General features: G+C 43.2%; 3 protein-coding genes across 6 annotated transcripts; 2 read left to right on the forward strand and 1 right to left on the reverse strand.

The window, feature by feature from the left end:
- The first annotated feature begins 15,035 nt into the window (after positions 1 to 15,035).
- LOC118080474 (ovomucoid) lies at positions 15,036 to 20,483 on the forward strand. The gene is made up of 4 exons (XM_060270967.1): positions 15,036 to 15,327; positions 17,532 to 17,557; positions 18,203 to 18,333; positions 20,277 to 20,483. Exons 1-4 carry the CDS (start codon positions 15,264 to 15,266, stop codon positions 20,320 to 20,322), a joined length of 267 nt encoding a protein of 88 aa, XP_060126950.1. The 5' UTR covers positions 15,036 to 15,263; the 3' UTR covers positions 20,323 to 20,483.
- A 9,988-nt stretch (positions 20,484 to 30,471) lies between these two features.
- On the reverse strand, positions 30,472 to 45,440 carry UBLCP1 (ubiquitin like domain containing CTD phosphatase 1). Of its 3 annotated transcripts, none has more exons than XM_035105775.2 (11): positions 45,348 to 45,440; positions 43,969 to 44,148; positions 42,909 to 43,000; positions 41,725 to 41,810; positions 41,525 to 41,640; positions 41,167 to 41,265; positions 39,566 to 39,603; positions 39,160 to 39,258; positions 38,166 to 38,282; positions 32,729 to 32,856; positions 30,472 to 30,809 (listed from the first exon to the last, which is right to left on the reverse strand). In XM_035105775.2, exons 2-11 carry the CDS (start codon positions 44,120 to 44,122, stop codon positions 30,782 to 30,784), a joined length of 957 nt encoding a protein of 318 aa, XP_034961666.1. In that variant the 5' UTR covers positions 44,123 to 44,148; positions 45,348 to 45,440; the 3' UTR covers positions 30,472 to 30,781. The 3 variants fall into 3 exon arrangements, with proteins under 3 accessions (XP_034961666.1, XP_034961669.1, XP_034961667.1); XM_035105778.2 differs by lacking the exon at positions 45,348 to 45,440 and adding an exon at positions 45,261 to 45,341; XM_035105776.2 differs by lacking the exon at positions 45,348 to 45,440 and having other exon boundaries at positions 43,969 to 45,341.
- A 12,583-nt stretch (positions 45,441 to 58,023) lies between these two features.
- On the forward strand, positions 58,024 to 117,322 carry RNF145 (ring finger protein 145). 2 transcript variants are annotated; one of them, XM_035105774.2, is made up of 11 exons: positions 58,024 to 58,341; positions 75,113 to 75,326; positions 87,470 to 87,578; positions 94,883 to 94,974; positions 102,328 to 102,563; positions 105,955 to 106,130; positions 107,728 to 107,868; positions 109,503 to 109,685; positions 112,061 to 112,208; positions 112,973 to 113,329; positions 115,642 to 117,322. In XM_035105774.2, exons 2-11 carry the CDS (start codon positions 75,143 to 75,145, stop codon positions 116,065 to 116,067), a joined length of 2,052 nt encoding a protein of 683 aa, XP_034961665.1. In that variant the 5' UTR covers positions 58,024 to 58,341; positions 75,113 to 75,142; the 3' UTR covers positions 116,068 to 117,322. The 2 variants fall into 2 exon arrangements, with proteins under 2 accessions (XP_034961665.1, XP_034961664.1); XM_035105773.2 differs by lacking the exon at positions 58,024 to 58,341 and adding an exon at positions 58,967 to 59,357.
- The last annotated feature ends 6,473 nt before the right edge of the window (positions 117,323 to 123,795 follow it).

Genomic DNA, 123,795 nt, shown 5'->3' on the forward strand with positions numbered 1-123,795 from the left:
AACGGAAATAGATGGTTTCTTCTTCGATGGCTGGGAAGAGAAGATATGGAAACTATGCAGCAGCACTGCTTTTTGTGGCAACCGAGAACTAATCAGGCATGGATTAATCATTTTACATTTAGGAATATATCTATAGCAGATCAATATATAGTATATCACGCTGGCCACTGTTTCAGGTTTTGATTACTTTCCTCATCACAATTGCTTTCAGCAGGCACTGGGAGAGAATGATATTGGAACAGACATCTACACAGTTGGCTGTAGAGATCAGCCGGGTACACTTGCCCCAGACCTCCGAGGGGCCCCTTGGGGGCACAAGCAAGGGCCTGCTGGACTTAGACTGTCATGCCAAGAATGCCTTGTGCCTCCAAACCGACTGGGGACTCCCACCCCGGGAATCAGACAAGCTCTGCATGGGTCTGCATGGGTCAGCCAAGCATCCTGCTCCTGCACAGCATTCCTTGGTAATATATATTTCATCTGTTACATTTCTCTTGCATTGTGCTTCATCTCTTCTCTCCTGAGAGCTTCCTAATGACACAGAGCAAAATTATTTTGAGTTTTACAATCTACCCTGATTGGCTCAGATTTGATGGGATTTTTATCTTAAAAGTCTTGGTCCTATGTTACCTCTGAGCATCACCAAATGTTTTATGAGGCATTTGGCCCAGCAGTAATAATTACATTTCAGAGAGCACAGGGGAGGACATTTTCCCCCTCTCATCCCTTGAAACCAGCTGGGTTTCAAAAAATCTCTCTCTCTCTCTCTCTCTCTCTCTCTCTCTCTCTCTCTCTCTCTCTGTGTGTGTGTGTGTGTGTGATACACATGCTGTACATACATACACATGATGACATTTAAATCAGCCTGCAGCACCTTTCTTTCATCTTTTCCAGTTTGAAATATGTCACTCATGAAGTGCTTGTTGCACATCAAACTGAATGACTGGATTTCTATTGTTCTCTTCTAAGATCATTGTTTTCCTTCAAAGTACTTAAAAAGTAGCATCAAAGACACACCCTTCCCACACCTAACAACAGAAAGGTTAGATTTTCACCCAAAAGTCAGCAAGGCCATTTTGGGTGCTGAGATCTCACGCGATTTTGTGTTGATCCCCCAGCCCCCAGGGTGCTTTTTCCGGGGCCATGATTTTGGTGTCTTGGTGGACCACAAGTTTAACATGAACCAACAGTGTGATGCAGCAGCAAAGAAAGCTAAACACTATTCTAGGCTGCATCAACAGAATTATAGTGTCCAGATCAAGGGAAGTAATAGTACCACTCTATTCTGCCTTAGTCAGACCACACTTGGAATACTGTGTCCAATTCTGTGCACCACAATTTAAGAATTATTTATTTATTTATTTATACCCCGCCCATCTGGCTGGGTTTCCTCAGCCACTCTGGGCGGCTTCCAACCGAATATTAAAAACAGTACAGCATCAAACATTAAAAACTTCCCTAAACAGGGCCGCCTTCAGTTGTCTTCTAAAAGTGAAATAGTTACTTATTGCCTTGACATCTCCTGGGAGGGTGTTCCACAGGGCGGGTGCCACTACCGAGAAGGTCCTCTGTCTGGTTCCCTGCAACTTGGCTTCTCGCAACGAGGGAACCGCCAGAAGGCCCTCGATGCTGGATCTCAGTGTCCGGGCTGAATGGTGGGGGTGGAGACGCTCCTTAAGGTATACAGGACTGAGGCCGTTTACAAAAAGGTGTTGACAAGCTGGTCTGGAAACTAAGTCTTATGAGGAACCCTTGAAGGAGCTGGGTATGTTTAGCCTGGAAAATAGGAGACTGTTAGCAAAAATGAGAGCCGTCTTCAAATATCTTAAGGGCTGTCACATGGAAGATGGAACAAACTTGTTTTCTCCTACTCTGGAGGGTAGGAATCAAACCAATGGCTTCAGGTTACAAGAAATGAGATTCTGACTAAACATCAAGAAGAACTTTCTGGCAGTAAGAGCTGTTAGAGTAGACAGTGGAACGGACTCCCTTGGGAGGTTGTGGACTCTCCTTCCTTGGAGGTTTTTAAGCAGACGTTGGATGGTCATTCGACATGGATACTTTAGCTGAGATTCCTGCATTGCAGGGGGTTGGACTAGATGACCCTTGGGATCCCTTCCAACTCTAAGATCCTATGATTCTATGATCTTGTGTGTTGCCCTCAAATATTTTTGGGCAACATGTGAGCACAGCTCTGAAAAAAGTGTTACTTTTGGGCTCTGTGATCTCACGTGGGTCATGTGACTCATGCGAGAACACAGGCAGGAAGAAGTGCATCCCTGTTTTGGGACTCAGGGTGTATGCAATGGTCAGCCAGATACATTCAGAAAGCTCACAAGTTCCACTTTGGTTGGGGGGTGGGTCCAGTGACAGAACAGGTTCTCCTTTCACAAGTTAATAAAAAGTGGGGATGGAGGGGCTGAACACCCTTTGGAATTTCTTTGTTCATCTCTGCAGAGTCCCTGGGTGAACAACTTTGAGATGATAAGAACTCAGCCTTACTCTTCTGAGTAAGCCATATTACCAACCATAACAGTACTGAGTTGAATCAATTAAGCCTTTGGAAGTCAGATTTGTTCATTTAGGTGGCCCTCTTCGGCTTCTAGGCTCCTTGAAACATTACCCTAATATCAAGAAGATATTTTACCTATGACTTAAAACTGGTGTGGACAATATGATCACAACAGGCCAGTAGTTCAGTGAATTTTATATGGGACAATCCATTCTAGGTGATAGATCCTCCAAGGGTCCCTATTCTTCCAGGGACAGTCCCATATTTACAGAAGCCTTCCCAGTTTCTGATTTGATCCCAGAATGTCCTGCTTTTCCTTAGGTTGTCCCTATTTTCATTGGCGAAATGTTAGAAGGTATGAGGTCATGGTGGACACAGCGATGGTTTCCCTGCACAGTTCCAGCTTAAATGAATGGGAGATGAGGAAGAAGGCAGTAATGTTCTAGCACAGTTCCCATTCATTGCAGTGGAACTCAAGCAAGAGAAACTCCCAGTGGATTGTCCTCAGTGCCGGATTACCAAATAGGCAGAGTTACCTATGGGTCCCACACCTTCTAGCCGTCCCACGACAATGGCTCAAAATAACATTGATTTGATCTCGAAAGAAAATTACAAACACATATTAGGAGATAATTTGCAAAGCCCCCCGCCCCCGCCCCAAGATTTCAACTGCCTAGGGGCCACCACAGGGTTTAATCCTGTACTGATTGTCCTGCTTATGTACATGTTTTGCAACCTAAATTGTTTGTACATTTGCTTTTGAGTTAGGTAAGGTGAGCCTTACTTTGCGGGCTGATCTTGCCCTCTAAGAACCACATAAAATACATTCAGTGTCCTTGCTGTAATCCAGTTTCATTCATTTCAGTGTCAGTATAATGTATGTTAAATGCAAAGTGTGCGCTGCTCGACATTAGAGTCACAGCATGAGATTTCTGATCTGCCACAAGCATTACAATGGACATTCTTTGTTGAACAGGAAGGAGCCATGTTAAAATTCACCCTGCCAATATTTATTCAAAGATTCAATTTTAAACAACCCTTCAAATAGAAATCACCTTCAAAGACAGTAATCTCCCCCCCCAAAAAAAAAAATCTACCAAAACCATCTTCCCAGGAGTGAGGATGAATCAGCCTTCCAAGTGCAGGGCAGTCCTCCATAAAATAGGCCACCCTACACCTGACATAAGTCACACATTGAGACAACCAAAATGTGTAAGGGGAGTAAGGGGAGAGGTATTCCCAAAGTACCATCATGTATTCTTCCCCAAACTGGAGTCCTCCAGATGTTCTGGACTTCCCTCCCATCAGCCATGCTGCCTAGTGCTGATGAAAGTTGTAGTTTAGAACATTTGGAGAGCACCAGGCCGGTGAAGATTGCTGTGCCATTCTAGCCAGTGAGGATGCTGAGCTTCAGAATTTTATTTTATTTTAAACAACCCTACATTGCGACCATCCAAAGCATGGGTCTACAACTTACCATTTGTGGTTCATTCTGAGGTTCCCTGCTGGACCACAGGGGTTATAACATCATTTCATCTCTTTGTAGAATTGGGGGGGGGGGGAACCCTGACATTCATAGTCTAAATAGACACCCAAAGGAGTGTCACCACCAGCAGCCCATGTAACCTATGAGACTCCACAAGCAGCAATGAAGTCATGCTCTTTTATATTGCCTTCTCCCAACACTTCTCGGGAACAAATTTTAGACTCTGCTTCCAAAATAGAAGGTTGTATTGGAGCCATGATGCTCTCCAAATCTCAATCCTTCTATTATTATCTTTACTGTGCCCATTAAGAAACAACTCGTAACACTTTGAATCCGCATTGCAAGGACTTGGTAAGGATCCCAGGTCACCCGCGCTGTTGCCCTGCTGGGTGACTGGCTGGGAAGTTCCAAGCTGTGAGAAGGCTATGATTACGGAGGAAATGGAAAGTAGCAATTGATGGATAAATTACAAGCTCCAAGGAGTGCCTCGCATAATTACTGTTGTAGTCTGGGCTTGTTGTGGATATAGCAGCATGCCTAAAGGATGCGACAACCCCATAAACATCTGCTGGTGTCTTGGGCCAATGATTGCTCTTAAAAGAAGGTAAAGATGTTTTCTCACCAGGTGGGGCCTACTGTGCTGGGCATATAAATAAATGGAGAGTTTGATGGGTCAGAGCTTCCCCTGAGTTTCAGCACTGACAACCCGTCCGCTTGACTTGAACCCAACTTATAGGAGCAGAATGAAAACTGCAGGTGTCTTTGTGCTGCTGAGCCTGGCTACATTCTGCCTCTTCTCAGGTAGGTGAAAAAAAATGGACTCCAGTGTTTAAAAAACAGCCTCAGTCTCCATAAAAGACTGCTCCCAAGAGGGAGAGGTGCTATCCCAGAGTGTACCAAAAGATTTTCCTTCTACCACTTGTTGTAAAATGAATTGTGCTTCTGTTGACAACACCAGTAGGGATATTAAAAGATAAGACAATTCTTGCTTGAGAGCATCATCCCCTGAGCATTTCACCTATATAAGACTGTAAGCTGTGTAAATTTCAGCTATCCAGATTCTGGTGTCCCTTTCTGACATAACTGCTGTTTCTCATTGTTTTCTTTTACTATACCCAATGACTTGATCAGACATATTGACATGCATATGCACTCTTGGGAATACAAGTAAGATTTTAGCAAATCTGTACAACTTGGCACACACCAAGCCAAGTATGGTTTAGTGGTCACGTACGACAACATGATTAAACAGTTTTACTGATTGTACTTTTATATGGCTGTTTTAAATGGATTGTATTTTAATATTTTTAATGTGTATACCACCCTGGGCTCCTTTGGAAGTAAGGAGAGGATAAAATCTTAACAAAGCAAATAAATACATTAGGAAGAAAATTCTAAGCTAGTGCAATGGTGCTACACACATCAGGACTGTGTGATTTTTGTATAATATTATGTATACCTAACAATGACGGTCTTTCTAACTTAAGGGAAACTTTGAGCAGCAATTGCAGAATTCTTTTCTTGTTCCTCTTGCAATTTTATGACTGCCCTGTCATAGTTTCATGAAAGTGAAGTTTATAAAGTGCTGTTTATAAATACATACAATATTCTGATTCTTTTACTCCTTCGGTATTAGGGCTATAATATGTTAGTAAGCCTTGTTGTTCCTCTTTCTGTTACAGATGTTACCAGCCAACGTGAGGGAGAGGTCAGTGCAGCTGTTTTTATTTCTTCCTGGGATGTTGCTTGTATATGGCCCCATTTCACATCTAGACTTACTATTAGGTTGCTGTGAAGAGAAGAGGTCCTATCTTGACCCTGAAAGGGATTGTTCTCCAATCCCATGGTCCTACACACCTGTCCCCTCCCTTTGTGTTGGCATCTGGCGAAGGGTCAAATAGTACATAGCTCTTCCAAGTTTTCTGATCAAGGCAAGCAATTTCAAGGAGCATGGACAACACTGGTTAGGCTATCCTGATTCAGAATTGGCTGTTATGAAAGCTGGTAAGCGGAATGACCCGTGTTTCTGCCATGAGTGCAAAATGGCAGGACTAATAGGACCATGGGCACAGATTCCTAGGGATCAAGGCAGTTTCAAGGGGGCTATGTTTTTTTAGGAAGCTGGCTATGGTTTTTTTAGGAAGCTGACCCCCCTCAGTGTTCAGATGGGATTTGGCTCTGCTCCTAGCTCCTCACGACATTACATACGCGGCATCAGGACATCGTGCGACATCCTGTTGGGCCCCCTCATCTTGAGAATCTGGTGCCTCTGAACTATAAAGAAAACAATCACTTAAATGCTGTTTCTTATCCTTTTAGGCTATTGACTGCAGTGAGTTTGATAACAATGAACCATACTGCACCAGGGAATCTAACCCTCACTGCGGCACAGACGGCCAGACCTACGGAAACAAGTGTGCTTTTTGCAAGGCAGTTGAGTAAGTATATTGAAGAGAGCTCTATACACACAGCGGATGAAAGTATAACTGTTATGTTGCTTTCGTGGTCAGCTCCAGGCTTGGGGACTGGAAAAAAATGTCCACTGACTGATGTGCGCTCTCTGTTGTATGTTGGCTACCGCTATGCTTATTTTCAGGATTTGCATGTCCTCTGCTTTTATGAAAATTATGCTTCCACCAACTTTATGTTTCTGCCCAGAGACCCCCCAACGAATCCAGCCTTGCTAAGAATTAGTTTCTTGTTGAAGTCAGGAAGAAATTCCCCTCTATACGATGTTGGAATAGGGTTCGCATATTTAAGCATTCAACAAATGAATGTATTTGCGATCTTCTGAGACTATATTAGAGCCAAATCAGAGAGATTCCCACTGACAAGGTAGGGGAGTTTTCCCAGCGTGACGCATCAGCTACAAGAGGATTAAAAGAGGGAGTTATTTGGCTCCTTCCAAGCTGTTGGTGACAACTCGCCTATTGTAGCAGGATTGATAGACAGTAAGTGTATGATGTGATACATCTTTCTGGCCCTTGAATGCACAGTCAAGATGAGGTGAAATGGGAGTCAAGAAGGCTTTCCAGTCATGAGAAGGTGAGGCTCTGTGCCTTGTGGAGTTCTTCGCCCTTCACCAGAACTGGCAGACAAGAAATAAATGATAAAAATGTCGCTGCCCTTAACAGTTGCTTGAGTTGCCTGTGGTGTTGGGCCTGCACTGGCTCTTGTTGACAGTCAAGGGGGTCTCCTGCTGCTAAATGGACTAGTCTGTTTTTACTCACTGCTATTCCTTCCAATAAGCATATAGCAATTAAATCAGGACATCCCACTTTTGGGTGCTCTGCTCTCAGAACAGCGCCCAAAAACGCATTATTGTGTTATTGTGTTATTGTGATGTCACATGGACTGTGCGGGAGTGCAGCCGGGAAGACGCCTGTCCCAGTTTTTGGCCTCAACATGTTGGAGGGTATGATATAGGTACAAAATGACAAAGTAAGACTATTTCAGCATCTCGCAATCAGGATCCCTACAAATCAAAACTGAGAAGTGAAGGAAAATTAAGTTAGGAATTTTCTCTTCCTTAAAAGTTCAGAACTTGGCCTTCCATAAGTAGACTGGTATGTCATTATTCAGCAGTTCCTGCCATGTATAATCCTGTTTCTTCACAGACTAATGGCTTCAATTTACATGTGCAAATCCTATTTTTCTAGGAAAAGTAATGGGAGTCTCGGTCTCCTGCACATGGGAAGATGCTCTTGAAGGTTTAACTGTTGCAGCTGAACACTAAGATGTCATGTCCTACTTTGTACTGGTGACCACTTGGAGAAGCTCTATGTAGGGGCGTGAGCTGTCATTGCTGCTGTGCTCCCCTCCCCGCTTTGGGCTCCTGGTGATGCTATTGTCTCCAGCACACATCTTCAATAAAGCAAAACTCAGCAGAATGTTTTGGCTCTTCTTTGTACAATGAGAAGCCTCAGAATGATGCAAAGGATGGTTATTGTTTAGTCGTTTAGTCGTGTCCGACTCTTTGTGACCCCATGGATGTTCCACTTAATATTCACTAGGGGGTTCCATTGACTGGCGATTCCACATTCTTCCCCGTTTCCAATCTCTCTCGCTCTCTTAAATTGTCTGTTGGAAAGGAGCAAACACCTTCCATGCAAAAAGTTTCAGAGAGTATTGGGTTGGGTGCAAGATAAAACTATGAATACTTTCTGTGATTTGGAAATTCAGGAGCATGGGGTTAATTGGGAGTAGGGCATGTTGTTCAGTAGACCATGGCTCTACACAGGTCTGCTCATAATTCAGCATCTGTGTTGCCTTTTTTCCTTTTTTTAATACACAACCAGAATGATGATAGTGGCAGCAACATAGTTAAGACCCAAAAGAAAGTGTGTGTGTGTGTGTGTGTGTGTGTGTGTGTGTGTGTGTGTGTGTGTGTGTGTGTGATGACCCAGCACCATCGAACACAATCCTGATATTCAGATCTGAAAAGCAGATCAACAAGTCTTTGAGTGTTCATACCCAGAGTCCTATCCCCTAAACAAATTCACACTTGACTCAAATTTTGGTTTGGTTTTTGGCAGAATTTAGGCCATAATTTTATTGATTACAGAAAGTGAGTGGTTGCTCTGGTTCGACTAGCTCCCTGCACCCTTACAGGTAGCGCTGACCCAGGGCACCAGCATAGGTCAGCCAAGGGTGAACACCTGGATAGGCGGAAAGCTGGGAACAGGCTATGTCCACCACCCAGATGTGGACTCAGGCACGGGCACAACCCCCTCTCAGGGGTTGACCAAACCAAGGTTACAGGTTTGATCCCCATGTGAAGAGTTTGGATTTGATATCCCGCTTTATCACTACCCGAAGGAGTCTCAAAGCAGCTAACATTCTCCTTTCCCCTCCTCCCCCACAACAGACACTCTGTGAGGTGAGTGGGGCTGAGAGACTTCAGAGAAGTGTGACTAGCCCAAGGTCATCCAGCAGCTGCATGTGGAGGAGCGGAGACATGAACCCGGTTCCCCAGATTACGAGTCTACCGCTCTTAACCACTACACCACACTGGCTCTCTGAGACAGCTTCACATTCCTGCATTGCAGGGGGTTGGACAATGATCCTCAGGGTCCCTTCCAACTCTGCAGTTCTATGATTCTATGCATATGATAGTACATATGCATGTTTCTCAGATAGCCCTATTTTTTGATATATATTTTTAAAAAACTGGTCTAGATTGGATAGCTCCCATTGAGTCCAGCCCACTCCATGGAAAGAGAGAGAGCTGACTCCAGCTCCCCACTTCTCTTGCGTATCTGCCCTACTCTAGATGTCTCTCCATGCCCATGTGGGGTTGAAATACACCTTGTGCATGTAAAATCCAATGGGCACAGGCAAAAAAAGAGTTGGTCTCCATAAAATAAATCCCAGTAACTGGACATTGAATATTTGGCATGTTTGCTCTGAATTTTACACACACACACACACACACACACACACACACGGATGTGTAAGGACAATTGTAGACATGTTAGGTTGGCAAGGAGAGCAAGCACTCTCTTGCACACCTCCAAGCCTATTGGGCTAGACCAGGGGACAAACATCATCCAAACTTGCTCATAACTTGAAGGCAAAGAGAATAAAACCATTTAAGCAATGTTTTCAATGGGAAGACTGGAGGTTGTGTTGTTTTAGTTGCCAGATGCACTGAAAACAATACATTGTTTGGGCAACAGGAAGTATCAATGTATGCAAAGCACTTGCTAAGGAGAATTTTCGCTACAGGGTTCTCTGCAGTTCAGGTCCCACTGATATTAGCTTACATCAAGGGGAAAAAGAAAAGAAGAAGAAGAAGCAGATGGCTTGAAGTTCAAAAATCTCTTTTCGTGACTTTCCACTGCATCACCCTGCCAGAGAGGTGCCTTATTTATCATTTTCATCTCCCAGCTTCAGGCAAGACTGGTTATATTATTGTAATTACAAGGGCATTTAGAAGACATCCTCGTGCCATCTATCTGAAGCCATGCACTCTGCCTCCATTCCAATCTAATAAAGAAAGGAGTAGAAAAGAATTCAGACAGCAGTAACATTCTAAAGAGTATTAGTAATATTTTTTTCTAAAATGGGGACCACACAATGTGCGGCTGAATGTATGGTTGCATCCCAAATCTGAACACTTTTTTTAACCGTATGTATTCAACCATGCAAAATGTAAATGTTTGGTTCACCGTAATTTCTGCTTTAAACCACCTGCTAGATGAGGAGGACGTTCTTGTTGTTACATTTCATTCTTCCTGGGGCAAAATATGCTTGGGGTTGGAGTAGGTAGGATTATCTTGTGTCTATCATGGGAAGAAAATTAATAATAATATTATTATTATTATTTATTATTTATACCCCGCCCATCTGGCTGGGTTTCCCCAGCCACTCTGGGCAGCTCCCAACAGAATATTAATAATACTTTTTAAAAAGTGATAAAACACCAAACATTAAAAAGTTCCCTAAACAGGGCTGCCTTCAGATGTCTTCTAAAAGTCAGATAGTTGTTTATTTCCTTGACATCTGATGGGAGGGCATTCCACAGGGCGGGCGCCACCACCGAGAAGGGCCTCTGCCTGGTCCCCTGTAACCTCACTTCTCGCAATGAGGGAACCGCCAGAAGCCCCTCGGAGCTGGACCACAGTGTCTGGGCTGAACGATGTGGGTGGAGACGCTCCTTCAGTAAAGAGTCAGACAGCAGGAATGAAGCACACCAAAATGTCACTGAAGGAACAAGCCAGCTCTTAAGACCACAGTGGAGGATGTGGTGAAAACCCTTGCTTCTTCTGTGTCCAGGGTGACTGGCCCATGCCCCTGCCTTGTTCTGGGGGTTGGTTCAGTAGGACAAATGGTGCACAGCCCCACCCACCTCAGCCTGCCTCCAGTCAGCTCCCGTCCATCTACCTTTTTATTTACATTCCATCCAATGCCTCTGACAATGAAGCCATTGCTCATAGGGGGTGAGTCAGTGAAGATGCTGGCTGGCTTGCGATAGGAAAATCTGTCAGGTGCTGAAACAGCTTTGGGTAGCCTTTTATTGACCTGCAGGTGGCTCCAATAAAATTGTCCCACAGAATAAACAAACCATTAACCAAGGTGCCTTGTTCAGGCTAGTTTTATGGGTGAATTCTGGTTCTAAAACACTTTTTGAAGCATTATCTGGGTTCTGTAGTATGTAGCCGGGGAGAGGGGAGGCTGCAATCCTAAAAACCAGTGCTTTTTTCAGGGGGTACTCAAGGGTACACAGTACTGTACCAGCACCTCTTTTTGTTGTTGTTGAAAAGTGTGGCACTTACTGGAACTTCATGGTGAGTGCCGGCACCAATTTTCCTAGCAAAAAAGCACTGCTAAACACTATAGAAGGGAAGGGCTATAGCTCAGTTGCAGAGCATCTGCTTTGCATCAGAAGCTCCCAGCTTCAACCCCAGCATCTCCAGGGACAGATGGGAGACAACCCCCTCTGAACCCCCTGGAATGCTGATGCTAGATCTGAATGGTCTGAATCAATGGTCTGATAAGGAAACTTCCTATGCTAAACATGCTTACTGGGATTGTGCCCCATTGAACACAATGAGAGTGATTTTTGAGTTAGCATGCATTGATTAGGCTGCAAATATTCAAGGGGGGGAACCATATGGCACTGCCCATGTAGGTATGAAATCTCATGTTTTAGAGCACCTACACACACACAAAAAAGACTTTTCCTTGGTGCTTTTCCCTGCATTCCAAGCTCACAGGCAAGGGAGCATTTGTGATGAAGCACTCGGTTTTTAAATTACCTTCCTGCATTCTCAATTGATTTGAGAAAGCTCATTCTTTTCATGAACCACATGCTTTCTTGTTACTGCTTGTTTGCACACATGTTAAAAACACTACAAATTTCTTAAGAAGTGTGGAACCTGCTTTCTAGCAAGGTGCACCATGCATGTTCTTTACCTAAACAGATTAGAAAATGTATGGGGAACGTCTGATCCACTAGATCAGAGGTTTTCAACCTTTTTGAGTCCACGGCTCCCATGACCAACTACCTTATTTCTCCGACACCCCTGTGGGGCACAGGAGCCCAGTTATGTCACCCCCTTGCCTGCAGAGCTGGCAGCCTCTCACCCTGTTTCAAACACCCTCCCTTGTGGAGTGTTCCCTCAACCTACTCTCCTCTCTTCTCTCCTTGGGAGTCCTCTGGCCAGCCGCTGCCACCGCTCCTGGTCTCTGAGCTCCCCCACCCCCACCTCACCCCAAAGAGATGGTCCTCCTCACACTGCTCAACAGGGGGCCTGGGAAGAGGATACCCCCAGCCTTAGTGATTAGCCTGGCCTCGACCAGAGCCAGGGCCTTTTCAGCCGTGGCCCCAGCCTGGTGGAATGCTCTCTCACAACAGACATCTTTACACAGGGCCTGCAAAACGGAGCTGTTCCGCAAGGTCTTTGGTCGGGGTTCAGTCTAATTCTTTTCTTTCTGTATAAGAACAAGCATTAAAGAGGCCTCCTAGCCCACTCACAGGTCCTTTATAAGACCAGTGAAACAGTTGGCCCTGGAGAATATTAACCACTCTCAGGTTTACCCGTGGACTGCCATCTGTCCAGATTTTAATTTGCTCTGAACTAATTTTAAGATGTATTTAAATTACAGTGGTACCTCTACTTACGAATTTAATGCGTTCCGAACGCACATTCGTAAGTAGAAAAAAATTGTAAGTCGAATCCCATAGGAATGCATTGGGATAAAAAATTCATAAGTCAAAGCAACCCTATCTAAAAATTCATAAGTAGAAAAAATCCTACCTAAGCCACATCCAAGATGGCGGACGGAGCTCCGTTCATAAGTAGAGTTATTCGTAAGTAGAGGTACCACTGTAATTGATTGCCTGTTTTTATGTTCTTATGTTCTTTGTATACTGTGTTAGTTTTATGATGTTAACCGCCCTGAACCCGGCTCCAGCCAGGGAGGGTGGGGTACAAATTAATTAATTAATATTGTTGTTGTTGTTGTTGTTATTGGCCCAACGGAGACTGGCCAGAGATGAATGTGAGGCCAGCCACTTTCCTTGGGAGGCAGCAGTGGCAGCAGCGGGCACCACTAGGCCTGCATGGGGAAAGGCTCCCCTTTGGTGCTGGGCACTCAGCTCCCAGGTAGGTCTTGCACACAGCAAGCACAAGAAAGGCCAGCACAGCACCTGCCTGCTTGCCTGCCCGGCCTCCCACTTGTCTGTCCATTCCCAACAACAAGGTCTGGTGGCCTGGCTAGCTTGCTTACTCCAAGGCCGCCTCAGCTCCTGACAACTACCAGTAGCATCCCCCTGCCCCAGAGGCACCATTTGCCTACAGAGCTTATAGCCAGGGATGCTTCAATGAACAGCTGCGCAAGCCTTTGGGAGGCAGAGACAAAAGAGGGCATCAGAGGAGGGAAGGAAGGAAGGAAAGAGGGATGGAGGCCAGTGTTGCCTGTGGCACCCCGACCATCATTCAAGGCACCCCAGGGTGCTACGGCTCACTGGTTGAAAACCACTGTTTAACATATAAACTACGGGAGAAGGACAGCCGTGACTATAAGGAAGAATGGGAACTTTTTACAAACTATTTACAAAAGCAACAAAAGGACTGGGACTCATTGACAGGTTTGGAATAAACATTCACAAATTTATTAGTAGAACATGATGACAGATAATGAAATGAGATGTACAATTTTATAACATGCAGAGAACAATATGTATAAACAAACCAGAGAGGGGAGCTGTGGGAAGTCTCCGGAGGGTGGGAGAGGGAGGGAGATAGGGGAGGGAATAAAAGGGGGGGATGTAATTGGTTATATGTATTTGCAATTTGTTTTGTTCAAAAAAGGAATTTTCTTTAATTTAAAAAAATTATATAAAAAAAGAAAACCACTGCACTAGATTATGATGATGATATATTTATTTATGCCTCACCTTTCCCCCTGACAGGACAGAGGAAAAGAAGTATAGCTAAAAACATAGAATATAAAATCATTACAAAACAATTAAACATTAATAGAATGAAAACTATATACAATATGTTTAAAATATGCAAGTAATTGCATATTTTGCAAGTAATTGCAAGTAATTACAATCAGTGATTTTTTTTTCCTAGAAAAATAGGTGCCTGTACTCACCATAAAGTTGTTATAGTAAGTGCTACACTTTTTAATAACAACAACAACAAAGGCGTCAGTACCATTGAGTACCTCCTGGAAAAAAGGACTGAATTCAGCTAATGTTTTGCCTTCCATCCAGCCACTTCATGATGTTACTGTGTCATCCTGACGTCCACACGTACCTTCTCCATGGGGGCAACAAGTCAGATGCCTTGTTTGCCCTGTGGGAACGTTGTTCCCACAAGTAGCAAAAAAGAAAGTGGCAGGCCTTCCCACGCCAACTTGGAAGGACAGGCATGTGCTTCACTCTCAGGCTAGGCGAGGTGAGAGTTCATGTTTTCCCCCCACTTAGCAGATTGGTTATCCATCTCCATATATGGCTGAAGCCCTCAAAAACACCTATGGTGAGCTCATTGCATCTGACAGGTGATTGCAAAAGAATGACGTGCAAGCAAATGTGGAACAAACCAACACACTTTCTTTGCAACATTTCTATGAAAAGCAGAGCCACTGTAGTATTGGTCCAGTGGTGTGTGTGTGTGTGTGTTACGCAAAGTCAAGTGTCAGCATTAGGCCACTGTTCCAAGAGTGAACACAGCACCAGCCTTTAGAACTAATGCTCAGCTTGCTCTGCAACAGGCTTCCTAGGTGGGTTATTATGTCGTTACTTTTCATTTATGGACAGAGCACTGGGGAGGTATCTCTGACGCATGCGGCTGAGAGGATTGCATCGGTATAGCTTTCAGGCTTAATCAGTGTGTGTGTTTATGGTTCCTGCAGTCAAATGCTGTTTTGACAGGCCACAGCCTACGTGGCTGCAACTACTGTCAAGCAGTTGTTTATTTCAGGTCTCCCTGCTGCACAGCATGGGAAATGGCCAAGTTATCTCAATTATGAGTTTCAGATGTTTACAAAGCAGCACATCGTTGCCCCACTTGTTCCCACAAATTGGTCTGCAGCCAAACCTCTTTAGAAATATCTAAAAAGGCTGGGACCTCTGGAGTTCTACTATTTACTACAAATCAGTCGGGCAGGGGGAGATGATGTCATCATTGCAAGTGTGTGTGCATGGAATGAGACTTCTTGGATATATATAAATACAGGGATTCCATCACCGGGGGAGCACTGGGAGACTGGACACCAGCAAAAGCACCAGCATCAAATCACACTATCTGCATGATGAAGGCTGCAGCTGTGCTGTTCCTCCTCTTAGGACTCTATTGCTGCTTCTTTGCCTCAGGTGAGTATAATATTTTAATCCAAAAAATAATGTATTACCAATAGTGTAATGGTGTAGTGGTTAAGAGCGGTAGACTCGTAATCTGGGGAACCGGGTTCATGTCTCTGCTCCTCCACATGCAGCTGCTGGGTGACCTTGGGCTAGTCACACTTCTCTGAAGTCTCTCAGCCCCACTCACCTCACAGAGTGTTTGTTGTGGGGGAGGAAGGGAAAGGAGAATGTTAGCTGCTTTGAGACTCCTTCGGGTAGTGATAAAGCGGGATATTGAATCCAAACTCTTCTACTTCATGCTCAATGAAGCTGTTGACCCAGTGTGCAGCAGCTATGAAAAGGGAGAGACTCTGCCTGTCAGTGCAGACAATACTGAACTAGATAAATCAGTATAAAAAAATTCACACGAAAGCTCATACCAAAATAAAAACTTAGTTGGTCTTTAAGGTGCTACTGAAGGAATTTTTTTATTTTGTTTCAACTCAGACCAACACGGCTACCTACCTGTAGATAAATCAGTGGTCTCTTTCAGATTAAGGCAGCTTCCTATGTCCTGAAGTACAACATAACTCATACTCACCTTGACTCTGATACACCCAGCTCTCTGAATGTCACCTACCTTGAAAAGAATGATTCATGTCATTTATGGATATATTTTAAATTGCAGATTAATGGCAGATTAAATTGATGGATTATGCCAAAATGGCAAAAATGACCAGAAGAATCAGAAATCAGGAAAACCAAATTTTTAATAAAGAATGGCTTAAATTTATAATTTATCTTAAAAAGCATTGTAAACAGTTAAAATTGTTAGTAGGGTTGGAATAAGACATGTAGTTTAATGGTGAATTTTGGATATAATGGAGATGTAAAATATTTGGATTATTATAAAAGATGCAGGAGGAAATGATTAACAATAGGACCCACAAAGGGGAGGAGGGAAGTCCAGGAGATTCTATGGAATCTTGTATTTATGTTGTATGTTGGATATGTGATTGTAAAACAGTAATTTGAAAACCCAAATAAATAAATTAAAAAGAAAATGCAGCCCAAAATGTAAAATTTATTTTTAGGTCTGGGGGCCAAAGGAGATAACCTAGGGCTTCCTTTTTGCACAATAGGCCCATGTTTCTTATGGCTGATTAATGCACAAAAGCAATGTGAGCATGCTAGACTTTTCTCATTACAAGGGATGTGCATTTGCTTCTTATACCAGTAGCCCCTTGAAAGGCCAGTGAGGTAAGTCAGTGTTCTCATCTCCATTTTGCAGATAAGAATCTGAGGATACCTGGTAGTGGCTACCCTAAGATCACCCAGTGAAGCCATAACTAAAGTAAAATTTGAAACCTGAAATCCACAGGTCATCATCCTAGCATCAGCAAACCAAATGAACATAAAGAGATTGGTGACCAGTGGCAAAGGGCTGCCTGCAGCTGCCACCTGGGAGGGATCATAGTTGTTTTAGTTGTGCAGCTAGGTGGCTATGGCCAAGTGTGACAACAGGAGTCTTTATAGAGCAGCAGAGCTACCAGCAGAATGACACCATCTCTCTACTAGGGTTGCCAGACTCAATAGAGGACAGGACTTCTGTGCCTTTAATTGCCCTGCTCTCTTTTGAGTCTGGAAACCTTAAAGAGAAACCAGCAGACCCTTTGCTTAATTTCCAAGCAAAGGGTCTGCTGGTTTCTCTTTAAGGTTTCCAGACTCGAAAGAGAGCAGGGCAATTAAAGGCACAGAAGTCCTGTCCTCTATTGAGTCTGGCAACCCTACTCTCTACACTGGCCTTCAAAGACCTCTACATAGGCACCTCCACACACAGTGGCCTTTTTGCGTTCTCCAGCCCTCCCAGGCCTGCCACTGGCCAGGGTGACGTAAGGACCACACACACAATCAATCAATCAATCAATCACATAAGGGTGGTGTTGTACAAATTCTGTGAACACTGACTTTTAGCACAGTGGTCTGAGTGGTTTGCCAAAGGTGAATGCGTGCATAGTTCCACTCATTCATATTATTATCATGAGAACCAGCATTTCATGTATCTTGATGAATTTGTATGTGTATTCCCAAGGGCAGTGAGGATCAGGTTGTTTTATTTTTGCTTTCTCACACTGTAAAAGAAAATAAAAATTGAGAAGCTTTTACACAATAAGCTTTAATTCAGTTTTTAAAAATGGTTTTCATCTCTTTTGTTTCTCTGCTTTCTCTTGCAGATGCTCGTCATTCCTATGAGCCACAGGTGAGTCCGTCTGTTTATTGTTTCCTGTGGATATCTAGATAGCAATGCCGTACTCCTTAGAGTACTCCTCAGAATAGATCCATTGAAATGAATAAACATGACTAGCTTAGGTCCATTTATTTTAATGGCTCTACTGTACTTTGAGTTGAACTTCACTGGAGGCAACACATGACTATAACTTGGAATTCTGTATTTACATGCTGGGCCAAAAAATAAAGGGGGGGCAGGCGTCCCGGGGGTGGGGGACTTTGACAACCACCAGTGCAATATGTTTTGATAGTATATATGATTTTGGCTTTATGTGCTATCCATGGAATACAACCCCGGCATATGTTGCTGGTCTACTGTATAGTTCTGGCACTTTCACTCCTTAAACTGAATATGGAAATAGGTGCAGAAGAGGGCAGCTGAAATGATCAAGGGTCTGATTTGACAAAACAGGACATTCTGGAGTTATGTGCTGTCTTTGCTCACAAACCTACTTGAGCTGATTCCATTTTCTCTAACCAGGAAAAGCACATTGGCTTTGGAGTTTGCATAATTCCCCCAAGGCTAAAATGGCGAAGAGAGCAATTCAGTCAGGATTTAAATTCAGCAGTGCCAAAGTGGTCATGGTTTTAAGAAGAGAACCTTTCCCTTTTCCAGGTTGACTGCAGTGCTTATATGAAGCTTTCCGACAGGAACAAACCTAAAGGATGCACCCTGGAGTACTTCCCAGTATGTGGTTCCAATGGCCAAACGTACACCAACAAATGTCTCTTTTGCAGAGCAGCCATGTAAGTAGGAAAATATCACTCCTGAATAAGTGAAGCAGAGATAAGCAACTTTTGTGAAGGGGGCACATGACTCCTATAATGTGATAGACTCATTCAGACATCAATACTAGTGTTGTTGTATTTACAGCTGTACATAATAGTGCTCTCTCATGCCCATACTGTATAAGTACAGTGGTACCTCGGTTTACAACCACAATTGGTTCCGGAAGTCTGTACTTAACCTGAAGCGTACTTAACCTGAAGTGAACTTTCCAATTGAAAGTAATGGAAAGTGGATTAATCCGTTCCAGGCGGTCCACGGAGTACTTAAACTGAAGCATACTTAACCTGAAGTGAACTTTTCCATTGAAAGTAATGGAAAGTGGATTAATCCGTTCCAGGCGGTCCGCGGAGTACTTAAACTGAAGCATACTTAAACTGAAGCGAACTTTCCCATTGAAAGTAATGGAAAGTGGATTAATCCGTTCCAGGCGGTCCGCGGAGTACTTAAACTGAAGCATACTTAAACTGAAGCGAACTTTCCCATTGAAAGTAATGGAAAGTGGATTAATCCGTTCCAGACGGTCCGCGGAGTACTTAAACTGAAGCGTACTTAACCTGAAGCGAACTTTCCCATTGAAAGTAATGGAAAGTAAATTAATCCGTTCCAGATGGGTCCGCGGTGTTTGTAAACCAAGGTGTTTGTAAACTGAGGCAGTTTTAAACCGAGGTATGACTGTAAATGAACAGAGTACAATAACACATTTCAAGGCAGTCATCCTCTGAGCCAATGCCAGCAAGCCTTTCCCCATATCCTCAAGGTTAGTGGGTGGTGTTAGCACAAGGGATGAGAAATGATTTCAATTTCAATTTAGCTTGCATTTTAATGAGAAATTACCTGATTTCTACTTCTTAAACCAATATGTGAACTGAAACACAACAATCCTTTGAAATTCATGCTTCTTTGAATTTTGCAACGTCATTAGAAACATAGGCAGCTGCCAGATGCAGAGTCAGTCCATTGGTCCACCTAGCTCAGTATAGTCTACACACCAACTGGCATCAGCAGTCCAGGATTTCAGGCAAAAGTCTCTCCCAGGCCAGCCCTACCTGGAAATACCAGGGATTGGAACTAGACTCTTCTGTATGCAAAACAGGTTCTCTACCACTGAGCTGCACCTGTTCTCCTAGCAATGCATATATTAGGGTGAAGTGTGCATTAAAATGTATACATTTGTGAAAGTAACATACAGAAATGCATTCTGTTCAAGGAAATTGCTTGTAAACAAAAGAATTATTCAAAACTGCATGCAAAATGTGCACATTAGCGGAGATTCACACTAATACAGTATGCTGGCAAATTATCATGAGTTATGTGATAAAATTCTAAAACCACTGCAGAAATGTGGAAAACTGAAATTTAGATGGAGAAAATGAGAGAAACCAAAATGGACATGTTTGTCCATCCCTAAACCCACAGAAATTTCATTTCTGGAACATGGGGGATCAGCAGAGGCACTGAATTGAGGTTTTTCTCTAAGGCTGTTCACTTAGGGCACTAGAGCTAGTGCAGCTGAACTCCAAATCAAGGTTCCCTGGTTTGAAGGTTGTCTCTACTGTGAACTCACTAGGTGGCAATAAGCAAGCCGCTCTCTGCCAGCCTCTATTCCACCCCATCTGCAATGTTTGGCCTAATAATACTGACCTATCTGACAGCAAGGCTGGGGAACCTATGGCCCTCCAGATCTTTTTGGACTCCCACCTGCCCCAATCGGTATGGCCAAAGGACAGGGGTGATGAGAGCTGTAGTCCAGCAACATCTGGAGGGCCACAGGCTTCACATCTGTGTCCAATCAGATTGCTATATGGATTGCAACCAAGTGCATATATCAGACACTTTAAAACACTGTGCAAATGTTAAATATTATTATTAGCTTTGTTTTATTTTCTTGTTTTCGCCCTAGAGCAAGTCAAGGGAAGATCCATTTTAAGCATTATGGGAAATGCTGAGTCATTGCCACACACGGTCTATGGAGGCGTGTTCCATTCATCTCTGGCAGCTCTGCCTTGCTCTTTTCATCTCATCCTGCCACATCCTAATCCACTCAAGCTTTTGTTCTTTTCAAGTTTCTCCTGATCTGTTGATTCAAAATAAAGACTTTCCCGTCTTATGTGGAATGATTAATTTTTAAGAAACATTTGCAGCAGCGCACTAAACCAGGACCTATGCTCAGTGTTAAGTGCTTTCACTGCTACTTGACACACCCAGAATCTCCAGGGTCATATGGAGAGGTTTCATACCAGCAACAGATGCCTCCAGGAAATCTAGCACAGACATGGATACTCTTCACATAAACTGGGGAAGATCTATGTGACAAGCTATGCTGAAGGTTGCATCTGTGGTGTAATGATCTCTGGCAGGCAACCAAGCCCCGATAAGAAGTAATAACTCTCCGGCAGTTTTATGTACGTTTATTTACAAAAAAAAAAAGACACATCCAGAGCATGGCTTCTCACCTGCTCACATTTACGATAGTTGGTCAGTCTGAAATTTTGCCCCTCCCACAGCAGGAAGGACGCCAAACTCCCGCCTTTCCCCTCTTGCCCTTCCGTTACCATCTGATCTTATCTAGAGGCCTAGCATGAGGACTGAGAGGCTGGCCTGCCCCCTCCCCACTGCTACTTGACCCAGACTCAGACCTCTACTTATCTGCTGGTTGCCTAGCAACGCTCTGGCTGCCTTCCAGCTCTTCTTCATCTTGAGAGCTAACAGAGTTTTCCCCGGGAATGGGGGGTCGAACTGCCCTTTCTCAACTGACAGACAGCTCTCATATGCAGAGTCTGCCCCTCGTTCGTTTAATTCGATTTCTGAGTCTAACTCTTCTCCTGCGCTCGGGGGGGGGGGGAGACACGTTCCTGACATCTGGGAAGAATTCACACATCTACGTGCTTCTTGCCAAAGGGAAGGCTGACAGCTTATGCTCACAAAATAGGAGCCATATGATATATGATTTAGAGTCATGTAAGTGGGTGGCGCTGTGGTCTAAACCACAGAGCCTAGGGCTTGCTGATCAGAAGGTCGGTGGTTCGAATCCCCGCGATGGGGTGAGCTCTTGTTGTTCGGTCCCTGCTTCTGCCAACCTAGCAGTTCGAAAGCATTGTTGGCTCCCTCAGCCAATAAAGCAAGATGAGCGCCGCAACCCCAGAGTCGTCCGCAACTGGATCTAATGGTCAGAGGTCCCTTTACCATTACCTAAGAACAAATTCAGATCAAGCACCTCTAATTAAACATTTGGCACTCCAGCATCAATCCACAAAACCCACGGCCACTTGCCCCATTTTTTGACATTGGGATTGTTCTCTGTTGCCTGACAGGGCATTGTTTAATTGAATAGGGTTAAAGGAAAAGATGGTTTCAGCTGAACATTAGGAGAAACAACTTAGCTCTAGGAGCAGCTGGTTCCCTACATGAGCAGTGTTGGGTTCTCCTTAAGTGAAGGTCTTGAAGCAGAGGCTGACAGCCACCTCTGAGTTTTTGCCTCGACCAAGGCGTTGGAGTAGAAGGCCTACAATATCCCTTTCAAATCTATGCCTTGCCTAGGCTATTACTGTGTCATTCAGATCAGTATATATGCACACACACACACACACCCTAGTTCTAGTTTGAGCTGAATTTCCAAGAAATTATAAAATACGGATGTTTTTGTAGGGAGGGAAGAAATGTAATAAATATGAAAACATCTTCATCCTTTTCCATCTCTGTCCAATGAAATGAAGGGGTTTTTTTTACACCAAGTTGGACAACACTTAGATTTGGGCTTTGCTGCATCTCCACAGAAGGAAATTGTATCATTGGGGGACAGCCACGGGGGGGGGGACCTTCATGCTTCTAATCGCTCTTCGATATAATATTCAACATGGGTGGTAATTTTGAAAAATGGGGGGGGGGTGGTACTCTCAGGAATAGGACCTAAGGAAGGATATGGTATTTCCAGGCTTTACATATCATAACCAGCAGCTGGGGGTTGAGCCTAAAAGATAATAGGGAGGCAGTATAAATGCTAGAAAAGAGGTATAATGAACTTATAAATATTATTGTCAATTGTTTATTTGTTGCTCGCCACAGAAAAAAGTCTCTAAATTCTTTTTTTCAATTCTATTTTAAAAAGCATAAAATCCAAGGTGCAGGAGGTTTAGCAATGCATTACAATAAAATTCATACAAAAATCCAAGGGGCAGACTCGGAAAAATTACAGCAAAATGTATCACTCATCAAAATAATCATAATCCGTCAAATGCTTACAGAACATTATCAAGGGCAACCCTGTGTAGAACACAGTAAAAGTCTCCGGCAATTGAGTAATGGTGGCCAGACACAAATTTGACAGAAGGGATCAGTCTTCTTAGCCTTTAGCTGCAGGTGTAATTTGGGATTACTGGTGCAACTTCAGATTCAGAAGCATCTCAAAGCACAAACAGCAGAGGTTGAATCATATTGTTGATGGAAGCCCCTGTCATCTCTGTAGCTCCCAAGGCCTGCCAGATTGCCTGCCCTTCCCCAGAAGGTCCCAGGGCAGGTCACAGCAATGTTAAATACAACATTAAAATGATTTAAAACAAATTGCAGTTACAGCTAACATTGGTCCTAAAAATATATGTCTCAAGTGTCAAAAGGTAAAGAGGTCATCTTCAGTACGCAATGAAAGCTGTAAAATGAAGGGGCCAGACACACTCTATGGGGAATGGAGTCCCACAATTTAGGGGTTTCATGAATAATGCCCTTTCCTAGGTTGTCCTCCCCCTCTGAACCTCTGAGAGTGATGAAACTACCACAAGGGCTTCCTTTGCTGAACTTAACAGCCAAGAAGGTCTGTAGGGAAGGAGGTGGTCTTTCAGTTATTTGGGGTCTAAGTTGTTAAGGGCAATAAACACTAGAGTGAGCATGTAAAATTGAGCCCAGAAACAAACTGTCAACCATTGCGGCTGTTTTAAAACAGGAGTTGTATGAGTTCTAAATGGAACCCAGTCAGAAATCTGGCCACTGCATTTTGGACCAGCAGAAGTTTCCAAGTTGTCTTCAAATCATCTTGGTCTACTCACCATAACCAAATCCTACACTAAGCAAGGACTGAAACCAAAGGAAACCCAATTTATTCCATCACCCAACACAACTGGAGGGTTCCCATGTCAGCTTTTTCTAAGGCAGTTTTTACTAGAGATAAACCTGCCAATCCCTCATAGCTGAGATTTCCACTGTAAATGCAGGAGCAAAATATCATGAACAAATATTGTGACACTGACATTACATCTGTTCATCTTTTGGTTTAGCCATTATTTCATTATTCTGCCATCAGTTTAGCAGGGAAAGTTGAGCAACTAGTGCAGGCATAGGCAACCTCAGCCCGCCAGATGTTTTGGGACTACAATTCCCATCACCCCTGACCACTATTCCAGGTCAGGCTGCATTACCCTTGAAGGAGCGGAGGTCTGTAGCTTAGTGGAGAGGTGCTCCTGGAACCAACTTTGTCACTTGACACCTAGCCATAGTTCTCCATTCTCTGGATTGGGCTACTGTAATGCATTTCATGTGGGACTGCTGTTGAAAATGGTCCAGGGGTTTCAACTGGTACAAAATACACTAATGGGCACGGCTGGCCAGACACATATAGCACTTATTTTGAAAGAACTGCACTATTGCCCATTTTCTTCTGGGCCCAATTCAAGGTGCTTATGATGACATATAAAGCCCTAAATGACTTGGGGCCCATATATCAGCTCCTCTCATACCAAGCTGCCTCAATATTAAATAAAAGGCTTTTAAAAAGAAAAGAAAATGTGATTTTACTTCCCTGAAAGCATTTGTTGATGTTTTAATAATGGGTTTTGCATGTGATCTGTTTTAGTTTTGAGTCATCGTTTAATTGCATTTCCCACCCCATGAACTTCGGTTGGAGGGCAGCTTATAAAGACTCTAAATAAGTAAGCTTCCTTAGCTACCCCATTCCATCCTGCATTCAGTTACCTGGCATATTAGCCACAAGGCCAGACATTCAATGGGTGTGTTGAACACTCAATTATTATCTTTTCAGGTTGACTGCTGCTGGCTCATGGCCCATCAGTTGGATAGGTCTTCCACCTGCCTCAAATTTCATTACAGATTCCATAATTCTAGGCCTGTCTGTGGCACAGTTAAGATGTACAGCAACAGGTGCTTGTGTTCAGAAATCTGGTGAGTGTTATTTGGCAGAGTGGATGGGGAAGAGAGTTGACACCAGTCCAATGGCCTGTCTCAATGCATGCAATCAAGTCAAAAGTCACCTAGATGATGAAGAACATAAGAAGCTGCCTTATAGCAAGTCAGATCATTGGTCCATCTAGCTCAATACTGTCTAGACCAGGGCTAGGGAACCTATGGCCCTTCAAATGTCGTTGTTCTCCCATCCCATGATTGTAGTCCTCCAATTTCTAGAGGGCCACAGTTTCCCCACTCCTAGAGAGCAGGTCTCTAAGGTTTCAGACAAAAGTTTCTGCAGAGACTTGAGACTTTCTGCATGCAACTTGCCCATTTCAGTGTTATTGAATATTTTCCCCTCAACACAAATTACTAAATCCGAACACCAAAGACTTGTCTTTCGTCACAGAAGCCTTGCACTTCTAGTGGATTCTAGATGTGTTTGTGCTGCATGGGAGGCACTGGCCAGGGCTTAAAACACACCCAACCCTTTCAACAAGTTTATTGAATTCATGATGTTCCAAGGTTAGGTCTTTTCACTGAAAATAGATCACAGGCCTAAGTCCTGTTGAGTCACAACTCAAATTAACTTAGGGGTGGAGGACTCCAACTCCCATTGACCCGGTCAGGAGTGGAAGTCCCACAACCATCTGGTAGGCCCCAGGCTCCACACCACTGAATTAAAATGTAAGGGTGGCATTCAAGTTTTACTCAAGAGTACACCCACTAAAATGAATGAACATGATTAAGTTGGGTCCCGTAATTTCAGTACATCTCCTCGTAGCTGACTACTACCCTATATGTTCACAAATGCATGCATAATGAGTCAAAAGTGTGGGGGGGGAGTAAGGTTGTTGGCAGGCCAGGGACACCAGAGTTTCATTACTTGTGTTTGAATGTCACATTGGACTCGTCCACACTTCGCTTGTCCTGCGGTCTAGGCATGGGTCCATTCGCCCCACCACTTTTCCCCAGGAAAACCCGCTCTTTACCTCTCAACTGGAGCAAACATCCATCTGCAGAAAACCTGACATTTGCTCCAATCCAGCAGTAAGGAGTGGGTTTCCCCAGGGAAAGCAGTGGGACAAGTGGAAGCGCAGAGGAAGCCATTATTATAATGTAGAGTCATACCTCGTGTTGCGTTCCGTTATTGACTTTCAGCTTACGCACACAGCAAACCTGGAAGTGTTTACTTCCGGGTTTGCTGCCCACACATGCGCAGAAGCGATCTGCGTGCTTTGTGCACGTGCAGAGGCGCTTGATCGCACTGTGCACATGCACAGAAGAGGCGCTCTAGTTGCAGACTTTTCGGGGTGCGAATGGCACCCCAAAACAGATTAAGTCCGCAACTAGAGGTATCACTGTACAGTAAGTTTTCTTCTTTCTTCCTTTCCTTTCCAAGGCAGGCAATGGGAACAACTGGCATGCATAACCATAAATTTGGTGTTTCCAAGAAATCCCACTAGGCTCCTTCTATGCACAAAGACAATCTTTCCTTATCTAATGTATTCTCCTTCTCAGAAATAAACTGACATAAACTGAGGCAAATTTTTAATCCTGGTTGGTTTTTCTTTTAATCCAACCAGTTAATCAAGCATGTGTTAGGGACCTTTATAGAGGGGTGACCATACCTGCCAAGTTTGTCTCTGAAAAATAAGGGACCGGACCGAAAGTAGCATACCGGAAGTAGCGCGGCAGCCATTTTGGAACTGTGCGGAGCATGCTCAGAAGTGACTTTTGATGCTGCTGTGCCCAGTTCCAAAATGGCCGCCACACCAGAAGTCGCGCTGCAGCCATTTTGGAACTGGGCATAGCAGCATCAAAAGTCGCTTCTGAGCATGCTCCGCCCAGTTCCAAAATGGCCGCCACGCCAGAATAAACTGGGGAAAAACAAAAAAATCCGTTTTTTCAGCTGGGGACAGCTGGAAAAATGGGGGTTTCCCGGGGAAAACGGGAGACTTGGCAGCTATGGGGTGACAAGCAAAGAAAACGGGTGCTGGGCCAGCGGGGTGGAGGGGAATCTCCAGGATCTGTATGCTATGAAAAGTTTACAGTAGCTTCCATAACTAGTCACTCTCCTCCCCACCCAGCAGCTTCCAGTGGCGACATGGTGAAACTCCTAAGGCCTAGTTCTCTCAAAGCATCAGAGGAGTTCTGTTGAACAAAGAAAACAGCAAGACTATTGACTGATAGGAGAAAACCTGCTCCTCTCAAGTGGGCATAAGTGCCCATGGGGTAGGTGGGAAGGCGGGTGTCCCCCATAACCCACAGATAAGTAATAATCTCCAGATATTTTTTTAAAGTTTCATACATTTTAAGAAACTGAAATATGAGGCAAAAGTACAAGCGCAGTGACCCCCAAATTTCTGTGAGGATCCAGCCTGCCCCCCTCCCCTTTCATGCAGATGCCCATGCAATATTTAGGTGTCATCCTAAAAATGTTCCAAGAACACAACTTTACTTTCATCCATATAAATCAATGGATGGCATTCGAGAGAGGGGAAGAAGCACTTTTTCTTGGGAACATTTTTAGGGGCAGGAAGCAGCTCCATCTCCCAGGAACTTGACAGTCTGACTTTGGCTAAAGTCAACCTACACTTGCCATTGTCACCTTTGGAGTATGCTCAGTTAGGTTTTGTTTTTTAAATTTCAAATTATGGAAAGGAGTACCCTCCATCTCCCAGTTTTAGTTGATTAGAGGAAAATTATGTTCAGTGGGGTTGTACATTAAGAACCCACTTTTAAAAAAGATATCCAGTTCCATTCTCATTGAGGCGCACTATAAACTGTCTCATTTGCTTTTAGAAAATGTTTTAAGACATGCTTATTCCATTAGTTTTACCTTCTAGCAATTTAATTCTAATTTTTATTGAATTATTTTTGATGGTTTGATATTTTGAACAAGCTGTACTAGTTTCAATAGTTTTTAAATAGAAAACCATGTCAGCCTCATATATAAAATATTGCAAAACAGCATGTTTGTCTTAAACATTGTGCTTTACTATGACTCGAATGCACATTATTGCTTTTTGCCAAAGTTATCTACACAGGTCCACTTGGATGCTGAATATTCTAGGAATTAGTGTATATATTTCGGCTGCAGTTGCGCCCTCTAGTGCCTTAAAAAAAAGCAAAAGCAAAACCCATTCACAAATTTTCATCTTTCTAGCTCCCCACCCTTGGAAAATTCAGTTTGTGCACATTTCACTGTTCAGTCATCTCTGAAATAAATTGTCAGAATCTCCCTGAGCTCAAAGATAACAAGGTGATCTTTAAGGGGAGGATGGCACCAGAATCAGGAAGTTGCCTTTTATCAGGTCAGACTACGGGATGTATCCAATTGTTTTACTTGGAGTAGACATACTTAAAATCAATGGACCTAAATTAGCCATGCCCATTAATTTCAGTGGGCCCACAGCCCTATAGAATGGATAGAACCCATTGTGACTGGTAGATTAGAAGGCATGGAGGTGAACAGTAGGTAGCCAGACCTAATGGCTCTGTGGATCCAGAACTAATCAGAAGACTAGGCATCAATTTCTGGTTTTGTCCCCATCCTTCTCCCTGCCAAGTTCCACAAAGGCAGCAGTACTGAGGCTGACAAGTGCAACTTCTGCACTGGGTGTAAGGAAGGAGGCAGGCAGTTAGTGGGTGGCTGGTGTGGCAGTGCCCCATTCATTCTAATGGATCCACCTTCATTGTTGTCTACTCTGACAGTTCTCTTCCATGGCTCAGGCCAAGGTCTTTCACATCACCTGCCTCCTGCTCATTTTAGCTGGAAATGAGAAGGATTGTGCCTAGGACCGTGTGAAAGCAAGCAATAGACACCACACAAAACTATAGTGGGATACTATTATGTACCAGGGACACAGGTGGCGCTGTGGGTTAAACCACAGAGCCTAAGGCTTGCTGATCAGAAGGTCGGCGGTTCAAATCCCTGCGACGGGGTGAGCTCCCGTTGCTCGGTCCCAGCTCCTGCCAACCTAGCAGTTCGAAAGCACATCAAAGTGCAAGTAGATAAATAGGGACCGCTACAGCGGGAAGGTAAACGGTGTTTCCGTGTACTGCTCTGGTTCGCCAGAAGCGGCTTTGTCATGCTGGCAACATGACCTGGAAGCTGTACACTGGCTCCCTCGGCCAATAATGCGAGATGAGCGCGCACCCCCAGAGTCGGTCATGACTGGACCTAATGGTCAGGGGTCCCTTTACCTTTATTATGTACTACCGCAGAGCTACGGTCCTTGTTGCCACTACCATTCACAAGGAACTGATTTGTTAAGAGCGAATTTGGTGACAGCCAGCCAAATTTTGCACCAAGAGGAATTTGATGTCAAGTTTCTGATTCTGATTAATGTGCTTCTGGTTCCTCTGGCAGAACCATGCTGAGGTAGGCAAGAATCTGGCCAGTTTAAAAAGGTTTATGACTTCTGGTCAGGTCTAGAAGTTTTGAGGGACCAAGTAAGCCTCACCATATGCTTAGAGAACTTGCATTTATGTTAAGGCATCCATGCTTCATGCATACCGGTATGTGGAGGTCTCTGTACATACACAGTATGGAGCATCTGCACTGCTAAAACCTCCAAAGCATTTGGATTTGCCACTGGAACAGAATGAGAATGGATGTTTGATGATAGTAAAACTAAGCTCATTCCTCAAACATTTGAGGTGCCCCATCATAAAGTTGCCCAGTATGGTCACTGCTTAAGAATGGGCACCGAAATTATGCATAACCAAGTTACTCGATCATTGCTTCCAAGTAATTTCCTCACTGCAACAAAGGGATTCTCTTCCACCTTTTACTAAGTGATGCAAACTGAGTTGAGCCAGAAACTGTAATTACTCTGTGAAGTTATCTGTTATTCCTGCAATGCCTATCGAATAGTCCTATAAAACACTCCTTGAGAACTCCTTATTCAGCTTCTCAGTAGCTCTAAAGAATAGAAGGTGAATTTTTTTACAACTGAAGTGGGACTTTCCACCAGAGATGCTATCTTAGCAGATATAAGGACTAAAATCCATTCCAAACCCTCTTAAACCCTCTGGATAGTGGAAGCAAATCCCATACACACCGCATACTTTGTTATACATCCATTCAGGAATCAAAAGTGACATAAATGCAGGGCATGGATAGCTCAGTCGGTAGAGAATGAGACTCGGGGCCTTGTTTGTATTGAAGCTTGAGAAAACAATGGAACACAGCTTTTAAGAAAAGGCATTTATTATTATTATTATTATCATCATCATCATTATTAGCACACCTGCTATAGTTCCTTAAGAACAATATATGCTATCTTTATTTGAAAGGAGCAATCTGCTTTCAAATACAAGAATGGCATGATAAGGGACGTGAGACAGCAGGCGCATCAGAATTCCACAGTGCAGGTTGAAGCAGCACAAGTGACACTTTAGAACAGCTGTGGCTGAATATTGCCAGTAAAAGAGCTTGTATCCTGACAAGATTTAACAAGAACAGAACAGCTAATGTTCATGCTTTAAGGAATTAGGCTCTTAGCTCTTTTCAGGTTTAAACCTTTACTCTGGTTAGATTTTGTTGTTGTTAAACAAAAACGAAACAAAAGGAATGCTTTTCAACCAAGCATTAAAAGGTTTTGTTTTCAAATCCCTCCTCTTCTCTCCAGTCATAACAGTTTTATTATCACAATCCACATATGAAGGTATCTTCGCCCTCTAGTGGTGCTTTCCATCCTTAAAACTGTTTTGTACAAAAGGAACACTTGACATACTATAATACATAATTTGACATCTTATAGTTCATTGACTTAAATACCATAAACAGGGAAGGGGAAATGGTTTCTAGAACTGAGAATGCAGAAAAAACAAACTGGCTCCATAGTAAATATCTGGGTTGGGGGATCTTCCTCTTCTTTTTGGTCTGAATGTTGGGGGGGGGGGGTTCCACCCCATTTCCAAACAATGTGGTCTTTAACGTTTTGGGGATACTACAGTAGCAGTACAAATGACATTGCTTTTTAAATAGTAACCCCAGAGATAAATGCAAGGGAGGGAGGGGTAAGCAAATGATTTTCCCTTTCAGTTGTTAGTGGCGATCTTCAGAAGAGAGACAGAGAGACCTAGAGCAAACCAACGGGAAGACCAGGTATAAGCTTTTGTTCGGGTGGTTAAGTCAGTGTCCAGCACTACTTTATTCTAGCTTACACAAGAGAAAAGGTCAAAGGGTCTCTATGTTCCGCCTGGTTTCAATGTCACAAAATAAAGCTACTGTCCTTGTTTCTTTGAAAGGTACCTGAAGAAAAAGCCAAAAATTAAAACACTTATAATATATTTCAACATACGCAGGGCCATATACAATGGTGCGCATTTAAAACATATGGAATTACTGATACAATAGATTCTCGATATTCTGAAAGTATTCATAGTACTATCCTAGTTTACTTCTTAATCTTTCAGTACCTCCTCTACTGAATGGGTAGCAGGAGTAAATAAATACATTATAAAAAAGGTTAGGCAATATGCACTGCTCATATGCCCTAGAATTTTAAGAGAGCATTTTTCAGCAGTAGCACATATTAATATTCTAAAGTATCAGCACAAATCTTTCACTTGTTGTTAAGATCCAACCAGTAAAACAAACCTATGGGCATAAAAAAAATCACTCAAAAGATCTTGACGGAGATGTCTAAATAGCATTCTGAAATTTATAGCTGGTGAGGGAAAGCAGTACGCACTCAAAAAGAGGGCAAATTGTTAAAGTGCCTAAATCATGTCCAAATTGCTCAGATTCATACCTTGAGCATGTGTTATCAGGAGTTATCAGTTACTTTAGCAACTGTGACCAAAGAAAGTATGTTGTAAGATGAATGTGAATGTTCACACTCACGACTCTGAGTGAAGTGCTAGGCATTTTTTTTAACCACAGCCTGATTAAAATGTGGTAGATAGAACCATCAAGACCAGATAATATTGCTTTGGAGAGCAGGTGTGAGTCACACATCAACAGCCGATTACCCCAGTTGCGCTTTTAATGTCTACTGACCAATAGCAACTTCTTGCCTCTAATTTCTGAGCTTCCAACAAATAAATGTCAAAGTAAAGTTGTCAGGAGGTGATCTTAATAGGGAACACAGCACATAGATCTGGACTGAACACCAGTCAGTTTGCAGGACTCAAAAGATCAACCCCTAGCACAGATGCCTTCTAAACTACAGCCTGGTGCTGGTTTCATAGTCCTGAAAGGTTCGTCTATTCACAAAGCCTTCTCCAACCTGGTATTTCATCCTACACCTCCCATCACTCCTGTCTATTGGCCATGCTAGCTGGGTTTGATGGGAGTTGGAGCCTTAACATCACCTGCAGGGTTGGAGAAGGCTGCATTACTTTATGTCAGGCACACCTGCTCTAAAGTAAAAATGTTGCACACTCTACCTACAAAGAGTCTTTAAAAAGTAGAGCTGGTTCACAATTCAACCCTCCTGTAATGTGGCCCACCTGACTAAACCGCTTCTGGCGCAACAGAACACCGTGACAGAAGCCAGAAGCGCGCGGAAACGCCATTTACCTTAACTGTCCAGGGGTCCTTAACCTTTTACCTATACATAAGAATACAGAGATCTAACCGAGATCCCTAAGGTCAAATCCTTCACACCACAATGGGAAAAGGAACAAAAACTTTGGTGGTCCAAAGTTTAGAAGCATTCTGACTGAAGGAGGAGCTATGGTCCAGTTCTCAAGGAAAATGCCTTAATGTTAGCTCCTTCTCCAAGTGAAAATGCTTGGTATGCATTTTCATTGGAGTCAACTGCAGTTAAATCTCAAGTACAGAGCCAAGACTGCCAAGCCACGTACAATGCATGCAGTTAGCAGAATTTTGAGAAGCACAGACTTCTCTAGCCTGAGTCAGCAAGTAGATTCCACCAAGGTCATTGGGACTATTTGTTTTATATGTAAGTAGGGAAGCCCTGGTTGCAGACATACTGGCTACTGTGTTTTTTATGGTGATCCCACCCTGCTATGGTATTGTCTTTGTCACTTTCCTAAACATTTGCATATGAAAAGGTCATAGACAAAATTGCTAACAAATTGAACTGACACTAATTCAGGCACCTCTGCTAATGGAGTTGCTATCAGTTCTGATTGGGCCAGCAGGAAGCAAAATTTGATATTGTTGAAGCACAATGCTGAACAAGAACAGCATTTCACCCTTACCTTTCCCAGTGTTTGTGGTTCAACTCCAAAAAGTCGTCTAATTTTGCTATTTCCTTGAGATACTGAGTAAGTTTTAGAAGCTCTTTATCCTTATCTCTGTTTAAATGTGCTTTCATGAAGGGTTTTATCTGTTGAGAAAGAAACCAGGTGTAAATGATACATATCTTAAAGAGAAAAATAGAGAACATACCCAAACTTAACATGCTACCATTTGTTGAGCAGATAATATTGTAAGAACCTGTCTAAGAACCTGACCCTTTGACTCAGTTCTCTGGTTCCATCCTACTTGCCAGGGAGGCTCCATCCCTCCCTTCTTGCAGAGACCTGCAGTGTACTCTAAAAGCCCAAAATATTATTTGCAAATGGACTTTGTCCTCCCCCCATGTCCTATTCATATCCACGCGGTAGCTCAAACAATCAACCTTTCAGAGTATTTGCAAATAATGTTTTTATGAACTACTGAGGTGCTTCTAGCAACATACATCGCAGCATAGCAGCTGCTGAACTCAAGGGCAACTTTCTCCTTGTTGCAGGATAGGTAAAGGGTAAAGGGACCCCAGACCATTAGGTCCAGTCGTGACCGACTCTGGGGTTGCGCGCTCATCTCGCATTATTGGCCGAGGGAGCCGGCGTATAGCTTCCAGGTCATGTGGCCAGCATGACAAAGCCTTCTGGCAAACCAGAGCAGCACATGTAAACGCCGTTTACCTTCCCGCTGTAGCGGTTCCTATTTATCTACTTGCATTTTGAGGTGCTTTCGAACTGCTAGGTTGGCAGGAGCTGGGACCAAGCAACGGGAGCTCACCCCGTCACAGGGATTCGAACCGCCGACCTTCTGATCAGCAAGCCCTAGGCTCAGTGGTTTAACCACAGCGCCACCTGGGTCCTTTGCAGGATACTTACTGGGTCCTTTGCAGGATACTTACTGCTAAAAACAAACTAGCAAAAGCTCTTTTTACTTCAAAGAGACAATCAGGCCTCCATGTGAACATGAACTCACAACACAGGCAAGCTATATTTTGAGAATTTACATTACGGCTTCTATATATTACACAAGGAAGTTATTATATGGGGAAAACATGAAGAATACTATTCATGTATAATTACCGTATTCATACAGTGTCACCTAAATGCAAAGCCACTCTAAAAGTAAAACATGTAATTTTTCTACTGCAGCATAGCCATAGGCAGATGCATCAGTATGTCCACACATTTAAAAAGTCAGAGGGTGGTGAGAAGTGGTCTCACTTCACACCTGCAGATCTTGCTTCTTTCCTTCCTAATCCACTAGTGCCAGCACCTCCAATCCTCCAACATCGACCTCTACATGGCATTCTACTCCTCTCCCTGCCATCTTCAGAAGCACTCTGCTCTGTTTCTAGGAGGCAGGGCTGGCTTCTCTTGATCTCGCTTGCCAGGAAGAAAGGCAGTCTCCCAAATGCAGCCCTCTCTTCTAGGACCTATACAAAGAATGGTGTTTCTTCCGGCCTTAAAAACTACAGTCTCCCATTGCGGAAAGAAGAAAATACGCACCATGCATTCATCATCCACTAAAAAGCCCACTCAGCACTGTCAACTGCTGTCTCCCAATAGAAAATGGAGAGTAGCCTGTCAAGTACCCTGATTGGAAGCTTGACTGTGACTAATCACGAACACGAGTTAGTGAAATTTGCGCAGCAAACTTTAAAGCTACAAAGGCAACAGGTGTGCCTTTTACCCAGTAACAGATCACATACTTTGGGTGCAGAAGATCTAAGATTTAATCCCAGGCACCTTCCATTAAGAATACTATCTATCTATCTATCTATCTATCTATCTATCTATCATCTATCTACAGAGTACAAGAACCTGGCCCTGTTCCCCGAGGAGCTTACAACCGAAAATGTGACACAAGGGAAACAGAAGAAGAGGACAGGGGAGGAATATGTGATTGTCTCAGTTCTACATACTTAAGCTTAGTTACATGGTAAGAACCCAACCTGGAATCTTAGAAATTATAAGGGTATCAGATAGTATGATGCGCTCATAACTTCTTATTTTCATGACAGATAGCCTCTAAGCAGTTTGCAGATCAATAAAAAATGCACCTGTCATATAATAAGTAGTTTAAAATAACAACCTCAAGTTAAAAAAAGTAAAATAGGACTCATATGACTTAATCAAAAGCATGCTGCGATAGAAAGGTCATCAAGTGCCTGAAATTCAATAAGGAGAGGAGGACTGCTATTATCTCATCTGGGAGGGAATTCCACAGTTGGAACTACAGTACTGGGTGCATAGCTCCTGGTCGATATGAGGCATGCACCTGCATTATGGGGATCACCAATAGAGAGTCCCATGAAAATTTCAGGGATCAGGCAGTCCTTAAAGTATCCTGAACCAAAGTTGTTAAGGGTCATGTAAATTAATACAATATGCTGAGCTAACAGCAAAAATCCTAACCATGTCTACTCAGAAGTCTTACTGAATTCAATGGTGCTTACTCCAAGGTAAGAGAGGCCAAAACAGCAACATAACCTTTGTTATCTACTCTGAGTGGCAGTGGCTGCCAAAAGCCAGGGCAAAGGTCTGCCACATAACTACCACCCAATATCCTTTTAACTGGAGATGGCAGGGACTGAATTGGGTCATTCCATAAGCAAAGCATGCGCTCTGCCAGACAGTCCATTGTTTCAGGCTTCAGTTTATCCCAAAACTCTGTCCAAAAGGAAATAAAGAGCACTCTGTGCATACTTAATTTCTAGGTACACAAAAACTAAGCTGGAGAGACAATTGATGTTATCTTTGTCACCGTAGCCTACAGTGGGGACCACGTCCTTCTGAGAGGCTTCTAAAGCTCATTCCAAGCACCACTTGTCACATTTATCAAAGGTTTGGGGACAATAAGTTAATCCCATGTGGAATGGCTGATTAAATTCTGTTGCCTCTGGTAGAACATCTGATCTCGATTCCTTATACAGCAGCATTTCTCATAAACGGTCACCTCCAATTTGTCTTGCTGTCAATAAAAGTCTGAGCTGCAGCGCACCGGCTCTCTTTTCCCAGGGGGAGGCAATGATACCGCTCTGTCAGCGGTGCACTCCATCAAGCCTCCATCTAGTTGAACAGCACTTTTAAAGCAATTTCCACTCATCTGTCACCATTTCTCAAGAAGCAGAGAGACTTTACAAAGGGCAACGCTTGTACCACAACAGCCAGATGTCTTTTCCAGGACAAACATTTTCCAAAAACACCAAGATGTTTGGGAGGCGGGGGGGGGGGGGGAGACACTGACATGTAACTTTGTTGACAACCATTTCAGAATGGGTACATGCTGTCCCTTCAGTTCATTCAGGCTACATTTCTCTCGTGGTCTGTAATACTTCTGACAGGTCCCTACAGAGGCCTCTGCCATTACAGCAAAAGCAACAATATTCTGCTGCCACCTTTTCATTGATGTCATAAAAAGGGAAAATAGTTACCATTGGAAACACAATGGTATAAACAGGAAGGCTGCTGCAGAATAGCAGTTAAGATGCCATGGAGCAAGTTCTATTGGTCTAAATGGGGACCTACGTCTGAGTAGGCATACACAGGGCTCCTCAGTAAGAGACTGAGATGCGAAGCTCCTTAGTTAACTCTTGCCTGTCATCAACTGAATGAATGGCCTTAGACAAGTGGTTATGTAAGCACATGTCTACCTGCAATATGGGGATGATAGTACTACCTGGCAGGAGTCAACTACTGAGATAATGTGAAATGCTTTGGACACACCCTAAGCATCTTATCATATGAATGCTAAACAGTATGCCTTCAAATTTCCATTATTTTACATTATACCTTTAGTCTAGGTACTAAAGCACAAATTGCCTACATTTTTGCAGACAACTTATTTCTACTTACAGGTAGGTAGCCGTGTTGGTCTGCCATAGTTGAAACGAAATTTAAAAAATTCCTTCCAGTAGCACCTTAGAGACCAACTAAGTTTATCATTGGTAAGAGCTTTCGTGTGCCTGCACACTTCTTCAGATACACTGAAACAAAAGTCACCAGACCCTTCTATATAGTGAGAGGGTGGGGAGGGGTATTAGAAGGGTGGTGGGAATGAGTGATTGGCTGATAGGTGTGGTAAACCTGTTGACGACTGTTAACGACTGCAATTGGTCTTATACTCAGGGCTTTAGTTGATGCTTTTAAACCACCCAAACAGTGTCATGCAGAAATCTCTACTTGCATGTACTGCTATACTACAAATCTTTGTAGCTGGTATGACTAGTTCTTACTCTAATAATACTTTCCTCCTTATGACATGGGGTTGGGACTTCTTCTGTATCTGCCAAGATCTTTGGGGAAGAAGTGTGCATGCACACGAAAGCTCATACCAATGACACTTAGTTGGTCTCTAAGGTGGTACTGGAAGGATTGTATTTATTTTGTTTCAACTTATTTCTAGCTCTCTTAAATACCCCCCCCCCAATCAAAACTTTGATAAGCAACTGCCAGATCACCACAAAACATCTTGTCTTCACATGCACTGGGGCATGGGGGGGGGGAGCTTCCAAAGACCATTGTAGCTTCACCATAGGAATTATGCGGTGCAGTGGCCAGAGTGGCGGGGCTGGATAAGAGAAATTCAAACACTAACTTGGTTTTTAACTTTATCTAGTATCTTTGGAAAGTCAGGCTCTCTCAGTTTAAGCTCCCTCATAGGCTGATTGTGAAGCCAAAAACATTGGCTCTCAGCTCCTTGGAGGGTGATCTAAGATCACAAATATATGATAATCCCAAAGGGTGAGTGGCACAACCCCCGAGGTCAAAGCAATTCCAAATAATGGCCAAAATCCAATAGCCGAAATGTGTGCATGGAGCTGTGAAGAAAGGGATGGTCAGCACAACCAATAGAAAATATTCATTTGAAGAGTAATTCTTTCCATACAACAATGTGGGAAGTGCTGCAATCAAGATGGTGCAGTGAGGAATACAGATACTGGCATGTTGGTACAACAGTGACCTGCCACCCAACCAGCAGTAGTGCACATAGGATCAAAGACACATTCCATTGGCACAATTTCTCAAATTTCAACCCACTTGAGTTTTCTTCCTCTAGGCTGTTGGCATCCATCTCAAGAGACAATGGACCCACTATCAGTCTCATCCGCTCAATCCGCTGGAGCCTGTCTTCATATGCAGGGGAAGTCCCTAACTCACCAAGGGTTTGAGACCCATTGGCTACCTTACCTGGTTTAGCCAGCCAGTCAAGAGATTAGCTGGGCTGTGGGCACTGTCACATGCCGACAGCTTCAAGGAGCCACAGGTGAGAGCTGAGTGCGGGGTGAGGAGCGAAGGTGGATAAACAACCCCAAAAGGAGCATGACCTCTCCCCTACCAGAGGTATTACCCCTCCCCTAACACTCCATACTAGGTAAGCTGACATTTATAAAAGAATGCTAAACATTACCTTTAGTCCGTTTTGTGGGTTCATAAGAAAATTTCGCCCAATGTCATCAAACATAATAGTATTTTTCTTGCTGTAAAACTCGGAAAATTTGCCCCATATGACACCCAAGGGTTTCACCTGTAGATGTAAAGTTGTAAGAAAACCTCAAGTGAAACAGCATTTCAACAACAGAATTTACCATTAGTATTCTGCTTTTACTATATAAAAATAATTTGCAGAAATGTGCTCCTGAGGGATGGGGAAAACCACAGAACAGATTTGGGAGCAGGTGTGAGAGCACCCAAGAAGAAAGGGAGAAAGTCCTGTAGCATTGGGGGAAGCTCTTGAGTTAACAGGACAACTTCACTGGATACAACCCATTCTGGTGCAGAAAGTCCTTGTTTCTCCAGCCAGCACAGCAAGCAAGCCAAGCTGTATTTCTTTTATATGTATGGCTTGGCATGCTTACTTATTAATTTTGTTTATGAACCACTTCCTATGGAGTGACTCAAAGCAATTTCACAATTCAATAAACCCATATAACAATTGCATATATAAAAACTATTTCAAATTGAGTGCAGATACAATATTGGGATAAAAAATATCTGGAAGGTTTGTTGAAAGAGGAGTCTTCAACAGGTGGCAAAAAGCCAATCAGTTCTCTTAGAACTGTGGCTCTTGGTGTGATGAACCTATTCTATATTTTAACATAAAGTCATACCTTGGTTTTCAAACAGCTTAGTTCTCAAACATTTTGGCTCCCAAATGCCACAAACCTGGAAGTGACTGTTCCGGTTTGCATACTATTTTTGGAAGCCGAATGTCCGACGGGGCTTCTGCAGCTTCCGACTGGCTGCAGGAGCTTCCTGCAGCCAATCAAAAGCCACGCTTTGGTTTCTGAACGTTTGACTTCCAAGGTACGACTGTACTGAAATCTGAATTGCATACACTGAACTTTAGAACAGTGCGCTGATGCTCCTGCCTTGAAAAAAGAGGTCGGCAAGAGGACACTTACATCAATTAATCCTCGTCTTGGTGTGTGCACAGTTATCATGGCCGCACTGTCCAGCATGAAGGTTATCTTGTAGTTTGCATTGGTGCTCACTCCCAGCTCCTGCAATGAAAAACAATACCTAAGGACAATTTGCACACTGGCTCATCCCCTGCTGTAGTTTACCAATCTCCTATAATCTGCCTCTCCTTCTGCATGTCACCAGTAGGAGCATCCCATGAGAGGAGGGAGGCATTCATGGGAACTTAGGGCCAAAGCCATAGTATTAATCGTGCCAATTTTAGCACTTGTAACAGAGTTCTATGCTATGACTAAAATAACATGAATCATTTTGTGAAGCAGATCACACAAAGAACATTCTAAAACACAAGAAAATCAAAACACTCACAAGCTTACACATCGGGCTTACCTTCATTTTAGCTTCAATCCACTTCATATTGGTAGCAGCTGAAAGGGAATAAACATAGTATTTTCAAGTGAAGTATTTTCAAGGCATCTTTCAATACCATGTTATCCTATTCTGGGTATTCATGAATGCAGGCTCCAAATTAGTTTTCAATGCAACAAGTCCCTCTCATCTGAACTGTTTTTCAGTTTTGCCTGCATTCGTATATTCATGGCAAGCAGCTCATCCAACAATTGCATGAATTTGCCCAGTGAGTCACTCTCTAATCCTAATGCTACCACCATGTCACTGTAAGTGTGTGTACAGTGGGACCTCGGGTTACAAACACCTCGGGTTACAAACGCTTCGGGTTAGACTCCGCTAACCCAGAAGTAGTACCTCGGATTAAGAACTTTACCTCAGAATGAGAACAGAAATCTCACACTGGCAGCGCGGCAGCAGCGGGAGGCCCTATTGGCTAAAGTGGTACCTCAGGTTAAGAACGGTTTCAGGTTAAGAGCGGACCTCCGGAACAAATTAAGTTCATAACCAGAGGTACCACTGTATTCCTATTTATCTGAGTTCTGCTTATCTTAGTTATCTGGATGCCTTGGGGCTCTTTTTAAGTGTGAGTTACTGTAAGGATGCTGAAACAAAAAGCACACAATGTACATCAACAAGAAAAAGCTTTTAAAATACAAGGGGGTGCAATACAGTACAGCATTACTTTGTTCAACAACTCAGTTTGACACAAGGAGGAGCAGAGGGGAGCATTAGATCTACTTCTGTACAACAAGAACACAAACAAATGGGAAGTGTCAAATAAAGTGGTTCAACATTAAGTGTGTTTTCCTTCTCATGTCCTAGATCCTAGGGACCATGCAACTAGCTCCGAACACTCAAGGGAGACTTTGATTTGCACTTCTCCTATAGTAGCGCACAGAGTCCCAATGCAGCATGACAAACTTCATTTAAAACAGGGCAAAGTTTCACCATCAGTCTAGGGTTGCCAGACTCAATAGAGGACAGGACTTCTGTGCCTTTAATTGCCCTGCTCTCTTTTGAGTCTGGAAACCTTAAAGAGAAACCAGCAGACCCTTTGCTTGGAAATTAAACAAAGGGTCTGCTGGTTTCTCTTCAAGGTTTCCAGACTCAAAAGAGAGCAGGGCAATTAAAGGCACAAAAGTCCTGTCCTCTATTGAGTCTGGCAACCCTAAATCAGTCTACTAGGCATCCCCAAGGCTTTGGGTTACCTAAAGTAGCTCTTTGGATCCCAGCCCATGTTTATGACCAACAGGGATTCAAAACCCATTTTCTGAATCAGAGTACTTGCCCCAGAGAGTATTTTATCAAGTTGTTCAGGAGGATATTTTTAATCAAGTATTGATTTTCATTCACAGGGGTTCTGTGCTGACTGTCCCGCAAGGGCTAAAGCCTTCATTAAACTACCTCTCAGGATTGCTGGCTTGAGAGATGTAATAAAACAGAAAGGTTCAGCATCAAGCATTGCGTAAAAGATGCAGCTCAAGTCCACAACATCTCCAGCAGAGATCCCTACATCACAAGTGGCAATGCATCTCCAGTCATAATGAAAACACTTTCAATTTGTGAAGTAAATAACTTACACCAAATTACAATATCATAGTCTTCATATGCAGATGTCAGGAATTCATGCAGATATGGCCTCATCAGCTCAAGCCCGGTCTCTGCACATGATCTATGGTCTAGAAGAAAGTCAGCCAGTTCATATTAGTCATTTAAAACCTTATTTGAATGCCAGCATCTTTTCTCCTTACCTGTGGCTCTGGCATACACCTACACTCCATTCAAGGGAGCATGTGCATAGCACCCAGGACTGCACTGGAACCCAAATGAATCTACCTATACCCAGAGAGCAACTCTCTGGTCTGCTGCCAAAAACCGTAAGATCAGCAGGTACCAGGCCCAGGGAATAATGTCTTGAAAATGAAGTACATTACTTACCAAACAGGGTATAATCAACATCCAGGACCAACAATTTCTTCCCTTCTCGTGGAGGGTTCAATATTTCCACTTTATACTCCTTAACTCTGCGGGAGATTTTCAGCAGATTCTCTTCCCTAAAAACAAACAATATAAATGACATGAAGCTGTTGCATATTTATAAGCCAGCCAATTATTTCTCTATTCAGCAACAAACTCACCTATTCTCGACTTCAACCACTTCCTCTTCAATGTCAAAATCATTGACTACATCTTCATTATCAGGCGGTGGCCCAAGGACATCTTCCTACAACAAAAGTAAGAAAAAGTATTTTCTTACACTAGTACCTTGGAAGTTGAACGGAATCTGTTCAAAAACCAAATCGTGGCTACTGATTGGCTGCAGGAAGGTCCTGCAGTCAATCAGAAGCTGCGGAAGCCCCGTCAGACATTTGGGTTTCAAAACAATGTTCGCAAACCAGAACAATCACTTCAGGGTTTGCAACATTCAGGAGACAAAACGTTCAAGTTCCAGGGCATTCAGGATCCAAGGTATGACTGTATTTGAAAGTTCTTGTACAGAAAAGCAAAATGAGATATACTTCTGCTTCCATCCCCTGCCCTTCAAAACTATTTTTGCTTTTTGCCAAGGCATTGTCTAAACCAGGCATCCCCAAACTTCGGCCCTCCAGATGTTTTGGACAACAATTCCCATCTTCCCCGACCACAAGTCCTGTTAGCTAGGGATCATGGGAGTTGTAGGCCAAAACATCTGGAGGGCCGCAGTTTGGGGATGCTGGTCTAAACAAAGGGCAACATTTAGAATTAAACATCACATACTGCTTAAAGCAGCAATTTGGATACTTTTTAACGAGGATACATAAAGAGAATAAAGTGGCTTATCAAGTTGACAGCCCTCAAAAATGGAAAATATAAACATGAGGAATCAGGGATGAAGTAAATTAAGAAAACGTGAACAACCTATACATTCTTGGCTGCTTTGGAAGAATGCAGTTATTTTGGTAGCAAGAAGGTAGAAAATCAATTGGTTAAAGGAATTTAAGAAGGTAAGAAGAGCCTGTTGGATCAGACCAATGGTCCAACATCCTGCTCTTGGCAGCCAACCAGATGCTGTGGAAAACCTGCAAGCAGGATTTGAGCACATGAGCACTCTCCCCTCCTGGAACACCTTCAGTTCACACCACATATAGGCCAACCTCTGGCTTGAACAACTTTTTGTTAGTTAACATTTAATCAGAAAATTAATTATACTGCTTGTTCTCACACATACACATGAACACAGAACCCTACATTGTTTCTAGGCAATTACATGTCCTTATTATAATATTTTTTTCTCTAATTATTAGTTTTTGTGTGTGTTGTAAATAGAAAAAATGTATTTTACCAAGCTTTCCTCACGAGTCCCCATCATCATGATTTTAGTATTTGGTTTCAACTTTAGTGATCCAAGCTTAACATCATTGTCTGCTGGCTTGCCTGCAATATAAACAGATTACAGCTTCCTCAGCAAAAATGAGTGATTTCCTCTGTAGCTATTTCTTTCTCCTTTCATCTGATTTGTATTTTAAAACACTAACTTATGATCTTAGGCTACGATCCTATGCACACTCTCCTGCGAGTTAACTCCACTGAGATCAATGACTGTTACTTCTGAGTAGACAAGAATAATACTATGATATTGGCAACCTAGAGTAAGATTTTCTCTCCTGCTCCCTGATGTACTTATTCTCCTTCCCCTCCCCAAATGTGTTCTAGGGGTTCCTGCAACCCACTGGAACAGATTTAGCATGGACATATGTAGAAACAAGGAAAGGAGGTCCCATTGAGCAAACAGAAGTCTTTCTGCTAGCAGGAGGACTTTGCTGGTTACAATCCAGAGTTCTTTCTTTCTTTCTGCTTCCCAATCCCCTCCTGGAAGTGCAGTGTCAACAACAAAAAGTGAACCCCTAGCCTATTTTTTGCAGGCCACCTAATACTTGCTGATATTCATTAAAAAAACTTTAGAAGAGTGTGCTGAATCCTATTCTCACAGTGGCCAACCTGGTGCCTCCAAGAAATTCTTGCAAGAAATTCTGGACTGGGGAAAACCTTGGCACCTGCACACATCGGATCATTTAACACAGATTAGTTTTGCATATTCTGATTCTCAATTCTTGCTTTGAAAGTGTGTGTTAGGCACATGAGTGGGTCATTCTAGAAAAGAAAGAGAGAAGGAAATTAAGGATGATGGAGCCTGAAGTTGACCCACCCCAACTGTAGGAGTCAGTCTTCTCTCCACCATGAAAATTTTAACACATGGACCAGGCAAGAAGAAAGTGTGGATCTGGGACAAGAGGCAACTGATATGCAGATATACCTTAGCAGCTGGCCAATTTGACCACCAGGTCTGTTTCTGCAACCCTACTAAACAGTGAAAGAAAGGTGGAGCATGAAATAAATATTACCTTTTACTTTAAGTCCAAGAAGCTTTTGACGCTCTGGGAGCACTCCAGTAAGTCCTTTGAGAGACTGCTTGAGATCCAGCACTGTGTCTTCTTCTGACAAGGTGGTTATCAAAAATTCCTGCCCACCCCATTTTATAATAAGAGAGACAGCCATATTTTTAACATATGTTCAAAATATACCTATAGGGAAGGAAGAAATGATTGTCAAGAGAATTCTAACATTTTAACTTCTGTTCACTGCTACTTGGAAAACCAAACAAATACTGCTGCTACATTCTGAACAAATTAGTGGTCCACGTCTGTGACATTTTGTATAAATTTGGAAGAGATTGTAGAAGATATGTCAAGACATATCAGCAAAGGAAAAAGCTGCATAAGTCAGTAATATATTACATTACTAGACACCAACATGAGTCTGACCAAACTGTGGGAGGCAGTGGAAGACAGGAGTGGCTGGTGTGCTCTGGTCCATGGGGTCACAAAGAGTCGGACACAACTAAACAAGACACCAATTCCCAAGGAATACCTGCTCATGTCCACACCAGCCACCTGGCTGCATAATCTGCAAGCCTCAAAAACCGTGTGCTGCCTTGTTTCAGAACACCATAATTGCCAAACTCTTAATTGGGGGGGGGGGAATCTCCTGCATATTTAAGAGGTGCGGAGAGCACAACTCTGCGAACTGCAGCCTTCCACTTCAGAAAGGAGCCACAGCTCAGAAACAGAAGCACAGTGCCTTGAACGCTTCAGTTCCTGGCCTCTCGAGTCAGGGCTGGGCAAGCCTCTTGCCTGAAAGTCCGCAGCACTGCTGCAAGCCGGCCGGGGTGGGCGACACTGGCCTAGATCCTCCAGCGGCATGACTACGTGTTACTGTACTTGCTTTTCCCCACGTGCACGTGGACTGGAGAAAGGAGCCGCGTCCCGCGGCGGCTTCCCTTCCGATGAAGCTCATCGCCCTCTACGTAAAACAGCAGGTGCTGCGCAATTCATATAGGTTAAGGGACGCAGACAGGCTCCTGCTGCACCGAGGGCTGCGCCCTAAACGCTCCCCGCAGGTGTGCACGGGAGGGAGGTCTGGAGCGTTGCATTAGGTGCCCTCCACCGCCGCCCTCTCTGCAGGGTCCGGGCCTCGCACTTCCACTAGCAGACCCTTGGAGGTGCTTTGGGGGAGGGCGGTTGTAGGGCGCTCCTTGCTGGCCATGTTTAACCCCCCCCCCCGAGTGACACCCACAGCCTTTGGCGGGGCCGAGAGGGGCGGGGCAGGGAGGAGAAGGCGCCCCGCTCTGGAAGACCTGCAGGCTGCGCCCATGGGGCTCCCGCAGCTCCGCCGAGCGCCGGCCGGACCCAAGGAAGAAAGAGGAGCAGCCGCCCCGCCTCACCCCCAAGAGAGCGTCCCAGGAACCAGCCGCGCCGGAAGCAGAACCCGGCGACCGGAGCTCGCGCGGCGCGCGAACCGGAAGCACTTCGCGCTCTGGGAACCTGGACGTGGCGAGGGGACCAGATGGCAACACAGAGATATAGCGAGGGGTGGGGGGGAAATAGAGCGGAGAGCCCGGGTTTTGCGTTTGGCTACTCCGCCCACACAGAGACGGGATTTCCGAGTTCCCCTTGCAGGAGAGCCTTCGGAGCTTGTCATGGCGGCTCAGTGAATTGGGGAGGAGATAAAAGGGAATGAGGGGCTCACGACGGCCCCGCAGTGTGCCATGGCAGCACCAGTCTTGCCTCAGTCCCAGATGGGGTGGACCCAAATTACAGTATAGCCTACAGACAGACAGACACCCTACAGAAGAGCCAAGGTCCTGGCAGCTACAGGTTTCCGTGTGATCTTGAGCCCCTTTGGGGGGGGGGGGGAATCTATACACCGACTCCCCACTCCCCTTCAGAAGTTTCTATACGTATCAGCTTCCAGCAGCGATTTATTAAGACCCAAGCAGGTCATACCGGTATACACAGGCTTCGCCAGAAACTTCTCTAGGATGGCTGCCTTCCTGTGATTATGCCCTTACAAGTAACTTTCCTTATGATAACCCTGCAATGTATTCCATAGTTAGTAACCTGGGACGTGGGGCAGGTAGAATGGTATGGATTTCTATCCAAAAATCGCTCGTGCAAAACACCCAGCCTGCTTAAATTTCCCTCACAGATGCCCTGCCGGTCCCAATCCATAAAATAGGGTAAAGAGAGAGCAGGATCTTGCCTTTGCTACTACTTTTCGTTTCAAGGTGGATGCTGTTACTCAGCCAAGACAGTACTGTATTAAATCTTGGATATCTCCATTTCTAGGGGCAGTCCTCAATGGTAGTTCAGGGATGAAAAGGGCTTCATTGAGTTAGTTCTGAAGCTTAGTGTCTGTGGAACACAATACAGGTCTGAGAGAAGAGAAGCACCATAACTACTAAGAATACTTTCCTCCAGGTGGTGTAGGGCTTTGAAGTTCAACACCAGCCATATGAATGATGCCTGGAAACTATTTGAGGAATAGATCAAGGTTAGCCAGTGGTTTGCAGTGATGGGAGTTGTTGTCCAACAACATCTGGAAGCCAGTGTGGTTGCTTCATTCTAGACCAGAAGATCCCTGGACAGCAGCTATAGTTTACACATATTGCTCTAAGTTAGAGGTATGGCATGAATGATGGAGGATACGGGTGTTATTTTTACTCCTGTAAGGGCATATCAGAGGAGGGACAAGGGGACCATTTGGCTTGGACACAAAGCTCAAAGGGGGCCTCAAATTTAGACCCTTGTAAATTTTTTGACAGTTGATAAGTTTCGCAATTTGTTTGTATGTAAAAGGTAAAGGGGCCCCTGACCATCAGGTCCAGTCGTGTCCAACTCTGGGGTTGTGGCGCTCATCTCGCTCTATAGGCCGGGGGAGCCGGCGTTTGTCCGCAGACAGCTTCCGGGTCATGTGGCCAGCATGACAAAGCTGCTTCTGGCGAACCAGAGCAGCGCACGGAAACGCCGTTTACCTTCCCGCCGGAGCGGTCCCTATTTATCTACTTGCACTTTGATATGCTTTCGAACTGCTAGGTTGGCAGGAGCTGGGACCAAGCAACGGGAGCTCACCCCGTTGCAGGGATTCGAACCACTGACCTTCTGATCAGCAAGCCCTAGACTCTGTGGTTTAACCCACAGCGCCACCTGGGTCCCTGTTTGTATGTACCTGTAAGAGAGAGGGCTTGCAGAGAGCAGCCCACTCTGCTTACTTCCATCAGATGGGAGAGCAGCAGCAAGTCTGGGAGTTTAAATCAGGAACAGGAAGGGTTAAGACGGGTCCAGGGCTCTGCAGAGTCCTGGTGGCTCAGCTCCAGGTTGGTAGCAGGGAAGCAGGGGAGGAGCTAGCTTCAGCAGGGGCTGGAAAGGAGGGAGTAAGTAGAAGGGCACCTCAGGAGCCTGTTTTGGGCCCACAGAGGACCCATAGAGCAAAAAGGAGGGGCGTTTGGATGCCCAGTCTTAAAAGGGGGGTCAGAGCCCACGAGACACCATTGTAGGCTTCTGCCCCATGCAGAGCAGACATGATTTGAGACATCTCACCACTGTATATAGCATGCACAATAAAACTCTGAAAATCCAGAGGATGTGTGGAGTGCTTACTCGGGAGTAGCCAATACCCATCTGTGACAGTACCAAAATGCAATACAGTGTCAGCTTCGAGCTGCAAATTCAAGCAAACAAGGTATGTAATTTGGGGAAAGGACACTGGCATTTTTGGTTAACTGATACAGATTTTATCATATTAATGAGTTTTAGATTTTCATAAATATTCATCTAAATATTCATCAAAATATAGTTTTGATAGCACAAAATTAGTCTACGGTGAATGTGTCCTCAAAAGCATGAAATAGCCCAGGCCTCTCTGGACCTCTGAGAGGGCCTGCCTATTGGACAGGGGTGACTATCCAGAAGCTGTTGGATTCCATCAGCCCTAGTCAACAAGGCTGATGGGAGTTGTAATTTAACAACATTTGGGGGGCCATGGGTTCCTCATCTGTGTAGTAGAGGAGTGTGCAGCTGGTATGCCAGGCCTAACTGGAAAAACATCCCTTGCCACAACTGCCACTTGAGAAATGATCAGCAATATTGTGTTAAGGAGCACTCACTCTTCATAGAGAGTAGAACCTGCTCAACAGATTGTCCATCTACTCCCAAATCAACAGGTTCACCATCTCTTTATTAGCTGGATTGAGTTTCAGTGGACAGCTAAAGCCAGTAATGTTATAAATTCAAAACTGATAGCCCTGGGTACTATTTGACTTATACACCATTGTATAAGTGTTGCACCTGAGTGGGTATGACATGGAGTTGGCACTCAGGTTTTTCCATGGGTGCAATTTTGAGAGTTGCCTACTGTAATGTAATACAATGTTGGCATCTACAATATATATCTCTTGCAGGCAATCTTAGAAGAGAAGAAGAAGAGGTCTTCTTTGGAGGTCTTTAAGCAGAGGCTTGACAGGCATATGTCAAGAATGCTTTGATGGTGTTTCCTGCTTGGCAGGGGGTTGGACTGGATGGCCCTTGTGGTCTCTTCCAACTCTACGATTCTATGATTCTAAGAGTTTGGATTTGATATCCCGCTTTATCACTACCCGAAGGAGTCTCAAAGCGGCTAACAATCTCCTTTCCCTTCCTCTCGCACAACAAACACCCTGTGAGGTAGGTGGGGCTGAGAGACTACAAAGAAGTGTGACTAGCCCAAGGTCACCCAGCAGCTGCATGTGGAGGAGCAGAGACGCGAACCCGGTTCCCCAGATTACGAGTCTACCGCTCTTAACCACTACACCACACTGGCTCAATCTTACTGAGTACTGTATTTGGATGTGACTTCATAAAGTTTGTGGGGAGGTAAGATAACAGGCTGTTTATTGAGCATTCATTCTGAGTTGTTTGCAGTGGGGTCATACAAAGTTGTGCTGAACAATCTGTATCCTACCATTCCAGTACATTTTGCCATCACAAAAGTGCCAAATCAACTTGAATTTGCTGGTATGTGACTGAATATCACCTGAAAACAGTGACAGCCTGGCCTAGTTTTGACACAATAGCCATTAAAATCTATTTCTATCCCTTTCGCTTACTTTTTGACAGTGGATTGGATCAGGTTCCAAGTTAGGCATGAACTGTTTTATTCATGGTGAAGGTGAAGGTTAATTTGAGTATGTGTCGTTGCATATTAGGGTCCCTTTCGTGTATCTCATGATCAGCCTCAAAATTGTATGCCTTACAAGAGGAGGACCAGAAAGCTGTTCTTCCAGTTATGACAGATTAAAGTTTTAGATCACTGTTTAAATTGCTACTGCTTGCCCTCTGCACCTTGGGAGGTGTCCAAATCTGTCTCTCTGCTGACAGAAGGGATTCATCAGTAGAATGGGAAGAGAGGCTATTTTCAGCAATGCCTCTCCTTTTCTGCAGCCTGCCCCCCTCAGCACAGCACAGCAATGGGCAATACAGATGTGTTTAACAGTGGTTGTGCTAGTGCTTTGTAGATGTCAGCACTGTATTATCTGTCTGTAAACAAACATCATTGGATACTACCCTTACCAATCCAACACTTTAAATGCAACTGAAAGGTAAAAGGCTATATCCCCGCCCCCTTCTCTTCTTGGGTAGATGTCATTTTCATCACCACATCTTAAATATGTGTTTCCTTGCTCTTACTTAATACAGGACCACAAGGGACTATTCATTCCTGTATATAATGCAAGCTGTACATGGATTTGGCAGTGTAAAGCAAAGCTCTGTAGTGTCTTTGGTCCGTTCTGCTTGCACCTGCTTCAAAATATTTTATAGCATGGATGGGAAACTAGTAGCCCTCCAGGTGATGTTGGACTACAACTCCCATCATCCCTGATCATTAGCCATGCTGTCTGGGACTAATGGGAGCTGAAGTCCTACAATATCCAAAGGGCTGCAAGTTCCCCATGTCTAAGCTAAAATCATCACTTTCCTTAGGAATCTTGTGTTGGAAGAGATGAAAAGAAAAGAGAGAATTCTGAGGGAATTTAAGTACATAGTAAACTTCTGCCCTTCCCTTAAGCATGAAAAATGCATGTCTTGTCCATGTACATTTCATATTTTATGTGGCTGAGGGAAACGTGTTTGGCAAGGTAAGGCTGTTGTTTTTGTAAAATCCTGTTGGTGAAGAGCTGTACACTGACAAATTGCCTCTACACTGTAATGTGTTTATAAAATGTTATATACAATGCATTACTTTGGCATTGTATAAGATGCCTCATAACTATGCTTATAATGAAGCTATTCCCCTCCCCTGATTTACTCCAGATTGCAGTGATGGCCATTACCTTTGACAAATTGAGTCAGTTGCAACAGCAGCTGATGTGCTGAATGGATTGCCCCTGTCCAGAGGCAGTGTGCCGCCCAGTACCAGAGCTGAATGTAAACAACAGGGGCTGGCCGTCCCTCTGCTGATGAGCTTCCAGAGGCATTTGGCCAGCCACTGATGTAAACAGGATGCTTGACTAGAAGATGATCCTTGAGCGATTTGTGTTCCAAGGATGGGGCAGGGGCAGGGCGAAGCTGAGTTGCTCCAGATCCCAAGCTGATGTCATAGCCATCACCAGCCAGTATCAGGCCTGATCCAGACCCAATCCCTGAGCCACCCTGGAGATGGCTCAGGGATTGGGCCTGACCATCCTCCTTCCAACCCACACATCCACTCCTTCCATCGCAGGGATGGCTACAGATGCAGCTGTTGCACCACTATCTTCTGCAGAGCCCCAGCAGCGAGTTTAGATTGAACCCAAGTTTTATTAGGGTTCTTTTACTGTATTGTGTATGCCGCTTAGGAGCCTTTTCTGGCATTACACAATAAATAAGCCAAAACCATCAAATGAATAATAATGATTGCCTGTCTGTGATTTTTTTCCTCTCTGAAAAACTGTTGTAACAATTAAAAGAAAATGCAGAAAAGAAGACACACAAATGCTAGTCTGTATGATTGAGCAGTTAAAGTGCAGAAATCTCACTATATGCTTTTTAAAAAAATAATTTTCTGCTAGAGTAGGATTCTGCTTTACAAAAGCAACTGAGTCAGAAAGAAGACTTTTCTAGTCCAGAGGAGTTCTAAGTATTTGCCATGTCTGATGATTCAAACACCAGGGTAGACAGGAAATTCCCCACGGAGTTCAAACTTGTTTACTGTTAACGCTTGCATGATACTGCTTCTAGTATCAAATGCAATGTGCCTTTAATTACCACTGCTGGAGATCATGAGTGCGGCTGTTTTGCACATGCCATGCTTGAGGGCTTCTCGGAGGTATCTGGCCATTGTTGGAACAAGATGCTAGGCTAGATATGCCTCCGGTCCAATCCAGCAAGGCACTTCTGGTGTTCTATCCACAGAGTAAATGATGTTTTACACTTCTGATGTTTCACCCTTGGAATAGCTTAAATTAGTCCTTCATATCCCATTCCCTTTGTTTTCAAGTACCTAGTTCATACCATGAAGGGCTCTCTACACTGTGTAAATATTCCATATTTTAATAACTAAAAAGAGAGCTCAAACTTTCTCTCCAATGATAACGGTTACAATGCTGCATTTTCTTCCATGACATTTTTCTCTGCCTCTTTCAGATGCCCTCAAAGGAATTTCCTTTCTGACTAATTTAAGGTGATGGCTTTTGTCCAGGCACTGTCATCAGACCTCCACATTATCTCTCAGTTCTGAGAAAACCTTTGGAAACTTTTAATGAGATTCCTCTGCATACTGCAAGCTTTTATTCTTCAGAAATCAACAGAGCTTTTGTTTCTGAGAAGGAGTGATTCTTTTCTTTATCATATGCTGAAAAGTTGAGAAATCCAATTTACATAAAGCTCTGTTAATAATGGGGTAAATTATAGCTGCAAACATCATGGCAGCAACAAATTAAAATTGCAGGAGGCCTTTGAAATGTTTGACAAATAAATGATTCTCCTCAAATGATACACGGCTGCAAATCTGTGTGCCTGGTTTCCCTGTTGAAAGATTTCCACATTTCTAAACAAAACCTTTTCCAGAAAGGAATCCTGACAAGTTTCAGGTTGGGAAATAATTTGCCTTCTTGCCAAATAGGAGAATATGATTTGTTATAGCACTTGGAAAATCATACAAATACTAATACATCATGAATACAGAATGCATGAGAAGTAGCTAGCTGGTCACCCTTCTGTTATCAAAGCCTCGTGGGTCTGTATAAGGGCTCATTCACACTTTCACTTGCCCCATTATTATTATTATTTTAAAAAAATCAGAATGTACACCAATTAATTCCCCTGAGACTGAGAGCTGTTAATTGTTGTTCTGCAGCTGTGCCTTGTGAAAATCCAATCTTACCCGCTTACTTTGATTACCCAGTAATCAAAGTATCTTTTTTTAAATTTTCCGTGCACCTGATAAGATCTGATTCAGCAGGTGAGATCTGATTTTTGCAAGGCACAGCCACAGAGGAACAATTTCTCAGATCCAGAGGAATTAATTGATACACAATATGTTCAAAATACAGGTCAAGCAAAAGTGTGAATGAGCCTTAAGTCACATAAAGAAAGAGCCCTGTTATTACAAATAATCTCTCCAGATTTGGCAACCAGGGAAATTAATATTCCCCAACCTCAAGCCACAGGTGTGGGAGAATTTAGCATTCCCCTCCCCCACATTCCTCTAAAAATCAAGATGATTGTATTAACTTTTGTTTTGGGGAAATCATTGATATTTGTAAATGTGCATGACCTCAGATTAGTCTGATCCTCCTGGCTGGCTGTGGACATTTGTTTGTTAGTGCAATTTGCTCACATATTCATGTATCTGAAGTCTGTGCTTTGCCCTAAAGCCTGCACAAAGGGTGCCTGGCATTTGCAATGCTGGCGCATCCATGCAAGCAAACTGCATATGACTTTAAGAAATATTTGTGTCTGTGTGTTTAGGAGTGATGGCAGTGCCTTCCATCTTTGCAGTTATCCTTGCACGAGGACTCCGTCCTCCAGCTATAGCATGACAACTGTTCAAACACAAATGGTTTGGGGGGGGGCGGGGAATCTGACTGCAAGAGGTCTAGTCTTACTGTGGGAGGGGAAGTCTGTCCGCTCCTTTAAACAGCAACAAATAGAAATGAGCCACGCATTCCAATGCTGGAGGGTTTTTGAAAAAATCATATCCTTCAAAGGAAAGCAATGTATTTTTCAAAAGCTTCTGATAACAATTCATTGCTGTCAAGCTTTGCTTGAATTTCCTGCTTTCCCCTTCATTGTAAAGAGTAATCTCCTGCACCAGGGGAGTCATTCTGGCCTGAAAGTCATGTGGCTCTTCAAGCCTCTCTTAGGAGACCCTCAGGATCAGGAGCAGCCTAGGATGTTTTGCTACTGTAGGCAAAACACCCCACTGCCAACGGCTTGCCACCGCAACTGCATCTTCACCCACAGATGCACCCATACTGCCAGAACAATGTAGCAGCAAGGGCACAGAGTTAACGGCAAAGGCAAGAGCGCTGTGGCATAGTTGAAGCCAGGGAGGGGCTAGCAGCAGTACAATGGCAGGGTCGGATCTGCCACTGGGGCAAATTGCTTTGCCTGACCTCATGGAAATGCCGGCCTTCCTCAGAACTCTCTTCAGGTGAAACCCCTCACTGGTCCCCTGCTTCACACCCTCCTTGAGTGTTTTTGTCTGGCTGAAATGTACTCTTGAACTCTGATCCTGCCCTTCGCTTGCCGAGATGGAGGATAAAGAGAAAGCAGCCTACCATGCAAAGGTAGTATTTATATTTGTTGCTCCACCCGCTTTTGCTTGCGCCCTTGCCCACTACTGACGTGTGGCCCCAGGAAGGTTGTCCAAGTGGAGATCTGGCCTTTGACCTGAAAAATAGATGAGTTGTGTTTGTTTCTTTTATGTTCACATTGTCAGCAATGTAGAAAATACTGTCCATGTGATAGGGGACTGGTTATCAAATGGGTGCTTACCAAGTGTGGAACATAACATGTGCACTGGACATATGCAACAACTATATGTTCTAGTCTCGATTTCTGTGATTTCTATCTACTTTTGGAGATAACAGGCACACGTGAAAAAAGACAGTGAGAGATATACCTGAGCACATACTTATTTTTTACTTTGTTTTGAAGGTTCATATCCTACATTTTGACTGGAGTCCACATGTGTGTGTGTGTGTGTGTGTGAGAGAGAGAGAGAGAGAGAGAGAGAGAGAAAGAGAGAGATAGAAATGCACAGTTTTAAAATGTAACCATTGCTTTTAAACAAAACATAACCATCTCACCCAGAGCAGAAGGCCCATGTGATCCGACATTGACAGTGTTAATGCTGTTTGGAAGTAGAGTACAGAATAGAGTACTACATTGCTGGCCTTACACCTGTTGCTTTGTTAGAGTAATAATAATAGAAGCAGTATTGTATGTAACACTAATGTCTCACAATAAATGAAACTGATCTGTAGAAATCACAACTTGAAAAAAAGAGACAATGCATATATTTTTGTAAATTAAGAAATCTTTGATAATTTTTTTTTAAAAAAAAGTATAAATACAGCATCATAATAGTTCCAGAGGAAAGATATCATAAAAATGAAGGGTGCTTTCGGACAGCCACTATTTTGCAGTAAGGTTTCGAGGTGTGCACTTCAGGTGTGCACATTTTAAAAGGATTATAGGGCTCTGTTACCTTTGTGCAACAAATCCACTTTTTTAAAACAACAACAACAAACCAGACTTTGTGGTTGGAAAGTGATGTGGAAATGCATTGAAACTTTTAAAATGCAATTTGGTGGAACTTTATGACATATATTAACAGCAACAATCTACAATATCAGTTACTGACAGTATCTCTTGAGGTCTGGAATGCTTCATTGTACTTTTGACCTTTGGTATTTTAATTTTAGGTACATATCTATGCTTTTGAAATGTGTTTTTGAATGTTTTCTTTGTGTTTTCTACATTTGTAACACCTTATTTAGTTATTTTATTCATATAACAAAAATAAAAATGTAAAAATGTTAAATAATAATTATTATTATTATAGAAGCAGTAGTAGCATCGCTGAGCATTTATATACCATGTTTATAGGGTTTTTAAGTGCTCCCCACAAATTAAACATAGCTACAAATTCTGCTTTGCTTTCAGGTTTGCATTTGATTCAGCAAGAGGAAGGGAAAAAGAGCTCAAACCCACATCCTCAAATAGCTTTCCACTAAACAGGAAACAGCCTAAAGGGACGCGGGTGGCGCTGTGGTCTGAACCACAGAGCCTAGGGCTTGCCGATCAGAAGGTCGGCGGTTTGATGGGGTGAACTCCCATTGCTCGGTCCCAGCTCCTGCCCAACCTAGCAGTTCAAAAGCCCGTCCAAGTAGAAGTAGATAAATAGGTACCGCTCTGGCAGGAAGGTAAATGGCGTTTCTGTGTGCTGCTCTAGTTTGCCAGAAGCAGCTTAGTCATGCTGGCCACATAACCCAGAAGCTGTCTGCAGACAAACGGCAGCTCTCTTGGCCTATAGAGCGAGATGAGCGCCGGAGGTACCTTTACCTTTATCTTAAACAGGAAACGAGACTCCAGCTAAGGCAGGCAAAACAATTCCATACTCTTTTGTCCCTGCTGCTTCCCATACCCACCTCCCTACACTGACTTTTGTGCACCTATCCCCTCTGTACATGCTTATCCTTGCACAACTCCTGTGACAATACTTATCTACTTAACATTTTCTAATTGGAAAAAAACCCAGCCTTTAACCAAAAAGACTTCAAGAGGAGCTTGCAAAAATCAGTAATTAGGCAATCCCAGCCCTTCAGCTTATCATCTAAATGTTATGACGCACCAGGAAAAAGGGACATAAGGGATCAAGCACCCAAGCTCAGAAATCTTAAAGCCACAGACCTGTTAAGGACCAGCTGGGATGGAGTGGGGAGGCCGCCGGCTGGGGCGCCCCGGGGGAGCCGGCGCCCTGCGTTTGAAATATGATTGGCCGGGGGAGGGGGCAGAAGGTGATCTCGCCTAGGGCGCAAAAAAACCTAGCACCGGCCCTTGTTGTGCAACCTTAAAACTGCCTTTGGATATTGAATGCTGAAATGTGTCTTGCTGGGCATGTAGCTAGGAATTGCTAAGATGCTTCCGCAATTTCAGTGGGTGGGGGTTCAGGTGGAGAGGCTAGCTACCACGTGGGATGGAGGCCCTGGCGTTTGGTTTCTGTTCCTTCCTCTAGAGATACGGGTAGGCTATCCATCAAGCCTCCCTGGTTTGTGCTGCTATTGAATGCCAAGCATGATCTTTCAGGACTGGATCACCAATAATCTGGTTTGCATTACCGAGACTTGGACAAGTGAACTGGGTGGGCTTGACCATACCCAGCTGTGCCCATCCGATTTCCTGATGTGGCATTATTGGGGGGGGGGGGATGTCCTAAGAGAAGTGTTGCTATTGTCCACAAAAGGGCCATCTTATTTTCCAGAAAACCTATTATACCTTGGGACAGGCTTAGGAGATCTGCACCTGATCCTGGACTAGAGAGAGCACCCCCTTGAACACAGAGGGCTTACTTTTTAATGTCTGGTGTCTCACTGCATTTTTATATTATTCCAGAAGCCGCCCAGAGTGGCTGGCAAAATTAGCAAAAAATATATTAAAATGATATAAATGCTGGAAATGTAATGAAATTAAAGGGGATTATTTTCACTGCTGGTGGAGTTGTAAAAAGGTTAAAAAGTTTTGGACCGAAGTTTATGAAAATTTAAAAAAAATATTGAAATGGACATTTGAAAAGAAGCCGGAGATATTATTATTAAGACTAATCCCCGAGAATACACCAATAGATAGAAGAAACATATTCTTATATGCATGTGCAGTGGCCAGACTGTTGCTTGCTCAAAACTGGAAAGGAGATAAATTACTGACCATTCAAGATTGGTATATTAAATTAGTGGAGTTTATGAATTTAGCTAGATTAACATCGATAGTTAGAAAAGTCCCTAAACAAAAATGGAAAAAAGAATGGAAGTATGTGGAGGATTATCTTCGTAATGAAGGAATAAATTCTAGATGGGTGATTTGCTTTAAGCTCACACAAGTTTATTGGATTTAATAAATATATAATAAGAAAATGAAATAAAGAATAAAAAGTTAAGTTTGTAAGGGAGAAGCATAGTAGAGTTTATGTGTAAATAGGGAACTGATATGGAAATGCTGGGAAGTTTATTGTATTTTTTTTTCTTACCTTGTTTGTCTTTTTTGTATTTCTTGTTCTTTTTAGATTTTTTCTTTTTCATTTTCCCCCCCTTCTGTTTGTACTACCGTATAAGTTGGTTTAATTTGTATAATTGATTTAATTTTGTATAATTTGGATTTCTGGTTGTATTTGTGTTATGTTGATTTGTGTTGATTTATGTTGAGTTATACTGATTTTATGTTCAATATTAAATAAAGATATTAAAAACAACAACAGAGTGGCTGGGACAACCCAGTCAGATAGGCAGAGTAATAAATTATCATTTGTTGTTAGTTCATAGTAGGCAATTATAGTATTTCACCAGTCCTAAATTCCTAGGTGCTTATTATTATTTATTAGATTTATATTACGGAGGGCGGTTCATAAGGTAAAAATACAAGGTAAAAAAATAAATAAAAGCAGCAAAACAATAACGCCCCTACAAATACATTTTAAAAAGCTGTGGAATATCATTTCTTATTAGATTTATATAGTTGGGGTTATGAATCCTCGATTCATACTTGGAAGCCCCTGGACACAACGGGGCTTACTCCAGAGCAGCTAGAATCAGGCAGCGGGATCACCCTGAGGGAATCTTCTCTCTCCACCGGATTTCCATTCTGCCTTTCGCGACGAGCGAGGCCACCTGCGGCCGCGCTGGCTGGGCTCCGTTCCCGCGCGGAGCGCCTGGGATGGCCCCGCGGGCGAGGAAAGGGACCTGCAAGCTCCGCGGCGCCCGGGAGAGGGCGAGCCAGCCGCGTCCTGCCTCCACCCGCCAACCGAGCGAGCGCGCCGGCCGCGACAGCAGCAGCAGTGGCGGCGACTTTTTGTTTCGGCGGGGCGGGCGCATGCGCTCTCCGGCGGCAAGGGCTATAGGAGGGGGACGGACGGGCTGCTCTCGGAACTGGCTGCAGGCGCAGAGCGCAGCACCGCGGAGGGCCCCATGGCCGCCTGCTAATGGGGTAGCGGCGCTCGCCGGAAGGCGGACCACGACCACGACGATGCTGCTGCCTGTGGAGGCCGATCGGGTGCCGCTGAGCCGTCGCAGGCCGGGCATGGAGCCTTGGCAGCTGCTGTAGGAGCCGCCAGGAGGAGGAGGAGGAGGAGGAGGAGCGGGCGAACACGCCAGCGGAACAATCCGAAGCCCCCCGGCTGGGGCGGAGGCGGATCGCACAGCCCAGGTGATGGAGAAGCGCCCGAGGCACTTGCATTCCCCACCCCCGCCCAGCATGCCCACTCCCCAGCCTTCCTAACGGCCCTTTCTCCGGGGCCTCGGGGCCCTTCCCGGATCCCCTTCCGTTCCCCGATCTCCTCCTTGATCCGTCCCCCCAGGATCCTTTCCAAACCCTCGCCCACGTTGGCAACAACGCCTCTCTTCTCCAGATCTGACCGTCTTTTTACCCCCCCCCCCGGTCGCCTCCCGTTTCCTGAGGATATTCCCTCCCAACAAGGGCCTCCTCCATCCCCTCCCACATTATTATGGCCCTTTCCCACCCAAACTCCTGGCTTGGCTGCTTAAAAGGCCGGGAGGTTGTGACGAGGATGGGAGGGGGGTCGTCCCTGCCTGGTTTCTCTTAAAGGTCTTACAAACACCCCCTCCCCATTTGCCAAATTCATCGCCAGATTCATGGGAGAGTTGCACAGTGCCTTTGAGTTACTGCAGTCTCTCTCTCTCTCTCTCTCTCTCTCTCTCTCTCTCTCTCTCTCTCTCCTTTTCAATAGCAATGCTGGGAAGCCCCCCCCCCCGCCCTGCCCCCTTTTTCCTTGCTGCGCGCAGGTCTGGAGGCTGCTTTTGCTGCCGCTTAGGTCTGGCAGCGAGCTTTGGAGGGGTTACTAGAGTTCAGACGCAGCTGAGCTCGCAGGAGGGGAGGGTACGGGGGGGGGTTTCCGCAGCAAGTTGTAAATTAATGGAAAGTGCTGAATCGGAATCAAAAGCGAGGTGCGGGGGAGTGAAAGGGCCAGGGGGGTTAGGGAGAACTCGCTTTCCAGTGAGTGAGTTGGCTCCTTGCGGTGGGATCCTAACCTCACCCAGGGTGATGACCTGGGTGCTGAGGTTTGGCAATGGCACTTGCGGCTCCCTGTTCCCTAAACGCTTTCGGTCTGTTCACCTTACTGGTCTTGCCGCCGAGTTAGCCCCGGGCACCTAGATCCGGAACTGATTACTAGGAAATAAAGGCCTGTCGAGATCATGCCCCAGGTATGTTGGATTGGAGTATGGACGATAGCTATTTGTTTATGGTCAGTCGTTGCGAGCGGTTTTTGTTTTTTACAGCGAGGCATGCTTTACTGCAAAACCGTCCCATTTTGTGTGTGAAACTCGGTATTAAAAAGAGAGAGGGAGGGAGGAAGGAAGGAAGGAAGGTGGGGAGTCTGAAGAGGTCCAGTTATAAAGCAAATGCTTATGTAAGAATTATTTCCCTTTTCTCAGTCTGGTGAGCAGGGCAGTCTGCCTGCACCTCTCCCTCCGAACCTGATTCTTTTAGGCTTGCAATATGTGTGTGTATGTGTTGGCTTTAAAAATAATAATAATCTTTCTCTTTGGAGCTGCAGTTTGCCTTGACAGATGGGTAGCTATTGGAAATCTGCCTCCCTGTCAGGTATTACTTTGTCCTCTGGCAAGTACAGGAAAGGAGTGTGTGTGCTAGGGAGACAGGTTGGGCTGGAGAAAAATGTGACTTTAAAGATAATTTAACAGGCTCCACTCCTGCGCATTATATATTTTTAAAAAACCCAGCACCTTAGTATGCTAACCTTTTGGTTATGATCACATGCAGATTTTGCTCTCGTTAATGTAGACTTCTGGAAAGAATTTCATTTATAAGCTATGTGATTCTTCTGGCTGTGATCAGCTTCAATTTTTGTTAAGAGATATGTTTAAAGCTCACTGTTTTGTGTAGAAGAGGCAAAGAGATTAATTTTCCATACGTTATTGTAAATTAACACAGTTAACATGCTGGCATTGTACTGCAGATCTGATGTAAATAATAAACCTCTTGGTTTTACTTATTGTGGAGTATAAAATTGCAATTCTCTGTACATGATTTTGGGGAGAATTCCACAAAATTCAGTGGGCCTTTGTCCAGTTTAGGATTGAGCTGCAGATTAAATTAAAAACATCGTTGTTAAGTAAAGCTGTAAATCAAAATTGGCTTGCTTGAGTGAGTAGGCATTCTGACAGGCTTCTAGTTATACTGTTAGGAATATATTTGCATAAAAGTGATATGGAAATAGGGTTGCCAACACTTTCATGAACAAAGCTCCTGTATTTCTAACAGTGGCATAGCTTGTAAAAAATAATATTCAGAAACTATCTGTGGAATACAGGAAAAGTAATCTACTGCATTTCTGTTTGTCTTAAAGCTGTTAAATGCACAGGAGCCTTGCTGGATAAAATGTTGGCAACTCAACAGGGAATAGGCAACTCAGTGTGATTTTTAACATCACTGCATGAAATAATGTCTTCCATTATGAAATAAAAACCAGGTTTTCTTCCAGCAGAAATGTGAACATCTTTCAGCATAACTTTTTGTCTGCTTCACAGTACTGTATACACTTACAAAGTGAAGAAACTGATGTCAGAAGTGAACTGAAATCAGCCAAGTATACCAGAGAGGGATTTCCCCTGTCCCCTTTTGAAAGTGATGCAAATAGCTCGTTTCAGTTCCCCCCTAATATCTCATGCCCCGGGGCGGGAATTAAGAACTGCAGATAAATCAATATGTTGCAGAACTGACATGTGCTGCAAAAAGGTGTGTTACTTTATAGTCTGCTGTAAGTAAACACAGCACAAAATCCATTGAATTATTGTCTTTTGCCCTTTTTAGCTTGTCTATTGGTACTTCAAACTACGTACCGTATTAGAAGCCCAACTGATGGGCTTCTCTTTTCAACCAGTACTCTGCATGATACCATCACACAATGTTTGATTCCAAATACCTGACTGCAGTGATTTATTTATTTATTTTTAAAGCTGTGGAACTAAATATAACTTTAATGTGTACTTGTCTTGGGTAGTAAAAGTGTTTGACGATGGTGTCCTTCAGCGTGTGCTGTGTTTACAGTTGCCGAAATTCCATGAGATTTTCTCCATACATTCATCTATGTATGAATACATATACTGTACCCTTATATTGGAGATTCCCAACTGGATGCCCACCAGGTGTTTGGGACTATAACTCACTTCAGCCCCAGACAGCATTGCATACTTACTGAGGCTGATGGGAGTTGTAGTTCAAAACATGTAGAAGGCACCCGGCTGAGAAAAGCTGCTTTAGATACCCGGAAGCACAGCATAGATTTGTATCTTTGAGTTGGCTCAGTATTGTTTCATCCGGATATCTGGTACATTTTACTGCTTTTGTGAACCTGCTGTACTTACTCTACATAGGTATGTTACATAGGTATCTTGGAGCACACACCCCTCTTCTCTTACCCACAGGGGTAGTTGTTGAATAAAGACTTTTAGAAGACATCTGAAGGCAGCCCTGTATAGAGAGGTTTTTAATGTTTGATGTTTTACGGTGGTTTTTATAAATTCCTGGAAGCTGCCCAGAGTGCCTGGGGCAACCCGGTCAGATGGGTGGCATATTATTGTTGTTGTTGTGCCTGGTTTTTTGCACAGTTATTAAAAAATAGGACAGCCCCTGCCTAAAGGTGCACTGTCTAATAAGACAGGATACAAAAGGGGGTGGGGAGAATGGCAAGGTAAAAAGAAAACCAACTGCCTCTGATTGATTGATTGACTGACTGACTGATTTAATTTCTATGCCACCCTTCATCTGAAAGTCACAGAGCAGTTTACAAAACACACACACAAAAATACACAGCATAGTAACAAACGAAAACAATACCCCCACAAATGCTTTAGAAATATTGTATCACTAATTTGATTTATCCTGTGCTTGCTTGTGCCAGAGAGCCCACTAAAGTTAAGTGTGGGCCAACTCTTTTGAGAAGGCGCATTTGCGAGACATCTGCAAGGAAGGACAGATCTAAATGTCTGTGGATGCAGACCTGAGTGTCGCCTTTCTCATATGGAACTTTCACTCCTTTTAAGGCATGGAGATACACACTGACATCTTCCAAATACCACATGAGAAGCGGCCCCAAGAGCTCCTTTCATGGAGCTGCCTTCCTTTGACTGGAAGGAAGGTGTCAGAGTATAGTCCTGCGGAGACGTGTCATTTTTTCACTCACTTGGCAAGGCATGGTCAAAGCAGGAGCTGCAGGAGCTTTCAGATTGTTAAAGTGCCTTCTCTAGATTGCCGGCCACTTCAAGGTTGCTTTTCATCATTTATTGAACATAAGATGAGCCTGCTGAATCAGGCCAATGGCCCATCTCATCCAGAAGGTGATGGCGGTCCAGCTTCAGACATGCTTGCAGAAACTGGTTACTCAGGCTTCAGGCCTGGTCACGGCACAGAAACTGTCGGTCACACTGGTTGATGACATTTGTTGGGGGGAGAGATTGAAGGAGACCCTGCTTGTTCTCTTCAATCTCTTGACAGCTTTTGATACTGTTAACCATGGTATCCTTCTGGATCGTCTCAGGGAGATGAGGGTTGAGGGCACTGTGTTTCCGTGGTTCCGCTCATACCTCCAGGGCCATTTCCAGAAAGTAGTTGTGGGAAGCTGCTGTTCAGCACCCTGGGAGCTGTCCTATGGCATCCTCTATGGTTCCACCTTGTTCCTCATGCAATTTCACAACTATATCAGGGATGTCCAACCTGTAGATCCCCAGCTGATCCTGGTAGATCACAGGATTCTTATCATGTACAAAAAGTTATGGGGGGAAAGCTCAACAACTCTGGGCAATCCACGCATGGTACCAATCTGTTTTGCAGAAATCAAAGGATTATCCATAAACAAATGCTCAGGGTAAGCCCAGGTGTAGGGGTAATTATAGAAAAGCAAATTATGATACCTTTAGCTCTTCTCTAAGATACCATAACTGACTAGAAAACATCCAGAAAGGGTTTAGCAATCTTTAGTGCAACCTGGCGTGTTGGGATAATAAAAAGGCAGATTAGGATTTTATTTGTATGCTTCCGCAAATTGATGCAATATGTTTGCAAGAGACTTGGTTGCACAGACTTAACCCACCACCCCCTTTTACAGGGTTATAACTCTCTTAGTGAGCCAGCTAAATTAAGAAATTTTAAAAGAGCCAAGGAAGTGGGGACTTGATTACATTGATTTGGCAGAGGAAGTTTTGATAGCAGATTTTGGGGTTAAAATGATTAACTTTTGTCCGTACAAATCAAAACTGAATTAAGAATCTTTCTTTCCTGTATCAATGTAAGCAGAAGAGCTTATTTATTGCATTTATATCCCTCCTTTTTCTCCAAGGAGTACATGGTTCACCCCCTCCTCAGTTAATCCCTACAACAAACCTGTGAGGTACGTTCAGAGGCTGGCCAAGGTCACCCAGTGAGCTTCATGACTGAGTGGGGATTTGAACCCTGATCCCTCAGGCCCTAGTCTGACACTCTAGGCTCACACCACACTGTTTTCTTAGAGTACTTCTGCTACGGAACAACTATATACCGTACTTTTCCGAGCTTTTTTGACCCAAAAATGAGGTTCAAAATTTAGGCTTGTTGTATACACGGGTAGTGCTGGGGGGGCGGGGGACGTGCAAATGGTTTTTTTGCGTGAGCCTGAGATTGTAAGTGGCAATTGGCCGCTTGATTGTTGTGGGGGGAATCCCGAAAATTGCTCACCCGCCAGAACACAGCACACAACTGCTCACATCGCAGCTGCCTGATCGCTGCCATTAACCCTCCTGCTTGCCGCTGTGGCAGCCAGTAGACAGCTGCCCTTGTCGCAACAAGTGGGAGCATGATTGGTGGCCACTGGTAGTGGCCGCGGAGCTGATACGTGGTTTCTGCGATGTGAGCGGCAAGCAGGAGGGCTAATGGCGGCGATCAGGCAGCTGCAACACGAGCAGTTGTGTGCTGCGTTCCGGCGGGTGAGCGATTTTCAGGATTCCCCCCCCCCCCAACAATCAAGCGGCCAATGCCAAAAATCGCTCACCCGCCAGAACAAAGTGCGAGTCTGAGTTTTTAAGCGGCAATTGTATATAATATAATAATAATAATAATAATTTATTTATACCCTGCCCATCTGGCTGGGTTTCCCCAGCCACTCTGGGCGGCTTCCAACCGAATATTAAAAACAATACCGCATCAAACATTAAAAACTTCCCTAAACAGGGCTGCCGCCTTCAGTTGTCTTTTAAAAGTAAAATAGTTATTTATTGCCTTGACATCTGCTGGGAGGAGGGCGTTCCACAGGGCAGGTGCCACTACCGAGACGCGAGCGGTTTGTGTGCTGCGTTCTGGCCGGTGAACGATTTTTGGCATTCCCCAGAAAGCAAAGTGTCATTTAGAGAAGGATCTGAACTATTTTCCTTGAAGCTTGAATTTGTTTTATTTGATGCTTTAATGTGTTGTAAACCACTTTGAGAATTTTCCTTTAAATATACAGTAAAGTGGGAAAGAATTGAAATTAATAATAATAATAAATTCCATGCGGCGCTGCTGGACGCCGACCCTGCAGGCCGCTTCCTCGATCCGGTGCTCAGTGCGGCACTGATCGGTGCTGATCCGGCAGGCTGCCGGCAGGCCACAGTCTAAAAGGCAGTAGGATAGAAGAACCATTCCACAATTTCTTTTCATGAAAACAGTTCAGAGCCACTCAGAAATCTCAAAAACGAGCAGCGCTGATACTCTTAAGACCCGGCAGGCTGCCTCCTCGATCCGGCGCGGCGCTGCTGGGCTTATTTTCGGGGTATGTCTTATATTTTACAAAGTTTTAAAATCCTGGCCTGGCTTATTTTATGACTACGGCTTAAAAAGGGGGAAACACGGTATCTGAGTTTCTAACACTGGGGCCAAACACCCTCTGGATAGAAAATGAGTATTATTTTCCTGATTTATAAGAAAGGCGATAGGTTTGTGGCTCATTCCTATCGGCCAATTAGCTTGTTAAGACATCGTTTCTCAACCGCTGTTCCGCGGCACACTAGTGTGCCGCGAGACGCTGGCTGGTGTGCCGCGACGTGCGGCGATGAGAAGGGCGATTTGCATTGTCACGTGCCTGGCGGCCGCCTATACACGACACTAACCCACCGGACGGCTTGTGAAACCTTATTACAGGAGATAGCAACCAACACAGCAATTGGCAAGTGTTTCTTACAGTCATAATTATAGTCAATATAGGGCGGCACAGAGTTAATTTTTTTAACTTTTTTAATGGTGGTGTGCCTCATGATTTTTTTCACGGAACAAGTGTGCCGTGGCCCAAAAAAGGTTGAGAAACACTGTGTTAAGACATCTCCTCAAAGCTATATGCATGGTATCTCCTTCAAAAATGATCAGACTGGTTGTAAAGTAAAAACCTTAAGGATAATAATAATAATAATAATAATAATAATAATAATAATAATAATAATAATAATTTATTATTTATACCCCGCCCATCTGGCCGGGTTCCCCCAGCCACTCTGGGCAGCTTCCAACAAAACAGAAATTCTAAAATACAGAAATCCATCAAACATTAAAATACAGAGATCCATCAAACATTAAAAGCTTCCCTAAACAGGGCTGCCTTGAGATGCCTTCTAAAGGTCTGGTAGTTGTTCTCTTTGACCTCTAGTGGGAGGGCATTCCACAGGGTGGGAGCCACTACCGAAAAGGCCCTCTGCCTGGTTCCCTGTAACTTGGCTTCTCGTAGTGAGGGAACCGCCAAAAGGCCCTCGGAGCTGGACCTCAGTGTCCGGGCAGAACGATGAGTCGGTAGAGTGTGGGACTCTTAATCTCACGGTCATGGGGTACACCCTGGCAGGCATGGTTTGGTTTCCTTTGAGTGACAATAATAGCTTCATAACACACAGAGTGGCCCACTACGCACTGGCTTGCAAAAAAAGGAAAAAAGTGTTAGATAAAATCACTATAAATTGTTGCGGTGATTCAGAGGTTATACATTTGAAATCAAATTGGATTTGAATTTATTGGTGTCTCCAATAACCTCTCTCTTACATCATGGATGTTGGCTCATATTCTCGAGGTATGATCTGTTTTGTTTCATTGCCACTGTTGGCCTTTGGTTGGAACAATAAACTTGCGTTGAAAATTGAGCCATCTTTATTCATGGTGGTGCCATGCTGTTTTTATTACGATTGTCTGCATGCTTTTAATCCATTTGCCACAAAGCTGAGAAGAGCACCCTTCTGCAAATAGAACTTTGGCTGCTGTAGCTAAGAACTTAATTTATATTAACTCGGGCGGTGGAATCCTTTTGGAGATTGTGTTTTCCGCAGCTTCACACACAAAATAGTCGATGTATTTCAAAATGCATAGCTTGCTTGCCATGCCTTTCTTCTGTGTGAACCCTTAACAATCCTACTTTGATATCATTTGGAAATTGCTCAGCTATTGCGATGAACTAGGGGGGGGGGGGGTTTCCAGTGGAAATTCTGACAAGCCTTTCACTACAGTGTTGGTGCACACAATACTTACTTTCCACTTGAGGTTTAGCAGTAGGATTATTTTCCAGGGTGCGCTGCATACAGAATGAAGCGTTCCTATTATTGATACCATTTTGTATAAACCCCACAATAGTCAAACTGCTTTTTTGCTTTCCCGCGGCCAGGAGGAGTCCTTGTCTTTGTGAGTGTGCAGGCAACAGGTTCAGTTTGTGGCATCTCCAGTTAAAAGGGCCAGATATGAAGTTGTGGGGAAGACCTTTGCCAAAGACCCAGGAGCAGCTGATGGGGAGGGGCACTGCCATACACCTGGCCTCCCAAAAGTGGCATCGCTGTTGCTCACCAAGGGGGGAGAGGCAGTGGGGAGGTTGGTACCCTGGCAGGAGTGCCAGGTGGGCACTGCCAGTCTGCCTGCTGGCCTGCTAAGTGGCAAATCACTCAGAGAGCCAGCAGTAGATCCTGATCGACCTTCTGCCCACTCCAGTCCTGCCCCACACCACACATCTTAATATAAACCATTGTTGTGTTCATCTCTATCTAGGGTTACCTCTCTGGTCCATTAGAACATACCGTATTTTTCCCTGTATTTTGGGGGATTCAAATTTAAGAAATTTGCACTATACACTATCCATGACTACCCCCACTTTTTAGCATAATCTTTAAAGAAAAAAACATAGTCTTATACACAGAAAAATACGGTAGTTATTTAACTATGGCCAAACATTGCCCAATACACCATCACAACCTGAGGATGAACTAGTCCTCTGCTACTTAGCATAATTGATCGCCTTTTAAAAACTTGCTTTTTTTAAAAAAAAAAAAAACAACCCAGCTACAGTCACCTTATTTTAGTTTTACTTTTTTTTATTTGAGAAAAACAAATGGTAACCGTAGTCTGATCCCTATATATTTCATGATGAAGAGAAGAACTTAGCAGTGAATTTTTTTTTAAAAAAACTTTGCCTATTCTTGCTGAAAACTACAATAATTACTATTTTAAGAATAAAGATTATTTTCATTTCACAGTGTTATGTGTTCCCATAAGCATTTCAATTAGCATAATATCAAGCCTGTAAAGCACAAACTCTTTTTTTAAAAACAAAAAAAGTAAAGAGACTTTAATCTAGTTACAGGTAGGTAGCCGTGTTGGTCTGACGTAGTCAAAACAAAATAAAAAAAATCCTTCCAGCAGCACCTTAAAGACCAACTAAGTTTTTATTTTGTTATGAGCTTTCGTGTGCATGCAAACTTCTTCAGAGACTTTAATCTCTCTCTCTCTCTCTCTCTCTCTCTCTCTCTCTCTCTCTCTCTCTCTCTCTCTCTCTCTCTCTCTCTCTCTCTCTTTGTCTTGCCTTCCAAGTTCTTGGCTGTTCTTTGACAATGTTTGGCTGGCATCTTCTCCCTGGTGGGGGAGAGGCAAAAGGGCTGTTTCTCACAAGACCGCAATTAGGAAGAACAGGAATCGCAAGGCATTTGCTCCCCTTGTTCCCTTTGCGTAATCATAAACTCCAAAGACCTTGCCAGTTTCATCCATAGCTGCTAAGGTTTCCCTTTTCTCGCGAGGAAGCCTATTCAGCATAAGGGAAAATCCCTTAAAATAAGGGATAACTTGGCAGCTATGGTTTCATCAGATCCTCCTCCTGCACTTTGAGGGCAATGAGCAGCTTTAACTTCCTCATGTTTTGTAAATCAGAAGTTTTTTACTTTATTGGTTAAAGTGAATGGTTGTGGCTTTTCTAATACTATCTCTATTAATATGGCCTGTAAGTGGGGGGAAATTATTGAACAACTATAACGGGGGGATACTGTACATTACCATTGTTTTCTGTATATGACAACTTTTTAAGTATAAAATAATGTTAAAAATTGGGGATCATCTTATACATGGATAGTGCAGGGGGGGGGGACACGAGCGATTGGTTGCAGCCATGAGCAGGAGATGGTCAGCTGCGAATGGTTGGGTGATTGGTGGCTGTGGCAATCCCTGTTGTTGATTGGCTGCCGCTGTGGCAGTTGGGTGGGCAATTGGCGGCTGCTGAGCGATTTTTGGCAATCTAGGCAACCCCCTCCCAAAAATGCTCAACAACTCTGGGCAATCTCCCCCCATTTTCTTAATTTGGAGTCCCTAAAAATGGGGGTCGTCTTAAACACGGGGTCATGTTATACACGGAAAGATATGGTAATTTTCCAAGAGTTGGTGTTGCAGGTTGGAACAGAACCTTGACCTGGAATCAACAAGAAATGGCTTTGCCAGTGTGTAAGAGAGAAGTTCTATCAGGGTAGGCTTAATTTTTTAAAAAATAAAAATATGTTTAAAACATAGTAGTAATACAGTGGTACCTCGGTTTGCGACCGCAATCCGTTCCATGGAGCCGGTCGCTCCCTGAATCGGTCGCTCGCCGAAGGCATGCTTCTACGCATGCGCGAAGCGCCAATAGAGCGCTTCTGCGTGTGCTCTGTGTAGAGCGCTTCTGCGCATCCGAGTGCCGCGGAACCGGGATGTAAACACTTCCGGGTCCGCGGTGGTCGGAAACCGAAGCGGTCGCAAACAGAGGCGGCCGAGGTTTGACTGTGCTACATTGGTAGTAAGGGTTTCTCAATATTATTTCTTAAGGGAAGAATAACTGCTCGTTACTTTCTGTGTTAGCATTCCAGATTGGCAGCTGTATTAAATGATAAAACAAAGTACAATATGTTCAGGGCTTTTTTTCAGCTGGAACTCAGTTCTGGCAGTTCATTACAAGAGAACAAGGGAGGCAGGCTTTCCTTGTGGGTTCCAGCACCTCTTATTCTAGAAACATGGCACTGAATGTGTTTCATATTAACCCTTCTTCCTTCTGAGTTTTAGAGGGCGCACATTACCAAGATATTATTGAAGGAGGACGTTTACATGATGTGCCAGGCTGCTCAACTAAACCGGAGAGGAGAATACTTGAAAGCACTTGTCTTGAGAGCAAGCAGGGTGTGCTCTCGCTTGTTTGCTATATGCAGCTATATAGCGCGGGCAGCTCCGTACAATAGACTGTTGTTCATAACTGAAGGGACGTGATATCTTAATCATCTTATCAATTCTTCTTCTCTGACCACTGGCACAACAGTGTATCTAGCTGTGGATTAATGTTTTGGTGGCTGTGACTACCGTTCTAATGGTATTCTGAGGCCGAAGCAGATCTATGAAACTCTTTTGGAAAGCCTTTCCTGAACCTAGATATTAACAAGCCTCATAAAACTGAAGTGGACGCGGGTTGAAATGTTGGCAAGATGAGCTGTGCTTTCTTGCACAATCCATTTAAAGGAGCTGCATGCTTTACACACAGCCGCACGTCGCACACAGTTCCGAGATACTGTAGTAGTGTTGCTGTTTTGTTGTGTTAAATTGCTGCCTTTCATCTTTCTCTCCAATCTTCTATGATTCTCCTGCCTGCTACATAAGTGTGTTCATAGCAATCACCACCTTTTCCTTACCCACCTTTCGTAGGTGAGCAGCCGCCTCTGAGTTGTACAGGTAGCCTGCCCTGTGAGTATTTTATGCAAACTGCTTAGAGGTTTTTGTCTTATCAAGCAGCCTATCAATCTTGTCAAATGCTGTGATTCTGGCAATATTAACTCACATTGCAGTTTTTATGGATGATTTCCAGTCATGCCTGGTTTATATGGATTTCTCTCTTGCAAGAAGGTTTCCTTCTGAGCTATTGGTTTTTATTACAAGACTATTGCAGATTTCATTAGTCCTCAGTTGTACTAAATTCCTGGTCCTGCTTATTTATACCGATTTTCAGCCTTGAAAATCAACTCACACACATCGTTAGAGATCCTGTTTTTATGGCACTATCATATTATTTTCTGCTTGATTCCTGGACACCTGTGACACCTTTATAAGCTAATCAGGTTGTCAAAACGTAATCCTTATCTGTTAGATGTGCTAGAACTCTTTCATCCCTTACTAAAATGTATCCAGGGTTAGAGTTGTTTTGTGGTGAAGGCAACAATCTGCAGGCTTGATCTTAGAAATGTGAAAAGTCATTTTAATGGATTCTGGATTACAGGCTTAATAAATGGGTGTTATTAGACAGTAGGCTATCTTCTTTCTCCACACCCATCTCTTCTATTCTTTCATTTGAACCATATTTTCAGTTGGATTATTTTTATGACTGAAATGGTAACTTTGGGCTGGTGCAATAAGGCCTGACTATTACCATTCCACCTGCCTGTTGCTCATCCATGCCGTGCATAGATTTTGTTCTTCCCTTTTGTAAGTATTCAATCCCAATGGGTGGTTTAGCTTTCATTTGTTGTATTCATGCACATAATTTCCAAACTGTCCACTCACCCACACCCAAATGGAACTTGCATTTTAAAACAGTGCTTTGAAAACAGGGGATTGCAAGAGAGTAAGTGGGACTTAGAACTGTGCCAACAGTGTCCTTTGCTAACAGAATCCACGCCACAATCCAAAAGGGTCTGTAGCAGGGGTAGGTGGAAAGAAGGGACCATGAACTACCAGTGAATCGCCTCCCACCTACTGGTTCCTCAGATTCATAAACAATACTGAGCTAGTTGGATCTTGGCCTGATCCACTGTCACTTCCTTTGTGTGTGATTAGGATCACATATTTATTTTACAATAATTTCCATACCTCATCACATTTCCAAAGGAATCTTTAAGCAGTTTAACACAGACCAGTTAAGCCCTTAGATCAGGGGTATCAAACATAGTGTCTTGTAGATGCTGTTGGACAAGAATGCCCGTCAGTCTCAACCAGCAAGGCAAATGTTCAGGGATGATAGGAGTTCAATGACATCTGAAGGAAAACATGTTGACTATCCCTGCCTTAGATGTTCAGTGATCCCGAGGATGCACTTTTTATTATTATTATTATTATTATTTTTATTGAGCATCAATCTTTATACAATTCAACATAAACAATAAACAAATAATCTGTAAACCAATGAACATAAAGAATAATCCGTAATATCCATAAATAATAATAATAACGATAAAAGCAAACAAAAAAACCAAAATTTCACCAAATACCAATCACCCCCAACACCTACCCCCCTCCCCCACAAGCTTCCCTCCTTTATTTACCCGACTTCTATTTTCACTTCGGCTTCAATTTTATAGATATAATCCATCGCTTACATATATTCTCTGCATGCATTCTGTCTTTCCTGTATTCCTCTATCACTCTTATCTTATATCTCCACTCTTTATTTTTATATCCCTTCATATCTTTTTATTCTAAGCATGTGAGCATGCCCTCTTTTAAAAAGTATTTTTTTATATATTCATCATAACTTTCCCATTCGCTTCTTAATTTTTGTTTCGGTTGATTTCTCAAGGCTGCTGTCAGCTTGGCCATTAATAAATACTCACTAAGCTTGTTTATCCACTCTTATTTTGTTGGTATTTTGGATGTCTTCCAATAAGTAGCTATTAGAACCCTGGCTGCTGTGCACGCATACGAGAACACTGTCTTATTCTTTTGGGGGATCTCTTCACTTAATAAACCTAATAGGTAGATCTCTGGTTTTTTCTTTATCAGTTTTTTCATCATTTTCTTTAATTCTTCATGAATCATTAACCAAAACTTTTTTATTTCTTGACACGTCCACCACATATGTATAAATGTGCCAGGCTCCCCATTACATCTCCAGCATAAATTATTTTTTAATTTATATACTTTGGCCATCTTTACAGGTGTTAAATACCACCTAAAATACATTTTGATAAAATTTTCTTTTATATTATAAGAAGCCGTAAATCTTATATCCTGCTTCCATAATTTCTCCCATTGGTCAATTTGTATTGTCTGACCGAGATCCTGGGACCATTTAATCATAGATTCTGTCGTCTCTTCTTGAAATAAGTCCCATCCCAGTAGTAGATTATATGTTCTGGATAGCAGATTGCTTTTATTTTGAATGATTTCTCTTTCAAATAGTGAATCTTCTTTTGCAAAACCTATCTTTTTGTCTGCCCTAAATATATTGACCAACTGTATATACTGCCAATTACTGATACCATAACATTTTAATTCTTCATATGACTTTAATTTATACCCCTCATTGTGCTCTTCTATTAATTGTTTATATACAGTTTCTTTTGGGGGATCTCTTCACTTAATAAACCTAATAGGTAGATCTCGAGGATGCACTTTTGATTTGTATATTTTGATTTGTATATGGGAACACTAGTTTTTAATTATCTTATGTGTAGATCACTTTGTGACACTGCTTTAGAACGCAGTTAATAAATTAATTGCAATATTAATAGTTTTTTAGTACATCATCTATGGCTTAAATAAACTTCCCCCTGGCTTAGCATCTTGATATTGTGACGTCTCTTGATATTACATTGTTTTGAAAACTCTCGTTGCCACCTTTCTCCTTGTTTAATTGGTTGCTGCTTTGTCTCCCCTTTGGTTAATTGGTACATGTAGCTGCCTATGTCTGTGGTTTATGTAGGAAAAAAATCTGTACAGTCAGCCTACTGCTATGCAAAATATGCGCTGAAAAAGACTTAACTTCAATTATAGGTTTGTAGGTGTTGGGTTAACCGACATCTCAATTGAAAGCCTTCACCAGAGTGAGCAGTAATTCAGTGTCCTTCTCATGCAACAGAGCCTATCTGTTGACAGTAAGTGACTGTGAGCGCTGAAAGCTACATTGACAGAAGGGCATTTTATGCCGTTCTCCCAGTTCATACTGTCATCGCTTGGGTGACTACACAGCACCTCTGGTCAGTCCAACAAATATCAGATGCATTACTTGCATTTTTAAAAGTTCAAATAGAATATAGCACAGGTCAAAGTTTTGAGGCTTTATGCCCAGACTGAGTTCAGTTATTAAAAGGGTGTTGTTTAGTCCTATAACAGCTGAGCTCAAATTGACTCAATGAGCAGACATCGCTGCAGCAGCTTTCCATGTGTTCAGCCTACTGCTAGTGTTCAGTATCGCTAAGAGTTGTAGCCATAGTTGTTGTTTTTTAAACCATGGCTTAAATGTCGGTTAACCCAACGCCTACAAACCAGTAGCTGGTTGCGTGTCAGTCTACATGACAATAGTGTGTGATAGCTACATACAGCACTGGGATGTGGCCCCCTGGGGTGTGTATGTTGGCCAATGTTGAATGTGGCCCTTAAGGCAAAAAATGTCAGCAACCCACGGCTTAGTGTGATGTGTGAATGCTGCTTAACTATATATAAACTATAAAAGGTAAAGGGACCCCTGACCATTAGGTCCAGTCGTGACTGACTCTGGGGTTGCGCGCTCATCTCGCATTATTGGCCGAGGGAGCTGGCGTATAGCTTCCAGGTCATGTGGCCAGCGTGACAAAGCCGCTTCTGGCAAACCAGAGCAGCACATGGAAACGCCGTTTACCTTCCCGCTGTAGCGGTTCCTATTTATCTACTTGCATTTTGACATGCTTTCGAACTGCTAGGTTGGCAGGAGCTGGGACCAAGCAACGGGAGCTCACCCCGTCACAGGGATTCGAACCTCCGACCTTGTGGTCAGCAAGCCCTAGGCTCAGTGGTTTAACCACAGCGCCACCTATATATATAGCTTAACTATACAGTACTTTGTTTATTCCCATCAAACCACAATCTGAAGCCATGATAAGTTGGTGTATGGGCCAATGGCATGCCACTTTGTGCAAATTGAGCACCTTTCCCTAATCATGGTTTGTTCAGCCAACCACCACAGATGCTCAAAAAGCTATAAAGGCATGAGGCATTTAGGAAACAAAACAAGCTTTGCAGAAACAAGCCATGGTTTATTAGATCACCTATGGGGACAAGCCATGTTTAACTTGGTTTTTGATAAACAAACCATGGTTTACTATTACGTGCAACCAGATCAGGGTGTGTTTATCATACATATCGCCGTCCAACATAGCCTTGGGTGGTGTGAAAAAGGAAGGCTTTAATGTTGGTTAAAATAGGGGAAGTTTGACAAGGAGCAAGCCCCGTTTTTAAAAGGGGCCTAGAAGACTTCACCTATTTTAGTCAGGTCTTTTGTCCGAGCCTACTCCAACAAATCATACAAAAATTACTAAAATGTGAAACTGTGTATAAAATATCCTGCTTTGACCACCCTTTTAACATGCTTTAAAGACTTTCTTTGGAGCAACTGAAATGATAAAAAAGAGTCCAGACTTAAAGGGTAGCTGGTTTATTTTGAATCTGAAGTTAAGCTTTCCCCAAATCTAGAATAAATGTGGGTGAGTACAAAATGGTGAAAACGTTGCAGCTTAATGGATTGTGGTGAAATTGGGGGTGCTTTTTCTGATTTGTAGCCCACCTTTGTGAAAAATGTTTACCATCAAACTTCCATCTACTTAGTCAGCGTGAACAGTACTGAGCCACGTAAGCCAGCGGTCTCACTCTGTATAAGACAGCTTCATAAATTCTAATGCTGTGGATACTTCGGTGTGCTTAACTTGCTGTCTTTTGCTCTTTCCAGTCTGCTACCCATCCATTGATAAGGAACAGAATGGCTGCCAAGGAGAAGTTGGAAGCAATGTTAAATGTGGGCTTGCGGGTCCCAAGCATCATGCTTTTGGATGTCTTGTACAGATGGGATGTCAGTTCCTTCTTCCAGCAGATCCAAAGAAGTAGCCTCAACAACAACCCCCTCTTCCAGTACAAGTACTTGGCTCTCAATATGCATTACGTGGGTAAGTATGCATTGGCTGGCCAGAGCATTTATTCCCTGCTAGTGCTGCATTCTGCCTGAAGCAAAACCTCTCTCCGTGTATTCAAAGCATCTGATGATAGTCAGTGTCTTAACAGAGAGGTTTGAGTTGCTAAGAGGCGTTTAAAATCATTACTTTGTCTGGCTCTTGAATTACCCGAGGGAAGGCATTCCAGAGGGTGGGTGCTGGCACCAGAAGAAGGCCCGCTTCCATATTGTCAGCAAGTGAAAAATCAGTAGGGTGCCCTCAGAAGGTATTAAATATTGGCTCGGTCTGTATTGGCACTCTGGTCCCAAGTTGTATAGGTCCCAAGTTGTGTCAGCAACACAACCTTGTACTTAGGTCAGTAGCCAGTGCAGATCTTTCCACACCAATATAATATGTGTTAAGCTGGATGGTCCTGGGAGCTGCATTTTGCACTGGCTGCACCTTCTGGACCAGGTGCAAGAGCACTGTCATGGCTGCCCCCCAGTTCCCAGGGTTTCCTGGGAAGAAGGAATGATCGTCAAATCACTCTAAAAATTACATTTCTGTGAGGGAAATAGGAGGTCTCCTGACAACTCTTAGCACCCTTAGGAAACTACTGTTCCCAGGGTTCCTTGGGGGAAGATAGGACAGTTAAAGTAGTATAATAGTGTCGTAAACGTACAATACAGATGCTGCCCATATCTCCACATATGCAATTAATATTCCATAAGTGACTGACTGGGTCACCCCTCGGGGAAAGCCTTCTTGAGTAAAAATGTCCTCAGTAGGCTCCAAAACATTGTGACATTAGGTGCCTCATTTAAGCGGATAATTGATTCCAGAGGGCTGGGGCCATAACACTTAAAGCTTGGTTTCTAGTGTAAGCTACGTGCACCTCTGGGGCGTGTGATACTCTCGTGCCCCATCTGAGGAGTGCAGTTGCCGGGCAAGGCGGTCCCATAGGATAGTTTGTTTGACAACTGATGGAGCCATGTGTGCATTTTGTAAACTCTGGCACACTTCATACCTGTGTGTCAGAAATACACTAGCCCTACTCAGGCACTTCCCCTGACTGGCAGGGTTCTAAATCATGCAGAGGATCCTGAACACGGAGAACCCTTCACTGTGTGGAAAGTGATGATAGGGACACAGAAGAGGGCTTGGAACCATTGAGCTTTTTGCCCCCCACCCCACCAATGATTGTAATTGTGTGAGAGAGAATGTAAATTATTTTTGCTTTGTTCACCATCTAGCTTGATGGAAGAGCTGAACAACTTATACTTGATCTGTTGTTGTTTGTTGTTATTGTTTTTAAAATAATTATGTTTTAATTGACTGAGCTCTTTTGAAGGTACAGTGGACCCTCTGGTTATGAATTTAATTCATTTTGGGGGGTCTGTGCACACCCCGAAAAATCCATAACCAGAGGTGCCGCTTCTGCAATCACGTGTGGCGCACAGACCACTTCTTCGCATGCGCGAGCGGCGAAACCCAAAAGAATATGCTTCTGGGTTTGCCGCTTTCACAACCTGAAGATTATGTATCCAGAGCGGTTTGGAACTCAAGGGTCCACTGTATCTTGTAATCCTACTGTACTATCAAGTCAGAGTCATTGCCTTACTTCCCAACACATCAAAGGGGAAAATACTTTCATTTATGCTAGTATCATGCCCATTATTAGTATAAAACAAGCAGAGATTCAGATATTTCAGACCATGTTGGCTGCACTGCTCACCCCTGGAGGATATTAAGCAGCAAGAAAGGACACTTCATAAGTTCGAGAAATGGTACCTTTGACTTGGGAAGGATTTCACTGAAAAGCTCCATGCTTTCCACACAGGAAAAGAAGGGTGACATAGATTGAGGCCCATTGCATGTTCTCTGGATCCCTGCCCTTCATGGATTAATAAAAGCTGCCACAACATGTTTGAAGACTTGGCTTTCAGAAGTGGTTAATATGTCACTGAGAGGGGTGGGTTGCTGCTATTTGATTTTAGTATAAATGATTTCATCGGTTGGATGGTCATTTATATTGATGTTTGTACACTGTCATAAGTGGTCTAGATTTTTAAATAATAACCTTTGCCATATGATGTCTTTTATATATGTACTCTCTCCCTCCCCCATTTCATTCATATGCTTAAGATGTAGAAGAGTGGCATACAAATAATGTTATAAATAAAATTATGTAGGTATAATAAAATAGCTTGTAGTGCAGATGCTAAGCCGCCGAGACCACATAACACCGGTCTTGAAAGACCTGCATTGGCTCCGAGTACGTTTCCGAGCACAATTCAAAGTGTTGGTGCTCACCTTTAGATCCCTAAACGGCCTCGGTCCAGTATACCGGAAGGAGCGTCTCCACCTCCATCGCTCTGCCCGGACACTGAGGTCCAGTGCCGAGGGCCTTCTGGCAGTTCCCTCGCTGCAAGAAGCCAAGTTACAGGGAACCAGGAAGAGGGCCTTCTCGGTAGTGGCGCCCGCCCTGTGGAACGCCCTCCCACCAGATGTCAAAGAGAAAAACAACTACCAGACTTTTAGAGGACATCTGAAGGCAGCCCTGTTTAGGGAAGCTTTTAATCTTTAAGAAATTAGTGTATTTTAATATTTCTGTTGGAAGCCACCCAGAGTGGCTGGGGAAACCCAGCCAGATGGGCGGGGTATAAATTATTATTATTATTATTATTATTATTATTATTATTATTATTAGCTAGATAGGAAAAATAAGTAAATTCCTTTAATTCACTGATAAATCCTACCTTTCTTCAGTAGAGCTCAGGACTGTGTACATAGCATTTCTGAGCAATTGCCCATCCAGGTGCTGACGAGACCCAGACCTGCTTTTAGCTCCAGCAATGGTGTTTTCAGATAATGGACCTATCGTAGATCTCTGTAAAGAAATAGAGGCACTTGCCTTTTGAGCTGCCATACACAGTTTATCCCTCTGGCATTTTCTAAGGCTGATATGTGGGAGCTCTCTGATTCTTCAGCCTAATGCAACCACTGGCTATTCCTAGTAGGAATGCCAAAGTCAGTGTGACACAACCAGATGTAATGGTCAGATAAATTGTTATGCTTTATGGACTTGGGAGAAAGCTACAGAGATCTAGAAAGAGATCTAGAAAGAGTTCAAAATGCCTTAGCCATATTTGTGAGAATGGGGTTCATTATAGAGTGGTGCTTCTGAGCTGCATATTGGGTTATCTGGGTGAACCACGTTGGGGCTTTCCAGAGGATTGTTGGCATACAGTTCTTCCATTGTGCCTGGCAATCCTTCCTTGTGAAACCTGTCTCAGAAAATAAAGGAAGTGCAGCTATTGCGAGTTGTGCATGCTGCCCTCTTAAGAATACATGTGATAAAAGTGTTGCTTTGTTTGCTCTAGTAGTAGTTCCGTTTTAATCCTATGATTGCAGGTGGGGTGATAATGATCTGCGTACATGTCTGCTGCCTGCAGCATACTGATTTTCAACACAGATTACAGACTGCAACCTGTCTTTTTGACTTGCGGAAGCTGGGCGTACGGCTTGCAGAGCTGTGGAGAAAATATACTTAAGAGAAACAGCCCCAACCCCACTCCACACCAAAATGGATAGTTCTACCATAGTTGACATCTGACTGTTTATATCTAAGTTAATTGTAAGAGAGTACAGTTGTAAGCTAGGGACGCAGGTGGCGCTGTGGGTTAAACCACAGAGTCTAGAGCTTGCCGATCAGAAGGTTGGCAGTTCGAATCCCTGCGACGGGGTGAGCTCCCGTTGCTCGGTCCCAGCTCCTGCCAACCTAGCAGTTCGAAAGCATGTCAAAGTGCAAGTAGATAAATAGGTACCGCTACAGCGGGAAGGTAAACGGCGTTTCCGTGTGCTGCTCTGGTTCGCCTTCGCCAGAAGCGGCTTTGTCATGCTGGCCACATGACCTGGAAGCTGTACGCCGGCTCCCTCGGCCAATAATGCGAGATGAGCGCCGCAACCCCAGAGTCAGTCACGACTGGACCTAATGGTCAGGGGTCTCTTTACCTTTAACTTTACAGTTGTAAGCTATTGGAGGAGCAGGCAGGAATTACAGGCCGAGTTCATTTTGCATTGCTTAAGAGTGTTAGGACTTGGGAGCCCTGAGTTCAACTTCCCAATCTCTTGTGAAACCTGATGGGTGATTTTGAGGTACACTCACTTTTTTCAGCCTCAACCTCATGAAGTTGTGAGAACAAAATTGGGGGACAGGGGAAGACCCATTTATACCACCCCGAGTGGCTCAGAGGAAAGAATCTGAATGGGAAGAGAGACTACAGTGAAGCAACATTTTTTTTAAAAAAAAAAATGCAAGGACAAAATGAGGTTTGCATTACAAACCTGCAAGTGGTTTTTAAAAGGTTACTATAAACAAAGTACTATCAAAATAATTGTTTCCAGTGTTGGCAACGTATGTACACAATTATTATTATTATTGCTGACTGAAGCTGTCTGGTGGTATCATATATATGTTGAATCTCTTTTTGTTGTTGACTGTTCAGAGACAGACAGATGCACCTGACATCATATGACCTCAAGTGACTGGGAGGTGGGTGTGGATTGCTCAACATGGCCTTGCAGGCCAAATCTAGAGGCCTGGCAGGGCTAATTAGGCCATGGGCTAGTTTCCCCACTGTTGCTTTAGGTCCTGAGGCACCCAGGCCATGTAAGGCTTTCTGGGTCACAGCCAGCACTTTGAATTGGCCTTAGAAATGAAACAGATGCCAGTGGAGGAGCAAAGTGGTTCACTTCTTAACTCCTGTCAAGTACCGTCAAGTGATAGGCAGTCAGTTGGATATTATTCCTCTCCTCTCTTAAGAACATCCAGGTTGCATAGTGTTATGCTAGCTGCCCTGCCCCAAAGTAGATAGTTGGAAATTAGATTTGCCTGTTAACGTGAGTGCAGAATTTTGATGCTTAGTATAAATCTGTCACTGCTTCAGAAATGTGTGGGCTGAGGAAGCCTTGCTTTATAAATAACAGAGTCCCCTACCTATCTTTATCCCACCATTCATTTGATTTTTGCTTCTCTAACCTCTGTCCTCTGGCTGCTGTGATATGCTGCCTTTCCCCTGAGAGGCTTTTGCTGTCACATTAATAGTATCGCCAGGCACATTCAGCAGCCATTCACTTCTATGGCACAAAGTCAAAGAGGCCATGATCACATCCTGGCACTGAAATGCACAGGAGGAAAGAACAGGTTGTAGTTTTGGTTAAGCACTTTTAACAGACCTCTTCATAGTGTGCCTTCATGCTCAGGCCGACATTAGTGCCTGAGTGACAGATCTAATTTTCAAATGTTCTATTTTAGAAGTGTAGCTATTTTTAAGTGAACCCATAATCTTATGACTTGCCTTGTGTCTCTTTGTGGTCACGCACTTGGAGGGAAGTTTTTGTGTGGTGATCAATTGCTATCTTGAGTTCCTTGCAGAAAATTAGTTATTTAATACAGTGTGAAGGCACATGAAGGCTAAAGCTATCCTCTTGCATTCAGTACTTGCTTTGCGGTCTGCATCCATTCCCTCTTCCATCCTTAGTGGTTGCTGAAATGCATGAATGGATCATTCAAATACAGGAGGAAGAGCAGAGTGAAGCATGTTAAGTAAGGGTTTTTCCCCACACAATTAGTTAACAGGGCAGGTCTGTCACCTACTTACTTAAGTCCTTTTGTGAGGGAAGTGCTTAGGGTGATAGCGGTGTTCTCTGAGCTAGTTTTCTTTTTTTTATATAATCTATTTTTATTATTTTTCCAATTAAAACACGATTATATCACATTCATTATTTCGAATTATACAAATACATATCAATTAAACCGAATATTATGCCAAATCATATAATATTTTCCGGAGTTCCCATGCTTCAAAAATTTGGGGATTCCTCGCACCCGTCTACTGCCGTCTTTTTCTAAAGTCCAAATCTTCTCTCAAAATCCAAAATAAGCCCGATCATTCCCCACCAGTCACTAAAATATTTTCTTCTTTCATCCGATTTTTCCACAGCTGCTGAAATAAGTATCAAACGAGAGTTCACATATATTCTTTCTCCTGTGTGAGTTTTAATCGTCCTTGCCCCCCCCCCATATATCTTCTATCTGGAATGTCCTGTTACGTCAGCCTTTCAACACGGAGCAGCGCCATCTTAAAAAGCTTAGATCACTTTCGTTTTCTTAAGCTTTTTATTTTTTAAACCACCGATCTTTGTAAGATTTACAGCTTTTCCAGGCAAAGAAACAGCAGTCACTTTATGCATAGACTCTTGATAAGTTTGTAGCTCTCCTTGCCCTGTAGCTGAACTTAGCTTCAGATCGCTGTTCAAATTCAAAGTGCGTCACAACCATAAATCCACCAAGCGCATTCCAGAGACTCCGACCATCCAGTTAAAGGGGGGCTTCTCTCTTCAGTAGTTTTCCAACTTCAAAGGATATGCTCAATAAAATAGTTTATAAAGTTCATTACTCACTCAGGTATTCTTTATCTCTCATTTGTTCCAAACAAACAAGGACGTCCCGTCCGGGAAGGTATGGAGTAACTCGTAGAGTATATGAAAAAAAATAAAAAAGTTCGCTTCCCTTCTCGTTACGTCCCCATCAATCTTACTTCCAGATAAAATACAGCTTTGACTTCTCACCCTCAGCAGCACAAATTCCTTGGCAGTAAACAGAGCTTCTTCCCCTCCTTCCGAAGCATGTCCATGAATACGCCTAATTATCTTCTTTAATCATGGAGATCCCGCCCTGCAGGTTAGCGTCCGGGAGTGCCAACATTTCATGAGTGCTCTCAGCCCAGGCCCCCCCCACTCCTTAAACAGTCGGAGTGGGTTTGGGGGCATCGCGGGCCCGCGGGCCCTCTCCGTAACCCCCGGAGAGGTAGGGGGGTTGCCTTTAACTCCCCTGGCAACCGCCGAATTCCTCATGAAGGTCGGAGAGATGGAACAAGGGTCAGCCATTCCTGCAGGCGGAAGCGGAACCTTCTCTGAGCTAGTTTTCACACATATTAGTCATCCAATAGTGGCCGCAATTGAGACATAGAATCATAGAGTTGGAAGAGATATAATAGACACAACATGTGAACTGGACCATTGTGTCATTCTTGCTTCAGCTGTTGTGGAGGAAATTGAAAGAGATGGCTATGCAGTCATACCTTGGTTTTCAAACGTCTTGGGAGTTGAACAATTGTTTTCAATCAATTTATCCGGTTTTCAAACATTCTTTGGAACCCAAACTCCCAACACGACTTCCGCAGCTTCCGATTGGAAGGAACACCTTGGTTCCCGAACATTTGGGAATTCCGTTTGACGTCCAAGGTATTGCTGTACTGCATAGCTTAGCCAGTATATTCTCTTTGTAGCCAAAGCTGAATGTTTGTGCAGTACAGTGGATAAGACCCGTCTGTTTGAGTATACAGTGGTACCTCGACTTACTAACGACTTGACAACCGAATTTTTCGACTTACAAGTGGGGCAAATGGCCGCACACTTACGAATTTCTCGACATCCAAACGGAAACCGCGGTGGTTTTAGATAGGGTTTTTTCGACTTACGAATTTTTAGATGGGGTTGCTTTGACTTACGAATTTTTCCATTTCCAATGCATTCCTATGGGAAATGGCATTTCCAATGGTGCTTTTCGACGTATGAATTTTTCGACCTACGAAGGTGCCTTTGGAACGGATTAAATTCGTAAGTCGAGGCACCACTGTATAGAGCTGGGATGTGCAACCTCCAGCCAATGGGCTAACTTTGGCCTAGCACAGTCCCAGTTTGACCCATGAGACTGCCCCTCCCCCAAACAATATGCATGCAGAGATGCAGCTGGATCAGCTTTATGACTGAGTTCTCTGTGGGGAACTCAACCGCGCACCCAATCCTTGCAGAGAAAGCAGGATTGAAGTCACTGCCTGGCAGCTGATAGAATGTAGCTTCAAGGCTACCGAATTTGCTGCTAGACCAAGTATCCCACAGGGAACTCCCTGTAGTAGATCCTCCTGGATCAGCTGCGTAATCAAGTTCCTCATTAGAGCAAGACTAATGATTAGAGTGTTGCCATTAGTCTTTCATGCCTGCATTTGTCCTCCAGAATAGATACTGATTCCTGGCTGTAGCTGCATGGATAAGGGGCTGTATAAGGCCAACAGTGGACACCATTTACTGAAGATAAACATTTTCACTTGAAACAGCAGACCAAGCCTGATAAGAACTATGTTCACCTTGTGTTGCTGCTACGGTAACTTCAAGTGACTTTTAACACTGGGAGCAATGCTACTGACAAGGTGCAAGTGATTTTGTATGTTGGTGTGGTATGCAAAGTTTGGTACCTGTATGGAACAATGAGCAAGCTCTTTCATATCGCCCTATATGGAGTCCATGCATTTTTCTCATGGATAGTGTTGGCGTCCTCCTTCATATGCTAGAGAGGTGCTAAAGTTCCTGCTTCGTGGTTGCCCTGAATCTATAACTAGTAAGGTAAAGGGACCCCTGACCATTAGGTCCAGTCGTGACCAACTCTGGGGTTGCGGCGCTCATCTTGCATTATTGGCCGAGGGAGCCGGTGTATAGCTTCCAGGTCATGTGGCCAGCATGACAAAGCCCCTTCTGGCGAACCAGAGCAGCACATGGAGACGCCGTTTACCTTCCCGCTGTAGCGGTTCCTATTTATCTACAGTGGAACCTCGGTTTATGAACACCTCGGTTTATGAATTTTCGGTTTATGAACGCCGCGGACCTATCTGGAACGGATTAATTCACTTTCCATTACTTTAAATGGGAAAGTTCGCTTCAGTTTATGAACGCTTCAGTTTATGAACAGACTTCCGGAACCAATTACACCCATGTTTCAGTTTATGAACGCTTCAGTTTAAGTACTTTGCGGACCCGTCTGGAACGGATTAATCCACTTTCCATTACTTTCAATGGAAAAGTTCGCTTCAGTTTATGAACGGTTACTCCGCGGACCGTCTGGAATGGATTAATCCACTTTCCATTACTTTCAATGGGAAAGTTCGCTTCAGTTTATGAACGCTTCAGTTTATGAACAGACTTCCGGAACCAATTGTGTTCATAAACCGAGGTACCACTGTACTTGCATTTTGAAGTGCTTTCGAACTGCTAGGTTGGCAGGAGCTGGGACCAAGCAATGGGAGCTCACCCCGTCACAGGGATTCGAACCGCTGACCTTCTGATCAGCAAGCCCTAGGCTCAGTGGTTTAACCCACAGCGCCACATTTCCATGCCTTTGAACCTGCTACCAATCTTGTTGTCTTCGGAGGTTCACAGGTTCCTCAACCCTGCTTAGGGTGTTTCAGCCTGTGATTCGGTCATTTCTGGAATAGTACTACCTTAAAGTTGGAAACTTGCACATTGTGTTGTGCTACTAACATGCTGGCTTGTGTTTGTGTGCCTGCGTTTAAACTGTGTAGCTGATCTAATGGCAATGATTATGTTAGAGAAACAATTTACAGACATTTCAGTGATCAGACACTTTATTTGATCACCAAGGGCTTGATTTGCTAAGCAGCTGGTGGGGTAGAAGCTGGGAGATGCTAGTGAACATTTACATTAGTGAGGATGGGGTCTGGAATTGAGGTGCAAATGCCAGTTTCTACACAGAATCCCCATCTTACCACAGAGAGTACCAGCCCATCCTATCTCTGAATGTTTAGCCTCTGGGATATAAAATTCTCAGTTGTTTATAGGATGTCCCACATACTGCATCAATCATTTTAGGATGCCAACATTGTTGATTATGTAAATGCACATTGGCCAGAGAGGAGGCTTCTGCAGGAAAAAAGTGGAAATCTGCAAGGTGCTTTTTATTTTTTGAGTGGTTACCGCAATCATAAAATCAGAGTGAACGCTGAGATATTGGTAAGCTCATAAGCAGCAGTATTGTAGCTGCATTGAACTTGGTTCTTCTATTTTTGCCTATCAGTTCTAGCATTTTAAGATTTGTGCTGTTGGGGCTACCTTTTCTAGAGAGCTCTTGCTCACAGCATTGTCTTACTTGCAGCCGGTCATGTGGGTTGGAAAACATTATGTGGAAAATTTTCCAAAATGGGAAAACTTCCTGTAGCTTTTTTTCCCCCACAAGAAAAAATTCCGTTTCATTAGTTTCTTGAATAAATACTAACTACAAATACTCTTTTTTTTAAAGAAAGCTTTCCTTACTAAGAGAGAGAGAGGACTGAGAGAGTAGAATAAGCATTCTGAAAGAGTTCAATCTCTAGGATTTCAGAAAATATTTGATGCAAAAATTAATATTCTCCAAGGCAATTTTTTTTCTAAACGTTTCCCTGATTAAAAATTTTCAGGCAAGTACAACACAGCTTGCGGCTTAGAATGTGAACTTCTGTGAAAGCCTTTCTCACACAGCAGCTGCATGTGACCTCCACACATTCCATGTTGGGTGGGGAATCAGGATCATGCCCAATGCGATAGGGAGCCATGTAAAACACAGGCCTTCAGAAAACCAAAACATTGAGAAACTGGCACTTCATTGGTGATTCCTTTTCTTTTTCTTAAAGGAAAATCTTAGTCTATACTGTATCTAAAAGACTGAAATGTCTTTCCCTATTTCAGCGTTGATTTCTGGCTTATTTTTCCTGAACGTTTTGACTGACAGCAAAGTTATGTCGATCACCTCCTTTTATTACGACAAATGAAGAGCGTCATTTGCTTAGTGAGTGAATAGACCACTTCTGCTGCCGTTACTCAGAATAAGCAAATGTTCAGAGCCTGAATTGAAGTATTGATTCCTTGGTTGCTTTCCATGATAAAGTATTCTTACGGGTGCACCATCAGCTGTCTCCTCAATGAGTTTACTGTTGTTTGAGAAGAAAGATAGGAGTAGTAATGAGGGACTGTATGATTAATTGCAAAGAAATGTTCTTACCTCTCTAACCATTAGAATCATAGCATTGCAAATGGAGGTAATCTGAACCAGCGCTGTTTTCCATTAGGGTTCTGCAGTGCAGCTTCCAGCATCATTGACAGAAGAGTCCAGCCTTTGCTTAAATACCCTTAAAGAACTCCATCACCTTACTGTTAGGAGGTTTCTGCTCACATTTGTACAGTGGTACCTCGGTTTAAGTACACAATTGGTTCCGGAAGTCTGTACTTAACCTGAAGCATACTTAACCTGAAGCGAACTTTCCCATTGAAAGTAATGGAAAGTGGATTAATCCGTTCCAGACAGGTCCGCGGAGTACTTAAACTGAAAGTACTCAAACCAAAGTGTACTTAAACCGAGGTATGACTGTATCTGAAATCTGCTTCACCACAATTTCAACCCACTGGTTCTTTTACGCTCTCTAGAGCAGAGAAGAAACTTGTTTCGTCGTGGCAGCACTCCAGATATTTGAAGGGAGTGTCTCCCCTCCTCCTCCTCCTCCAGGTTCAACATAAGCATCTCTTTCAGCTGTTCCTCATAGGGCTTGGTTTCCAGACCCTCTCCACTACCACAATCCTAATTGCTCTCCTCTAGACATGTTCCAGTTTGTTAACGTTCTTAAATGTGTTGCCCAGAACGGTGTGCATTATTCCAAATCACGCCGACGAACAGAATAGAGTGGAACTGTTTCGATCTGCCTCTGTTAATTCAGCCTAAGACTGCATCATGTTCTTTTTAATAAGCTGCTTCACAGTGCTGGCTTATGTTCAGCTTGCAATAATTTTGCTTGGTTTTGTTGGGCCAAACTACATGGGAGAGATTCTGTGATTAGATTTCATGAAGTTGAAGGGCTTTTGTCAATTCTCTCTCTCTTCCTTGCACCGTGCCTCCTGAAAATCTGTTCTAGACAGCCTCCCAAATTGTTCTGGGGGATGCAGGAGGTGGGGGATTTTGCAAAAATAGACTCCCCCTACTATTCTGCCAATAGGTACCTTCACTGGAGCAACAGGACCAGAAAAACCAATGAGATTCTGCCCTATGTGACAACTATATTACTTAGGTGGGCTTCATAGCTGATGTTTTGTGGATCAGTTGACCTCTCTAAGATTAATTGTCTTTTTCTTGATTTGCTATGGCTCTAGCCATAACACCTGCTTTTTTGTTTTAAAAAATGCAGAAAGTGGTGCCTTTAAATTCACTTTTAAAAGAAATGAATAAAACCATTCTTTAAAAGTTCATGGACTTAACTGTGAAATTATTTTTTCTCCAGGTTACATCTTAAGTGTTGTGCTCCTAACCTTACCCAGACAGCACCTGGTTCAACTCTACCTGTATTTTCTAACTGCACTGTTGCTGTATGCTGGTCATCAGATATCCAGGTAAGACTTGTCTCACCACCCTTGTAAGCTTTGCTTTTCATATAACTTCGTGAGTTTTCTGCCAGTAACTTCCACTTGCAAAATACGTTATTTATTCCATTTATCTATTTATAGAAGGTGGTAGCCAGTGGTGACTGTCCACTGACAGAAAGTGAGGGAAATCAGTTTTTGACAATCCCCTTCCCCACCTCCAGAACTCAACCCTCCCCAGATCTCCTCCAGAAATCCCTCCCTAATCCTCTAGAGCAGATTTTGAGGGCAGGGGGGATTTCTGAAATCTGCCTCCCACACTATTCTGCTGACTATACTTGTAGTTTATATTATAGCTTTTCTCCAAGGATCTTGACGCATATGGTTCCCACTCCCATTTGTTTATTCACAACAACCCAGAGGGGAAGGTTTAAATTAGCACCAGTGACTTGCCCTAACTCACCTATTGAGCTTTGTAGGGGAATGGAGATTTGAACTCAGATTCCACAATCATAGTCAAACACTAGTTTCCCCAGGGAATGAATGAGAAACCTTTCTGTTGACTTTAGTTGTAGCCTGGAATGAGTCTTGAGATTTGGAAACACAATCCTGCATTGGGTTGTAATGGATCCTTTTTCATGCCTAGATATGTAAGGGGTGTGGGTGTGTTCGCACGTGTGTTTAGATATAAAGTGGCCAAGAACATGCAAAATTAAAAATAACAGTATCCCATCTTTAAAAGACAGTAGTGAAAAACAACCCAGTTTAACAGCATGAAAACCAAAACCCTGTCTTTGAGGTCTGGAGGGCAATGTCAGAGGAAATGTTTAAAGTATTTAAATAAACCATCATCCATACAATTCTTGTTTCTAACCATCTTTGAAGGACCAGATATGGACATAACAGCTGAAGGATTGCTTATTACCCCAATAGTAGCAACATGTTTATCCAGAGCCAGCAGTGGAAAAAATTAAATATACCACTAAATGTGGCACAATTTATGGAACACTGTTATCTCTGAAAGCAACCACCCATCAAATACAGCTATTAAGTGGGTTTTTTGTGTGGTGTGGAATTGCTTCGTTGTGCAGGCTTTTAATTCCCCCCCCCCCCATGCATTCACATCTTCACATTCAGACTTTAAGTTAGTAGGCAGATTCAGCTCAGGCAACAATTTTTTTAAATACTGTGTTTTTACTTTTGGTCACATTTACGTTTTCAAACAAAAGGTTTACTTAAAAATGCAGGAAAACCATTCCCTTCATGTTACCACAGCTGTGGGAAACCTCCGTCCTGCAGAACTAATGAGGCCCAACAATGGATCTGATATGGCCTGCAAGGCTATTTTCCTAAAGCTGCACCCACCCTGCACTTGACAAAAGTGGACTTCCGGGGTGTGGGGAAGCTCAGCGTTCAGCCTACTTGCCAGATCCTGTTTCTCATCCCTGTGTTAGCATATTTATGTGTGTCAAGCAGGGCCATCCTTAGCCAGCTATTGAACCTCTGCCATCTGAGCTGCATTCTGGGCCAACAATGTGATTCAGCTTTTCAGCCTACAGTGGACAAAATATGGGAAGGGGGAGCTAGGAAGGTAGCCAAGAACATAAAGAATCATTGCTGTGTCAGTTATTGTAGATATTTATTACTTTTCCGGTTAGCTTTGCAGCAAGGAATTTATTAACTTTGAGGGTGTGAAATAAAAAGTTAGACCTTGGATAGCCGAGGGTGAAGTATCAAGAAGAGTAAGACTCCATGGTGTCTGCAAGTTTTCTTCAGGGAGAAAAATTCTCTTTAGCACAGACATTGATGGATTTATTTTTTAGCAGAGGAGCCATCTTGGAGATTTTGTGTGGGAAATGCAAGGAATGTGGAATTGAAGCCAGTTCCTTGCAGTGCTCTGTGGTGTGGAAACTGGTGTATTAAAATGTTGTCCAGAAAGTAGTATGTTGGCTTCTAAAACCAACAAAATTTCTCTACCAGCAGATGGTTTGGAATTGGAGAGAGAAAAGCAAATGGACATTGTAGAGACATATAAACAAAGAAGATAATTTTCTTGTTCAGAAATGAAAGGAGGTGGTAGAGCGTATACATGAGCCTGAATCTTGTTCAAATTACAATAATCCAGTAGTCAGTAGGTTTCCCATCTCCCCATCAAGCAAGCTTCCCCGCCGTACATTCCAAACTTTCTCAAAGCTTTCCATGATCTATGTAGGCTCACTTTGGCATCTTTTCTTTCATTATACTACTACATCAACATGTATGCTGCCTTTTCCTCCTTTACAGGGGTCCCCAAACTTACCTGGCTTCGGGCCAGTTCCTCCGGCACCGATCACGCGGTGGGCCAGAGGGCAGGGGAACGTGCTCCCATACACGCGTGCACTCGCTTTTTCTGGTGTGGCGCCGGAAATGGCTTCTGCGCATGCGCAGACATCATTTCCAGTGCACTTCCGGGTTGGCGCAGCACCAGAAATAGCTTGTGCATATGGGAGCGCTTTCCCCCGAACAAGCTATTTCTGGCACTGCGCCGCCCCGGAGATGGGCAACCGCGGCGCGCCAGTAAGAGCGGGCGGCGGTTGTTGGGGGGGCCGCACAATTGAATATTTGGCTCGCGCGGGCCGCATTCGGCCCCCGGGCCGTAGTTTAGGGACCCTGTAAATGTATGTGGAATAGGAAAATTCAGCAATTGCGTTTTGTATTGCTTTGAACTATATGACTTACTTCACATTGTTTTCACCTTTTTATGCTCGGGGATCATTTCCCCATTTTGTTCTGGTTACCTTGATATAGGCCTCAGGTACAGAGGTTTCCTTTGTTGTCATGCAGTGCCCAGAGAATGCACAGCATCCACATAATGGCGGACTAGCAGCTTGAATGGTCAGGCTGTAGTGTGTGAGAGAGCAATGGAATTTTTTAGATGTCATTCATTGAATAGAGAAGGAATGTCTTCGTTTGCTTCCCAGAGGTTGTAGGATGAGGACAGACAGGCCTGCCAAGGCCTCCATCATCCCATGGTCTTAGGCAGGCACCCCCAAACTTCGGCCCTCCATATGTTTTGGCCTACAACTCCCATGATCCCTAGCTAACAGGACCAGTGGTCGGGGAAGATGGGAATTGTAGTCCAAAACATCTGGAGGGCCGAAGTTTGGGGATGCCTGGTCTTAGGGAAGCTAATAGGGGCGTGGCAGTGCCTCTTCCTGTTAGGTGCATATCCTTACATGCATAAAAGGGCAGGATTGTGGTAAGATTCTCACTTGTTAATCTCTGGACATGGTCTCATGTGCTACCGGTACTGTAACTTCTTTTCATATACAGCGCATTCCCCTAAGAGGTTATTCAGCAACCTGTTTGCCGCAGCAGAATAAAACAAATACTAATGAAGCAAGCTCTACAGTTTTATCTCTGTATTTATTCCTGTGCTCCTGTGCTCCTTAATAGCAGTTTAATAAACAGGGCTATTGCTTAGCTAATTATTATGGCATTTTAGTTGCTACTATATTGAAAACAACCTTAGAGGATTCCTTTGAAAGCTTGGCTCATAATTGCAACGTAGCTACAGGGCAAAGTATTTCTTTTCTTAATACATAGCATCTTATATAGTGCTTTTAAGAGTTTTTAAAGCCCTTTGCATATATTACTGGTGCAGTAATCCAGGTTTATCCTGACTCATGAAATGAAGTTATGAGTTTTCTCTGAGCAAACTCTTGTTCTGGAGTAATAGAAGTTGCATTGGACACCCACCATTTGGGGAAATAGTATGGTAGAGGCTACCAGACTTTCTTCTCCATGCAGCAATTTCAAGATCTCAGGGTTCAGCAGTCCCACTGACTGCGCAAGATTCCCAGTCCTTGGCTGTCAGGTTCACACTTTCCTTCCGGTTCCTTTTCCCACACTTTCAAAGAGATGGGTAAATGCCGAAAAATGCAATGAGTGCTATTGAAATTTTACAGATAAATGGCACATACAAATCCAAGATGACAGTAATAATATGAAAGCTAGAAAGGAGTTGTGTAGATACTTGCCCTTAATAGAGAAGACTGGTAACAAAAGTGTCTGTTGAATTATCTGATGTGGCTAAAGAAACCACAGTTGCCTATAATTAATTCATCCTTGCTAGCTTGCAAATATGTCTCTTGTATGCCCAATAATGCATGCATGTAGGTTCAGAAATGCTTCTTAAAATGTGCCTTTTGTTTTTAAACAAGGTTAGTTCAGTGTGTGTGCAAGGATCCATCTTGAGAATCATTCCTGAGAGAGCATTTACTTACCTACCTACTTACTTACTTACTTACTTACTTACTTACTTACTTACTTACTTACTTACTGTTAGCCATCTGTGGAGTAAAAATACAAAGGGTGGGATAAAGTACAAACATTTTAAAATTAAGGGTTTTTTTAAAAAAAATATTTTTAAGAAACACGGTGGACACTTTTCCAGAGTGACAGATTGCATACTACAGGCTGGACAAGAAAAAGGGAGGATGGGTGCAGCAAAGATGGAGGGAGAAGGTCGTAATGTACTAGCGGTATCGGTCCTTTAGATTCCTTGCTTATTCTCATGCATTTTAATTGCAGGTTGTAGACTAAAGAGAGCCACTTCACCTACTTGTAGCATAACCTTCACCTACTTGTAGCACTTCAAACACCTCTTCTGCATACCTGTGTCAGGCTTGCTACTTCACAGCAGATTTTTAAAATGTTTATAACAAGAGAATTACTCATTTTCTTAGTTTCATAACTCTGAAGGCAAATGGTTTGTAATGAGTTAAAGAGAAGAATTTGTTATCCAGCTAACATTGCAGCTTGAGTGGGTTTCCCCCCGTTTATGATTGGCGCTGCCTTAAGTCGAAGAGTATCTTAAGGCACAAAGCTATGAAGGATAAATGAATCAGAGAGAGGCCCACATAAAAATTCCTAAATTAATATGCCTCTCCTAAATAGAGACAGAGTTTCTTTTACTTGGTACCCACAGTTATTCCCTCGGTTTGCATTACCAGTTATTTTGCTCTCTTTTTGCATGCTTGCCTTGTAAATTTCACATTTGGCTCTAGAAATAGGGCCCAAACTACAAATTTTATGCAATCACGTCAATCTTGTTTTCATGACTGCTGTTCTCCTAAGGAAAAGAACTTTTGGGAATTTTTGATCTAGGGGTTACCAACCTTTTTGGGCCCATAGACACAACTGCAAACTGGATAAACTGTTGTGTGCACTACACACAGGGTAACCAGGCACTTACTGCAACCTACTTTTATTTTATTGACTACAGTAGAATACTTCTTTTGTGGCTAATTGCAGCAGGGGAGGAGATCCTGTGCACGTCAGGGAGGGTTCTGCAAGCACATCTGTGCCCCCTGGGAGCCACACTCCTTGGGGACCAGGTTGTGTGTGTTCCCTCTCTCTCTCTCTCTCTCTCTCTCTCTCTCTCTCTCTCTCTCTCTCTCTCTCTCTCACACACACACACACACACACACACACACACACACACACTCATTCACTGTCTTAATACTTTCCCTATCGTCTGTTTTGCCCTTTCAAAATAACTTCCTAAACCTGATTTCTACCTACAAGAATTGAGAGAGTTTCAGTATTACTCTTTTCCATTGGTAGCTCTGGCTGAAATGATTATTCAGTGTTTGCTATTGGGGAGTCTAAAAAGAAAAGATGCAACATACTACAGTGGTGCCTCGCTTAATGAATGCCCTGCTTAACGAAATTTCCGCTTAACGAAAGGATTTTTCGAGCGGAGGTTGCCTCGCTAGCCGAATGCGTTTTACGAAAAATTCGTCTAGCGAATCGCAGTTTCCCATAGGAATGTATTGAAATTCAATTAATGTGTTCCTATGGGCAAAAAAAAAATCAAGGCATTCCTATGGGATTCGCTAGACGAATTTTCCGTTATAAGAAAAGACCCATGGAACGAATTAATTTCGTCTAGCGAGGCACCACTGTAATAAGGTTGATCTATGTTTCTTTATGGTTCTGATATGCCTTTCAGTCTCATTCATCCTTGCAACCAATTCTGTGGATTGTTGTTTCAGTTGTAGAAGCCCATTGGTAAGTCCAAGGCATAGACATCAATTTTTTTACAAAAATCTGCACTCTTAAATATTATAAAAGTCAGTCCTACATATCATTATTCTCAGTAAACATTTTGTAGCATCAAGTAGCGGCTGTGCAGAGTGTTTATGTCCTCAGGAAAACTTGTGATCTTGGATATCTTTTAAACTTCTATGAGAGAGGGAAAACTGAGACTGAATAGCTCAAGACCATCTAATAGTCAGTAATCTCAGCTGGGATTTGAACTTGGGTTTTGCAAGTTGAGCATGTGACCTTTTACTATATATATTTTACAATAGACTCATCTCTCTCTATCAATCACTTTGAGAGAATGATTACTTGTTGAAGGTTAACTCAGAAAATAGCATTGCCACTGATAGCAAGTAATAAATACAACCTGTCTGCCTCTTTAATTAATCAAAGTATGGCTTAAGTTGTATACCCTTCAGTTTGGCTGTATAAACCTTTTTGTGGCTTGTTTGTAGCCCCAATTCTTTGATTATTTAGTATTTAGATTGGATTACAGAAGTGTTTGCAAACCATTGAAAGCTTTTCTGCTTGAAGAGATGCAACAGTGGTTTTAATTATTTTTTGTTCCTGTCCCCAAAACAGGAAAATAATATGATGCATATATGGAACTTCTTCTTCTTCTTTTAAATGAAATTGGTACATTTTTATGAGGCTTGCTTTTCTGCTTATCTGGTTGCAAACGTCACATTTTTGTAACCCACTTCTCAATAGGATGTATTCAGTTTAAAGAAAGATGGTGAAATTTCTAGGAACAGTAAGACACGTGCTTTAGTTTAAAATGAGAAGAGTTATAGGTTCCCTGAGGGCTATTTCATACAGGACATTTTCATGGCTTGCACCTAGCACAACCAGTATTCAAAATCTTCTTCTTTGAATTCTGAGTGAGTTTTGCTCCCTATTCCCTCTGTGATATTGGGAAACAGCACTTGTTTCCAAATGGTGCACAATAGTGGCAAAGTAGCCAGTTGCACAATTGCCGCATGTGACATTGGCCCTGTTTAGATGTAAAGTGGAAGGTCTATAGCTCAGTGGTAGAGCATCTGCAGAAGGTACCAGGTTCAGTCTCTAGCAGATAGGGCAAACTGAAGGGCCCCAGTCTTGTCTAAACAAATGGACAATAAGTGTCTGTGATTTCCTGGAATGTGCATGGCAAAAACACACATATGAAATAGAGGGTCTTTTTGCATAAACAGTTAATGGCACCCATTCTTACACCTGACTAAATAATGCTTTATTGTGTTCCTCAGGGATTATGTGAGGAGTGAGCTGGAGTCTGGCTATGAAGGGCCAATGTACTTAGAACCTCTTTCCATGAATCGTTTTATGGCAGCCTTAATAGGTGAGTACACTCAAATTCGACATCTCCAGAGGGGCACCATGTTCTTTCTTGTACCATGAAAGCACATTTCACATAATAAAAATCATCCTCTCCAGTCATATTTATCTGCCTTGCACGCAGCAACTGTGTCTTGCCATTTATAGCAAACAAAATTAATAGTGATTGTGTAGCTTCATAGACCATAGCTGTAATTTTGGCTCCTTTTCTTCAGTTACTGGGTACTGCTTGTTCCGTGTCTTCTTTGGAATGGTGTGCTCGTTCAGTCCTGTTTTCTATTTGTGCCAACCTGTGATCTGGATTATGTGGATTAAGCAGTAAGGGGCCTGTAATATTTGGAGGTTCCAGCTTTAGGGCAGGGAATTGCAGCTACATGTTTCTGTGAATTTTGTTTGCTTGTTTTCAAATATTACAGGCCCTTGGTAAGAATCTGTGGGGCCGTTTTGAGACAAGAGTCACTGTTACCCCCTATATAATGACACTAAAACAAAACGCCACACCCACTATACTATATAAAAACACTGCACTATAGCAATAATTCTATTTTTTATTTTTTATTTGGTCTTTCCAGAGGACAGTCCTCTGCTTGGAGACCTATCAGAGGATTGTCCTTTGTTTGAAGGCATGTTTTGACTGGTTTATAGAGCAGGAACCATAATGAAGAGCAGCAGGGGCATTGGAATCTTCCCTCTCTTTTTAGAGGACTTTTTTGTGTTGTAGAGGACACCCTAACTAAACAATCAACATTAAAATAAACTGAGAGCTGCAATTTTAAGGGAAGAAGGAAATAAATAAATGGTGATCCATTGTGTTTTTAAGTTTTAGTTACAGACCAGGCTGTTCAAAAATAAGTTAACATCGTACTCAAGTCTGATTTGGGGTGTTTTGTGTCCATGGCTTTGACCAATTTTTGAAGACTTATCGGGACCTTCTTTCATAAGCAAAGCATGTTCCAGCCCTACAAAGGGATATTCATCTTCTGCTTTATGGGAATGTTACAGCTGGTCTGACAGGAAATCAGCTTGTCTTTTGGCAGTAACTTTTTTAAACAGCTCATTTACCAAAACTACCAGTAATGCAACCTTCAGCAAGAAATCCCACCTTTTTCAGTCTCTTTGCTCTGGTGAACATGTTGTGGTTTTTGAGAAAACAGAGATGGGAGGCCTGAAAGCTTTCTTTAGAGGTGTTCTAACAGAGGAATAAAAAGTTGCTGTTTCTGGCTAGGCTGGCAGCTTTCCCTTCTGAGCTAATTTCACAACACCCACTTATTTCTATGATCATTTTTTTTTTTAAAAAAAAAGTCCCACCACTACCACCAGGGACTACTTGTAATCTTGAAAAGGATTGTCTCTTTCCTTACAAATATGCTTTCATGCAGTTTCCATTTTACAGTTAGCATGTTCTTTTCATGAGCACTCTGGAAAAGAAGCTCCTGATTCAAACTGTTTTCTTGGCATTTGTTTTTAAAATCCCAAACTATTTAGTTTTAATCTTCCAACAGTTCTGCTGGCTCAGTTTTATTTTTAATTTCCCAGTTTCCATTTCACCAGTAGCCAAACTGAGCCTCTCACTGAGGGTTGGAGGAGGGCGGTTATAAAATACAATTGACTGTATTCAGCCAACTTTTGGTCAGAGACCCATTTAGGTTAATTCATTACTTCGATACAACCTCTTGTGGGCAAGATAAGAATCCTCTAGGGAATCCCTAGCCTTTCTACCAAAATTGTTGTTCCTGGGGCTTTATGTGAAAAGTCCTGGTAGTTAAGCTTGTAGGAAAGGTTGATATCCTAAATTTCTGACGTTAAGTGACATTTCTGAGGACTGCCCAGGTGTGCAGAGAAGTGAAAGTTTGGAAATACAAAAAATAAAGGGAGACAACCCCCTCTGCAAAACATACTCACAAGGACTAGTTAGACTGGAGGATTTGCGCCATAAAGCATGTATCATCCCTTAACCCTAATTTCCTCCCCCAGCTATATGCTGTTTGGGGCTCTGATCTCCTTTGGAGACTAAGAGTGGTGGCGGAATAAATTAGAAGTGAAGAAAAAACCTGCTTCCTCCAGTCTTAATTAAGCCCACCTCCAGGACTCAATTTAAGCTGTAAAAGAGTTTTCGCATCCTAAAGCAGGCATCCCCAAACTGCGGCCCTCCCTCCAGATGTTTTGGCCTACAACTCCCATGATCCCTAGCTAACAGGACCAGTGGTCGGGGAAGATGGGAATTGTAGTCCAAAACATCTGGAGGGCCGAAGTTTGGGGGTGCCTGTCCTAAAGTAGCTCAGAGTGGCAAGTGGTAACAGGTAAACAATACCACCAGCAGCCTAGTCTGTGCACTGTACCACTCAGGGATCCTGCTAACCAAAAGCTCAACCTCAACAGTCAGCACTATAGGGCAAGTGTTGCCAACCACATTCGGGCCTCTTAAGCACATATGCAAACAAGGGCACCACACATAAAGGTAAAGGTAAAGGGACCCCTGACCATTAGGTCCAGTCGTGACCGACTCTGGGGTTGCGCGCTCATCTCGCATTATTGGCCGAGGGAGCCGGCGTATAGCTTCCGGTCATGTGGCCAGCATGACAAAGCTGCTTCTGGCAAACCAGAGCAGCACATGGAAACACCGTTTACCTTCCCGCTGTAGCGGTTCCTATTTATCTACTTGCATTTTGACGTGCTTTCGAACTGCTAGGTTGGCAGGAGCTGGGACCAAGCAATGGGAGCTCACCCCATCACAGGGATTCGAACCGCCGACCTTCTGATCAGCAAGCCCTAGGCTCAGTGATTTAACCACAGCGCCACAACCTATTCTGTTGGTTGCATTGCTGCATAATCCTGCTTTCCACCCTAATTTCAGTCAGTGCCACAATGGCAACCCCTGTTATAGGTCATTTGCATTATAGTGGTTGGTTGCTAAAGGTCAGGGCCTGGTGAGCAGGAAGTTGCTCTAGTTTAACCTTCTTATGCTGTTGTGCAATGGAGGAACTTCCTTCCCTTATCTGTCTATGCATATACACACACATGCTCCCAGCACTCATGGCTCTCAGCTTGTTTTTTTTCCCTTAAATAGCAACATGCACAGGCATCTTGAACCTGCCTTGAGAGAATAGGAGGATTAGGTGGGGAGAGATATGGTCAAGAATCTGAGTTATGGCCACCATTCTGCATTAATGGCATGCTTAAGCGCACAAAGCAGAACACCCTTCACTATCAAATCAGTCTCTGCACCCCTGGTTGTTCCCATAAACTTTCACATGATAAGAATACTTGCAGTTAACCCCAAACTTGAGATGTCGGCTTATTTCCTTTGCCTCTTGTGAGAGGCATTCAAATCAGAATATATGCCCCCCTTTGATCTGATTGCGCCTGCATTTTTCTAATTCATGTAATGATAAACAGACTGCAATGGAAATTAGCCCTCAGCTATGATTAAGTCTCCAAGCATCATACTTCAGTGCAAGGGCTTAGCAAGCAAAATGAATGGCTTCTGTTTCATAGTTGACGAACTAATTGCTCAAAAATCCCATTTTCCAGCATTCACACTAATGGGCTGGTGCACAAAAGTACTCTGCTGTTGGTGTGGTTGTTTTCTCTCTCTCCCTCTTTCCAGCCACATTGACTAAGCTAGCCCTGTCTCAAGAACGCTGGGCTAATTTTAAAACTTCCCCATCTTGTGTGTCTTAGCATATGGGAAGGTTGCGAAATTGCTTTAAATACAGTATTGATGTGTGTAATTAATTTTGACTGCAGGCTCGTGCTGTGTGTTCCACATTTCCCTCTGGAACAAGAAAGTACCAGTTGCACCAATGATTATGTAAAAGGAGATGGACCTAACAAAATAAAATTAAAAAGTTAAATCGACAAACAGGATTATCTAACTCTCTGTCATTTCTCAAAGTGGTTGGGTGAGACTGAAGGTATATGAGAGGATGAAGACAGCTAGCATTCAGGCTTGTTCATACCATCAGCCAATTGGGGGGGTGGGGCGCGCCACAACAATTCTGTAGAATTTAAACATTGCCTTTGCTTTCCAATGTGCATTCTCTTTTTGTACCTATAATTGGAAAACTGCAAAAAGAAAATTATACGAAGTTAAGCAACAGGAGGAGAATTCGAGAAGGCACTAAATTATTGGGCATTTTATATGCTGCTTTAATTAGACTATTACTCAGATCACCTGCTCTTAGATTATTCACTTTCAAGCTCACTTTTGTCATCTGTGTTGTGTGAATCATGTTCTATATTTTCTTATAAATGGATGTGGAGCAACTTCAAGTAACCAAATATGCGTACAGTACTTCAGAAGTTCTGAACTACAGGTATTCACTTAGCTGCAGCCATAAGCAAGACTTTGCTTTAATATTCAGCCAGTCCTCATTAATATCTGGAAATCAGCAAATGTGTTCTTTTTGTGGATGAAATTGGAGGACGTAGCTTTAGTTCTAACAGATACGTTATATGAATGACACTGTCCTACTCCCAGAAGGGAAGGTCGCCCAATCAGTGTGTACAAGAGCTACAAGTATAGGAAGTTCGGTGTTGTTGTGTCACTGATGACACTAGCTTCAACACAAAAGGATTTGGTGCCTTTAAAAGGCTTATTGTGTGACAGCTACAATGTGTTGCTGTGTGTGTGTGTGTGTGTGTGTGTGTGTGTGTGTGTGTGTTGGGCCACAATAGAAAATGACGATTACTAAGTTTGAAACAGTGGAAAGTTCAAGCCATCTAAATTAGCACCTCCACAGATGGGATTTTTACTTTCACTTCTGTGAAACAACTTGTATATTACAGCCCGCATTTTAGAATATGAATTGTTACATACATACATACATACATACACACACACACACACACACAGAGAGAGAGAGAGAGAGTGAAAGAGAGAGAGAAAGAAAGTGGAAAGTGTATACAAAAGGTGTACATCAGATTTGGATGAATTCAGAACTAAGGTGAGGTGCCTCAGAAGTGAAATGGGGTCTATATGAGGTGATAGGAGTCAAAGCCAGAACCCCTAAGGAGTTTTGTGGCACCTGGGAGATCCAGCTGTCAAAAAAAGGGGGGAAATGCTACAGTCAAGTTTTTGCTAAAAGCATATTTGAAAGCTTACCATATAAGGTGTAAAGCTACTTCTGACTGCTGGGGGGGGGGGGCTGTTTTCTGAAGTGCAGAATATGGGTTTGAACTGAATTTTGTGGTTTGTGCACATCTCTAATAGTTTGAAAGCTGTCCTCCTGGGCTCTGTTGGATGATTGGGAAGCGGTCTTCCTAAGACGAAGTGGCTTCTGGCTGCCACTTCTCAAAGCACATAGTTCTAAAGAGCCAACCCTAACAGTTCAACACCACGGTTTAAGAACCTGTGTGCCTGTGACATTTCTGTTTCCCTGACTGGCTTCTGACAACGCAATCCTATGCAAGGCCTATGTGTTATTAATTCTCCTTGAGCTCCACATGGTTGACTCCTGGGTATGTGGGCACAGGATTACAGCCTGAGTCTTTGTGTTATGTGCAGCAGTCACTCTCAGCTGTGGGCTTGAGGGCATCCTTCCATTTATGAAAGTTGAAAGCCTCATTATCTAAATCAAGAGTTCCTAAGTATTCCCTCACGAGTCATGAGTAAGCTGCATCTTGGGCATATTAATATGTTTTGAGCAGCATTTCAGTGTTAAGTACACTTACTCTGAGCTAAGTTATTGGGCGTGGAGAAACTTGCTTCATACGTTACATTTTTCGTTTTATTCCTGCAGATGAAGCCGTTAAAACGGCACCCCTCCCTCTCATTATTAACTGCACATACGTTGTAATGACATACGCAGCAGGGAAGCTGTGTAGCTTTTTTCAAACAGTACAAGTTTTAGACTGCGGTTCTAGGCACACTGACCTCTCAGTAAGCTCCGTTGACCTTGGTGCGACTTGGTTCTGAGTAACCGTGCTTACGTTTGCACTGTTAAGCACACACAGCCAGTCTGTAAAGTATAAATATAAAAACATATATCATTGAAATATAATATGTAAGGCAGCCCTTCAAACCTCAGCCCTGAAGCCAAATGTGCCCCCCCCAGGACACTCCAGCTGACCCCTGGGAACCTGCCCAGGCCACACACCCTTTTTAAACCACACTTCCCATTGGTCGTGTTCCACACTTTCCTTGAGTGCTCTGGTGCATGTTTTTGAAGTGTGATGGCGCCGCTTGCTTGCTTGCTTGGAGTGGTGTGTGTGTAGAAACCTCTGACCGAATATAACCAAGTGTACAAAGGCAAGGATCACATCTGTTGGTCTACCCATACTTGTCTCTGACCCCCCCACCACCACCACCACTGCCATGTGGTCCCTGGGAGCTTGCCCATGAGGGACTGTGGGCCTTGTACTGGCAAAGTTATGCTACCCTTGCCTTAAACCAGGCGTCCCCAAACTTCGGCCCTCCAGATGTTTTGGACTACAATTCCCATCTTCCCTGACCATTGGTCCTAGCTAGGGATCATGGGAGTTGTAGGCCAAAACATCTGGAGGGCCGCAGTTTGGGGATGCCTGCCTTAAACTCACTGCCTAGGGCTATATTTTTGCCACAGTCCTCCCATATTTTCACAAAACATGCAGCAACCACAATTTTGCCTTCTGTTAAAAAGCAGCTGGACTAGTCAAGCTATGTTTCGTGTGCAGCTTTTACATATTTAGATTTGGCAGTTACGCATAGTCCCAGTGCCGGATTTATGTATAAGCTAAACAAGCTATAGCTTAGGGCCCCACTCTCTTGGGGGGGGGGCAAAAAAATTAAAGGAAAAAAACAACTAGATGTACGTTTCCAAAATATAAGATAAAAAACAAATAAAATAAAACCTACATACAGCAACAGTGTTTCGTGTTGTGTAGTATGTGTAGTTACTCCAATGATGTAAGTAACGGGCCTCGCCTGCTAGCCTGCTCCCTGTAATATCACTGGTTTGCTCATTTCTATACAGTATATAGGGTGCCTACATTCTGCATGTGCAAAGGGCTTTAGATACCTATTAGGTCCATAAATCACCACATAGCATATATTCAACACAAAAACAGTGACAATTTGTTGTTGACAAAGGACAGCTGGACATATAAAGAGCCCCATTACCTGAAGGGCTTAGGGCCTCATCAAACCTAAATCCGGCCCTGCATAGTCCCCAGTGTGAACTTCCCCCTTTGCTGTTGATTTAGCCCATCATTGTTGCATGAGGACAATGTATTTAATCAAAAGAAGATGCGTCAGGCTGCGTTCTAGGCTGCGGAGCTGTTTAATGAGGTTACTGGGGGAGGTGGGAGCCACTAATAAGATACAGATTTTGTTGAAATTGAAAGGATGTCGCTATTCAGTGTTCTCTGTCACTTTCAGGTCAGCTTGTGGTCTGCACCCTTTGCTCCTGTGTCATGAAAACCAAACAAATCTGGCTCTTCTCTGCTCACATGCTCCCTCTGCTGGCACGGCTTTGCCTGGTCCCCCTGGAAACTATTGTGATCATCAACAAATTTGCCATGATTTTCACCGGCTTGGAAGTTCTCTATTTTTTGGCATCCAATCTTCTGGTACCATACAATCTGGCCAAGTCTGCATATAGGGAACTTGTCCAGGTAAGATGTATGCATGTTGAAATAAAGTAACTGGTTTTATCGTTAGGCCTTGCATACTTTCGTAATACGGTAGGTGCATAAACATACGCAGACAAACAAAAACACCTATATCCAGCATTTAGGTTTTGGATGCAAGCCTGGGTTACCTGTAATGTTGCTTGTAGAATGTAATTGTGAGCCAATCCTAAAAATGGCTATTTTTGAGTAATCCAAAGTGCAGTGCAGGTACCGATAACACAGAGGTCTCTTTTAGCCCTGTACATTGGAGGGTTTCATTGTTGAATGGAAGAAATGCTATCTATTTCAGTTTTGCCTTATCCTGTGTATTAATAGAGGTCTCAGTGCCCACAGCTCCCTTTCGCCCTTTGCCACTTACATTGCTTTCTGCTATGCGAAACATTTTGACAGTAGTTCCATGTACCATTCTTGCTGTTCGTAAGCATTGCCTCCGCTTGTGTATGAGTGTTCATGAGGAATGAATCCTCTGGACCCAAAAATACTATGTATCCGCGGAGTTAATGAAACACTGAAATAGCTAATTACACTGCTGCAATCTCACATGCAGCTGTAGAATTGAAGATATATATAAATAACCATCAGCTTGTTAATTAACACGAGGGTATGTTAACTTGCTATCTGATCTGTGTGTACATTCATCTGTGCGGTGATGGAAAGGAGGGGAAATGGGCAGGGGAAATTAGGGCTCTCCCAGGTGACAATCCTACTGTTTGCAAGCTGCTTTGGGATTCATTTGAATGAAAAGCAGATTTGAAATATAATAAATCAAATCAATTCAATCTTGCTTTGTGATCTACAGTCAGTGCCAAATAGCTGAAAGATAATTAATATTGATTAATGAAACATTAAATGCAAGCACCGCCAGCACCGGAGGGTGTGGCGATGGCATCACTTAATTTTACATTTAAAATTGCATTTGCTGTTATGATGTGGCAGACATGTTAGTGGAGGGAACTTCAGTACTTCTGCCCGTGGCACTCATGATGTAATTGGCTGTGGCCCCACAACATCTGCTTGAAACTGGGGGCAAGCTGCGTGAAAGAGAGCCCTCACTTTTATCCTCACAACAGCCCTGTCAAATAGTTTAGATGGGTATACCTTCTTTGAAAGTTTTTTCAAGGTGGATCATTGAAAAAGACAAAACAAAAATATAAACCAAGTGCAACTTAATTTTTTTTAAAAAGTACTTGTATGTAAATAGTTTAGATTTCCTTAGTTCTTATTCATTTGAAGACATTAAAAATAAGCTGGCTTTCTAATGTAACCTGTGCAGGAAATCTTAATGCCTGGTAAGTACAGTGCCACACATTCTCAACATTTGCAGAAAGGTGTTTGTCCTTGACAAACAGTACTCATACCACTGTTTTGTTAATTCCCTGTGCAAATCTTGACATTTACTTGTTGAGTCTATCTGAACAATCTGGAAGATACTTACTACCTTCTGTTTGGATCATAGAGACGCTAATAAATAAATAAAAGCCTGTGGTTAAGAATAACTGTGTGTAATGTAAGCTAGAGAGAATGGAGTGAGTGCTGTTTACAAGAGGACAGAATTGTCACTAAGTTAATTTCCCCCCCAAATTGCATCTCAGACAAACTGCCTGCAATCAGAGCATAATTATAGCTCTGAATTGGCTTTGTGTTAAGATTCCAATATAGTCTAATTTAGGGTTAGGGCATGACAACTTTTAAAAAAATAACATGTTGTAATCAGAATTGTATTTGTTCTGAAACAGGGGAAACATATATTGCTCAAAACAAAAAACTGAGGCTTTACGCTTACAAGTAAAAAAAAATCCAATGAACTCATCCAGCAAATGTTTGTCTGTCTGTCTGTCTAATATATATTCCAGGGTAGAACTCGTCTTGTTTAATCTTGCCCACAGTTGGCTTAACTGTATTTTGCTTACTTTGCATTCCAGTTGCTCTCACTGATCTGATTGGTTACCTTTGCTCAGTTTGAATTAATTCAGTGTAAATCAATATTTTGCTCATACGTTTCCTTCTGAGACTTGGCGGTGACATTGTTATCAATAGGTTTTTTTTAATGCCAGAAGAGGCGGGGGGGGTGCAGGAGGAGGATTTAAAACACAGAGAGAAATATTGCTTTGCAGCCATATCTCCAGAGCCCTACGGTTCTTGAAAGCACATGGGTGAAGAGTATAGGCAAAACTGGTTGCATATCCTGCCCCCACCTCCATCTGCAATTAGAGTTTCTGGGCATTCTCTCTACCTCTGTTGTTTCCAGTTGCTCATGGCAATGTATCCTTATCTATCCCCCCATTAGGGAAACACCTTGTTGAAAGTTGAAAATGCCGTATTAGGAGTAGCCAGTGCAGGGTCTTCCTTCTGTAGTTGGAACTCCAACTCCCACCAGTCTCAGCAAGCATAGTCACCTTGGCAAAAGCTTCCATTGCAGAAGAAACAGTTGAATCAGCTAAGTACAGTGGTACCTCGACTTACGAAGGCGATCCATTCCGCGGCGCTCTTTGTAAGTCGAATCCCTCGTAAGTCCATTTTGCGCATGCACAAAGCACTATTTTGTGCATGCACAGAACATGCGCACGACGAAAGTACTTCCGGGTTAGCGGACTTCGTAAGTCAAAACCTTCGTAAGTCTAGGCATTCGTAAGTTGAGGTACCACTGTACATGTTTGCTGCTCAGCAGTGGCTCAACAGCCATTGAGAAGCTGCATTTTGATATTCTGGTACTTCCATTGTTACCCGTAAAGTAGTTCTTAACCATAAATAAGTGCAACAGCTGAACTTTCAAAAAAGCCACGCAGACTGTTGTGCACATTGCCACAGCTGAACTTCAAGCCACAGAAGTTTTGTCCATAGAAGTTTACTTAGTCATTTCAGATAGCATTTTGATCTTGCCTTAATCGCTTTCCCATCCCATATTGTTCCACACACCCAACCGCTACTGATCCTACTCTTAGAGAATCATCAGATTCAAAGCCTTCCATTGATGGCAATAAACTGCTGCAGAACTGAGTGTATTATTATTGTTGTTATCATCATCATCACCACCACTACCACCATCATCTCAGTAAAGTGCCTTAATTAACAAAATGAATGCCACATGCTGGTTTAGGAACCATGGATTGCGACTGAAAAATGATTTTTTTAAAAAAAAAAAGTTAGAAGTGGTGGCTCAGATTTGACACCTTCTACTTTTATAAGTGATTTGTCAACAGGAATGTAGCAAAAATAGTTGGCAGGGTGTCTGTTTGGTTGTGACAGTAAATGCGAATAATTGTGCCATCACTCATTATTTACATCCAGTACTCCCCATTTTCTCCTTCAGATATTTAGATTTTTGGGAGGCAGTGGAAATAATTGCAACCTTCTCTTCTTTTAACTTGTCCAGGTGGTTGAAGTGTATGGCCTCCTGGCCCTGGGGATGTCCCTGTGGAACCAGCTGGTGGTCCCTGTCCTCTTCATGGTCTTCTGGCTCGTACTGTTTGCTCTTCAGATTTACTCCTACTTCAGCACACGGGATCAACCTGCCTCTAGGGAGAGGCTACTCTTTCTCTTTCTAACAAGGTAATTAACAAAAAATATGTAGCGGGCTGCTGCTAATCTGTGCTGTGTAAAGCAGCATGGCTGGCTAGAACGTTATACTCTAAAACAGGCATCCCCAAACTGCGGCCCTCCAGATGTTTTGGCCTACAACTCCCATGATCCCTAGCTAGCAGGACCAGTGGTCAGGGATGATGGGAACTGTAGTCCCAAAACATCTGGAGGGCCGAAGTTTGGGGATGCCTGCTCTAAAACATCTGGAGGGCACCAGGGTGGCAAAAGCTGTATGCACCTGTCATAGAAGTTTCTACACATGTGACAGGGCTCATCTCACAAGCAACAAAACCTGCACCACAAAGCGTTTGCACATACATGCATATGCCTGGAATCCTTCCCACCTTATTTTTTAAAGGAAGAATGAAAGAAATTGAGAGTTCTTGTTTCTGCTAACCTTCCTTGTCCCCCTTAGTAAAAGGTTTTCAGGAGGAAATCTAAGAGAATGCTTCTTTGGCAGGTTTAGCAGCCAAAATGATCAAAAGTGGTTGGCACTCTACCCCAAGGAAAGGATCTGTTGCACTGTGTTTGTGGAGTCATTGTAGCCTTTGTCTCTCGGGGCCTATTGCAGTCTTGCATGTTCCAAGAAGAAGAAGAAGTTGGGTTTCATTGATAACCGGAAATAACTATAAACCATTGAATGGGATTGCAGAGTAACACATCAGAATGCACCCAAACCTTCATGTGGCAAACTAATTTCTAATTTTACAATCATATTAGGTTTGTATTGTGCAGACATCCTTGGGCTCATGCAGACTGACACTGGAAATAGTGTAGAGAAAATACCTTGTCATCTACTAATGCAAACCTTGTATATGTACCCTTCAATGTTGGTGCCCTACCACAATTGGTTTCTTGTGTCTAATATTTGGGAATTGATGTATAAATGCATCGAAATAAAAAAATTCCTTCAGTAGCACCTTAAAGACCAACTAAGTTTATATTTTGGTATGAGCTTTTGTGTGCATGCATACTTCTTCAGATACCACGAAAGCTCATACCAAAATATAAACTTAGTTGGTCTTTAAGGTGCTACTGAAGGAATTTTTTTTATTTTGCTTCGACTCAGACCAACACGGCTACCTACCTGTAACTATAAATGCATCGGTTTAACTTCACGTCTAACTGGATTCTTTTGGAACGACACATCAATGAGCAAACTAAAAGTATTAATTTCTGGTTTTTAATGAATGACTTATTATTAAAATATAAGCGGACTTGACCCCCTGCTTCAATGGTGCTATCTTGTAATACACATCTCCAGTAATATCTCCAATAGTTGAATGTTGCTGCCTGATATGTGTGTACATTTAAGACCCATTCTGAATAGAAATGCTTTAGGATTTCACTGCTATGCTAGATGTGCAGCTTCAGCATTAGTATTTATAGAATATGGCAATGGACTGATTCATATTGATATTCCCCTGCTTACCCCTGTCTCCATTCCCCTCCTGTTCTTACTCTGTTGTTCTCCTTGTGTCTGTTTTAGCCGCATCAGGGACCACTCAAACCTCTTCTGTGTATCTATGCACAAAGTTCTAATTTAGCTGTATTTTCTCCTTCCTAGTATTGCAGAATGCTGCAGCACTCCCTATTCCCTCCTGGGTTTGGTGTTTACAGTCTCCTTCGTTGCACTTGGAGTTCTAACCCTCTGCAAGTTTTACCTACAAGGCTACCGAGCATTCATGAACGACCCAGCTATGAACAGGTAAGTGCAGAGAAGAGGATGCTTGAACCTTTGAAAACTTAGGCTGTGTTTAGTTAGGCTGAGCACAGTGTAATCTTTCTAAATTCCGCTCGCCACAAAAATAGCTTGCTATGTTGCTCAGGTCCTACTGTTACAAGATTTGACACTGAATTATAGGCTATCGTGTAACTTTCCCCCTAAGAGACGTGCTGCTTAGCTCCTTTGCAGTGCATTGCAAGAGGATTGCAACTTGCTCAAGTTTTACGTACACGATCGCAGCTTTATGTGCTTGGCTGAATTTTTTTTGGAGGGGCCAGAAGAGCAGGGGGCCATTGGAGATCTCGCAAGAGCCTCCATAGCTCACACAGGCACTTCCCAGAGCCCAGTAAGCAAAGCACAGAGCTTTAAAAGTTATTTTGCACATCTGATTGCCCTTGGCTCTCATGTCCCTGGTTTTAGATTGTAGTCTTCTCAGAGTTGCATCTGGCATTCCTTAGCTCCCAAAAGCACCAGGCACATTTTGATATCTTTTTGTGATACGTAATAACCTGTGTTCCTCTCCCTCCCTTCATACCACAGTTTCCTTCCTTTCTCTTGTGTGCCAACCAAAGTAATTTTGTTTCATCCTGAAAGCCTGTTTAAATTACAAGGAGAGACAGCTGAAAATAGCTTCCTTTCTCCAACAATGGCTTGGCATAAAAATAGGAATTTATAAACATTAGTGGTACAAAATCTCTAGAATGCTGAAATCTTACATTGTTACATAAGCATATATATTGTACTCAAAAATGAGCCAAGGGTCAAAGAGATCAGAAGTGATCCAGGATCATTTCAGGTGAAGACAAGATGTCAAAAAACATTCTCTGGTACCAATATTGTATTTTACAGGATATGTAACGTATTAAGTCTCACAGCTCTGTAACGTAGGACCCACGTGATCATTATTAATTAATATTAACTGCTAGTGATTAAATTTGTTATCTGCCCTTCACTGTAAGGTCTCAGGGTAGGTTACATCTAGAAGAAAAATACAAGGCACCAAGAAAGATTAAAAACAACCCTGCCCCCAAATACAAGAGCATTCTCTGTAACCCTATCGGACATGCAGTTGTATTTATATGCATTTTTATTGTTGAAATTCTTATTGTTAAATCATTTCAGGATGTTTTACGGAAAGCAATTCATAAATTAGATAAATGAATAAAGTTTTATGTATCAACTAAATAGTTCAGCTATCAAAGGCCAAAAGAAAAGTGACTGCCTAAAGCTGTAAAGAAGACGGTGCCTGACACACCTCTCCTGATAGGGAGTTCTACAGTTTGGGGGCCATTACAGAAAAGGCTCTACCATGGGCCACCACACACACACAAACCACACACTCACACCAGCCATTTTATGGATGGTGACTTGCCTAAGTCTGTCTAGGGAACAGAGATTTGAATTCCAAGACCAATGCACTGTATCGGGGATTTGCAGCTGACAGCCAATGTCTCGAAAAAGTCCACGAGCTGGGATCAGATGCAAAAGACAACAAAAACCCACAACATAGTTCTATGTTACGTTGTACAATTCTAAAATTGAGCCAAGTTCATTAATACTTCAAATGTTATGCTTGTGTGTCCCCCCCTTCTTTTTTCCCCTTTTATGTGATGAAGAGGGATGACGGAAGGAGTCACACTTTTGATTCTGGCCGTCCAGACTGGCTTGATTGAACTGCAAGTTGTTCACCGGGCCTTCCTGCTCAGTATTATTCTCTTCATTGTGGTTGCATCCATCCTGCAGTCCATGCTTGAGATAGCAGATCCCATTGTCTTAGCTCTGGGAGCTTCAAGAGACAAGTAAGCAGTGCATTTTCTAGTGGTGTCTATTGATTCTTGCTTTGCAAGTACTGTAAATCCAGTATATATGTGGGATTTTGGACTATGGGCTGGTTTGTTTGGGCACCAAACTATGGTTTCAAAATATGAGAATGAGCATTCAAGGATCATCAGGCTCACTTACTCCTTCCTCCATGCATGATGATTGCTTTGCTGGTTGAGGCAAACTCCTGCTTGCCATTTCCTTTGAACTGATGAACTATGGGGCTTACCATCCTCGTTGGCAGAGCAAGCACAAATCATAATTTGTCAATGTGGGCAAAACAGCAAGCAGAGGTTTGCCTCAAACTTGGGAATACAGGAGCAAACCATTGTACAATGCAAGGGAGAAGGAAGCACCTAATCCCAAGGCTCATTGAAATCTTAATCTCGGTTTCATTTGACCCAGCCCTGTGTGTCTGGAAGGCTTAGATCCTTAGCAGCTGAAAAGAAGTGGGATACAGGTGCTCCCTGTTCAGTCCTCTCTGCTCTCTCTGGTGCTATTTATAATGTATGGGAGTAGTTCTCAGTCTTGGTAGTCACTGTATTTTAATGCAGATATCAAGTACTAAAATAGTGTCATGAGGATTAACAGCTCTTCTGCTAAATGTCTGCCTAAGTTTATTTTTTATGTGTATGTTCTTAGGTAGATGCTTTGAATAGTATATTGAGTTAGCACTGAAAAGGAGCAGCATGGTAGGAGGTGCAAAGGGTGGGATTTGGAGTATGGAACCAAGTCGGCCAATAGCAACCGAATGAATACACAGCAGAAAGTGAGCACAGCAACTGAGGACCATAAATCAGAGCCGTGGGGAGAGAAAACCTTAAACGTGTAAGGGTTAGAAACCTGAAGTTGATTTACCAGAACAGCAAAAAAATGGACTAAAATTGCTTTAGTGTTGCATCTTACCTGTGACTAGGGTTGCCAGACTCAATAGGGAACAGGACTTCTGTGCCTTTAATTGCCCTGCTCTCTTTGGAGTCTGGAAACCTTAAAGAGAAAACAGCAGACCCTTTGTTTAATTTCCAAGCAAAGGGTCTGCTGTTTTCTCTTTAAGGTTTCCAGACTCAAAAGAGAGCAGGGCAATTAAAGGCACAGGAGTCCTGTCCTCTATTGAGTCTGGCAACCCTACCTGTGACCTCATGCATAATATTTGAAGGGTTTTTTTAAAAAAAAAAATGTCCTGGTTAGAAGCTATGGCTTTTTGTACCTTGCCACCGTTCCCTGTAGCTTTGTCTTCCTTTCTTCTCTGTAGCCTGAAAGCGAGGTAAATAAGAGAAGGCTTATTTATATCCACTGTGTCTGTCTGTTTGTTTTGCTTAGAGGTTACTTGTGGCCAGCACAGGTTGTTGGAGCATGTTAAATGCTAAATTTATTAGCTGAGGGAAAAGGGAATATCAGAGCTGCGGAATGCATAGCTGGCTCCTATAAATTGGCTCTGCTGGCAGCAGGCTGTAACTCAGCTCTGCCAGGTACAAACTAGGCTGGGGAAAGAAGATCTAGAAACAGCTATGGGCAGTGTTGACTGTGTCCTTAAATTTTAAGATCCAGATGTTGCGCCTTGGTATTTTCATGAATTAAAGATACAGGAGTATGCAAGTCCTCTCTACACAGACACTGCTGTAGCTTGGAGTTGTGGGTTCCTTCCCGCCCCCCAAGGAGATAGCGATATATCTGTGTGTCCACTTTATGCTTATGTAGTGGGGCATGTAGTCTTCCTCCACTGAATTAGGTCACGAGTGAGACAAGCAACATGGCACTAAATAATGCTACTTTTATAAAGCTAACTGAGTGCTTTCCCCCCCATCTGCTGAAACAAAAGGACAATCATGTTCAAAAGTTAAGTGGCTAGTTACATAAGAACATAAAATGTGTCTGCTGGATCAGGCCAGTGGCCCTTCTAGTCCAGCATCCTGCTCTCATAGTGGCTAGCCAGATGCCCTGTGAAGTCTGCCATCTGCACATGAGTGCAGTGACACTCTGCCCACTTGCAGTTCTTGGTATTCAGAGCCATATTGCCTCTGACTGTGGAGGTAGCGCATAGCCATTGTGGCTAGTAGCCACCGAAAGCCTTTTCTCCAGTGAATTTGCTTAATCCTCTTTTAAAACTGTCCATGTTGGTAGCCATCCTTGCCTCCTGCTGGAGCAAATTCCACAACTTTTAACTACGCATTGCATGAAGAAGTGCTTTCTTATACTACTTGTCTTGAATTTTCGAACATTCAGCTCTTCATTGGATGTCGGGTTTCTTCCGCAGGGATCGTGATGGTCCTCACTGAGATGATGCTACTCAGCAAGTCACTGAAGACTAAAGCCAGGGCCCTTTTTAATTTTAAAATTGTGTGCCTTTTTACAGGAGCCTTTGGAAGCATTTTCGCGCTGTGAGTCTGTGCTTGTTCTTGCTGGTCTTTCCAGCTTACATGGCCTACATGATCTGTCAGTTTTTCCACATGGACTTCTGGTTACTGATCATCATTTCTAGCAGCATTCTCACCTCCCTCCAGGTAAGGTATACTGGCCTCCTATATGCTGTTATTTATTTTTTAGTTCGTACCTGGCGGCAGGGCCTTGTGTGGAACCAGCTGGGAAAGGATTAGAAAACCAGAGCTGGAAAGCAGAATGCAAGGTGTTGACCAAGTTGTTGTTGGGAATACAGACCGAAAGAATATGTCTTTTCCATCAAGCTTGGTATTAAAGTCCTATAATTGCCTGTGTTCCAGGTTCAAATACAGGGCATTTGTATTTACAGATTGTAATGGGTGGCATGACAGATATACCAGTTTAGAAAACTCCCATTACTAAGGAAGTTTAAGCATAAACCATCTGCAGTATGTCAAACAGTTGGACACAACCCAGCTAAAGCACTTTCCATTGATTTTTTAACAGCAGAGTTGACCATGTGCTCAAATCTCTCCTTGCTGAAATCAGTGAGCCTTAAAACTACTTAATGGCTGGAATGTATCTAGCAATATTACATGTAACTTAAGCTATCCTTGATCATGCCATAATGTATTTGTGTTGAAACTCTTAACATAGAAATTCAGACTTCCACTTAAAATAAATACGTAAATCATTAAAAGATGGTGTTCCACTTTTTTAATAAAAAAATTAAGCCTTGACTTTGTCTTGTTAAATATATCAATTATATATTTAGTGCATTGTTAGATTAGTTATCTATATTCTTCACCCATGCAAAGATAATATTGAGAAGTTCTAGCCTTGGGACTCACTCCCCTTTTTAAATTGGTGTTATTTTTTCTTGTTCCAGGTGCTTGGAACACTCTTCATTTATGTCTTGTTTATGGTTGAGGAGTTCAGGAAAGAGCCGGTAGAAAACATGGATGATGTCATTTACTATGTGAATGGCACCTATCGACTGCTAGAGTTCCTAGTGGCTCTCTGTGTCGTTGCCTATGGTGTGTCAGAAACCATCTTTGGAGAATGGACTGTGATGGGCTCAATGATCATCTTCATTCATTCCTATTACAATGTGTGGCTTCGTGCTCAGCTGGGATGGAAGAGTTTTCTTCTCCGCAGGGATGCTGTGAATAAGATCAAATCACTGCCCACTGCTACCAAAGACCAGTTGGAACAACACAATGATATCTGTGCCATCTGCTATCAGGTATGTAGCTCTTCTGAAATGGTACTTTTGTGGCTATGGTTCTGCCTCCTTATGGTATTTTATTGGAAGAGCTGGAGTTTCTGCCTTTGAGTTGGGTTATACAGTAAATGAATTGAGTTGGGGAATTTATTACTTCTACTACTACTACAGTGGTACCTCTACTTATGAGCACCTCTGGTTACATATCCTTGGGGATACACATGCAGCAAACCCAGAAGTATTTTCCTGGGTTTTGACGTGCGCAAATGTGCAGAAGCGCTCTACCACGCTGTGCACATGCACAGAACAGGCACCTCCGGTTGCAAAAACCTCTGGATCCCTGAGCTCCAGAATGGATCCCGTCCGCAACCGGAGGTACCACTGTATTACTATCACTATTACTATTGTTGTTCTATTTAAATTTGTATACCGCCCTTCATCCATAGATCTTAGGACAGTTCACAAGATAAAATTACAATACAGTTGTCCTGTTTAGATACCTGCAGGGCTAGCACTTCCACCTGCGCAATGGAGGCGTGGGAGCAAGGCTGCCCCTTCACTATGATTCCTGCGTTGCAGGGGGTTGGTCTAGATGACCCTCGGTGTCCCGTCCCATCCTATAATTCTATGATTTGCCAGCCTGTGTGCACAATGACCTGCCTTGCATGATTCTTCCCTCTGCAGAGGAGGAGGAGTAGAAGATGGTGTAGATTGGGCCATTATATTTCCAAGACTTCAAATCACACATTTTGTTATGCACTAATTCCACCGTGCAAATTGTAGCACCATCCCAGTTAAGTGTTTGAGCTGCACCAGTCTCTTCACCAGTCACAATTAAAAACGAAACAAAAAAAGTGGTCAAAGGCAGATGACGCCTGTAATTTTGTAAGATGCATCAAATAAACAAAAGCTTCACATTTTAATTCGTCTTGAAGTCATATCTTTTGAAACAAATGTAACTGCTTTATAAAGGATCTCACTTTGACAATAAATTGTGTGCCTGAAATAAATTGTGTGATGTGTAGGCTGATAAGCTTGCACTGGCAACTTGCTTCGCAGCGAGTGTCTGTAGCCACCCAGAGATGCAGGTAGGCTGTCTCAACTAGTTTCTCCAAGCTCCTACCCAGTGACTCTGCACTGCATCCCCAAAGAACCAGTTGGGCAGAAATTAAAAGGCCAATTATCTAAATTAGATCTAGCCTTTTAAGTGAGCATTAGTAATGAAGTTAAAAAAAACCTGGAAGCAACATTTCCACATTTGCGCTTTAAACTCCCCTGTCTTTTCTTCTTAAGAGTGCGCGTTGGTTCTGAATGAAGTGGTTGCATTGATGGCTCTTCGAATACAAATCTTCTTGTACTTTCCTAGCTACAGTTTAGGAGCATCAAATCCAAGTCACAGGTTACTAGTAGAGCACATGTACTGCATATATAAGGATCCAGGTTCAATGGAACTGCCAGTGAAAAATGCTTCAGGCAGGCATCTGCAAATTTGGGCTAGTCTTGGTAGCCAGCCAGAAATAGTGCCAGGAACTTGCTGCTCTCTCCAGGGATGGTACCATCTCCCTGACCTCATGCTGCACCCCGACAATCAGTGTGAAGTCAGGGACCTTCTCCAGCAATCATGTTGCACTTTTGAGGAACCCTCATTACCTTGGAAATAGAGCACCAAAGCAGCAGGCCCTTTCCAAGCTTGGAGCTGGAAAAGGGGAGTGGAGATAATCTTGCAGTTGTGCTGCATTTGGGAGGCTTTCAAAGAACCTCAGAAGCCTAGTACACTGTCCTCGTCTCCAAGGGCGCTGGCTCCTGGGGGCCAAGGCACTATGCCCCCCCCCCGATCTTATTTTTTAGGGCTCTGGACCCCCTCAATATTCAGTGGGCTCCACATGTGACACCAGGACATCACATCAGACCCCCTCAATTGTCTGGAGAAGCTGGCACCTCTGCTTGTCTCCCTTTCCTGTTCCAAGGTTGGGAGAGTGGCTGTCTTATCATGCTAGCCAAAGGGTGATGGGACATGCTGTTTCTGCACCGAATTGTGGCGTTCATCCAGCTGTGTCTTTGTAGTTCTTCCACTGCAAATCCTTAGTAATTAAAATTTAGCCTACTTGCCTAGAATGAAAGATTATGCTTTGTGCTCTGCTGTTCTCGTGTGTTACTAATGCATAGATACAAAGCAAGTCTCCTCTGAGTATGAATAAAGGGTGACAACTGAACATGGGCAGTTGGGTCATTGTGGTTTACCTTTTAGCAGCCCATGCTGAGTTCTAAGGTAGCTTCAGGACTCTGCGTGTTTGCTTGGGCACTGTGTGATCCTTCTGCCTTCTTTCTTTCAGGACATGAAATCTGCTATCATCACGCCTTGTGGCCATTTCTTTCATGCGGGCTGCCTTAAGAAATGGCTTTATGTGCAAGAAACCTGCCCCCTGTGCCACTGCCAACTTAAAAATCCCACTCAGCCCCCGGGGCTAGGATTGGAGCCCGTGCCACAACCAAATCCCGGAGCAGAACAAAACACTGTTCAGCAACAAGCCACTGAGCCCCCCGGTGTAGACCACCAGGAAAGGGCAGGAGGAAAACCTATTGACAATGGACAGGCTGCCAAAGGATCAGGCTCCCTGCAGGACTCTGTCGATGTGAAGGGTGACTCTGTCAGTCTGGACACTGCATCTTCCAGTGAGTCTTGCCAGGGGGAAACTGCCACCGAAAGGCCGGCTGAAGAAGTTGCAACGCGAGATCTAGGGAGCTGCATCCAGAATTGAACTGGCGGGCGCTGGTGGAAGAATTAAGCACTCCAGGAGCTCCTGACTTGCCAGACAGGATCTTAAACCCTTTATTTGTCTCGAACAAGTTTTTAACTCTCAGAATGCTGGCCAAAATGTATTTATGATATCCTATGCTGATTTTCTGTGAGCTGCTTCGTTTACAGGGCTGCCAGTGGGTTCCACTGGAAACTATCTTAGAAGCTGCCACCATGTTGCAAAAGGGCAGAAACTGGAAATCAAAACTGAGTATTGTTGGAAGGGAAAGTTGGGCGGCAGCGGGGCGGGGGGGGGACACAAATGTAGGATGTTGGGGTGTGAGTGGAGAGAGAGGGAAAGAAAAAGTGGGAGATTAAAATAAAAGACAGTGTTTAAATGGGAAAGGGAGAATAAAATTAAAGGGCAATAGAGGTTTGAGTCCATATCCTTGGCCTTGTCTTTCTACAGTGAGCGGAGCTCAGTCGAGAACAGTGACACAACTCCTGTAGAGCTCAGAAGTAACAATAAACAAATCAAGGATTGTGTTGGGACAAGGCAGCACTCAAGTAAGTCGAGTGTGGTGCTTTGGGCATGTAGGGCATTTGCATTCATGTAATCTATAGCAACTCTTGAATTTTTATGATGGAGTCTTAAACACTTCAATGTTTTAGAAAACCTTTTTTGTTCATGAACTTTCTGGACAGCATGGGCTGTGTGAAGTCATTAAAGCTCCGGTGAACTTTCTCTCTCGCCTCCACCAGTGAGTGCAAGAGAGAAATGGGAGGAGTTTTATGGTGCTGATTGAAGCCTCTCAGTGCTGTTGAGTTCTGTGTAGTGTATAATTTCTTGCAGATGAATTGAAGCAGTATTAATCTCCTGGCAATATTTGCACCTTTGGGAATGAGTACATAAATTGTATGATCAAACGCCGCAAATGCCACTCCTAAAGCTGTTAATAGGATTTGCACCTTTTTCTTCCCCTTCCCCCTTCTTTGACAAAAATGTGTGTGTATTTAAATTTTTACATTCATCATGGCTTTCAGGTAGAACTAGGGATGTGGGAGGGATGGGAGCTGGCAATTTTTTATGTGAATTTTGATATGAAAAGGAACTAGTCACTTATTTATACACTAGGCTTGGCTCAATTTTTTGTTTTTCTCGAGAGTTGTTGTTCCTAATGTGAAATGTGACATTACTTTATTTTTTAGTAGTGAATTTGGATGTAGACTGACAGACATAGCTGAATGTCTCAATAAAGTACTTTTGAAGATTTTTACATTTTGATTGTCTTGTTCTTCTATAGGAAAGTTTTCTTAACAGATGGAGAAGTTTTCTTAACAGCATGATAGACTCAGAGACTCAGAGCTAAGAAGATCTTAATATATATATTAAGATATATTAAGATATATATATCTGCTTCCTGCATTGCAGAAGATTAGACTAGATTACACTTGGGATCCTTTCAAACTCTACAATTCTAGAATTCCTCACAACCCTGTGAGGCAAGGCTATATTATCCTTATTCTGTAGATTATGAACTGAAGCTAAGATTGCAATCCTAATAATTTAATCATATATACTAATAATAAACTCATTATATGAGTACCTGTCCTTTTTATAGCAATAGTGGCATCATCCATACACAGGAAGGCTTGGGAAAACCTTAATGTTTGCAGGAGTTGTACGACTACAATCACACACACTAACATATGTTACATCTATATATTTTGGAAAGTGGTTTGTCTGTTCTCTGTATGGACACCTCTTGAGATAATCATCACCAAACATGGCATGAGTATTCACCGTGTGGGAGCAGCAGCTTTAGTCAACATTTGGATGCTGGCTGCCATTTTGAATCAAGATGGTAGAGCAAAACGTGACTTTATCCTGACTCTGCCCATTTTGGGGCTTAAGTTCAGCTGTCTCTCATGATACTATCACCAGACTCGGCACAAGGATTCCCAAGGTAGAGCTGGCAGACTTTATTGCCCTCTGGGTGCCAGGCACCATTTTTAATCCAGGCAGACCAAAACGTCACTTGGGCATAACTTCAGATTTGTGGCATCGCAAGTCCAAACTCACAAATTACGCTATCCATTTAACACATATTTTTAGGTTTCCAAAAATTCTCAGGCAGCCATGGGCACATCCCATTAGCCTAAACATAAAATAAAATTCCTGCAGTGCATGAAAAAAACCAACAGGAGAGAGCCCCCACCCCCCTGGCAAAAAAAAAAGAAATCTGAGAGGTCTGAGCATACTTAGTGGGCACAAAATACTGATTACTGGTGCAGTGGGGTTAGGTAACGCAATGGAGTGGGGAGGAGGCTGGAGACTTGTTACTTCCCATGTAATGTTATGGAATGGAATAAGTGTGGTTAAAATTAAGGCTGTGTCTGTATAGCTGATCAGAAATGTGAACCTAAGGAATTCCTAGGAACCATAAGGAACCTAAGGAAGATTACGGCATTCCTCTCCTGAACTGCTTCCTTTTAAGGACTTGTCTGCTTTTCCTTATCTTCATTTTACAGCTATGTGGGGGTTTGTTTGTTCACAGAAGTAAAACGTCTTCTTAATGAGGTGCTTGTAAAAAAATACAGACGCAAAAAAGGAGAGCTATTGATGCAACTTAACCTACATTAACGCCACACTCCCTCTGCTGGTTAGATCATCTGCTTCAGGCACACTGCTAGAGGGGGGCTAGCAGTAGAATAGGTTGATACAGTACCTGTAATCTGCAGCACTGAGAGCAGCCGGCCAAACTGCGGCTGCCGTTGATCACAGCGTTCTGCTTAAACTGACAACAGGCCGACTTCCAGAGGGCAGACGATACCCAAATGGGAGAAGATGCTACATCTATATGCTGTGATAAAAGGCATCAAGGAGTTGTGGGAAATATCAGGAAATTGATATGGTGCAATTTATATTGAGCTTTGTGTATAGATAACTAGCCAAAACTGCAGTCTTGGTGTCAACCTGGAAAGGTCAAAGCTGGAAATGACCACATTTTATAGTTTCATAAACTCTTCCATCCATATACATTGCACAACTGGGAGAAAAGTATCGTTCAGCCATGGTGAGAACAGAAGAATAGATAAAGCACAGCAAAGGTTATCCAGTACCTCTTTGCAAGATCTGGCTTAAAGCATGAAAATGCAATAATTGAAACGCAGCCCCTGGGTAGTGGTACAATAAGAGATGAGTGAATTCCCAATCCTGGTCTGATCTGGAATTTATCTTGGGAAAACTAAATTTAAAACTATGCATCTGCTGGCTATTTGGATGTTTATTCTGGACTTCCACAATTTAGATCCCTAGCTTCAAACACCATGGCAGGAGCTCCTCGCTCCTGTGGGAGCCTTTTCAAAGCCAAACTTGCAAGAGGTGGAGGAATACCTTTTCTTTTTGCCTAGGAGAACACGACAGCCCATTCACTGGTATGGGAGATAGTAAAGGTTTGTGCGTCTAGATAGATATTTCTATGAGCCACTGACTCAGTGCAGTGGATCATAGCTTTGACTCTTGTCAATTGTCAGTTGTTAGTCATTCTGCGGTCCCTACAGTGTGCCTTGCTGAGAAACACCCAGGTCTTAATTTTTGAACTTACAAAGTTAAGTACATAAGAATAGAATAGCCCGTTCCTTCTAGTCCAGCATCCTGTTCTCACAGTGGCCAACCAGATGCCTATAGGAAGCCTGCAAGAAAACTTGAGTGCAACTGCATTATCCCAACATCTGATTCCCAGCAACTATTCAAAGGCACTCTGCCTCTGATAGCAGAGATTAAAGGTAAAGGTAAAGGGACCCCTGACAATTAACTCCAGTTGCGAATGACTCTGGGGTTGCGGCACTCATCTCACTTTAAAGGCCGAGGGAGCCGGCATTTGTCCGCTTCCGCAGACAGTTTTTTCCGGGTCATGTGGCCAGCATGACTAAGCCGCTTCTGGTGAAACCAGAGCAGTGCACGGAAGCGCTGTTTACCTTCCCACCGGAGCAGTACCTATTTATCTACTTGCACTGTGTGCTTTTGAACTGCTAGGTTAGCAGGAGCTGGGACCAAACAACGGGAGCTCACCCCGTGGCGGGGATTCGAACCGCTGACCTTTTGATCAGCAAGCTCAAGTGGCACAGTGGTTTAACCCACAGCGCCACCCGCATCCCAGTAGTGGAGATAGAGCACAGCAATTATTGATAGCCTTGTGCACCACGAGTTTGTCTAATTCACTCTTAAAGGCATTCAAGTTGGTGGCCGTCACTCCACCTTAGGAGAGCAAATTCCATGTGAGGTCCCTTTACTTTTTCCTGTCCTAAATCTTCCAACTGTCTTCTCCAGTTGAAACTACAAGTGCTAAATACCACAGATATTTGCAGGGCAGATATGGAAAACAGTGTAAAGGGGAGGCAGGGAGGTGGACAAGGATACTTTCAGGCAATGCCTGATATTTAAAGGAAGCGAAATACGAAGGACATAACTTCCTTTATAGATTGGAGCGCAATGTTTTCCTTTTTTTGAGACCTCTTCCTAGCGTTCCTTAGCATTGCCTTCAAAGCTGAGAAAAGAAAACAGAAGGTCTCGGCTGGAATGCAGAGGGATTAAGTTTGTATTTATTTCCCCTGCTCTGAGCTCGTATTGTGCAGTTTGGAAAGGAAATGTCCTTGAAAGATGGGTTCCTCCATAAACTCTTCCAGCTTCTGTTTGTTTTTAGATGGAAAAAATTTTCTCAGAGACCTGCCTGCGAGGAAGTGGGTGTTGATAAGTAAGGCAAAATAAGAAAACACAGCCTACCTACCATACAGAAGACTTTTAGAAGACATCTGAAGGCAGCCCTGAGAAGTTTTTAATGGTTGGTGTTTTATTGTGTTTTTAATATTTTGTTGGGAGCTTCCCAGAGTAGCTGGGGCAACCCAGTCAGATAGGTGGTATAATAATAATGATGATAATAATAATAATAATGGTCGTCATTGTTATTGTTTCCATCAACATGGGCAGTTTAGCAGACACAGCACCTCAGCTCTGCTTCCCCTTTGTACTTTGCATGCTGACTGCAGCATCTGGACTTGATTAGGCGTGTGACCTCACCTGTTCCAGGCCTACTACAGTTGAGGATTCTCACACCCCCTCCTAGAGCTAACGAGCCCCACCTGGCCAGCTTCACCTCAGAGCCTGCTCCCTACACCTCAGAGCCCGCCATATTTGTGGAGACAGGGGCCCCTCTGGTTCTGGTGATGGGTCCTGTTGCTCAGGTTCCTGTGCATTGACTCCCATCCCTTTGCTATCCTCTGTCACCCTGTGAGTACTTCCTTACCCACCCTCTGCTTGTCCCAGTGTGTCCCCAGTCCCAGTCTCTGGGATCCTCCTCCTCATCTTTCTCTTCCTCATTGCCCTGCCAGTTCATGACACATGGCTACTGAGCATGCTCAGTCTTTATTGGGTTGGGTTGTGGTGTGTGGTTGTTGGTTTTAAAAAAATAGTTGTTATACTTCTGCAAACTTCGGCGTTGCCCCAAAGCAAGCTGCTGCCTACCTCTTGTTTCACAGTGGTTCTATTTTGACTCTAATCCGTTAAGCTTGTGGGGAGTCCCTGGTTGTGGTCCCCCAGTAAAAACCATGCATTCAGTACTGTGGGCCCAATTTTATGGAACTCCGTCTCAAGTCATTGAGCATGTGGGTGAAGTAGCTCTCCCAGTAGTGTGTCATTAGGACATATCCAGAGGTGTGAGTGATCAGCAAGACAGCACAAGTGGATTCTGGGCTTTCCAAAACTACAGTTTGGTTAGGTGATATGGGGATGACCAGTGAGTTGGCCAATAAGCACTTGCTAGTGCTGTGTAGAAGCAGAATGAAAGGCTGGTGTCTGCTGAAGAAATTTATCTTCACCCAAGTTCAGAGGCAGCCTTTACCCTGTAGTTCTGTGGCAAGCACCATAGCTCCGAGGTAGAGCACAGACTCTGCGTGGAAAAGACCCCAAGGTTCAAACTCTGGCATCTTTTGCCTGAAATGCTGGAGAGCTGCTCCCATCACTGTAAATGATACCGAGCCAGATGAATTCAGCATAAGAGATCTTCCTCTGTTTCCATGAGCTTCTTTGAGGCTGCTTTGGGATAGAGGTACAGTGGTACCTCGGTTTTCGAACATAATCATTCCAGAAGACCGTTCGCGTTCTGAAACTTTCAAAAACCAAAAACTCAATAGCTGACAGCCAGGCCTCAGGATCTTCCACTCAGCGGAATCAGCGTGGCATGTTCAACTTCCGAGGCATGTTCGAAAGAAAACCGAAGCATTTACTTCTAGGTTTACGGCGTTCGAAAACCGAAATGCTCGTCAGCGGAGACATTCGAAAAGTGAGGTACCACTGTAATAACCCAGTGATAGGCTGGCTTTGGTTAACCATGGTCTGGCAATCACCAGGCTATATTACTGCAATGCACTATACATTTTGCATGGGTGTTCCATTCCTGACCCCCACACGTGTTGGCGGAGCACACATGAGCCTGCCCTGCCCCCAATCTGCTGCTGATCCATTCTGCCCCATTTTCAGGCCACTTCCAACTCAGATGTAATGAGCGTGTGCGTGATTGTGTGTCAACTGGATGCATGTAAAACAGTAGCTGCTAGATAACTGAGTCTGGTCATTGTGAACATACTATGCCAACTGCACTCACTCCTCATCTGTTTCTAGGCCCAATTCAAAGTTTTTGAACTTTTAAAGTCCTTCAAAATTTTAGGGCCAGCCATAGTACTTGCCTGCCCTTCATAAGTAACTGCCAATATATTCAGATTTTCAGTGGAGGGCATCCTTATTGTCAACTGCGGCCTTTCATTTTGTATGTTTTTTTTTTAAGTTTGTTGCAAACTGTCCTGGGAATGTGATTGATGTGCAAAAAGGCCTATAATTAATTAGAAGGCCACATGGCAGTTTACATGGAAGACTTAAAATAACAACAGTGTTATACCAGGACTCTAGATCAGGGGGCTTTAGCCAGGCTCAGATTTAATGACTCTCTAAGGGTCACTTGTATGCATACACCCCAATCTCTGTAGTAGCCCCTCCATAGAATCATAGAGTTGGAAGAGACCACAAGGGCCATCCAGTCCAACCCCCTGCCATAGAAGTCTTGCATGGTCACAATGGAAGAAATGCCACAAGGAAATGAAGATCTAATGTGAAGGATCTTTCTTTTCCTTCACTATGGTTTTAAAGTTTTACAGTTTTGTATGTTAAGACTCGGGTGGCGCTGTGGTCTAAACCACAGAGCCTAGGGCTTGCCGATCAGAAGGTCGGCGGTTTGAATCCCCGCGATGGGGTGAGCTCCCGTTGCTCGGTCCCTGCTCCTGCCAACCTAGCAGTTCGAAAGCACTTCAAGTGCAAGTAGATAAATAGGTACCGCTACAGTGGGAAGGTAAACGGTGTTTCCGTGTGCTGCTCTGGTTCACCAGAAGCAGCTTAGTAATGCTGGCCCATAGCTGTCAAGTTCTCCCTTTTTTTAAGGGAAATTCTCTTATGCTGAATAGGCTTCCTCACGAGAAAAGGGAAAACTTGACAGCTATGTGCTGGCCACATGACCCGGAAGCTGTCTGCGGACAAATGCCGGCTCCCTTGGCCTATAGAGCGAGATGAGAGCGCAACCCCAGAGTCGTCCGTGACTGGACCTAATGGTCAGGGGTACCTTTACCTTTACCTTTATGTTAAGATTATCCTTTTAAAATATATTTAAGAATAAACCATTTTCCTCTTTGCACAAAATACAAA

Source organism: Zootoca vivipara, chromosome 2, assembly GCF_963506605.1.
Source record: "Zootoca vivipara chromosome 2, rZooViv1.1, whole genome shotgun sequence".
In the NCBI taxonomy this organism is placed as follows: Eukaryota; Metazoa; Chordata; class Lepidosauria; order Squamata; family Lacertidae; genus Zootoca; species Zootoca vivipara.

What these genes read in the sequence shown, in the direction of transcription:
- LOC118080474 (XM_060270967.1), top strand. Translation starts at nt 15,264, where the DNA reads ATGATGAAGGCTGCAGCTGTGCTGTTCCTCCTCTTAGGACTCTATTGC. An exon ending in TTGCTGCTTCTTTGCCTCAG is followed by an intron (nt 15,328 to 17,531) that starts GTGAGTATAATA and finishes TTTCTCTTGCAG; the next exon opens with ATGCTCGTCATTCCTATGAG. An exon ending in CTCTTTTGCAGAGCAGCCAT is followed by an intron (nt 18,334 to 20,276) that starts GTAAGTAGGAAA and finishes TTTTCGCCCTAG; the next exon opens with AGCAAGTCAAGGGAAGATCC.
- UBLCP1 (XM_035105775.2), bottom strand. Translation starts at nt 44,122, where the DNA reads ATGGCTGTCTCTCTTATTATAAAATGGGGTGGGCAGGAATTTTTGATA. An exon ending in TGTTGATTATACCCTGTTTG is followed by an intron (nt 41,266 to 41,524) that starts GTAAGTAATGTA and finishes ACTTTCTTCTAG; the next exon opens with ACCATAGATCATGTGCAGAG. An exon ending in ACCCACAAAACGGACTAAAG is followed by an intron (nt 32,857 to 38,165) that starts GTAATGTTTAGC and finishes CTTTCTCAACAG; the next exon opens with ATAAAACCCTTCATGAAAGC.
- RNF145 (XM_035105773.2), top strand. An exon ending in CTCTTTCTCTTTCTAACAAG is followed by an intron (nt 106,131 to 107,727) that starts GTAATTAACAAA and finishes TCTCCTTCCTAG; the next exon opens with TATTGCAGAATGCTGCAGCA. An exon ending in TCTGTGCCATCTGCTATCAG is followed by an intron (nt 113,330 to 115,641) that starts GTATGTAGCTCT and finishes TCTTTCTTTCAG; the next exon opens with GACATGAAATCTGCTATCAT.